This window comes from Plectropomus leopardus, chromosome 24, assembly GCF_008729295.1.
Source record: "Plectropomus leopardus isolate mb chromosome 24, YSFRI_Pleo_2.0, whole genome shotgun sequence".
NCBI lineage: Eukaryota > Metazoa > Chordata > Actinopteri > Perciformes > Serranidae > Plectropomus > Plectropomus leopardus.
The window spans coordinates 13,669,867-13,814,045 of record NC_056486.1 but is presented as its reverse complement, the minus strand read 5'-3'; the positions used below and the strand labels follow the sequence as shown (position 1 = coordinate 13,814,045).

The 144,179-nt window shown below is 40.3% G+C and overlaps 2 protein-coding genes across 3 annotated transcripts; both read right to left on the bottom strand.

Annotated features, from left to right (window-relative positions):
* Positions 1-32,740: 32,740 nt before the first annotated feature.
* LOC121963030 (fidgetin-like) lies at positions 32,741-75,850 on the bottom strand. The gene is made up of 4 exons (XM_042513394.1): positions 75,579-75,850; positions 72,014-72,257; positions 71,183-71,213; positions 32,741-37,266 (listed from the first exon to the last, which is right to left on the bottom strand). The coding sequence occupies exons 3-4, from the start codon at positions 71,205-71,207 to the stop codon at positions 34,991-34,993; spliced, it is 2,301 nt and encodes a 766-aa protein (XP_042369328.1). The 5' UTR covers positions 71,208-71,213; positions 72,014-72,257; positions 75,579-75,850; the 3' UTR covers positions 32,741-34,990.
* A 9,806-nt stretch (positions 75,851-85,656) lies between these two features.
* Positions 85,657-140,515, bottom strand: LOC121963028 (cordon-bleu protein-like 1). 2 transcript variants are annotated; one of them, XR_006107192.1, is made up of 13 exons: positions 140,318-140,515; positions 139,130-139,291; positions 137,910-138,111; positions 137,458-137,725; positions 136,564-136,605; positions 136,396-136,478; positions 136,117-136,311; positions 134,986-135,085; positions 129,160-130,740; positions 127,513-127,618; positions 107,438-107,562; positions 90,399-90,601; positions 85,657-85,729 (listed from the first exon to the last, which is right to left on the bottom strand). XR_006107192.1 is itself a non-coding variant. In XM_042513393.1 (10 exons), the coding sequence occupies exons 2-10, from the start codon at positions 139,219-139,221 to the stop codon at positions 127,611-127,613; spliced, it is 2,571 nt and encodes an 856-aa protein (XP_042369327.1). In that variant the 5' UTR covers positions 139,222-139,291; positions 140,318-140,515; the 3' UTR covers positions 125,935-127,610. The 2 variants fall into 2 exon arrangements, 1 of the variants encoding a protein (XP_042369327.1); XM_042513393.1 differs by lacking the exons at positions 85,657-85,729; positions 90,399-90,601; positions 107,438-107,562 and having other exon boundaries at positions 125,935-127,618.
* Between the last annotated feature and the right edge of the window lie 3,664 nt (positions 140,516-144,179).

Here is a 144,179-nt window from a genome sequence, read left to right as displayed (position 1 = left end):
CTGGAACGCCACTTGAAACAGCGCAGCTTTGAAGTAACTAAATCATAATTACAAAGGCGAGTCAAACTATGTTTAATACCAGCCATTGAACTCCTCAAGTCCTTTAAAGCTGGGGTGGGCAGAAATGTGAAAAGGCAAAAAAAAAAAAAAAAAAAAAAAAGCCAGTAGAATTTAAAACATTCACCATCCTCCGCCAGTATTCTCCTTTCTGCCCTAAGCCCCTCCCACCCAACAACCACGTGCATGTGCATGCGCTGTATACAGTAAGCCCCTGTTTAACATTTATTGATTTTTCAAATCTTATTTCACTGTAGAGCTCTCCTACTGTTTTAATCAGACCACGAATGAGACAAGAATTAATCGGGCTATACATGAATTATGTCGGTGGAATCAAATTTGGCTATTCAATGGGAATATCTGACAACTTTTGTTTTCCATACAAAGGTTTAAAGTTTGACGGGTTTCGCAAGACAGTCAGTGAGACAGCGGCATTCACTGAATATAGTAAACAAGCTAACAGTACTAACAACAGGACGTAAACATTAGTCAAGTCTCTTTTTTGTTCAACTTGGATTTATCAGTTAGCTGACTTTGAGACCTAAAGACCTAATCCTACATGTCCCATCATGCCACTCGCTTGTGTTTTTCATTGGACTCTAGGTGAATGATAGAAGCCCACATCGTAAATCAGATTTCAGAGAACCCTAACAATCATCTTACAAAGGTTCATATGATAACTAAAGAATTACTGCCCAATGAATTAGCGCCCCTAAGTTAGGAAAAGAATCATGATAGGACGTCGCCATCATGATTGGTCGCCATTACGTTACAACCTTTGTTATATATTATATACGTTAAGTTATGTAAGTTAGGTTTCGGAAAGGAATCATGGTTGAGCATTGTCACAGTACGTGCTTAACGTCAAGTTACATAGGTTAGGTTTAGAAAAGCAAGGTTACGTAGGTTAGGTTTTGCAAAAGAATCATGGTTTGGTGACTGAGCATCGTCACATCACGTAGTTAATGACGTCAAGTCTTCTGGAGGAAAAGCCTGTGTTTGTTTGACCCTTCCACCACCCCAACATACCTCATCATGTGAACTTACTCGACAGTACACATACAACTTCCTTCTTTACTTTGCTTTTGTGCCTTGTATTGTCAGTGATGTTGTCCTTGATGTTTTTGGTGTTTTGTGTCTGTTTTGTGTGGGACAACAAATGGAAATTAGCGACTTGCTAAATCTGGTACAACCGTCTTCTCATTTCTCTATGTATAAATGATTAATGTCACTGCACACTATCCCTTGAGAAATAAATAAAACGGAAAATGGATATTTGTCATGTGATCACAGCTTTTAAGATTTCAGGGGTTATGATACGAAATACTGGCCCATGAGTACATAGCTTATGTAGAATTCTGTTGCATTACTTTTTCGAGGTATACATTAGGGATGTCAGTTTCGATTATTTTACTTTCATAATACTGATACTCATTTTTTAGAAAAAAAAAAAGACTTTAAATTGATAACTTTCCTTTGAGTCTGGCACACCGTTCACCAGTGAGCTTTAGTGCTGCATTTCAAAGCGTTATCTATTTATAGGTGGTGAAATTTTGATATATCATGACGTTAATGTCTTGACTTTTATTTATTTTCGGTTGGCTTTGCTGACAGATAGCCGGGCAGCTGTGTTATCATGTAGAAACATGCCCACTGTCAGACTCTGCTGTCCACTGTCCTCAGTTGCTCTGCAGTGTGCACCAAGCCGGTCGTATAGGAGCTTACGTTAGCTGCTAGCAGCGCTGCTCATTTGGGTCTGGTAATGTCATCCCAGTGGAAGAACGTGTTGCTGTGGGAACATCATGCCCACCCTCTGGTCTCCTCCCGAGGTCACCCAGCATTGTTCACTATGTTAGCAGCACTACCTGTGCTTGCTAACAGTGACAGTCAACAATGCTTTAAGGGGGTTGCATGGCTCATAATAAGGCAACCAAGGGGGCAACCAGAAGGTGGGCACAATGATTCCATAGCAACGCTGTTGGGTCTAGACCATGTTATTAGCGGTCATGAGCTGCGCCACAAGCTCGTTAGCTTCCACCGGACCCAGGCTGGGTGCAGCACAGTAAACTGAACTGACAGGCGACATGTGTAACCAGTCAAAAATTGTTTCGGAAGTTAACAGTTAACCGTTGACATCCCTGGTATACATATAAACAGTGCATGAGAACACCCTGACCCTGATGACATCATCAGAGGACTCGGTGTCCTGAATGGTAGAGACTGCTCCAGTCTCATTAGAAACATGCACTCCAGGATGACTGAAGTTTAACAAAGTGGACCTGATCCTAATAAGATACTGACATTTAAATATTGGCAGGTGTTTCTATTATTTCCTCTTTCTCGGGTATCTGTATAAATCTGAGTGTTGTTGTTGTTGCAAAGGAAATGTTTGATATGACATTTGGAAACTAAATCCAGAGTCAGTGCAACATTCAATTATTGCTGTGTCGCTCAAATGTGCATAATGCTCTATGTAAACAATCTGTGACTGCACTATTATCAGCCCGCCCGAGCTTCCAATACTGGCTCCAGTCAAAGAAAAACCAACCTATTCACTGCTATTCCCACTGTGATCTGCCCTCGAATCCCCAGTCCTCACTGCCTCGGCCGACCCTCATCTCCCCCCTGCCTCCCCTCCAACTCCTGCCACCCCACCCTGCTCCGCCTCCCCTCAAGAGCCTCGCTGTCCTCTGATCTGGAGCGACACCACCACTTACCCAAGGCAGCGGTCCTCCCAGAGAAGGTTGAGCTATCCCAGAGTCCCTGTGGTGTACAGCCCTCTGTCCCTCTGTTCTTATGGTTCAGTCACCATTGAGCAAAGCCACATGGGAGCTCCACTACAGCGCCTGCCTAACCCACAGTGGTCCCACCGAAACTCCCAGCACGCCCACTGTGCAGTGTTGTTCTTTCGTGGAACCAGAGAGGATGAGATGTCGCAACTTTGAGATGGATAAAGAAAGAACAGTTGCAGGTCAACTGTGCAAAATTCCTTCAATCTAACGACTTCACTTTTTAAAAAAAAAAAACACCACTCCTAACTAAGAAAATGCAATAAATGACGCCTAATTACACGGCAGCCTGCTGGTTAAACCTAAATGAAGGGAAAATAACGCTTGTCGAACACAATTTCGTATCTAATGTGTCCAAGTTGTGGCTGCCGATGCTGTCTCGTCGCATTTGAGATGTTGCCGCATCCCCTCCTGTTCTGACACATGCTATAACGGCTAATTAAATGTGATGGCTGGTATTATTCAATTCGGAAACAGTCGTACCTCAAAGAGCAAAGAAAATTACAAAATTGATTTGATGACAGCTAAATTGCAAGAGAAGGCCTTGATTTAACCAGCCAATGTAAATGAGTCCAATTTAGAATCGTGTAATGCGGCCGGGAGAACGCGGCGGAAAAATGATCAGGCCGGCCAGTCACAGATATTAAAATGAATTATATCTAATCGGAATTTTAGTCACGCTACATTAACTAATAGAAAGTTATTAACATTTCAAGAGCGCGGGGAGGGGGGGAGGGAAAAAAAAGCTTTTGCCTGCAAAATTAACAGTGGCTGGGCTGACCCGTGGGCCTGTAGATGTGAACACTGTAATGACAGCATAATGGCATATTTACATTTAAAACCTCGCCGGCTAATATTCAGATTCAGAATTAGACGTTAAGTCAAGGAATATTTGGTTTGCCCTCGTGGCCTCTCTGCAGAGGGTTTCTGTGATTTCAATAGTACAGTCTAACTTTTAATTTCCTTCACTATTTCTACCTAATCTCTCCTTTTCATCCTCCCTCCACTTGTCACCGCTGTCTGTGGTATGGTTGTAGTATGTCTTTCATCTAGCATGTTACAGTAAAGTGCCAGCTCCTTCCCTTGTTCCCATCTTTATTTATGCCCCTCTTTCATCTTTTCATTAGAGTATATCTATAGAAATATTGCGTCCCCACCTGTGTTTGTCTTTGTCTCTCTCTCATGATGAGCCCAGTCTGTCATTAGGCTAGAAGGCCATCCCTGACAGCTATTTTACCTCTGGCAACAGAGTTTTGTATTTTAAGTGTTTTACTTTTATATTAATTTTTCTTTGCTCACCAATATCACTTCAGTCTCTTATGCGTCTTCAATCCGCTCCGTTTTTAAGTTCAAGGGCTGCGGAGAACACAGAGGAGCGCTTAAAGACACAGCTTTCGACGCTGTTGATACCTGCCAGGTTTTGCTAATTTTCAAAGTAGTGAATATCCATAATGAAACAGCACCCACCAGTCAGCCAAGGACAGCGCAGCATTCAAAGACGTTTCATCACTTATCACACACTGCCCACTGAGCCATTAGTATTCACAACATATTAGAAGTTTCATGGACATCATACAAGACGATTCAGATGAACTCAAAGCATAGTCAATCCTTAATAAAGGCATCAAAATCTTTCAGTATTCACAAAGTTTGTTTTCATGACCGGGGGTTATTCAAATTCCAGTGTTTTTCAGTAAGTGAATAGAACAATTTACAAGCACACAATGTGAATGTGTGTGTGTGTGTGTGTGTGTGCGTGCATCTTTGTGTGTTATTGTTTCTGGGTTTTCGCCGGAGTTGGGCTGACCTCTGGCTCAACACGTTCAGCGCCAGACATCACCGCTCCTCTGCTCTCCTCATTTCCACTCCTCCGCTTGTCTGCAACTGCTCTGTTCATCCGCAGCAAGCGATGAAATTTTTACATAGGACAGACTGCCTTTTTTATAATTCAACACAGTATGGAGGCGAGCAGGAACCGATAGCTCGCAGTATAGTGTGGTGATGTATTTAATGTTTGATATGAAAAAAATGAAGCGTGCTGCTTTCCGCGGGGCTGTCGTCGAGGTTTTAAAAGCCTTCAGGTTTCTGGAGGGGTTAGCTCGAATGTGTGTGTGTGTTTGCAGACACACGAGGAGGGACAATATCTGGGTTCATGTGTCAGGGTCGAATCATAAAATGTTCCCTTTGCAAGATGGTATTTGAAGGAAAACGTGCCTCTCTATGTCCTTTGAGGTTGACACTTTTAGCTTTTGACATTCATATGGTCTGTGTGTGTGTGTGTGTGTGTGTGTGTGTGTAGGTGTAGGTGTGTGTGTGTGTGTGTGTGTGTGTGTGTGTGTGTGTGTGTGGCACTGAGCAGTAGTATCTATGTTCAGCTTGCTGGTGCCAGCGGTGGTCTGTTTAAAAAATAAAAAATAAAAAAGCAACAAAGAACGTCTTGAGCTCTGACGTCCAGCCAGCAGACCTTCCTCTCAGCCCACCATCTGCTCCCCAGGTCACCAGACCCCCCCACTGCTGCCTGCGAGCTTAGTAACTGGTTTCAATATGCACTGATGTGTGAAGCGCTAAGAGACTGAGCTCTGATTTTCTGTCTACTACAACTCCCCCCGACAGCCATTTTTAAACACATCTCTTAGTGCAGGAAATTCTCCTGTCCAGCTTTATCCTACATGAGCAGAAACACCTCGAAATAACCTTGGAAGCAGGCATTTGACATTTTATCCTTCATACCACAATACATAAAAGCAGGGCTGAAATCACCTATTTAACATGGGGGGACCATTTGGAATCTACACCTCTCTGACACAACCGTTGAGAGGGGCCTGGGGGGGGGATACATTTTTTTTTTTTTAGAAAATTAGAAGCTAAACTGACCATTATAAGACACTTTGGAACAAAAATCTTGGAGTTGGGACTATCAAACTTTTGAGTGCCATTTTTGGGAGCCAACGGATTGTGGAACCCGAAGGAAAAGTGCACACTCTGTGACTTTTTAATGACATATTATACTATGACTTTTTTGACATACTAACACTTTAACAGAGCTGCAGTGGCAGTCGTGTGAGCAGGTGCGTCTTCGTGTTTTTCTATCTGCAGAGCTCCAATCATGACCATGAAGTCACATTCAGTGGTCACGGCAATCACCAGTGATTTAAATATTAATTTTCGCTTTGATTTATTTCATTATTACAATACTTTATTTTACTTTACTATAAAAGTACTTTATTTAACTATCTACTTTACTTTATGTGACAAAAATATTGTGATATTATTTAAAGCCATATCACCCAGCCCTACTCATGTTACATTGAAATTTTTTATTTTTTAAGACATATGAAGGAAATGACAGAGAGACACTACAGGTTGACACTGACTCTGGGCTACCGACCCACCGCAGTTGAGCAACAGCAAAGATGCTCTATAATAAAACATAAACAATGCATCACATGCTGTACTAATGGTAAAGAAGTGAAAAGAAATGGTAAAAACTTCGGGTCTGGCCAGCGTTTTTTACAATGAGAATACAGTGCCGCGCAGAAAACATCGACGGCGTGATGAGGTTCTGCATCTTGCGCTGAGCACTGCTAGTTGGACGTTTTTTTTTCCCGAAACACTCAGTTTAAAAAAAATGTTCATCATTGGGTAAAAACACTGTGCTTGTCCATGTCACTTCAGCCATTCAATCAAGTGAAGGAGGGACAACCGTCACAAAGACAAAGCTTCACGTCTTACATGTACAAGTGCTAAACAACAACAGCAATGGAGGAGACATCTGTCAATATAAACATCAGCTTGAAAGACACGTCTCCTGGATGCTCTGTCCTGAATCCCCGTTGACCGGCGGGTCTGAACAGGAACAGAGCAGGTATTCTACCCTGTGCACAACATCTTTACTGCAACCGCAAGCAACCAAAGCATCTCAGCTGAAAAAAACGCCTGCTTACAAAGCGCTCTCAAATGCCCCCACCCATTTCCAGAGAGGCACTTGGCTTTTTTTAATTAGGGAAAAAAAAAACATTTGGAGGACACAGCCCATTAGTGGGTGCGGTCTTCTCTGTTGTGAAGTGTTGTGAAGTTGTGTGGATGAATTAAGGTAGGTTTAAAACAATACAACGCTATGCACGGTACAAATTGAATGTTTAGTGTTTATTTTGATGCTGATTTTTATCTGCTAGCTTAATATCTGATATCGCCCCACAACAAGGCCAAAACCTGGATCGACATCACTTTTCTTGTGCTGCTTTCAGACGCCTTTCACAAGTATTGAAACCTTTGAACCCTGAGTATACTGATACAATTTCTTTCAAAAACATGGGGAAAAAGGCAATGAGCAACTTGGTCAGAAATATTCCACCAACTGAATGAAATTAGTTGATTTCGAAAATTATTTTTAAAACAGGTAGGAAAAAAATGTCCAGGGGTTAAAAAAAATAGTTTTATCATGATTTTTACCAGGTAATTTCCTTTTTTTTTTAAAAAATTTTCATATTAATTTTCAGCGAATTTTCTTGCACCTGTTACCACTTTCTCACTAATTTTTGTGTCATTTCTTTTTTTTTTTTTTTTTGTTTCTCACTGCCTTCCTCACATGTTTTTGAGCGAAATTGAGCCAATTTGTTCAGGTTTCAAAGGGTTAATGGTCTCTGGCAATGGTTTCTACTGGGGTACTGCAACACCACTCAGACAAACCACATGCAAAACTGCACTACACCGTAATACTGCAAATTGCTGTCTTAATTGTTTTATCTCAATACATTGGGAGGCATTTTAAGAATATTTGAAGGTTATTATATTATATATATTATGATTAACCTACTGAGTAGCACAAAAGAAACAATAAGCAGCTCCATAGAGCCTGGTTACATAAATAACAGTTAAGTGAACCCCAGATTTGTGGCAGATTTACCATCACAATTCACAGTAAATTTGAAAAAAAAGAGTCTTTGATATGAATAAAAGACAGCTGATGGATAACAAAAAACAAAAAAAAAAGCTTCTGGGATTCAGAATCTGTCAGCTTCTCTGCTGCTCAGGTGGTACATGTGCAGACAGAGAAGGATAGCTTGTGTCAAAGGCTCTTCTGATTTGCTGCAATGGTTTACCCTGCAGAGGAACAGAAGCAGCCGAAATGTAAAGTGTTAAGTGCAGGTTACAGTGTCCTCTAAGCAACTGCCTGCACGAGTCTAGCAGCAAACATCTCTAAGATGTTCAAAGTAAAAATGTGTTTGAGGATTGATGCATCGTGCAGTCTCTAAGGTACGCCGAGCAATTTAATTGTTGTTTTCTTGATACTTTCAGCCTGCAGCCTCACACATACCAATAATTTTCTTTTGCTACCTTGCTGAGATAGTTTGAGATGTATGCAGCATGTTGTAGTTACTTTATATAATTAGACTCCCTGTAATGGCAGGTTGAGGGGGCTGCAGGAAAACGACTGTGGACAAAGTCAGTGAGTGTGTGTGCATCTGCTGATCAGTTTTTTATGTCCCTGGGTATGTATGTGTATGTGTACCTATGCATGCTGGAGACCAAGGTGAGCGGCAGGGGCACGTATACAGCGTGTGTGCGAGCTTGCATGTTTGTGTTTTGGTGTGAGAGCGGCGTCTGCATTACGGCGACTCCGTCCGTTAGCACACAGAGGAAAAAAAAACGAACAGTTTGTCTCCCCCCACCACTTTACAAATGAAATCAGTGCTGTGAGGCGGTGGATTAATATCATAAGGAAGGCCAGAGTGGGCCATTAGAGTGGTGTAATGTTGCTCCGGGGCCTTGTGATGGATGGCCATCGGCGCTACGGCCCTATTTGCACACAGTCACCTCTGTGGTGGCCGCCATTAGCAGGACATGGGAGGTAAGGGCTAAGGGATGGTGGTGAGGTGGCTGGACCAAGGTTTTATTAGAGAGGTGTGTGTGTTTGTATTGCTCCGTACATGCCTGTGTGAGTATATGAGTGTGTTCATATGCGATTATGTGTTTCTAAAATTGTGTGTTTGTAAAGTGTGTGTGTGTGTGTGTGTGTGTGTGTGTGTGTGTGTGTGTGTGTGTGTGTGTTCCGACTCTTCAGCAGACAGATGTTGCGCTCCCCGCCCTCCACTCTATCTAACGTGTCTGTCTCTCTCAGTGGACGGCGGTAGTAGGCAGCAAACACACTCAGTGTAATTAAGACAAATTAGCCCGGATGGCAGCTTGCAATAACAACAACATATGTTGGGAGGTTTGTGTACAGAAGAATACAATCAAAATCATCATTAGCAAATCACTTATCGTAAACAGAATCACATTTTCCACCTTGGAGCTCTTGTAGATTAATAAGATGCCGTGATTTCTTTTAATTTATTTATCTTATTACTTCCCTCTTTCATTACATTTTTTTTTTCACAGTGCACAAATGCAGTTTACAGTAATGACAGTGCCAGATTAACCATCAAATAAAAATTCTTAGCATTTTCTGAACAATGAGTCCTTGATTAGAGAAACAAATAGACAGCAGGAGCATTTATGTCTGGTCGACTGAAATGCCACAATTAGACTCTTAATCTGTAACTACCAAGTGTAAGCTCATGCAAGCGATTAAACTGCGAGTTGCTGGAAAACTCTGGCAGACTTTTAATGTTTTGAGCTGTTTTAACTCAAGAACCTGGTAAAAGGTTCTTAAAAACACACATGACTGCCAAATGCTAAAAGACGAAGGTTAAAGTTGTTTTCCACTTTGGAACCAAATCAAAAAGAAACTCTGATTTCTCCTAATTTATGTATCTCATTCTTCTACTCTTTGCATCACTTTTTTTCCTTTTAACTCTCGCTCTCTTAGTTTCTCTCTTTTTTTTTTTGCAATGGGCTCCATGTTTTTACCTTCCTCTGTCACTTTCAAGATGTCTAGTCTCACAGAGAATAAATGCATTAAATAAATATTCAAGACATTTTTAAAGCATGACTCATTGATTTAAAACATTGGGAGACACTAGCAGCTTCTCATTTTTAGTCGACTGCTATGAATTTATTTTTTTTTACTAAAGGCCCCAATACAATATTTAGAACTGTAGCTTTCAAGTGTAAAGTTATGCTGAAACTCTGTGAGCAGTTTGAAAACAAAGTCTCTAGGTGACATTTTAATGTTTGAAACAAATGTGTTTTAACTCAAGACCCTGGTAACAGGTTCTTAACAAACACACAGGATTGCAAATGCTAAAAGACAAAGGCTGAAATTGTTTTCCGCATTGGAACCAAATCAAAAAGATACTTTGATTTCTCCTAATTTATTTATCTCTTTCTTCCCTGCTTGCATCACTTTTCCCCTCCTCTCAAGCTTTCCAGTCTCACACAGAATAAATGCCATAAAAACAAAAATAAAAAAATAAAAATCCTTAAGATATTTTTTTAGAATGAGACATAGACAAGAGCAGCTTTACATTTTTGTCTATTTTTGGCTATGTTTTTTGTTGTTTTTTTGTACTCAAAGGATAAATGCCACAATTAAATAATTTGAACTTTTGCTTAGCAAGTGTAAGCGAATTCTTAAACTCTGTCAGTTGTTTGAAAACGTCTCTGGGTGATGTTTTAATGTTTTAAACTAACGTGTTTTAACTCAAAACCCTGGTAAAAGGAATTTAAAAAGGCACATGATTGCCAAATGCTAAAAAATTAAGACTGAAGCTCTTTCCTACTTTGGAAGCAAATCAGTTTCTTCTCATTTATTTTTCTCATTCTTCCCTCCTTACATCACTTTTTTTCCTTTAACTCCTGCTCTCCTTATTTCTCTCGTTTCCTCTCATGACTTAGACATGATATCACTCTTAACTCATTGAGTGCCACTGGCGTATATTTACGTCAAAGTGTGTTTTCGGCGGCTGGCACAAGAGGGCGCTCTCACACTCCCTGTGTGTAATTTTGGGGCTGCTGGGATTCGTAGTTTTGGGATAGAAGCGTTTACTTTGAAAAAAATCGAGTGTTCAAAGCAGGCCCGGTCGCCCGAATACTGCAGGTCATAATAATGGAAACGGACTCCGGTTCTATTTTGTGGGTTTTCTCTCTCTGAACCGGGGCCATGATTTGTTGCTTTGTGCTGTACTTTGCATATTTATTTTACAATACTCCCTTTCACAAAAATGCATTTTTCTCAGCTTTCTAGAAAAAAAAGTGGTCTTTTTGATGAAACTAGCCTCTATTCAACCTCAGATAAATCAAGAATGAAACAAGGTTTTCCATGACGAAAAAGAGAGTTTCTTCTTTCATTTGAGCTATTCGGTGTTTTCGTACAAAATATTCTGTGGGTCTTGAAAGATGACTCAAAATGGCCAGAAAAGCTGGCACAAGCCACTTTCCTTTATATAATAGGGCTGGCACTCAATGAGTTAAGATTTCTGGTCTCACACAGCACAGATACTGATTACAATGTGCAAGATTATCAAAATTCTTAGTAGTTTTTCAACGATGGGTCCTTGATTTCAGACAGAATTAGACAATTGCACAGTTGTCGTTTTTAGCTGACAGTTTTGGACGCTGCACCCTTTAGCATCTGTATGAGATGCACTCCAATATAAACCCATCCGTCATCATTGTTAGACGTCAGAGCAACAGCGTAAGACAGAGAAAGTCCACTTGAAACACAGAAAAGAGGAGATGGGTCCAACAAGTCAACGACTTTGACCCAACAGACTGGTGTATGTGTCCCATGTGAAAATATAGACAACATTGAGTTATTTTGTCGTATTAGTTATTAGTCACGCGAGTCCACCACAATGTTTTCCTAACCGCTACCAAGTTGTTTTTTATGGCCTAAACCTGTTGCCAAACACTTCTGTAACGGTTAAGTTGGCTGTTTATGGTTAAAGTAGCAATGAAAAGATATTAAATTTGTGTTTTTTATTAACCCCTTGAAACATGGATTAACATAAGTTTTGTTGTGATGCATTCGGACGCCTTTCCTTAGCCTTTTGACGCTTTAAAACCTGAGCAAATTGGTTTAATTTATTATGAAAACATGAAACATGTGGAACAAACTGTCCCACAGATTACAATTAATTTTAATGAAAAATTGTTTTTTAAAAAAAGAGTAAGGCATTGTTAGAAAATAATCCAAACAAATAGGGAAAATGTCAGAAAAGACAAGAGTATTTATGATTCTAATAATTGTATACAGTTACAATTATGTTACAGAAAAAAAATATATCATAAAATATTAAAAAATAAAAGATATTAAAATAAATACACTTTAAAAAAAATCAACACTTTTTAAGGTCATTTTCTTGTCTGTTTCTGTTTATCTTCAGGTAATTTTCATACTTTTTTTTTTAATTTTGGTAATTATTGGCCATTTTTTTGTTAAGTTGCTTAAGTTTTGTCCTGGAGAGTTCTGCAATATGGCGGCGATGTTTGCTGCAATGGGCTGACACAGTCAACGTCTACATCTTTATGCCGATTCTCTCAACATCAAGCTTTCCATTCTCACACAGCACATATGCAATAATAATAAAGGCAGATTAACCATCAAAATTCTCTACCGTTGTGGATTTTGTCGACTGAAATGACAACTGACAAGGAGAATCTATCAGCTGTAGCCAGCAAGCCTTAGCTAATGCTAATGGAAAATTTGTTTCTTTTCATTTATCTCCCCCATCATGTTTTTTTTCTCGCCACTGCCGCTCTCTCTAATTCTTTTTCTCCGTGTTTCTATCGTCTTCTTTCCTGCCCTTCTTCTCCATCTCTCTGTCTTGCTCTATCGCTCTCCATGTCACTGCCCTTCTCCTCACTTCTCTCTCCATCTCCCTAAACATTTCAAAAGAATGAATTACTTTAGGCTGTCACTTGGCCCTGGCCAAGAATTCATTTTTGTGGGTCAAGTGTTTCAAACTGTCATCTTTGACAGGAACCATCTCATACAATAACTACATGGATGGACCTTGACTTGAAGTGCTTTCGTTTTTTTCCCCCTCCTCTCTTCATATGCATGCTAAAAAGATCTCGGCTATTGTTGGTACAGAAAGAGGGAGGGATGCAGAGATGGGAGAGATAGAGAACGCGGAGAGTGTAGCCGTGAAAAGGGCGGCAAAGCAGAGATCAATACTGGATTAATGGATTCAACTCGACCACATGCAAAGTTATATGAGGAGTGAAAATATCAAGGGCTCTAGCTGAGTACTGAAATGTTCCGATGAGAGGATAAATAAAGGGACTCGACTCGACAGGAGCGCTGCAACATTTAGCGATGCCAAGGTCTTTAACATAACTAATTCATTAAAGAAAAGGAAAACACATAAAGATCCTGGATCAATGTGTGCAATAAGGTAAAGATGGCATTGAAGTGAACATAAAGTCTGTGTGTGAGTGTGTGTGTGTGTGTGTGTACGTTTTCTGGGGACAGCAGGGCTTCAATGGCATTGGACTTGAGCAGACAATCTATTTACAGTGTGCTCAGGGGAGCTTATAAACAAATGTTGAGTAATTTCAGCCAGGAGTAATTACCCTTGCCGCTGACAAGGAGAGTGTGTTAGCACTCCCCTTCACCCTCGGCCCTGTCCAGAAGGCTTCGAGCTTGTGCGCAAACACACACACACACACACATGCACGGACATGCACAGATGCACATCCACAAAGTAGAGAAGTTCCTCGCGTACGTGTGGCGTTTGTCCAGCAGTCGATACCACAAACACCTCCCCAGCCTCTCGGTTTCACCCCCACGTTTGAGAACGAGCTGATGAAATATTCCTGCCTGCTCGGAAAAAATGCACTAAGAGCCCCGAATGTTCAAGTCAAGTTATTTATTGAGTTTATGTTAATTAGCTACAGCTGATAACCTGCCACTTGCAAAGTTTGTTGTTTTAATCTGCAAAAGTGACGGTCCGTGCCTGGAAAATATGCGCAAATGTGATAGAGGTTTATCAGAGAAAAAAAGCATGGTATTTCTGAAACCCTGAAAGGCACAGTGAAGAAAGTTAAAAAATTAAAAATTCTGGGCCATGTTGGCCAAAACGTTTATCTCCTATGTTGGAGAGTTTAAGTAATCTCTTGTGTAGGAGATAATTTCTCCCATGAGATAACATATGTTTTGGCTCACACCAAAAACGTTTCACCTTGTTTCTCAGGTCTTCCGGATGGAGGACATAAAAAATTCAAATAGATTTGTGCGCCTTTGAGCCAAAGCTCAACAATTCGAGAAACATGCTAATTTTATGTCGAGAGTAGGAAATAATATCTCCCAAGAAGGGAAGAAACTTGGATGTTTTGCAACATTGTCTGGAAAAAAATCGGATCAGATCGACAATTTGAGAAATGTGCTTATTTTCTGCAGAGAGTTCAATATAATATCTCCTAAAAGGACACAAACGTAGGTTTTGGGCATCATTACCCTCAAAAAATGTTTTGCCTGGTGTCTTTCACAGCCCATTAAAAAAAAAAAAGTTTCCTGTGGTCTCTCAGGGCTTCTATATATGAGAGCTAAAAAAAATCAAAGAGATTCAAGTAGCTTTGAGCCTTAGATCGACATTTCGAGAAATCAGATGATTTTTTTGCAGCGAGTAAGGAGATTGGTAAGCCCCTCATATCTGCACACTAAATATGAAACTACACTTAACCTGGCTCCATCCGCCGTTTAAAAAGATCTGCATACTGTATACAATTATATGCCCGTTTGTGTACGGATCAAAAAAATGAGATATGATGTTTAATGGTAACAATTTTCTTGAAATCTTTTTTTCCCCTCTAGCCAGCTGTATTCCCCAAATCTACCTCCAGGCTCAAGTTAAGCTACTTAATAGATGTTATAGATGTGATCTTAGTAAATATAGATAACAGAGATTAGTCCAGTTATGCTCTGTCAATATTTAGTATAATTGCAATTGGTTTTCCAGCTACGCAGTCTGTTTCTGTTTCAGTTTTGGGGATTTAAAAAGTCCTAAAAATCACCTTTAAGCCTTGATTTATCTGGAGACTTTTGCCTGATATCACTTACTGTCTCTGTTTCATCAGTAATGCATCTCCTGTGTGTAGTTCACAAAGATTTTTTTTGTAAAATTTTGAGCTTTTTTGCAACAATTGTTGTCAAGTAGAAACTAAAACAATACTGCTTCCAAGATAACAACAAAGCAACATTAAAAATATATATATATTTTCTGCAGGATGGGTTTCTCTGAGCCAACAGCTCACTCGTCTTCATTAGGATTCTGCGGGCACGGCAATCAGGCCAACAGATCATGTTATCGAATAAAACAAACAAGCAATCAAAGTCACATTCATTGCTCCATTGTTTTACATTTTAATCATTTGCTAGACTTAATTACAGGATTGAAATGTAACTAACGAACAAGCAAATTAATTTTCACCTTAACCTTTGAAAGGCAAGCAGGCCAGATACAGGCTTTATCCCATCTGATCGATTATGATCTCTCGGCTCAAAACGGAATGGATTCCCATGCAAATTTAGCCGGATCAATCTGCATCTCAGCAGAATCAATGAAACAGCTTTTTCTAGACCTTCCGCGGACAACTGTATGATTAGGAGATGAGATGATAACGACTGGAGAAATAACGGGATCTCAACAGATTATATCAAATCAAAACAGAGGGAAGCTGGAGGCTTGAAATGGAACCAGTGTTGTGTGTAGAAAAACAGAAACTACAGCATGTCAAAGCAGAGGAATGAGTGTAAAAGAAAAAAAAACAAGAGAAAAAACTACTTCTCCTATTCAGCTCTTTAAATTCCACATAGTGAAGCTTTAAAAGCCACCGCAGAGACCCTTTCCTCCCTCATCCCTGTCTCTGTTCTCCCTGCCTTTGATTCCTACTGAGCAGGGTAAAGATGTGAGAGAGGTGCCTGCTTAGGCTGGGTCTCCTGACAACCGGGCGTCACATGTATTCTAGTGGTGAAACTATTAAATAGCAAGGGAGGTGCTGTGTGTCACATGCAAACTGAGCAAAAGCTCCGGGATGCAGAGAGCGAACAGGATTGAATTTACTTCCACAATGGAAAAAAAAAGTTATTTCATTGTTATGAGCAATGCAGGAAGAGTAAATCTATATTTAAAAAAGCTTCTCAACAGCAAACCCTTAAAAACAGTATCTCCACATTCTCTGCAATACACACACTCGCCAAGAGTTACTGTAAATGAGAAGATCGATAGCGCTCTCATATCTGTAAGCTGTATATGAAGCAATAGCCAGCAGGCCGTTGCAGTAGCTCGGAATAAGACTGTGTAAAAACACAACTTACTTCAATACTTTGGTTTGTGTTTTGATTAATCTTTATAAACAGATATTTTGGGTTCCCACATTTTCATGGATGACATTTCAAAACTTTTTCATGAGTTTTTAGGAATGCAGGTTTTTTTCATTTTCTTGCAAAACTCTATTCAAACATGATTTCAGCTAACTGGCATACATGAAGATAGACACGGAGCGCAGGGCGGAAATGAATACGTGATCGGAAACACAATGCTGTCACACACTAGACTTCTGTTACGTCAACAGCTGCACAAAATAAATTCACTGCAATGTTACATTACATAGAGGGTTATCCACAGGAGATCGCTGCAACAACCTCATTATACACAGCAAAATTACTTTTCCAAAAAGTTCAATAATTTGTATTTATTATATGACTTTTCAAGGTCTGGAAAATGTGATTGTGAAATTTCATGACTTATCCAGGCTTCCATGAAAATGGTAACCATGGATATCATGCAGAATCTGTTGACAACGGTGCAAGATTTTGGTATCTAAAGTTTTGTTGACAAATCACACTTGAACAGCAACCCCAAATACTGACCAAAAAAAACCAAGCTTTGCTTTGATTTGCTTCAGCTGCTCATCAATCGATCTGACCTTATCAGCACTGATCGGATCAACGAATCACTAAACCAACCCGCAACTCAAACTCACACCCAAAAAGAAAAAAAATGATGTGGGAAACACTGAAAGCAGATCATAACTAGCAGACAGGAATACAGACTAAAGACCAAGAGATACGTTTGAAGTGCCCGCTCAGTTATGTCGAAACATTACTGTAAACTGGTACCAAATCTGCATTTCACGCACAAAAACTCTTAAACCCATCCAGAATAAAACACAAAATCTCAGAAAAATATGTCTTTCCCTGTTTTATCTCACGTTGGTTTGATTTAAATTTATTTGAGTTCAAGAGATACATTTAACTTCAGGTGCTTCAAGTTGTTATTCAGCTTGTAATTTCTCTTTGAGTTCACTCAGTTCTGGGTTCACATTTTATGTTAGTTAGGCATATTTTTAATAATTTATTTATTATACCTCAATGTGCAATAGGGTTTTTAATGTGCAGTAAGTGTTCATATCACTGTCTTCAGAGTAATATTTGGTGCAATATTTCAACTAAAGCACTCATCTGTGGAATTATTCAAATGTGCAATATTCTTCCAACTCGTGAATGTTAGCTATATTTAACATCTAACACATATTGTATATACTTATTGTTATTCTAATACTGTATGTCTGTTGTTCATTGTGGCATTACAAGCGTATTTTATTTTATTTTTTTAATTTTTGAACTTACATAGTAGTTTTTATGCACTGTATAGGAGCAAATGGCACAGTTTTCTATTTTACACACTTTACATACTCAGCACAGTATCCATATTAAAATTTAAATGTTCACATACTACTACTTATTGTCTATTACTGTATTTTCTTACATTCATATTTTTAGGTTCTTTAATACCCAGCACATTATACATACTTTACTTTTTTAATATTTCAATATTTAGATATTGTGCGTATTGTTTACCAATACTTGCACTTATTCCTACTTGCTATTTTGCTTAACTTTGTTTTCTTGACTGTAAAGAATCACAATTTTCCCCTGGAGTTAAATAAAGTATTGCTGATTCTGATTATTTTAGTGGCTTCTCTTTCACTTACCAGTTTTTTAGTTTCAACAATTCATATGTTTTGAATTTACAGTTACACTATCTATTTGCATGACCATTTTGGCACAAAACAAATAAAGCAAATAAAACTCAATTAAAACAAGAATTAAGACACAAAACCTCTAATGTCATAAATTAACACTTTTAACCTCACTTTAACTCCATACACTCAAACTTCAACTTCAAATCAGTGTTTTAGTTAAGTCCTTCAGTGATGTAGTGATAGTTTATGAGGTGGAAGTACAGTGAAGATGGGTAGATTACTGAGAAAGAAGAGGATTTACTCTCATATGTATTTCAATAACTTTTTGGCTGACAGATATGCTGTAAAAGGCCATATAACACCACATAAACCTTCATATATCCTCCACTTAACCGCTGTTTACAAGCTCAAAAGAATCCCGCTGCTTTTTGCAGTAAAATGCTAAAAGTATAGTCCTACCGTGATTCAGGCGGATGAACCAGAGTCCTGCTCCCTGCAGCGGAGGTTGGTCCCGGGGATGCAGATGCCTTTCAAACACGGCTTCTCCACAGTTTTCCTCGCCATATTCGTTCTCCATGTGTGTCCAAACACCAGCTAAATCACCGCCTGTTGTATCAATGCAACACACAAGTAGTTTAGTTTTACGTAATTCAGAAGAAACGGAAGTTTTTAAGAGGAGTGGTACCTGAAACGCCCCCAAACATGCCGGCGGCGTTCACCGCTGTAGCTGTAATACGCTGAAACATTGTACTAACTAGAGTGAACTTGACTGTGAATGTCGTGTGTGGCTTCTGAATTAGCTTTACACGACAAAAAAAAAACAAAACACACAATAATAACTTAGTCACACTGTATTAGCTTAGCTACTAGCAATTCTGGCTAGACATTAGCACGCTAACGGACACCCGAAGATGCGTTTTTAACTCACCGCGTCCTCCTTCGAAACTCCAACAAAACCGGTATCCAGCGACAGAGACAGAGGGCGAACACAAACCCTCCAAAAATGGGAAAAAATAAAAATATACATTGGTCAAAATAGCTTCGTTGCTCTTATTTTTAACGTCTCCTCGCGGTCTTGTGTTTGTCTTTCCTGCACGCGGCGCTACGGTCGCTCTGATTGGCTGTTTCCGCTTGTTTGGTTAAAGGGACAGAACACAAATATAAAACGCAAAAACAACCGCAAACTACGATAATACAGTAACTGTTAATACTAATTAACAAAAACAACCTTCATTTATTTGCTTACATTGCATTCATTGTTTTTTTTTACATTTACATTACATTTTTTAAGGTTCCATAAATCCAGGTTATAATCGCATAAAGATGAGAGGAACTGCCGAGTTATTATTGTTGTAAATAAAATTTTAACTGATTACACTGTCGTTTAATCCATTGTTGACATAATAATCTTGATTACTGCAGCTTTAAGTTAAATTTCCCTTTGCCTGAAAGTACCCAATTTTTTTTTTTTTTAAAAAGGCTATTGGCCAAAATATTGTTATATAATTTGTTACATGTAAAATAATCATTAGGTCATTCAATTCCTAAAGAATACTGAGCACATGTCCTTAAAGTAAGTTACAGGTTTAAAAAATAATATAAAATAAATAAAAAGTAACAGCCTGAATAAATACATAAATAACATTGGCTAAAAGGTCAATGAAAAGATAGCAGCACAAAGTATAATAATAGATAAATATGTTAAAAATAATAAAATGATATAACATCTTGTACAATGGTAAAACAGACATAAATGTATTTAGAATAGGCAATAAATAAATAGATGAGGTTCCATTAAAAGGTAGGTCTTGAGGTTGATTTTAAAAATCTTTCACACTGAACCTTTAATTATACGATTCAAACACCTTGGTTCAGGCAACTGAAACATATGTTTGGAAAACCTCTGCTCATGGCAGAAAACTTGCATCGGTTGCATCAGCTGGGAATAAAACTGAGGTCACTGGAGGGAAAGTCACATTTTCACATTCCACCGAACCATTTCAATGTCAAACTTCTCTGCCGTGTCCTCCCATCATACATAAATGAGACATACACTATCTCCAGCTTTCCACTTATAGAGGATGTCATTTGCATTTTCACACATTATGCTCAATTCCTATGTTTAACATGAGTGCATATACGTGTGTATACCGTACCTGGATATGTTTCTGTAGAATTAAATGCATACTTCTTTGTCCTTTCTTTGAACAAGTTTTCTCCCCAGCTGATATAATATGCTGGGAGGGTGCTGGGCTACGTTAAGCGCCATTGTGTTGCCTTGGCCGAGGACTGCAGGAAGTTGTGCTTGGCACGAGGCCCAGAAGCAAGGTGAGGACAAACACTCCCAACAAACACTCACAGACATCCACAAATCTACGTACCTGCTCCATAGTACACGGTTTGTGTGTGTGTGTGTAAGTGTGTGTGGGTGGGGAGTGGGGATGAGTGTTGTGGACGCATGTGAGCACGTGTTTGAGTGTGAGTGCACATGTATGAGCAGGTCCACCTTTCATCTGCGCTGAGATTTGGAAAGGCTTCACTTTGCACTGGCTCCTTAATTCTCCCTTAATTCATTTGTGCTCCAGATTCACTTGGCTGCTGGGATAACCTGGGAATGATAATGAAGCGGAGAGGGGGAAAGAAAGAGATAGAGGGAGCGGGGGACATGAAAACATCACAGCACATGGCTCCTTCTCCTATCTCCCCTTTGAATGTGTTCGGAATGGATTTAGGGTCTTTTCACCGAGTCTTTTAAGAGAAGATGGATCTTATTAGTGCTGATTGCTAGTCATAGGACGTTTTCTGCCTCGGGAACCCACCTTACTTAACCCTTTCACACATTCACAGAGACTGGAGCATTACTAGAGTTGGGGTTTGATAGCATTTTTATCAAGCATGAATCCGGTATTGACTCCTCTTATCGAATTTGAGTCCTATCAAATGCTTTATCTAATCTGCTGTATTCAGGCTCAACCATGTTTCAAGACAACAACGTCATCAAGATTAGAAGATTCCGAAAAACACCGGATTTCCGCCAATGTACAATATCAGTGCATGGCGTCTATAATATGGTTATAGGTACGGTTAGGATTTGGCGACTGGGACAGGTGGAAAAGTTTGGGGACATGCAGTGGACAGGTAGATAATAGCAGGTTTGGGGAAGTTGGACTGTGGCTGGTAAGGGTTAAAAAAGGCAGAGTGTGTTAGACATGAAAGGTCATAGGTCAAGGTGCTCATATAAAAGGACCTGCACTTATGTAGTGCTTTTCTAGTCATTTGCAAAGCGCTTTCACACTACAAGTCCCATTCACCCGTTCACACATACTGGTAGCAGATTCTACCATACAAGGTGCCACCTGGTGCTCAGTTTTTAACCAATCACATGCACTCACACACTGATGGAGCAGCCATCGGGAGCAATTAGGGTTCAGTATCTTGTCCAAGATACTTTTACATGTTGACTGGAGGAGCCGGGGATCAAACCGTCAAACCGAAATATATTTTAATCAAGCATCTGGATCCAATCTATCATCAGTCTTCTTGAATTTAACAGACTTAGCTTTAAAAATTAAGTGTCCCCCTGATTGCCATACATCTTTTGTCCTCTGGGGTCATTTTGACCCAGCACTGTTTTGACTGTTATTTAAAGCATGTTGTATAAATTGCCAATCAAGTCTGTGTTACACCTTTAGTCTTACTTCAATCCAACCCATTACCACACATTTTTCCCTTCATTTTGGAATTTAGGGCCAACAGACCTTGTTTAGTATATAAAACATCTTTTGATGGCAAAAGATTTTATTTGGGGACAAGTTGACCCTAAGGATAACACAAGGGTTAAAAGCACAATTAGCTCCCTTTATCCAATCGCCGATTTAGTCACTTTTTTGTAAAGAAAGCTCCTGAAAATCACCCTGAATTTCCAGGCCTCACTTAATTGAGCTGTATGCATGTCTTGGTTAAATAAGTATTCCAAATGGCTTCAATTACTTCTCTGTAACTAATTGATCCTCCCTGAAACAATGGCACCAATAGAGTAGTCCCAGCAGGACGCAGGCCTCCCCTCCAGGAAAGCAAACGCAAATGCTGCCACTAATTGAAATTATTTCGATTAATATGGAGCCTAATCGAGGCTAACTACGAGGCATCACAGTGGGTCATGCAGTCGGGAGCGTATTCCCGCTCTCTCAGTCTCCTTTTTGTTTTGACATGGCACCTCGGTGTTTTGACAATCTCGCCCTCCTCAATACACGGAGCAACAATTCATCCCGCGGAGAAGAACGAGCAGACGCTGGGGGGGAAAAAAAAAAGAGCTCACAGCAGGGCCGATCGATAAACAGAGTCGGAGCTGTGATTTATTTACCGCTGTGTGTTATGTAGAGGCGAGAGCAAGGAGAAGAAAAGCCTTCTGATACGGCCACAGGCAGCCGACATAATGGGGCCCTCTCAATCTTCAGTGAGTGGCTTGTTGGATTGTCAGGCAGGTTTCCGCCGGTGTTCAAAAGCGCTATCCGATCAAACCCCCGAGACGCGAGCGACCAGACAGATGATTACTCAGTGTAAACGATCCAGGAGGGGAAAAAAGAGAAATAACTACAGCGGATATTGATGACTCAATAGACTCAGTGACAGACGATTCCATTTGTGTCGAGATTAAGTGTTGACTGTCTTGGATCAATCATAATATAGGCCTCTTATTGAGCATAAAAACCATGTTTAATGTCATTAAATCCCGATCTCGCTCCTGCCCCTCCTCTGCCTACTCCTCCTCTCCTATCTGGCAGTCTGCCTTCTACAGTAGGAGCATGTGAGAAGGAGGCAGAGAGACAGTGGGGGATGGGGAGATGTTGTTGTTGGTGTTGGTGAGGCGGGGAGGAGGAGGAGGAAAGGCATGGGTGAACAAGGGGAGATGGGAGAAGAAAAAAAGAAACCTCGGAGGCAATCATTCCTGGCAGAGCGGTGGCAGTCAGTTTGGGTGTGTGTGCTTTCGCCTTTTTTGTGTAATTTCAGACAGTTTAGACGCCGCCGACGCTCAGCAAGGGCCAATAACAGTTTGCAGACTGCTGATGTCATCACATTTTGACAAACTTCTCAATCTGGAGTGACCTTCGCGGCGCTCAAACGCACTCACCTCTCTCTCGCTGCATCTACTCTACTCCCCCTCATCTCTGAGCACAAGTCGCCGGTAGCGGGGGGCCTTTGGTTTATTACAGGGATTTGACTAGGAGAAATATACAATTTACATAACTGCCTGCTTTTATTCAGTAATGAGGAATATAGACTGTTTGATATCCTGTAAAATAAAAACAATCCTAAGAGAGGAGGTGATTCGGGTGGACTAAAACCAGTCTGAGACACCTCAGAGTAGAAAAGTTAGTCTTTCCTACTCTGACTTTCAAGTGAAGGATTATTCCGATACTTGTTTCTAGGAAACACAGCAACAAATTGAAGATTCATCTGCGTTATTTGCAGTTTTCAATAAAGCCATAAACAAAGCAATGATTTCATTTTCCCCTTTTGTTGTCAAGTGTTACTCTTTTGCATCAGGTCATTCAAATCAAAAACATTTTTTTGTCAAAGCTGTGTCTTTAATAGGCTTATTGTTATAAATGAATGTCTCTAACATGTGCACGTCTTCGCCTGAATGCCACTGGTTATGATGCTGTTGTGCATTTTCATTATCAGCAGAGCTATTTATAAATTTATGATCTGGACCCTCATTTATCATTTAATTCACACCCAAATGCAAACCGAGGGATTGTATTTGACAAGCTTCTAAGAATTTTATTTGAATATAACGTGTTTAAAGAGCCAGTTTAAAGGGATATTTTGCAGATATCTTGCCAATACTTGGATGAATTGAGTATCTGATATAGATAATAAATTTCAGCACAAGTATCATATGAGTAAAATGTGTCAATATCCGTACTCATGAATATGGCAACATGCAATTAAGTATAAGTCCCACCCACTTCTGGTTCAAACTCCACCCACTTTGAGAACAGATAACTTAGCTGGTTAAACACATTAAGGTATGGCCAAAATTTTAGTTGTAAAATTTAAAAATGAACTCACATCATGGCCAGAATGTGATAAAGACTTCTATGTTTTGTGTTGCAGAGGCCGAGTTAGCCAGCAGGCTGACCGGCCCGTGTGTTCAAGGTCTGTGCTCGCAATCCCGCTGAGGTCTGCAAGCAGCTAGGCTAACATAGCTAGGCTAACATAGCTTGAAGGCTTACAGTTGGTCAAGTCAAAGCCAAAATATGTCCTGAGCCAGATAATCAGAGGTCTGAGAGCATAAAGCAAAGAGACACTCGAATTACAGTCTCCTTCATATAAGTGAGGTAACGTCCGATGAAATGTTCAAATCAGACGCAAACAGAAGCTAAAACAACGTCTCGGATGATGTGTGTTTACCTTTAAGAGCATTTTAAGCCAAAGACATGATAAATCAATCATATTTTTAGATTTGTAAATAAGAGTAAATGTGTAGTTTATCTTTGATTAACCAGTTTGAAACATGTGGACTAAGATCGCATTTTGGTCGATAGTTGCGATTGCTGAAAATGCAAATCACCAACCTGTGTGAATGCGATGATGTGATAAACCTGTGGAGGTACCCAGAGTTGACACTCACCCCATCAGTCAGGCCCTGTCCTCGCCAACCCCATCCCCCCCAACATCAGACTTCCACCCTCAGCGCCGTCCTCCCCCCACCGCCAGAGGCCTTCGCCCTGGGGCCCACCTGACTGACAGCTGTTGATTTGGATCTCTCCATCACACGCCAGATAAAAGAGGGATTCAGGACTCATTCCTGTTTCTGCCTCCGCTCCATTCCTCCCTCCAATCCCCGCCGCAAACGCAATTCCCAAGCACCGGACTTCTACAGGGCCTCCTAATGAAGTCATTCCCAGCACACATGATTGGGTGAGATTGCCACCACCGCCACCATTGCCGCCGCCGCTGCCGCCACGAACCCCGCTTTCCCTTCACATCTCCCATCCCCCCACCTTCACCGAGCGTACTCATGTGGAAACAGCAAGTGGTTGTGTGCATTTTCTGTGTGCATCCAGCCTGAGTGTGGGTGTGTGTGTTTGTACATATGCGACACGTGTGATGTGTGTGTGTGCGTGTAGGTGTGTGTGTTCTTAACTAAGCTAACACAGCCTGACTGGCTACTAATTGGATGTCTCCATCGGCAGTCATACAAGATGTGGCATTATAGCCGAGAGAGAAAATCTTGTAGGAAAGCACACCTTGGACACGATATGGAGAAAATAGACGTTGGCGAGGGATTTTCCTGGCGGTACAGGAGAAAATCAGATGATCAGATGTGCGTACAGTATGTGCTGTTATAAAATCAATCAGGGAGGCAGGAGTTATTTCAACCTGTCCATCACTGTCTGGGAGGATGAAAGGCTTTGATGAGTAATGATCTGAAAAAAGGCAGACAGCTAATGAATCTCTCATAATAAAAAAAAAACACCCCACCCACTCTAAAAAAACTTGTCTTTGTAGAGGTCTCTTGCACAGCCTAATGCACATCACAGTCCCTGATAGTTCACTCAGCGACACCTCCTCAGTAGGAATCCTCCAGAGACAACCTCGCTGGCTGTCAGTCGGTCGGTCTGCCACTCACCGCTAACACGACAGCCCATCCCCGAGTGCCTGTGAACACTCCACAAGCGCCGCCAATCTGACAACACACACACAAAAAAGAGTGTTTCTGAAGGTACCCTCCTGTGACGCCGGAAAAAGGCTCGTTTTAAGTTTTCTCTGCCGAGGGAGGTGGGCATCGGAGTGAGGATGACTCACGTCTGACTCCCTGTTAGCGTGGGGGCCGCGCGATCAAATGGATCAGATTTTTGGCGCCTTTGAATCTCGACGGTGGCTGCACAGGAGCCTCTTAAGCGAAGAGCCGGATTGATAACAGCCAGCTGTTAAAGCTAAAGAACATCTCAGATGTGAAATAGTGAGTGACACCTTTTAGATAAGAAGCAATGATCACGTTATTAATTATTATTTTCCGCCAAATCAAAGCATCTCCCCATTGCGATTTGGGATCTCTGATAAGTGTCAATTAATAAGCCTCCATTTGCATGACAATAAATGCAATGCATTATCAATATGCCAACATCATGCATTATTAAAGATGAACACCATTAACATAATAATATATTTGCATAATCAAGACCAGCATTTGCATGGGAGAGGTTCTTGTAAACCACACAGGATCTCCATGCATCAGCAAAAGGTGGAGCCAATTTACTTCCTACGACATCTTCATCTTCAGAGCCGTTTCAAATCTCAGCTGACTTTCAGTCACATCCAGAGCCTTTTTCAAAATTCTAATTTAATGGATCCAGAGCTCAGCTGTACTGGTTAAAGGTACATACCCTTTTTCCATTTTTATTTTATACTTTTATCTCATTGCAGTTCACAAGGAAATGTTTTTACTGCACCACATTTATGTGACAGTTGTGGATTTTACATAAAAATATAAAATATAATACATACTTATTGATTAAACCATCCAGCAGTATATAAAGTACTGGTAATTAAAGCTAGCGCCCCTTCACCCAGCTTCAACATTAAAATTATACTTAAAAGTCGATTATAAATCAATAATATGTTATAACAAGGGGCCATTCTGCCTGCATAATTAGTTCTATTTTTGATACTTTAATATTAGACTGTGTTAAATTAACTTAATGGATAAATATTGGTAGTAAATTTGTGTGGATGTTTTGATGCTCACAAAAATGTATTCACTGGTTTAGGGATGTGTTTTTCTCAATGTAAGTCAATGGGAAAAAGTCTTTCTGGGCCTCATCGCCTCATGTGTTATTCCACATTTGGCCACTATGTAAAATTGCGCGATGCTCTTCCTGGGGACTTGGTGGATACCAAAATAATAGTTTCCATTACCAATATGTGCAAAACTTTGAGCGAGGTTATCGAAACGTCGATAAAACACAATTGCTAGATGACTGCGTTTCTACTGAGCGATATTATACTATTATATTATACTCGTCTGGTGATAACATTCCAGTAACCATGGCGATGGATGTTCAAAACATTAGCAGCTTCATTTCTATTGCAGCCACCGCACTAGCCGTCATTATTTCCAATCGAAGGTTGTTACGCGAGCGGTTTCACAGAGGAATTGTAGATCCAAAAACTTCCGGATGATCCGCTCAACTTTTTAAGACTTATGTGATGCAATAACAGCTCTTGTAGCTCCTGCTGCATCATGAGCGAGCCAGTTCCTACCGACATGCGCATAGCCATAGCATCATGTGACATATGTTTTTTCGAAATTTGGCGTATTTTATATTCGCAGTTTTAATTTGCACAATTTGAGGGTTAATGGAAACCCGCCTACTGAGAGTTGGTGATATTTCTCATTGGTTTCTTCACTATGAGCGACATCTTTCATATACAAGTTGTCAATAATTTTGCATTATTTACGATCATTAAGTAACATCCAGAACATGTGATAGAGTATTTTAACATTTGTGTGTTAAATAAAGATTTTAATGGACTATTGTAATGCACTGTATGGACAGATGTCAGCGGCACGTGATAGAAAATAGACAATGTGATTAATTAGATTTGTGTGTTCCAATACACAATGGGATTTTTATCATTAAACCAGAAAGGTATGGGTTTTCAAGTTATATTCAAAGTGAAGCAGTGTGCCCCTGATAAAACAAAGCAAAGGCACTTAGCATGTGTTCTCCTAGTTAAGATTCCCTCTCAGCAGTAATACAATGTTTCTGAGTGTCTGCTGGAAAACAAGTGGAAGGTCAAGAACACGAACAATAGATGTTGATTCCAATTATGTGTAAAGCATTGAACAAGATGCGCTAATGATGGCGTTGTCGGGAGAAAAAAGGTGTTTATGTGCTACTCTCCCAAAGCCTGTGGAACAGTTTATTAGGCAAAGGCTTTATTTCCATAAAGGCTGATAAGACTTCAAATGATTCACTGAAAAACAGTCCTGGCATCAGCACAGCAAAGCGGCGTGTGTATTTATCTCTCCCGACGCTGGGAGACAATCAAGACAAAGATGATAGCACATTTTGAAATGCAGCACAGAGGCATAATGAGATTGCAGCTACTTCAGGAACAAAACCAGACAAAATGCTTTTTTTTCATAAATGGCTCCTTGTTTTATTCACTCACACCAAAAAAAAAAAAAAAGGCCATCGTTTTCAATTAATGAAGCAGGGAATTGAGTCCGAGGTCCTGCGGGATATGGATTAACCATGATGGCTTGAGGGCCCAATCTCACACTGAGCCTGCGCTGAGGTCTGCATGGAGGAATTTCTCATTCAAGGCCTCCACCAGCCCCCCCGCCGCCTCCTACCTCCAACTCAACCATCCATTCCTCTTCCTAAGGTGAGTTGCTTCAGCGCGGACCGCTATTAGTGGTGGGGGGAGATAAAACTGTAAGTGTTGCTCCCAATTAGTGCATCAGTGACCGCTCTGTGCCTCCTCCACGGCGAGGCCTGCGAGGAGGCGGGGGGGTGGGGGGGGGGGGCACAGAGTGAAAGATTGGAGGAGGGATGACAGGAAAGGAGAGAATGGCGGGAAGACGATGGCTTTGGAGAGGAATAAAAAGAAAGGGAGCGGGTTATAGAGGTAGCCAGATAAAGAGAGGACAAGAGATGAAAGGCGGCGAGAGGAGTGAGTGGTGTACAGAGGGAGGAGGAGGGAGAGAAAAGTGACTAAAAAATGGCTTAAGCATTCATTTTGAGTGGCGAGACAGGTCCTATTAACATTTAACAGCGTTTGCGCAACTTGGTGTGGAGGTTAGGATGCAAATGAGGAGGAATTAAAACTGGCCAGAGGTTTGTCATTGATGGATTGCAGTCTGGCGGTACTCACCACTTCCTAGTGTCCATCACAGGCGATTACTGTATAATTAAACCTTATTTCTGGACTCTCCGACGCATAATTACTTGTGTGGGAATGTAACCATCATCTAAAAGCTCCAGCAAAATGCTTTAGCATTTAGTCTGGCAGGCTGCAGTCATTTCACAGAGCAGTGACAGATAGAGCCATCTGATGATCGGCAAAAGAACAGTCACTTTTAATAAGAGGTGGGAAAAAAATATTAGGCGACAGTGTGCTGATTATAGGAAAATTAGGCTTTTAAGTGGTAAAGTCCTTTGTGTTATTTGCATAATTTATTCCGGCTTTACCCCCCTGTTCAACCACCTCTGGTTTTTTTTGCGAGCTGTGGGCAATTTCCTCTCATATTTGAATGGATTGCACATTTAAGACTACTTAAGGAAAATGATCACTTAGCATATTTTAATTGTCGTGCAAAGAGTGAGCAGAGGTGTAAGGCAAAGCTTACGGAGCGAGGACCCTTTAAAGTGAAGAGGACACGGCGGTGTTGTGGTAGATAACCTCGGGGTGCGCACGCAGGCGTTGACTCATGCAGACCTCATCGCACGCACAGTCCTGTGGACTGTTGGAAGCATGTGGACCTTTAAATTACAAATAAAACTAAAAAGACGGTACATGAAAGTCTGATTTGAATTAAAACTTGCCTTAGATTATTTTTTTTTGTTTTCTTGGCACTGTTTAAATGATATTAACAAAGATGCAGCAGGGCAGTGGCGAACCGAGCATGTTACTTAAGACCCAGTCTAAACCTGGTTTTAATGGTAAACAATGTGCCAGAGTGCAAAAAAGAGCACTTATTCATCAAAACAATCAAACAAAAAATTCCCCGGGAAGCATCCCCTGGCCCCCCCTACTGAGGCCCAGGCTAAGCCCCCAGTGTCCTCAAATCCGAGAAACGCCCCTGTTCACATCAAATTCAGGGGAATATTATTAGTGATTTGTATAATGTATGATAGTGAATGTGAAAATAAAAAGGTCATCCAGGGTACAAGATTTTTTGAAAAAAAAAAGACAAAGAATATGAAATTTGCCTATACCATATTCTGTTTTTTTTTGTCATATTATTGTTTGTTTGAGAAGTTGTTTATTTGAGTAGCTTTCTCATAAGCTCTTGTTCTTGTTTTTAAATACATAAATCTAAATTATAGTAAAATTTTGACGTGGGGTGGAGGAGGGCAGGGGAAGTTTGCCCAGGGCCCTAAATCTGCTAGGTTCACCACTGTGCCACTGCAGCTTTGTGAATTATGTTATTTACAGAGCAGCAACATGATCAAATCTCTCCTCGCTGGTTGTCTCAAACTCCACGTGGAAAATATCAGCTTCAAGTGTGACAGACAATAAAAAAAAGCTTGTGCCATAGATTATTTCTGATCATGGCTATAGCATGTTTCAAAGAGGGAAAATAAAGAAAACAGCAGCCCCGGGTGCACTCTAACCTCTTGTGAAGCGTTTGAGTTTTCACAGATAATTATAGAGGCTATACAGCAGCTTCCCACACCTCACCGCCAGCTATATAATGATACCTTGGAAATGCAGTGGGCTAATGCACATCATTTTCATTAAGAGTACTCACGTAATCCAAATTCTTTGTGATGGAGGAAGATAATTAATGCTTTAATGTTTTGGTCTTGCCACTCTTACCACAGCAAGAGAAATGAATTGTTACATTTTAATGAGAGGAGCGACAGCGCCGGCTTCCCGCGCAACACGGATGATTTTATAATTGCACACAAGGGTGACTAACTCAAGGCTCATTAAGACGATTTTTCAGCTGGGCTATTTTTTGGCAGGACACTACATATATTTTTTTCCATTCTACTGATAAATAAATTCTGTAATTAATCTTTTTTTTTTTTTTTTTAAATTCATCCCTCAGAGTCTTAATGTGACCGCTGACTTAAAAAAAAACAGACGTGTACAAGATATAATCTCCCAAGAAAATGTCTTTAATGAATCGTTTGTTGCTGCTTGTACCTAAGATTACATGAAAATACATTGACTGCAAGTATGGCAACATATTCACACATATAAACAAGTGGTGCATTTGTATTGTATGTATAGGTATGTACAACGGAAACACGTTACACTCTGGTTTAAAGTTGTGCAAGTGTGTTATATATACTAACAATTTATAAAATTCAACACACTAAATTAAAAAAAGAAGAGTGTGCCCACGTATATACACATTCACACGCGCACAACCACAGTAGTTCACAAAAGATTAAAGCAAATGTATTGGATTATACATTTCCGGGTCGCCTTTAGGTCGACCCCAGCTGTTCCTCCCTCACAAATCGCTTGTGAGTGTGTTTTTGACGTCAGTGTTTTTCAGGTGTGTGTGTGTGTGTTTAGCTCCGATCTGACACACAGTGACAGACACACACACACACACACACACACACACACACACTAGGCTATGCTGCAGCCTGCGGTTGCACCATCAGCTAAATGTTTTAAGTACAGTCATGTGAGGTAGACTGCGCAAAACTTCATGGTGTTATTCTCTTTGCTTTTTTTTTTTTTTTTTTTTTTTTTTTTAATTTTTCAATGCATTTTTTCCACAAATGTGTGAAATAAATCAAATACCACGCGTGTTTTGTAGCCATGAGGTAGAAATGCTTTAAAGAAGAACTCTAGCGTCCGTTTTAAAAGAAAAAAGGGTCTCAAAGTAAAAAGCTAGATTTTTAAAACACCATGTAGAAAAAGGTCGAGACACAAAAGAAGGACCACAAAACACGTAACAAACAAGCGTAGCATTGACCGGCGTGTTTCAAGTCGTTTGTTCGTCGGCTGTGGAGAACGGGGAGGGGGGGGGCGCCTGTGCTGTTGTTGTGTGCTCTGAAGTGCATTAGTACGTTTTTCTGTCTAAAGGGACTCTCTCCAGAGGATTTGCTGACAGAAGGAATTCTGGTACAGATTGTTTTGAGGGTGGTTTTCTGACGGACCACTCTGCTTTCCCCTTGTGCTGCCGCCACACTGCCTGGCTGTCTTTCCTTTCCGTCAATTTTGCTGACGCTCAGCAGAACTTTTTTTTTTTCCCCCCACATCAGGTGCTGCACTGATGGTGCCGAGACCAGAGATAGCAACGCGGAGCAGAGGCCTGAACACACACTGATATTAGAAAAGAAAAGAAAAGAAAAGCAGGATGTGAAAACTGATCTTCATAGAAACGAAATCTCCTTCAGGATAAATACCAGGCGGACGAAGCAAATTTCAACAAAAAAACAATATTACACAAAAAATGCTTTAGTGCACGTACATGAAAGTATCTTAAGTACTCCCGTGTCACGGAGGCTTCATACACGGAGATGAGGAGGAGACAAAAATACATTCTGATGCGACACAATGGGCAACAGATAACCTTCAGCGATGAAGGACTTCAAGACTCGTGCCACGATTCCTCACTCATGTTACAAAGCTTTTCCAAGTGTGTATCCAAATGCATTAAGATGCCATCTGTGCGAATGTAGTGAAAAATAAATAAAACCGAGAAAAAAAAATGTTTGAATTGGATTCTGGGGTGTTCATTTTGGATATTTCATTATAATCTTGATTAATAGTGTTCTTGCTCACCATATATCTATATATCTATATATATACATATATATATATATATATATGTATATATATACGCTGATTGGACGACAACATGACCACTACAATAATAACACTATTTGCATTACAGAGACGTCAATCAATCAGAATTGCTGTTCTGACCTCCAGCAAAAACGCTAATTCACGCTCGTCTTTCCACACGTGTAAAAATCACAGCTACGCACTGTTTGAATGACCTCGTCTAATTGAGATTACACAAGCGGCGTCCCATTCTACAGCTAATCCAGTTCAGATACAGCTAACCAGTGTGAGTGACGAGGCAACCTCGCAAAATCCATATTTCCATATCCGGGCTATGACACCTATCAAATCCAACTTCAAATCTAGAAAGACACGAGGAGTGAGCTCCCGTAATCCCAGCGTACTGTTGTGAAAACAGATTTTCCTCAAACGCAACAGATGAGCTGCTTACTGGTTTCCAGTACAGCATTTCTGGCTGAAACCAGCTGGAGTAAACTGGATCCAATGACGTGAAGTCAAACATTTCATTCACATAAAGAGACAGAGTAAATAGTCTTTGATTCAGCCGTGATTTAAAAGAATAGTTTGACATTTTGGGTAATATGCTTATTTGTTTTCATGCTGAGAGTTGATGAGAAGGTCGATATCGCTTTTAAGTTTGTCCTTTTGCTGAAAAGCTACAGCCAGCAGCCTATTAGCTTGGCCACAACTGCAAATTGTTGTTTAACATGTTGCCAAGGCAACAGGATGCTGACTGTAGTCTGTTAGCTTCTGTATCTGAGTGTATATCTTAGCTTCAGCTTACCGGCACGTAAAAACGTTTTACGTGCTGCTATGCTAATGGGCTGCTGGCTTTATGGCATTAGCACAGTGGAACGTAGAACCACAAATATTTTACGGACTGTGAAACTAACTGCCTGCATGTGCTGCCGGCATATAAAACAGCCATCTGTTCAGCCATTTTCAGCTGTTTGTATGCCCACTATACACCAGGGCTGGGCCATTTCCATTACAAACTTGGCTTTCCAAATTGCGGCGACCGGAGCAGAGAGCGTGGAGAGAAACGCAGCAGAGAGATGAGAGGCTGTTTGTCAGTGAATAAATGCTAAGCTAAGTTAGCCTCCCTGGCCCCCTTAAGGTGGACTGTTAAGGTAGTCCAGCTGTAGGTGACAATCTCAGCCACTCCTAAACACATAATAAAACAATGTCTGAGTCTCTGCTGAGTTCAGGAAACAATCACTGATCCCAACTCAAAATATTTAGCTGTTATTAATAACGTAATTGTTATATATTGTTAAATTGCTGTAGTTGGGTTTGTTTTTTATTTATTATGTAAATGTGAACGAACTACAATCGTGCAAGATGTGGTTGTGTTAAATAGAAACGCCGGGGTTAATGCTAAACAGGTGCATATTGTCCTCAACGCCTACGAGTAATCCTGTTAAATAATTTTGATTTCAATATCAATAAAACAATCAGGATTATTATTGTTGCCATAATCGAGCGGCCCTACTCTCCACTAGCTTTATCTTCTTATTTACCTCTAAGTAAAAGAGGGAATTAGTGTAGGCCTATTTCCCAAAATGTCCAACAATTCCTTCTATTTTTTGAGTTTTTTTAGCAGTAAGCTTATCCATGTCAGAGAATACATCCCCCTCAAACTTAACATGAGCTGAAATTTTGCGCAGAAGTTAGCTGACAAACAGATGGAGCCTCCATGCAGCCTAGCCTAGATCGTATACTATAAACAAAATTGATTATGGTTTTAATAAATATACAATTCCCATCACCCCAGCACCTACCAGACTCTTAAAACCCCCAAATCACACAACTGGGCAGCAACTGTGTACATTTTTAATTTTTTTTTTTTTTTTAAAGCGATGGAAATAAGCTTTAGGATTGGTCAAGTAGAAGCAGGTAACTAAAGCACCTGCTGTGAGGAGAAAAAAAAGAAAAAGAAATCATGTTTTTACTCTCACTCTTGATTATGTTCCTTCGTTTCAGAACACATCTAGTACATTCATTGTCACCTCTTTGCTATTGATCCTAGCCAGCTGAGGTACACCTAACGCTGCCTCGCTAAACATAAACCTCCTCGGATTCTGCTCTCGGATCTTAGTGCTTTTCGTCAAGATATCTTGAGGTACTGTACAATTCACAAACGCTTTCCTGAGTTTTGTTTGTTACGTTTGTTTGTTTTGCAGACACGGGATCAGAAGAGATGAGTGCGTGTCAGGGCCCAGACTACTGCCGCCCCAACGGATTACTGCTCTTAGCAAGACAATAAAGACGGATTGACCACCACCGATGGCAACTGTCAATCTGTGTTTTTCAGACTCACCGCTGAAGTTTTAAAGCTCTTAATAATCATCAGCTCATGCCATGAATGTAGATTGTGAGGCAAATGAACAAAGAAAGGAAATCAGAAAGCACCACTTCAGGCACTTGGATAGCCAACTAAATCTCAAGAACAAGAACAGAACGATATATACACAGACACTGGGGCGTCTCTTCTGAAGCCAACTTGCTTGCAATGTGTAAACAATGCCTGGCTTTCTGGAGTGTCAAGCATCCAAATGAAAACTCTCGCTCATTAACTGCAAAACTGCCAGTTGTCTCATCAAACCAGGTCTCTGGGTGCGTTCAAACCCTGCTTGTGAGAACTCGGTGGGCTCGTGTTGGCCTTCTGTGTGCCTTTCCCTCCAGCACAATGCGTCTGCCCTGAGGGGAGGAATTGTGGATGCCTCTTTTTCTCAAGGGCGGAATCTATCTTTTCACTGGCTGCAGCCGAACATTTTGTTCCACTCAGTGTACGTGTCAATCTCTTTCTGTGATATACTGGCTTGGAATTTACAAAAGACACTCTCAAAGTCCTGGTAGGTGAGGGGCCTGACCTGTCCCCTGGGCATCATACCCGACATGTCCATGCCCTGCGCAGAGACGTGTAACAGACCTACGAGGGCCTCCTGGCAGAGTCTGGCCAGGTCCAGTCCGGAGAAACCCTCGGTGCGCTGGACCAGCAGCGCCAGCTCCTCCTCGCTCAAGCAGTATTTGTGCTGAGATTGAGACAGGAGCTGGCTCACGATCTGGTGTCGGGCTGCGCCGTCCGGCAGGGGCACCAGGACCCTCCGCGCAAAGTACCTGCGCAGCCCTTCATCCATGTCCTGGGGTCTGCTTGTGGAGCAAACCACCAACACTTGGTTGCCTCCGTCCTCGCCCGAGCCCATGAGAAGCGAGTCCAACTGGGCGAGGAGCTCCCCCTTCAGCCGGTTGATGGGACTCTCTTCACTGAGGTGGGCTGACAGCAGCATGTCCACCTCGCTAATGAACAGTACTGACGGCTGTCGGCAGCGCGCCACCAAGAAGGACGCTCGGATTATTTTTTCACCCTCCGCCAGCCACTTGGTGGCCAACGTGGAGCCGTTGAGCTGGAGAAATGGCGCTCCCAGCTGGCTGGCCAGGCAGCGGCCAAGCAACGTCCTGCCGCTGCCCCTGGGGCCAAACAGCAACACGCAACGTGGGGCCGGTCCTAAACTGCTGAACATGTCCGGGCGCAGAATGGGCCAGAGCACCTCCTCCTTCAGGGTCGCCTTAGCCAGTTCTAGTCCTGCGATGTCACTCCAATCCACTGGGGGCCCCTGCTGAACGATTTCAGAGGTAACCATGTCGAGGAGGTGAGGGTCACTGGTTTTTAGCTGCTCTTCAGCAGGCCGGGAGGAGGAAGTGGATGAGGAGGAGGTAGGCCCTGGTGCTGAGTGGGACAGGTGGAGACGATGTTCATCAGCACCTTGCTCACTGAGGGACGGGGAGGTGAAGCTGGCGAGGGAATCTGCTGAGCGGGAGCCCCCTAGCGTGGAGGTGACATAGGCGGGCGGAGTCAGCGGTCCACCTGTAGCCTGGCTGCTATACTTCCTCTGCTGCTGCTCCGCGGACATAGCGGACTGCTTCTGAGGATTAAAAGGTAAAGACGACTTTTCAGCACTTCTGTCAAATCCTCCACCACCACTGGCGCTGTTGGAGCCTCCGTTCGCACTGCTGCTGTCTGCTATCCTGTACATGGGGCTCTCAGCCGAGCTCCGAGCCTGGCCGTAGCCGAAGTTGCCATAAGCGGAGTCTATCTCTCCTTGGCCTGTCATGTAGAAGGCTTTCCTCTTGAGCGAGTTGGAGGAGCTACTGTTGAGAGGAGTAGGGGCGATGGGGGTCAGGTTGTGGCTCTGGTATGGGTATCCAGGTAAAGAAGAAGATGGGGGAAGAGGTGTAGGTGCAGCGATGCCTGAGGGGAGGTATGAGGATGGAGGGGGCGCTCCCCCTGGGCTGTATCCGGGCCCGACTGAGCTCTGAGCTGGGTAGCCTGCTGGGGGGTAATTATAACTAGACAAGTTGGGGGCGCCTCCGTTGTAAGCTGGGACTTTAGTGGCAGCGTAGAGCGGAGGAGGGGGCGGCTGCAGGAGCCCGGAGCTGTGCAGCGGGGAGGGGAGAGCTGGGGCGGGGGCAGACTGGGAGCTGTAACTACTGTGCAGGTAGGAGCTGCTGTACGGAGGGCCGTATTCCTGAGAGGGCATGGAGGAGGAGTGCAGGGCGGTGGCAGTGTGGCTCCCACAGCTGCTGCTCGAGTAGCTGGGCTCGCTCAGGGTGCTGGAGGCCAGGCCAGGGGAGCTGCACATGCCAGACACCACCTCCGAGGCCGCTGCCACCCCTCCCTTTCTGACGGAAACCCCCTCTGGGATGCAGCTCATGGGATAGACGCCATCTTGCCACGGCTCTGATTCACCTTTCCGCCCATTCATGACTCCAGGAGCCTCCGAATAGGAGCCCGGCATCTCCAAAATGCCGGAATACTTCTCGGCATACTTCTTGAGCAGGTTGGAGGCTGTGAGGGCGGAGATGTCGTCATTGGCCCAGGCATACTGGTAGGTGGCTGAGCGCTGCAGGTGGCCAGGCACCGCCCTGTAGGCCTCAGCCTTGTGAGCTGGCGAGCGCGTGGTGGAGGATATGTCGAAATGCTGTTCGGCCCACTGGCTGTGCTCGGGGGTCCACTGCATCTTTAAGCCTGGGAGAAAGGGAGACACAGACACCGGCACGTGAACATGTTGACATGTTGAAATCATTTTATCAATAATTAAGATGCCAACACCTTCAAATTGGCAATTAAAAAGGTGACATTCAACTGGAGGCTTGTTTGCTGTGTTGCTCTTTATTTTTATTTATTTTTCTTCTGATACACATCAAGAGAGGGTTTTGTGTCCACACATGGATTGTTAAAGACAGAGTTCAGATTTTTTAAGTGGGGTTATATTGGGCACTTATCATTAGACAGTATATTACAAACTGGAGATGTTAGTCTGCTCGCTCCCAGTTTGGAGAAACAAGCTGGAGTCCAACATGAATACGAAGAAATGTACTGCTGTATATGGGGGCCAGAGATAACATGTATTTTAGCCACCTAAAAAAAGTCCCAACCAAAAGAAATCAATATCAGGTCAAGAGTAAAATAACACTGAAGAAGTATTTTCAGTGTTTCACCTTAATATCAGATTATGATTTCCAACTGGAAGATGAGGTCATTATATTGCTTTCCTCAAAGCCAGACTCCATTGAGAAAAACAGAGATTTAGAGACTTTGGCATTTAAGGGTTAATTCAGACTTATGTGTCCCATCATAACACAAACTAAACATCTGATTGAAGTGGCAGTAGGCCAACAGCTACCATGTTCAGTGAGCTAAAATGACAGTTTCTGTCACTGGAGGCTGGTGGCTTTGAAGAGAGAAGAAATGAGGGACTGAAGCTGTTAACCCTTGTAAACCTGGATATACATCAGTTCTGTTTTGCTGCTTTCAGATGCCTTTCACAAGCTTTTCGACCCTTTGAAAAGGGCAATTTGACAAGAAATATCCTAAAAATATAAAGAAATTAGTATGAGTTGACAAGAAAAATTTTGTTTTTCTAAAAAAAGGATTGTTAAATTATCCCAAAATTTGGGAACAATGTCAAAAAACTAGTTTTTTGGTTTTTTTTTTAGGTATTTTATAAAACAATTTGCTCGGGTTTCAAAGGTTTAATAGGTTCCTTGTCATAACGGGCTGTCTGACTGAAAGGTAAAGCGGTTATATTACACTCAATATAGCTTACAATTAAACTGATATCGATTTTTTAGGTGGTTTAAGTATCATTTTATGCTGGCCCCCATCCACAGCAGTACATTGCTTAGCTTCCGTGTCAGTACTCCAGCTTGCTTCTCCAAACTGGGGGCGTGCAGACTGACATCCACTGTGTGTAATACACCCACTATGTTTAAGTACCCAGTACAACCCTACTTCAAAAAATCCAAACTATGCCTTTAATTTCTCCAGATCATAAGAAGGACAGAGTGTGTGTCGGCAGGTATAGTGCGGTACAGAGGGATGGCTGGTTACGGCCGCCTAATGCACCCTGGCCAGTCCAATAAGACAGAGGCATTGAGGGTCACTCTATAATCCCCGGCTCATCTGAGGTGGCTGGAGATGGGTTTGAAAATGCGCCTCGCCGAGTACCACAAAGCAACACACACACTCGTACACATCCACCCCCCTCTGCTCACCGTGCTTTCATCCAACACACACATACACACACACAGCCCCGTGCTCAGACACACAGGCGTTTAAAAAAAACTATCTATGCCTGCACTCAGGCGTGCTGGCGTGCACGTGCACACACACGAGCTCACATCCACTGACCCAGACGGACAAACACAGGCACGCACACAGGAGCTGTAGCGAGCAATGAATTACAACACATTGTGTCTCAAGCTTAGTTCCTGTCTGCACAGCTCCACCTTGACCTCCTCTCTCTCCTCCGTTCTCTTTACCTTTCTGTCTGCCTCTCTTCTTCATGCCTCCCTGCCGCCTCCCTTTTTTTTTTGTCGTCCATTTTCCACCTCCTCTCCTGCTTCTTTATTTCTCTTTACCTCCTTTTATTCTGACTCCATCTATTTCGATATATATCTCTCCTTTTCATTCTCTCTCTCCGCGGCCACCCCTTCTCTTATTTACTCCCTCTGTGCTTGCTTTGCCTCCTCCCCTCCCTCCTTTCTTGCTCCATCTCATCTCAGACACACTCACCTGGCTCTCCCCTTTATTGCCTCGGGAGGCTGGAGAGCCACTGTTTCCTTTAATCCCAGCCAATGCCATCTGCAAACACTGACAGTCACACAGCGACTCCATCGTTGTCTCACTATCAAAGCCGTGGCGCTATCAAAGGCTGGACGCGGCGTAATCACAGCAGCCGCACGGCAGATTGAACCCCGTTTGATTTGACTTAGTGCACACAAATAAAGGATAATATCGGTGTCATTTAGGCTGCTTCCTCCGACTTATTGACTGGCTGCGGTTGCATGTAGAGATCCACAGTCGGGGGTCTGGTGAGCAATGCCTGCTTCGGAATTGGTTTATGTGTGTGTTTTTGTGCTAGTGTGAGTAAAGCAGGCATGCACAATAAAATCCATTCACGGAGGAGCAAATCTTCCCTTCCTCCCATCCATTTACTGCAAACACAGACACACGAAAAAAGCAAACACACACACGTTCACACTCTCTTGCTCTCTTTTTCCGAGGCCCCGTGTTTGTTTGGTAACAACACAGAGAGGGAGGGGGGAATCCCCAGACTCCTATTTCCTCTCTGATTCTCCTCTCTAGCCATCTCTCGGCAGACGCCAGTGGCTAATTAGCAGAATGGCGATCTGCTAATTGTGTTAATTTACAACATTTTAGCCGAGGGGAGTCTAGCAGGGGCTGGCAAGCCTGTCACCCTCCCAGTGTACCGAGCAGGGAACGCCTCAGACAAAGAGCTGAGCCGAGGAAAGTTTTGTATTAGCTGGGAGGCTCCTTTAATATTGAGAATATATTAAGTGGAAGCGGCGCTATAAAAGGGCAGTATTTCAAGGAGAGAATTACCAGTCTGTAGAACTGGACAAAATGAGAGGAAATGAGGCTTTAGGCCAAACACAGGATTCACAACAGTCCTTCTTTAACAGCCTGGTTTGTAGACCACATCATGTTCAAGGCTGTAATTATAATATATATTGGGACACACACACACACACACACACACACACACCATTAAACTGCTAAAAAACATAAACAAAAGAAATTGCACCTCTACAACAGGCAACCACACACTGCTGTCTGAATGTTGCAAATGGAAATACTATGGAGGGGTGGAGGAAAATGTCCATACAGCTGTGATATTTTATGGCAATTTTGTTTTGATACACAGAACCCAAGTATTTTTTTTTTGTAAATTATAAAAACGTATTAATACTGCAAATACAAATTAAACTTTTCATTGCCTATCAAATCAATAGAGATACATATTGCTACAATAACAACCATCGAAGTGAGAAACTTTATCTTATGAGATAAAACAGATATTGGCACTTTTTACCTTTGGAGACATGATTTAGTTAATTTTTTAAAATTAAACTGCAACTTATATTATCACAATACTCAGCATTTAAAATTGCAATAATATTGCATTGCAACTATATATATAAGTATCATGATAAAAAGATATTGTGGGGCTTCTGGTGATAACCACCCATAATTCTAAGGGACTGTTGCTTATTTATGAGAGGGGAGGAGGTGTTGGAAAATGGGGGAGGCACTTCTTTTTAAATTTTTTATGTTTTTTGATTTGGTTTAAGGGCAGGACACTCAACCCTAAATGGCTGTATTTTCAATTCATTTTAATTATCCTTAGACCCACAAAGGGGTTTGAAAAGCATGTTTCCTTCCATAATCTTCACAATCACACCATTTTTTATAGCAAGAAAATGTAAAATATAGTCATTTATGATGAAGGGAGGTTCATGCATTTCTCCCCCCATCACTCAGGGAAGCTTAAGGAAAAATATTTGTACAAAAAGTCTTACCCCAGCCACACCCCTATTCTGATAAATAAAGTACAATCCCTAAATGAACCAAACTGCATCTGTTAGTAGCCTTTTACCGGTTCTGGTATTACAGTGTACTGCAGTTCTGCATGTGGTTTGTCATGGTGGTGTTGTCGTAGTCCACCAGAAAACAGCTCAAGGGCATATCCAGCTGACGTTACTGTCTTTATAACGTTATATTTGTCAAATAAAGTGACAATCATTGATGTTGCACTTCACGTGTAATTTAAGTAGACAGAAGTAGCTCTCAATTACTGCATATTCTAAAAGTAACCTGTACTTAATCATGATTAATAATACAACATAGTGGAACAATATTCACATTGACTCCATGGCTATGGCCTGTATTACATTGCTGTGTTTTTTTTTTTAATCAAAAAGAGGATGTAGTTTGTCATTTCATCAATATAACAATACTACCTGATAACTGGCGGGCACATTTTGTTCTTTCTGTTATCCCTAATATACCATGTAATCCCACCACAGTATGAACAAAAAAAAACCCATAAATAAAATAATATCCTGATTGAACTGTTGCCTCATGGCAGCAGAGTAAATCAAACAATGTTTAAGGGCTTTTAAAGTTCTCAGCATTGTATTCTCAAGCTACACGTTTGATCTGTAGCCAGAAGCAAAATGCCGGTTTGGCAGCGCCCATGAAATCTCTATTATTTCTACATTAGCTCATTAATAGATAATATGCAGCTGAGGAGAGTGAGGAGAGATCAGGAGACCCGTGGCAAAGGCTCGAAGCCAGATTCAGCCATGTCTCCTTCTGATATCAGTGTGTTTGCCTTCACTGCACGTCTTTTCACAGTCTCTGGACTTGGAGGTTTGCAGACTCACACGCCTGCTGTGAAACTGCCCGGGGTCAGTCTACCATGTGTCTCTGGATTCTGCTGCAGAAATATCCACCTTCAAATGTCATTTAATGGGGCATTAAGTAACCTTCCAGTCAATAATACAAGTATTGACCATCACTGGTGAGCAAAGTACCACAACAACGTTGTCCAAGTACTTCACCTTCACGCTGGCTGTGTAGTTACTGTAATTCTGTATATTGTAGTTATTGCCTGACATTAGTATTACCTGAACTCTAGAATATGTCATTGCACTTCAATACTTTGTGACACAGTAGAAATTTTACAGCTAATGCAAAATGTCCGATAAAGCTGGTTAAGAGCAAGCCACCACTAGTCACAGCTAAAGGCAAATTTACTGATGTTTTTCCCCTTAGCAATCATTTGTAATTGAATAAATGTACATTTTGATGATCTGACATATTGGTTATTCAGTTAGCTTTCCTGTATAAATGAGGTAGAAGCTTAAACAAGTTATTATTGAGAAAAAAACACAGCTAAACTTGTTTTGAAACTCGTAAGGGTTGTGCAGGCTGTTTTAATGCACGGTTTGTCAATTTCTATGAAAACTATTGCATCAAAATATGCACATATCGCTCGTGATCATGCGCCAATAATAACTGCATAAAGATGCCCAGCTAAAGAGACTTTGACGTTTTATTTTACAGCATAAAATACGCCAGTAAAAGCCCCATTTGTGAACTTTGAAGCTTTTATGTCTTAAAAAAGGTGGTTGCGAACAAATGGTTAAATGAGACTACAGAACGTTATCACATCATGCCGAACATAACTTTATAGCCTCATAGTTGAGGCGACACAACCGTAGTGTAGTTGGTTTTAGCCAAACATTAGCTTTTTACTTCTGGCGATTGCATTTAGGCTTCAAAAATTTTGAAAGTTGCGTTCATTTGTGAAGACTACCTTGCTTAACAAAACGAGTATAAATGTTTGTTTACAGAGCTTATTTTGTGCAAAGATCCAAAATCCAATGGAAAAATCCCACTGGGCTTTTTGATGAGGCAACCTGAATGTCTGAGGGAAGGCGGAGATCATGTGACCCATGTGCTGATGGGAAGAAAGAAGGAAGCTGTCTCTTATGGAGGCAGTTTTGGGCATTGGATGGGTCAAAAAACACAAGACTTTCCCCAGGAGACCAGTGTTCAGAATCGTTTAAACTTTAAGTGAACTTTAAATCATTTTTAAGTTGTTCGTCTCTTTGTTGTTTCTTTTCCTAACCACAGTAACCTAACCTGCCTAAAACCTTACCTCCTAATGTCAATACGTGGGATATCATCCAGACCGTTGTATGAGGATACGATAATCCCTCTCTGCCTGCTGACAGACTCATACTTATCAAAGTTTCTTTTAATGTTGGTATAATTATATGAAAACCGTACTGTTTTAGTTAAACTGGAACTAATCATAACGAATATTTAATTGTTTTATCTGTATTTGTATTCTTGGGAATGTATTTTTGTCCTTGGTATTTATATGAAGGTATTATGTGTGTTGTTACAGTTACCCCCATGTGCTTTTATAATCACTGTGGGGGCAGTTGTAACATTTGAGGTTACTTTTAGTGTTAATATCAACATCGTGACCCGATCATTGCAGTTAACCATTTGACGACTGTTAAAAAGCAAAACACAGATACAAGTTACCCACATAAAAAATGTACTCAAATACTTTAAGATGCCTCTGATTAAGGACATCAAAACCAAAAATTGTCACGATTGCCCCTGGTTTTACATTTTCATTTGAAAATTAAGTGTATTTTCTCTCACAAGCTTCTTCAAAATAATGTGAGACATGTTCATAACATTGTCAAAGGCACTGTGTCTCTATTATGAGACTGTAGAAATTAATTTGACATTTAATCTCAAAATAAAATAAAAAAAAAATAAACTGCTAAAGAAATGAAATGACTGTTGTCTGCCCGTTGTCAGTGACATGCAATCTGGCAACAACTTTGTGGCCAAAGGCTACATTTTGCAATAAGATTGTTTCCAGATAATCACTTGATTTAACACATCTCTTCAGAGGCCGCCTTGCATTGAAAACAAGCGAAAATATAATAACATGTTAAGGTGGATGTGTGTCTTCACTGTTATGATGAATCGCCCCGTCATTTTAAGCGCCAGGCTCTGGTTCAACTTTTCTGTGCAGGAAGGCGGACAGAGAAATGCATGGAGATAAAAAAGACGTGAGGATGGAGAACGGACCAGGAAGGAGAGGAAGGGGGGGGGGGGAAAAAAAAACAAAATTAAAACTGGCTTTATGAATGGCACGCTCTCTCCCCTCCACATAGTTTGACACTCCATCAAACTGTGATATGTCTTCCATTTAAAGAAACATGAATCTTTCTAATTCCATCATTAATAAAGATAACATATATAAAAGAGTGTGTCAGCCTCCATCAGGGCTTTCATCTCTTCTATAATGAGGTTAATGCAGAGACGCAGTGATTACCCCAGCAATGCAAATGAAGGCCAAATGATAACTTGCACTATTTAAATAAGGTAATAGCGATTACTCTACGTTATTCAAATGAGGACAGATACTTTGAACTGAGCGCTTTGAACTCGCTGCTCCTTCTCCAAAACATATGAAAGGGATGGAGGAGGATTGACTTTGGAATCGTTCAGTGTGTATCCTCTAATTCAATGTGATGTAAACCAAGGGCAATGAGCAAAGCAAAGTCGCTTAATGTGGTGGTGCAGGATGGGCGGGGTGAACTAGGACAATGTTTAAGGTAGCCTGACTCACTGCACTCCTTTACTCACTTTGAAAGACCTTGAAAGTCATTGTAAAGTCCTTGAATTCGCTGTCAAAGATACTGCACGTGGATCAAAGTCAGCACAAATGTCCATCAGAGAGTTTTTCTTTGGGTTAATTACAAAAAAAAAATTACCCTGAACGCCATTCATTCTTCTCCAAAAAACTTTCAAGGCTCTATTCTTGTTTAAAACGTGAAAAGAATTCTGTGGAGTCCAATTTGTCTGAGCTTCAACTCTGAAATGAGTGTGTTCTGGCTGCCACAGCCTTCGTCAGGGTTACAGGCTTACATGCATGGGCCGTGCAGTATAAAGAGTTGTCCGCATTTTCCTAAAGAGCTGAATTCTTTCCTTTCATTCATTCTCGTTACAACACCTCGATGGAGCTGCAAACTTAAAGCACATCCGTTATTTGATTTTCGCCACAATCTTTTAAGGCTTTTAAGGCCTGAGGGGAAATTTGCAAAGCATTTGGACGGACACATGCAGCAAAAGTGTGCGAGCGAAAAAAAGTGTTTGTGTTGAGAAAGAGAAAGGAGGGAGAGAGAGAGATCGTGCACTCAGCTGAAACAACATCCAACAGAAATCTTCTCCACCTTCTGAAGTCTGCCAGCGCTCCTTTTTTTTTTTCCTTCTTCTCCTCCTCCAGCCTCCACATAGAGAAGCCTAATCATTCTCATTACACTCGGCGTCCATCTGCATCAACAGAGCTGCCTATTACTGTGCGTGCGTGCATGTGCAGTAAACAGCTCTTTAGAGAGAGCTAATGAGCTCTTTTAAGTCTGTCCGCTGTGTGATTCTGCAAGCGGGGTGTCAGAGCAAACTGCCCATTTTGGTAACGTCATAATTAAGCCATGTGTGTATGTGCGGAGAGAAGAGATGCCGGCACACATGTCGACGCTGACATGCCCACACACACAACCAGAGACAAGATGTGTGCCCTTCTTTGTCTCTCTAACATAAACAGACACCGAGGACCTTCAAAAACAAACTACCGTGTCATATTTTTATTTTTTTTAAAAATCCGACGTAGGAGGAGGAAAAGGAGCCGCATGACAACTTCATCAAAAGAGACCTGTTTTCACACACCACCGGGGAAATCTAACCAGTTACTCAAATCCTTATCAAATACACCAGAGGGCATCTTTTAACCTCTAAATCGCTGCACGTGTTTGCTCACACACAGACACACACACACAAAAAAACCCTGAATATGTAGCTTTTGTTTCATGAGTGTGTGTATTCTCATGCGCGCAGGCCTTCTGTGTGTTTGACAACCTCCGGACCACCTTGTTAATGAGTCCAGCACACTGTGACTAAGCCACGGGCTACGCTGTATTGGCACACAACCTACAGTTGAGAGTCAAATAATGTGATTAGGTCCTCCAAAAGGCAATTAATTATGAAATTAGTCATGAGCTGGTGTCACACACACACACACACACACACACACACACACACATACACAGCAATCAAACCCTGCGTTTATGTGTAATGCTTCCTCTTCGGAGCAGCAGAAAAAGTGTCAAAAATTTCAAACATTCATTATTAGTCACATTTATTTGTTTAGAATTGTGTCAAGATGTAATATAAAAAGACAAGTGTACGCTAAAATCCTCTTCCAACTGTTCTGCGAGCCAGACGTTCCCCCTGAAAATAACCAACAAGCCTGAATCCACATCTTTAAAGCAATTCAAGCCCAGCCACAGCTTACCATTACAACAACTAGTCTGTCGCAGAGCCACGACAATAACAACAACAACAACAACAGATAAGGGAGTAAACAGAGCGAGTTCAAAGTCTAGACGGCGAGCAGTGACCGGGAGAGATGAGCTGTCACTAACTCAAAGACAGTACGGGGGGAAAAGAGATCGCTGTAAAGATGACAGCTTGGAGCTGCGATATAAGGATATTTGACAAATGACAGCGTTTTGTGAAAAAAATCAAATATTCATTGTAATCCGTGATCTTTGACCTCGTGATAAGTTTTCGCTGCTCCGACCATCAAACTTTGAAATGCCTTTGTGGATGAGTTAAAAAAAAAAAAAAAAAAAGCGGCTTTGAGAAATTCATTCTGGTATGTAAGATGTTAAAATATTAGGGGTATGTTTAATGACGACTCTAAATTTAGCTCGCAGGAAGGAATCAGATTTAACTGCTATAAATCTCAGACTAAATTCCAGAGGCATATCATGGTCACCCCTGCCAGCCAGTATCAGATCTTCCTTAGAGCTGTATAAATTGACACTGTCTAAATTTCCTTTTACTAGACAGACTATTGAATGGGTGGGTTAAATGGGTAGGGCGCAGTTAAACAAATGCTCCGGATCAAGGAAATTGTGCGTGGCTTCTTTTGTCATTCAGAGAGGAAATTGAGAGATATTCGGCGGGGGCTCGGAGCCGCTAACGCATGGCATTCATCTATAATGCACTCGGCCTGTCCGTCAGCTACTCCATTTCCTGTGACTAGCGCAGCGTGCCTAATCACCCGGCTCGACGCAGGGTTCCTTCCTCAAAGACAGCCCCGCGCGCACACACACACACATACGAGCGCACACACACATACGGTCACACACGCGGGCATGAATGAAGACAGACACATGCAGGGGACACAAACATGCAGAGGAACATCAGGTCCGCTGAGGCGAACAGATCATTCTTATCTGGGGAACAAAACATCTGTAAAGACTCTCACTGTGCCGAGAAAATCCCACAAATAAATCATCAGAGAGGGAAAAAAACAAACCTCACCTGAACTGAATGGCTTATTACTGATCTATAAAGGATTAACAAGTATATATTAACTCATTGAAGCCATTATCCACAACTTGTAATGCACTGCACTTTATTAAGGGTTCATAAGGTGTCATATATGGCTTTATTAAGTCAATAAATCTTTTCTTCTTATTTTTAATCTATGAAGCCTTCACATTTTATTAACTTAATAAAGCCACAACTTATAACCCTCTACTGAAGCACAGTGTGTTGAATCTTTATGAGTTCTTACTAATGGCTATTTGAGGTCAATTATCATTATAACTATCTATCTATAAACATTAATAAGCATTTTTTTTTATCTTTATAAAGACAGTAACAAGGTGCTGTGTAAACACTCAGCAAAGTATGTCTTATGAAGCATTAATACGCTGTTACTTCTGGATTTAGTAAATAAATAAATCTTTCATTAATTCATATTACTGATCTTTAAATATTAATAAACAATTCACGGACTTTATGAAGACAGTAACAAAGTAAAGTATACACACTTAATGTAATGTTAAGGAAGTGTAGGTTGTTAGATATTACTATGTATACATATTACTGATATCTAAACCTAAATATGTTATTCACTTTAATAACAACTTCAAGTGTAAACTAAATGTTATAATAAGGATTTTCAAGTTGTTACTTTTGGCTTCAATTTATTTTACAGACAGATGAAGTCATGAGGAGAACCCCTACTAAGGTATACTTTTTATAAAGTTTATATGTTGTATAAATGTTATATTAGGTTAATTAATCAATTACTTCATATTAACCTAATAAAGACATTAATTACAACTTATAAAACCTTAATAAGCATACTTTATTTAGGGTTAGTTCTTTCTGACCTTATCAGATAATTTAATGCCCATTAATTCCTGATAGATTAAAGTCAAGTAATAATATATCAACTTAAAAAGCCCCTGTAATCAACCAATAAACCCCTTAATAAGCACTTTATTAAGGGTTATTACTAAGGGTCAGTTATTAAAGTCTGTACTACGTTAATAAGTCATATCTTAAAGCACATTTATTCCCACCAAGTATCTATTAACATAAAAATAATTTTAACTCAAAAAAGTTATTAATAAATCGTATAAACCCTTATTAAGCATACTTCATCAAGATAATTATTAGGGGTTAGATACTTAAATCTTTACCACTTCAATGCATCTTTTACCAATGATCATTCACCTCTATTACTGATCTATTCACATTAGGGAATAATACATGAACTTAATTAAACCATCAGCAACAGCTTCTAAATCCTTAATAAGAATACTTTAGCAAACATTAATGAGGGTGAAATAGTTAACTCTTCACCTCCTATTAATTATTTATTAACATTAGAAACAACATATTTTCATAGAGCCACCTTTACTAAGCATTTTTTTACTAAGGGTTGTTATTAAGGGTTAGTTACTGAAGTCTTTATTAAGTTACTAATTCCTTTATTAATGCCCATTAATTCCTGTTAATGATTTATTAACATTACCATTATTAACAACAAACCCGTAACACATTCTTCATTAAGGTTTGTACATTATTACTAATGACTTTATTGTGTTGATGTATTAGTTATCAATTCATATGATTTATCTGCAAAGCATTGATGCACAATTTATTCATTTAATAAAGCCATTAATAACAACTAATTACGCAACAAACGCATTATAAGGGAAAAAGCATTCAATACGTTTTATATATCTTGATCCCCAAAGTATCCCTGAAGACCAACTTTACTGACTTTGTGAGACAAGTAAAGTAAATAAGTTGTAAGAGGAACATCCTCCCACACTGGTGTCAATTAAAGCTCCACTGTCCACGTCTGCAGTGTTTGTCAGGTGACAGCAGGAGCAGCTCCACATCTACATTCCCTCCAAACAGCTCCGAGGCTGCCGCTGATGTGCATCTACCTGAGGCGCGGGGTCTCTCAGAGCGCCCCAGAGGTTAACATGGGCCACATGCTATCAATACTCCTCTGACGCTTAGATCTATACCTGTGAACCACCACCACTTTGTTTACCTGTGTGTTCAGTAATTAAAATAGATTTCTGAGAGGAGGCCTAATCCTTTTAGAAATGACATCGATCCGGCTCCCAATGCAAGAAAGCTGTGGTGTAACTTTTTTTTCTCCCCCTCCACTCCTTTCCATACAAGCAGTGTTGAGGACGCAAATTCTCCTCGATGGAAACTTTGGAAAGTCCTCGACATGAAGGACGTCATTTAGGGCCAGGCGTGGAGGGGGAGGGGGGAGGGGGAGCTGCAGGAGAGGGGTGGCAGGTGGAGATAATAGAGAGGAAGCCTCTAACCTCGTCTAAAGCTGTCTGTCTTCGTAAATAAAATGAGATAATTATTGAGTGAACAACATTATACGCCGACGACGCACTCTTTCTTCTACCCCCCTCCTGCCGGCGCAGTTGTAAATCTCAACAAACACGGTGCTTTTGGACATTAAGTGCTCACTAAGCACAGTGGATGCATCATATTTCAAGAGCAGGCGTTGTGTGGGTGAGGAGCTGGGGAAAATGGAGTGTAATGGTTATCCATTATCTTATACGGCAACGGCGGCAATGATCATTTTCAAGTGACTCATTTCTGGAAGTACCTATCTATTGGCCACTTCGAGAGAAGACTTTGATGGCTAATCCAAAACAACTATTCAGAGGTCATTTACTGCAGCAGCTCCGAGACACTCTGCACAAGAGAACGCTCCAGCCTCCCTCATTATTCAAATACAATCCTCAGGAAGATCCACATCACAAACAGCGGCGCCGCAGCCCCAGAGTGGGCGATTACCTACACAGCATACTCCGGTCCAGAGTGGAAACATTAACAATGCATCAACAAATGAATATATCACAATCCAAGTAAGAGTTTGAAAGCGCACAAGAGATATTTGTCACGGGAATTAAATAGTGATACTGGAGTGTATTAACATATCAATGATCCCACTTGTGGAAAAAGCTTCAATAATACAAGTCGTGTCTGAGGGAGAACTTTCATGTTATTCAATCATATTATATTATTCTGCCGAGGTAAATGTATTTTAAGAAGTGTAGGTGCAATGTTTGTTTGTGTGTGGTCTCGGCTCCACATGAATGGTTACTTAACACCACACTGATTTCCCCTCAGCAGTTAGAGAAAAACCAGCCGATGCTCAATGATGCATCACCGTGTTTGTTGCCGCCAGGCTGTGTGTATGTGTGTGCATATGTCTGTGTGTGTATGTGTGTGTGTGTTATCATCGCTGGCACGTAGACAGACAGCCCAGGAGTGACTGCCAGAGTGTCACCATCTGTGGATGCATTTATGTCTGTCTGCACTGGGCTGTGTGTGTGTGTGTCTGAGTGAGTGTGTGTGCTTATGTGTGTGTGTGTGGGTGGTTTGGAGGGGAGGGGGGTGCACTCAGTCAGACAGTAGACTGGACCACGGCTCCATAGTTTGCTACTTCTGACAACAGCAGGCCAACTCGGTGCCAAATACTAACTACACTGCAAAAACTGTCAGTTTAAACAAGATTTAAAATATTCTTAAAATCTTTTTTTTCTTAAAAAAAGTGAGAAAATTAATAAAATAAGAAAGAAAAAAATAGAGAAAATAAACTGACATTTTAAACTGTTATTTCATCAGAAGCGCTGACAAATAAAAAGACAAAATTAAAGCACTCATGTTAAGATGGATTTTTGCAGTGTGCGAAACACTTGGCAAGCAAGCAAGATTAGAGTTCAACAGCAGTTGGTGGAGATTAACGCCCGCAGTGAGTGGCGCACGTGCGAAGGTGTGCGTGCATGTGTGCGTGCACGCCCGGAGAGTGTGTATGTGGATTACCAAAGAGGCCCTGGCTGGGATAACCTCTACCCCCAGCCTGTGAACTCACAGGATCCTTCACGGTGCATGTTTGAAGTGTCAAATCCTGCACACGTCCTATAGATTCTGGCAAGATCTGCCAACTCACGCGATCTCACTGTCCCAAAAAATAGGGAAAGTGTGAAGTCTCATCGCATTTAAACTGAATAAAATCAGAAGGGGAGGTTTTGTGCATTAAAAAGGTGATTTATCTACACAATAATTTGTCCACAATGAGTTGGGAATAAACTCATTTATATTAACGTCACTCTTTTGACCTTGAGTGGCAGCAGATATACAGGATGTAGATGTGACTGACAGGACAGGTGAGAGGGGAATAGAGGACGTGTCGCTTAAGGTCATGCAGTTGGTTTTAAACTCTACGAGCTCCAGCCCACACTGAGTCATCAGGACGCCTCAACAGGCTGTCAGACTCGTCCTGCAGCTGCTTACTCTCCATCTGAGCTCACGTGTGCTCTGTATCTGCAGCTCCCGGGTGTTAGGAGGAACGAGCGCTCAGGTATGACAGCGCAGTGTGCACGTGCAGCCCGCGCGCGTCTTTAAATCCACTGTGGCTCGCATTATGCTGGAATTCACACAGGTTGTCTAAACAGTCAAACAGCGGATCAATACGCGCATCGATCGGTGGCATTGAGACTGAACTGGTCGTGTCGAGGGGGCAGGAGATTCTCACTAGAGCTCTCTGCAGGCTGCCGGCTGGAGGACGCACGTACACACACTTTTAGAGGGTGGTATAAGCACACATATACAGGCTGAGGATGTGGTACGGTATACAATACAAATATTTGAGAACGCGTGTATACAGATTTATGAACACACACTTGCTTCACTCATATCTGCAGCCCACTCCGGCAGAAACTTCCTTGGGACGCTTGAGCAAGAACACAACGGCGTTCATCTCACATGAGCAGATTCAGGTCCTGTCTGTTCAAGCCGGAGCAGTCTGCCAGCAGTTTGTCTCAAAGTGAGGGCATCCAGTCAGCTTCAGCAGCTGAATATCAAGCTGGCTGCCGCCGCGTCTCCTCGCGCTCAACTGACACAGTCGATAGCTCTGCATTATTCATGGGGACGGCGGGGGCCGATGAGATGGCCTCTCACTGAGGGCTGGATTTCAACAGTCCCAAACTTTACAGGGGCTGGCGGACGCGTGACACCTTCAACAACTGCTTATCGTCAGCGAAAATGACAACGTGAGGCACAAGAAAGGGCACGCAACTTTACAGTGGGAGGCGTTTGAATTTGTAAGCAAATTCTAAAAGCAAATTTTCTTCGTTTTCAGCCGGAGTGTAATTTTGACATGATAGTTCGAAGACACACCTTTCACAGTGAGGTGCTTTTTATATAAAATGGAACAGAGCTAAAATAGCCCCACTCTGACAAATAAAGTACATATTACGGCTCTCTTGTCAGCTCCTCTTGTTTGCTATCAAGTCAATAAACACGGATCACAAAGTGAACATGAAAACCTGACGCGCTAATAAAAAGAAAACAAATCATAATTTCAAATGTTGCTCATCCGTGTTTGCTGATTTCCATTACACAGACTAAAGACATCAATTAGCTAAACTGCGTGTGGAAAAAAAAAAAGAGGGGGGAAAAAAAGAGAGAAAAAAGACAGTTATTTGGAGTAAATCAAACAAGACGCAAAGAGAACCAGAGGCGATAAAAAACGTCAGGCTGCTTGATATCAGATCTCGGAGGAGAAATTTGATGGGCACCGATGAGCAGAAGGCATCTCAGGAGAATTGGACAGAGGAGAGATTTAATGTGATCATAGGGGACGCTCATCTTTCAGGGAACGGGGTAATAATGAGCAATCAATAACGTCCTTAACAGAGTTAGAGCGAGTGGCTGACAGCAGATGTAAGGCTCCGGCTAACAGGCTACGTCTGATCTCACATTACCACTCTGGATCTGGGGTTGAACATGCATGCACACACACGCGGGCGTACAGTATGAATGTACATGCGCACACCAGCATATGGACCAGCACACCAACATATGGACACACACTTCCTTTCTGTTTTTTCCTCACTCACCCACACACACGTGCACGCCGTCTCGCTGGCGCGCACACTCTCTCCTCAGGTGACATCCACCAGCGTCGTGTCATTGTCTATCGATCAATAGCTGTAATCACATTCACAGGCGACGAACACGCTTGTAGGCTGTGAACGGTGAACACAGGCGTCTCAGTTTATCCGCCGACGGCTGATTTCACAGGCTAAAATGACAACCGCTGCTGGAAGATCCTATCAGCTGTGCAGGTAATAAAAAACATGCAGTGTTTACTTACAGAGAAAATAAGGCTCTGTATACTCAGCTGTCTATATGTGCAGAGTGCAAAAGCCTGACTATAATAATGTGCATGTAATAATCATAAAATACCATCACCATCTCCTCTGTTCGAAACATTACTAAAGCTTACTGACTGGGCTGTCACTTTTTATATAAAATTCCAATGATCCAATGAAAAGCTTTTTATATCTGATATGCAGGCCGACACATTCTGACAACAGCGACGCAAATTTTCCACTAATTAAAAAAAAAGATCTTAAATTAATTCTATCACATTAGAGCCAAAATCAACATTTAGCTATATTCCACAATTTTCTGTTCTGGATCACTGGAAACTGTCAACAAAACTTAAGCTTGTGATCCCAAAACTAATGCCAAACGCTTCAATGTGATGCTCTGAAAAATCCATGCTTCTTGCCAGAAAAAAAATTGCACCGTACATTTTTGTAAACCATGAGTATGTTGCATTTGTATACAACGCTGTGGTGAGTGCTTGGTTACATTTAGGCAGGAAAATCACTTGATTATGGTTAGAAAAAGAAAAGATGTTTTGACTGAAAACTCCCACATTTGTTGACAAAAGTCGCTGGAAAAGCAGGGCTGAGTTGGTAAAACCACTTAAGTTTGGTGGCTTGGAACCGCTGCAAAAGGTTGGTAAAAACACCCAGAATTGGTGGCTCAAACGCAGCTAGGAAAGGCAACAAAAAGTTGGTTAAAACACCCAGGATCGATGGCTCAAATGTTGCTGGGAAACTAAAAATTAACTGCAGGGAATCTGTATTTTTGGAAAGAACAGAACTTAAAAGCAAAGGCCGTCACATGGATATTAGGCTTTTGGTCCGAGGGGCATTTTTTGGACAATGAGGCTTCAAATGTCCCTTTGACCCATTGCATTGACTGTTATCCATCTATGCTATTGCTCTCGTAGCTAACACAAGCTGGATAAAATGCAACAACAACAACTCAGTTCACTCAAGTGCTAATGCTTCAATCCTAGAGACGATGTAAATGAGTATCTGGTACAGATAAGGGCCTTTATGAGTTTGAGTATCCTCCAAGTAAAATGTGTCCAAATCTGTCCCCCTAATGACGGAAAGTCTAATAAGGCTGACTAAATAGCATCATACATTATAAAATCTGACAAACTGATTTTAGAAAAAAAATCTACGCAACTGATTGCCTTGAAAAATGTGACTAAATGTGAAAATTATCTAACTGTTAACTTTACTTGAACTTTAGTCATACATAATTTTGTGAAGTTGCTTCGACTTAAAAATGACAAGTTTAATTAAATCAAACTTTCTGAGTTTCAGCAACATTAGTACACCAAGTTCATTGTGCTGGTTGCATAATAGTCAATCATATTTGTTTTCTTAATCATGATAAGAAAACAGAACTTGAAGATCTAACTTTATCAATGGCAAAATCTTTTTTGTCATGATCAAGTTAAGTCAGACTAACCTTCATTTTTAAGTTGCAACAACTTGGATAACACTTGGATATTAGGTAAAACTAAATTAAGAATTGTTACTTTTCTTTTTCAAGGCAATTTGTTTCCAAGATTATCTGAAGTAAGGTCAACTCGTCAGATTTTACAGTGTACTCATGTCATCAAAAATGATCTGAAGCTCCATTCTAAGGCCAATCTGTACATAGTCTTCTAATACATAACAAATATAGCATCTTCTGTTGAGCCCACACCAATTTCAGCCTTAAAATATCAACATTCGCTTACGTTCCACCCACTTTTGATTTAAACTTCACCCATTACGAGTACAGATATATAAACAGGTCATTCAAAGAAGCTAGTTGAACAGATACAGATAATGGTCTACTCTGTGATCCAAGTTTTAGGTAAAGTAAACGGTAAAAACAGAAACAGCTTGCAATCAAATGTGTATGTATTGCAGGGAGATGGCACCTCAGCAATGATTTTTGTATAATAGGTGAAAGTTTAGTACTACAGCACGCAATACAAATATCATCAGCAGTAACTATAATTTTTCTCCAGGAGAGCATCCATATATACAAAGTCACTGACGCTGTGAAGCAAACAGAGAAAGAGGTATGTAATGCCTCTGGTGTGCATTTTCTCTGCAGTTTTGCCTCATCTGGACTGATAAAGACTTGATGGTGTGGATGTGTGTGTGCAACTTAATGTACTTTCACATATTTTCAGTGCAATGTTTCTCCCGGCAGCCACAGTTAGAAACTCTAACTAAATAAATAATTACAGCTTTATTACTGTGGGGCGCAGCTCCAACCCTGAGGCAAACACAAGATCCGGACTTGTTTGTCATCTCGGCAGAAAACAAAGTACTGTATCTCCAAAACACAACGATGATCCAGGAAGAGGACTCTCCACTCTCCTGTGATATTTCTGACGCTTCCATGTATGAACGGCATGGCAAAAATCAAGACGGAAATGGCTGTGATTAATATAAAAGTGCTACGCAATAGTATAAGAGCCAGAGAGACAAACATCTTCTGGTTCATGGAGAAGATGGGAGTACGATCAGGTAGAGAGGTGGAAGAAAAAAGGACGTGCACTATTTATTGAAGAGATGAGCTGTGACATAAGATAAGGAGTGACTCTGCTGTCCTGTTGGACGGGGGAATGTCATTCCACCGCAGAGGTCCCAGGAGGGAGATGAGTCAAGGCCGAGGAACGAACGGCCAACAGCACAGCTTGAAATTCAGGCCATGATATTGTCATTTTTGGAAAGTTGTTGTAATACAGCAATTTCCTGTAAAATGAAACCTTTGGTATCTAACTTTTTTTTCCATTCAAAACGTCAAGCCTGTTTCCAGTGTTGCACAAAATATTCAGATCCTTTACTTAAGTAAAAGTACTAATTTCATCCCGTAAAAATACTCTTTTCAAGTAAAAGTCCTGCATTGAAAATGGTACTTAAGTAAAAGTAAGTACGTACAATCTGGAATTATTATTATTATCTGGATTATTAGGGGAAGGAAGGATTTTTCTTTAAATTAAAATCATTTAATTTTTTTTTGAAGACTCCTAAAAAAAACTCATTCGATTTAAAAAAAAAAAATAACACAGCAAAAGCAAAAACGTTTTTTTTTTTAAACTAAAAAAAACACAAGCCCCCATAAAATTATTTAAAAAAAAAACAACCAATAAACTCTAGATTATAAAAAAGTAAAACACGGTATTTTAAATAGAAAAAAATCAACGCCCAAAAAACTCTAACTAATTTTAAATTAAAAAACACCCCCAAAGCTTCAAATGATCAAAAAAGAATAAGAAAAAAAAACACCCCAAGAAAAATGGAAAAAACTTTAATGTTTATCAAAACAGTTGGCAATTCTTTTTTTGTCAATCAACTTATTGATTAATCAACCATCATTTGTTGCAGCAAAACTTGTATAAACTGATAATTTATTACAGAAAATCATATTTTAGAAACCCTTTTGTGCAGCCCTTCTTACCTCACGACTCTGAAATGTTGTGGGGTAAGAACCTCAGCACTGTACTCGAGTACAGTGCTTGAGTAAATGTACTTAGTTACATTCCACCGCTGCCTGTTTCTGAGGACATGCACTCAGACAGAAGCCCTGAATAACTGAAAAACTGATTGACATTAAGTCTATAGACGGTTTCATTTTGTAAACAATATCATGCTGCTCCAACCCTTGTCAACAACTTGTACTAACAGCTGACCAGATGTGTCAGAGGGTTTCAGCGTCTCCTAGCAACAGTAAAACGTTCTGGCCCTGCGGGCAAATCTGAAAGCACAACACAGATTTCAATACTGTGTAATTTCTAATGCTGTCCAGCACAACTTCAAATAACGCTGCAAATGTACATTTATGATTAATCCTGTGTTTATTTTGTACATGTGACCCCATGTTAGGCCCAGATTTCCCTACGAGTGCCCGAGCCAACACCACTTCATCACAGATCACGGCTTTAGCGCCACCGTTCATCAGGTTGTTAGTTGCGCCGTGGCTCTCAGACGCGGGCCTCTTATCTTATCAGTCAATCGGCAACAGCGTGCAGGAAATGAGACACACAACAGTGATACTGCCAACAACGCTCATCTGTCAAGACACGTTGGCTCAATTACCATACCGCAGCACAAAGACTCGCACAAAACAGGACGCACGGCGCGGCGGTGAAGTGGATAAATTAAATTGCTGACGTTATACAAGCTAAGTCATTAGTCGCGTCCATATAGGGAAACCAAAAGCTCGGCGGAACGAGAGGACGGAGGTGTTGTTTTATTTGGTGTAGCTGTGCAAAAGAGGAAGTGATAAACTTCTTGCAGCCCGGGCATAAATCTGCATTTTTCTAATCATGAGTGTGTGTGTTTGTTTCTGATGCAGCCCCCTCATATTACTGTACTTGTTTGCTGCCTCTGTCTGGAGATAGAGAGGAAAAAGGGAGGAGGGGGGAGGAAATATATAAAGAGAGACAGAGACAGAATGGGAAAGAGATACACTGAGAGAAACAAAGAGTGAAACAAACACATACAGAGAGAGAAAAAGGGAGAGAGGCACAGACAGAGAAAGAGAGAGAGAGAGATAGGGAGGGATGTGTGTACTGCATCCCAAGGGATCACTTACTCAGTATAGACACAGTACTGGAGGACAGAGCACAGCAAGGGTTCATTGGCCAAAATCTCTTTACACACACATACACACACACAATCCCTCCAAGCAATATTCCTGTAAGCACTCGTCCGCTGAGAATAACCGCATTGACTGAAGTGGAGTCAATGCAAGAGGACGATAGAATGAGGGGAGGAAGAAAAAAATAAAACGGAGGGATCAGGAGGAAGCAGCAGGAGGAGGAGTGTCCACCTGGCCGGTGTCCAGGGGAATTAAACAGTCTGTTTACCGCTCTCAGCGCCTCAGCAGCGCCATGTTAGCCTAATGGCACGGACATGAAGCCAATTGATTTGTGGACCAATAGACCTGTCCCACAGCACAGGCAGATTACCTAGATCACTGGCTCCGCATCGAGTAGACATCGCTCCTCATTCGCGCCCCACAGGCAGTGGAATGTGAACGGGGTTTAATGTGTGTCTGTGCGGGCACGCTTGCATATATGTACACGTGTCCCAAGGATTAGAACATGCAACAAGGGGGCCGCTTCATGTCTGTGGGGATGCATGCTCAATGCATTTTGTGGCTTTCACAACTCGTTTATGATGTATTTTTTAACGATTTAAGCTCCCACGTGGGTTTGGGTAATAATGCAGCTTTTGGTGCAATTTAATTTTATATATATGAGCAAACTGTGTTATGTTTTATAAAATTCTGTGACCCAAATTGATTGTTCTGACCAACTTGTAATTAAAAATAGGGCTGGGTAATATAGAGAAAATGAAATATCACAATATTTTTGACAAAATATCTCGATATCAATATTGCATCAATATTGTAGGATTGACTTTAAGGTTCTTTCACAAGATTTTAACACAAAATTTGAATTGTGGGGGGCTTTTTGCCTTTGTTTGACAGGACAGCTTCAGTGTGAAAGGGGGAGAGAGAGAGGGGATGACATGCAGCAAAGGGCAAAGGTTGAAATCAAACCTGCGCCCACTGCAGCGTCGACGTAGTCTCCGTACGTGGGCCGTCTGCACTACCAACTGAGCTACTGGGTGCTACACAAGTTTTTAATTTTTGATAAATAGTCAACAGTTATATGGATATAATGACTAACTGGATGAAGGCAAATGATAGAACAGCTAGAACAGTTCAGTAAGTTCAGAGAATTACATGAAAAACAACACTAACAATATTCTGATATCCCAAATCTAAGATGATATCTAGTCTCATATCAAAAATCAATGTAATTTCAATATTTTGTGCAACCCTAACAAAAAAACAGACAAAAAAAGGCTAAAAATCTGGGTTGTGAGGAAATATCTTACAATAATTTGCCAGCGAATACTGTCATTGTGACTAAAATTGGGATTTTTGATTTAATTCAATCAAATGAGACGATGCAATTACTTGAAAAAACTTGAATGTGATCATGACATAACTTTGCAAAAGTGGCGTTACTTATTGATTAAAGATATGCAGTTGGCATATTATGGCAAATATGACAAACTTGTTGAAGGTTATGTCTTAAAATGTGTTTTTATAGCACTACTGTTGGCTTAAGTGGCTAAAGTGCAGCGCTTTCAACACTATTGCTATAAGCTACTTCACAGCTATGAATCCTGAAGGTCTCAGTTATGAGACTTTTATGTTAAAAGCTTTGAAATCACCAAGCCTTCAGGAAGTGCACCGGGCCTCAGAGCTAATTTAAAAGTGGCTAAACTGTGGAATTACAACTTCCTGGTTTGCCATGTGACGCCTGTAAATGTAGATGAGATCTGTAAACAAAAGGATACATTTTTTGAACATCATAACCACCACAAAATGACTCATTTCATTCAGGGAGTCTAGAGGAGCCAGACAATTAAATTATTATATAGCCATTCAAGCTAGTGGAGGGCTAAACCAGAATTTAGCCGCTTGACTCATGAAAATTTGCAGCGCGCTTCACTAAAAGCCCAAAGATGCAGAAGACCAAGGTAATTTTGTATCCTGGAAGTCAACCTTTTTGGCCTCATGCGCCAATGATCAATATTCCTGCCTCCAATGCTGCATCAAGTTCTGTTTATACATCCACGCATTGCACTCAACAACTGCCAAGCTACGTGCTAAACGTCTAAAATTTACATGAAGCTTTGCCTGAGATCATGCAATTTCTGGCCAAGCCTACATACAGAGAGCAGAATTAACAGTCAAGAGCTTCTGTTTCATTGTTATATGGAGACACAAAAAAAACCAATAGTTATCAGTTATCAGTGGTTCAAATTGGTAATGCATCACAATATGATATATCGATTCTTTGGACAATGATGGTATTTGTGATATCAAAAAGTCCAAAAGTCAGTTCAGGGGTCTTTGATGGACACGAGACAATAACAGTAAATATAATCACTTGGTTGCTTGCGCTGTGCGTGAATGTGTAGGATCGAGGGGCATGAAATGGTGACATGTACCAAGGCTTTCACTTTGCATTGATGAATTTGGATCACTGATCATTGAATCAATACATGAGTCCAGATAAGGGATGCGCAATAATATTGGCAGATATGATTTCTGCCGACATTGCAAATCAATATATATGTTTTCATTAACAAAGTGAACATGTACAAGTATAAACTGAATGAATATTGCATACACTGAAAGCACTTTATTTTGTGTCTTCATCTGCTGATCAGAGTATAATATGATGTTAATTTCACTACAGAAGAGACTTTATGATCACAACAATTAGGTGGGGATATAAGTGGATTGATCAATATCAGTATGGGCCAAATGGGTTGTTTTTTTAGTAGCATATCGGATATCAGCAAAAAATCCAATATTGTGCATCCCTTATCCAGATCAATGTATCGTTACACCCTCATTAGATAGCTGGGTAAGTTTACAACAGGCCTCCTTAGAGGTGGGCAGCTTCCTGCTGAAACTTTTAAATTATGATTAAATTGCAGTGGTCTGAATACTGTGCTCTTTCAAATTACAATATATCTGTACTTAGATATAAAAACAACTAACTGTTCAGCTCCAGAATCCAATAAGCTGCAATTAAAAACTGACAAAACTAGTTAAAGATCTGGTTTCATGCATGTGAAGAGTTTGTTTCCTGTTTGTACTGAACATTAATTCCATTATTTTAAATGTTGTTTAAATTTACTGTATACTGTATTGGAATAGGATCGATGCCTTTTTATCAATGTCAGCCATATCCCACTAACGGATTCTTCCCAAAAGCAAATTTGACTGTAAAGAAAGAATGTATACAGTGTAGCTAAAGGCTAAATTTGCTTTCTCTGTTCCGATCAAGTTGGCATTGAATAGATGTAAAGTCCGCCAAAACCAACAATAGGTACATACAGTATGTACCTTATGTTAAACGTGGATTTGGGACTTTTGTGAGATTTTCTTTGAAGGATACAGTTTGTGGCCTTAGGAGCGCATTGTTCGAAATTGAATGTTAGACCCAAATAAAAAAACCTTGCAGCATGACAATGAAAGACCACACACACTTGAAACTACAGTTGTCCATGTGTACGGCCGCGGAGTGAGAATAATTCCACATTCTCCACAGTTTTCACTCATGTCAGTGTCCCACTTGATAAGCATGAAAATCCATTTATCTACAAAGGAACTGTACGGTCCATATTGGACAATGTCTCTTTTATGGTCCCTCGCAGGCCCTTTTTCGTCCACAAAGCCACCCAACTGACTCCACCACGTCTGTAATAGGCCACATTCATTTGATATAGACACATCAAGGGAGATATTGCAGTGGTTTTGCCGTGCATCAAGAGAAGTGGGGCTGGTTCACAGAAGCAGCAATATGCTCTGAACATAAAAGAACAATGGAGCGCACGGCAGATGCAGTTAGGCAAAAAAAAGGAGGAAAAAAAAGAAAAATACAGCGGCCTGAACACCAAATATGTATGCTCGCACGGGGAACCATAGGGAGACGCGGTAAGGCTCGCTGTCATTATCATTCAGCCTTCTCCTCCTTTTGAGAGTTGTTCTCCAGACTGCAGTGTGAGCAGGAGGACGGAGATCCAGAATTAGGCCTCTGAGGAGGATGAGGAGGAGGAGCCGTCAGATTACAGATTAGAAGGTGGGGAAGAGGTGGGATTAAACATGCGGGCTGGATGGACTAATACAGCTCACAGCTCAGCTAAGGTCCTGTAGATTATACCGCCGTTGGAGGGAAATGTTTAAAAGAAAAACGACTCTCCTGGAGATTGTTATTGAAACACTTTGCAGCGCCGGTCAATGTTATTCATTGCTCATCTAATCCATATTTGTGTAAATGAGGTGCGGGGAGCTTTACAACACAAGGCAGACACAAAAACCTTTGAGACTTTGGTATTAACAACGATGCTCCGTCTTAACCACCCCTCTGGCTAATGCAGCTAATGAATGAGAAAGCGCTAGCAGGCTAACGGCTCTAATTCTCCTTCACAGGCTATCATGTTGCAGCCCGGAGACGGATCAATACCATTTGCTCAACACACAGGAGGCCTGGGAATCTATAAAAGGGCTTTTATTGAGTAATTAAACACCCATTACTGTCCCGTGCAGCCAAACAATAAATTTGATCAGCCTCTCAGGCGCAGATCCAGCCGTGATTAATACTCGGTGCATGCATGACATAAAAGACCACAATGACATTTTGCAAAGTCTTGTCTTAGACCCTTTGACTGCTGGTTACAGACGCACTTTCAAGGTTGTTTATCCGGGCCGGACCTATAGAGCTCTGTGTGTGTGCACCTCAGCAGCTACATACTGTTCGATTACACTGGTCTGGGATCGAATCCCACCAGTACCTGCTGTCCTGACGACGCCAAAGCACCCGGCACGCCGAGCTTTCATTAGAGACATCTGATAGCAGCAATGTGCTTCAGACGCTGCTCAGACAAAAGCGATATTTTAAACCTTTTTCTATCTGCACTTTGGACTGTAACCTTCTAAAGGCAGACAGCACAGTTAAGTCACTCCTTAATTTGGTATTCCTAAATGCCATTTTTATCATATTTTAAAATCATTCATATTTAAAATTAAAGTAATTGGTATAGGCTTAAAATCATACTGGGAACAGCTGAGGCTTGTTGTTTAACCCTTTGAAACCTTGATAGACACTTTTCTTGTGATGCATTCAGACAACTTACAACCTTTAATCCAAAAACACTGGAGAAAAGGCAACGAGTGATATGATAAGAGATGCTCCACAAGAAAGCATAAAATTAGTCGATACAGGAAATTCTCTTTAAAAAGCTAGGGAAAAATGTCAGGGGGAAAAAAAGCTAGGGAAGAACTGTTTCTGTAATTATCATGTACATATTAAAATCATGCTACAGAATTATACATTTAAACACTTTTTTCAGGTTATTTCCTTGTTTGTTTGTTTTTTTAACTTTCTTTTTTTTTTTTTCAGGTAATTTTCTTGCACTTGTTACTACTTTCTTTCAAAATGTTGGGTCATTTCTTCTTAAGTTACTCATTACCTTCTACTAATGTTTTTGAAAGAAATCAAGCCAATTTACTCAAGTTTTAAAGGGTTAAATTTACGTTAAATATGAACTTGTACTTTACTTGAACTAGCATTTACAAGCAGTTTAAAAACATTTTACAAATATTTCATAACACACTATAATGTGAGCACATATAAGTCAAAATATATAAGGAAAATTATTTAATACATGTTTAAACTTTGTGAAAAAGGAATAGGTTAACAAGATTAAACTTTTGAGTTGCAAAATTAATTTTGAAAAACATATTATTTGACTTGACATCCTGTGCAGAGCAATGCAGAGATGCTTGCATGAAGAAAAAAGACAAATGCACACACTGTATGCTTGCATGGCCTCCAACAAAATTAAAACAGCAAAGCAGGAACACTATCATGTCACATTCACTGTCCGCCCTTTTTCAGACTGACTGAAGGCTGAACTGTTTTCTCCCCAATTTCCCAACGTCCTTTTCCACACTTGCACAATTCAAAAACCTGTTACAATCCCATCCTTGTTGGAGAATATTTAGCGTTGTTGAGCCAACAATATGGCATCTGGGTGATTCTCCTAAATATGAATGGCCCATTCACGGGGCTCAATGGAGTCGCTTGGCAATGGCCCTTCTTCCCCTCCCTCCTCCATACTCAAAACAATATTCAGCGCAGCAGTCTTGGCACTTTTCCCCGAAATCAACAAAAGAGGAACTCGAAGCTGTCCCTGAAACCCTCAAAGCATTAAGCCTCTGTGAGATGCAAGTACTTGGCACAAGCAAAGCGATTTAACGACAATGGGCAAATCATACAGTGCTTTGTGAGATTTAGGGGATACAATAGCACTCCGTTTCCAAAGCACACATTAGTAAGCATGTCATTGGGACCCCCTGGGGGATTTGAGCAGCCTAGAGGATTGTGTAGTGAAGAGGATAAATATATGTTACTGGGCAAGAAGATGGATCACTGCCAACACCTCCCTCCTTCACACAACATACTGTGGATTATGAGTGTGTGGAATACATTAATAGAATAATCTTCTGAACACACAAACTAACCCGCAAACTGAACCCATTTGGCTTGTTAAGCGTATACGTCGCAACACTTCCAAAATCAATTTACAACCATTTAACAGAGCTCAAGAGGTGCAGATGAGGAGAGAATCTCGCCTTAACAAAAAAAAAAAAAAAAAAAAAAAGCTCATGCCATGGAAATAAAACACACAAAAAAATACTTGTTATAAATGTGCGGCGCTTGCAGCCATGCTGACCTCTGAGTGCTAAACAAAACCAACAACGGACAAGCAGACACCCACTCAAAAGTCAATACCATGCGTGCCTCCTCTTCCTCTTGTATGGTTAATGCATGATGCCAGGTAGGGGAGACAGACGGAGAGTAGGATCTCATTATACGCTGCATGCTATCATTAGCTATCTACCACATGTGTCCATCCTGCCAACGGAGTCGTACAAGCAACATCCTAATGCTCTCGCCTGCTTCCAGTGGGGAAACTTGGCCCGCACACACATAGACACACACACACACACACACACAGTACAAGTGTGCACACACATGATTACAGATAAGCATACAAACATGCTCCCTTCCCAGCAGGCCTGGGTGCACCAACAGATTTTAAGTCATTTTTAAGTCATTTTTCAAGCACAAATACCAAAAAAAAATAAAAATCCAGCTCTCAAACATGAAGATTTGATACTTTTTTCTGCTTTATGTGATTGTTAACTCAGGTGGTTTGACAAAACAAGATATTTAAAGACGTCACCTCGGACTCTGGCAAACTGCAGTGGACACTTATCGATTGTTCCCGGTTTTATCTTTAATACAATAAAATCTTGAGGATTTGCTGCTTCTTAATGTCATACATGATAATAAAGGGAATATATTGGAGTTGAAGAGTTTTGAAACACCAAAATGAAACACATAAAGACATCAACTTGGACTATGGGATACTGCGGTGGACAATTACCAGTTGTCCACTGTTTTATATTGAATACTTTTACATTCTTAGGATTTCCAATGCAGTATATGATAGTAAACAGAAGATATTTGGATTTAGGAGTTTTGAAGCAACAAAATGAGACATGTAAAGACACTGCCTTACTCTGCAGAAACTGCGCTGGACAATTATTGATTGTCCACAGTTTTTAAATCCTTAGTCGTGGCTCTAATTCTTTTATCAAGGAAAAATAGTAAAAAAAAATCTCAGGTTCCAGCTTCTCAAATGGGATTATATGCTGTTTATTAATGTCATATATGACAGAAAATGGAATATATTTGGGTTTAGGAGTTTTCAAGTGACAAAACGAGAAACGTAAAGATGTCATCTTGGACTCTGAGAAACTGCTGTGTACAATTATTGATTGACTGCAGTTTAATCTTTTACTATTACATCCTGAGCTGTGGCTCTAATTCTCGTACTATGCACACAAGTTAGACATTAGACGAGAGCTAAACAATGAGTCAATGGACAGAGAAATAATCAGGAACTCTTTTACTGATCAATAAATCCCTACAGTTATTTTTCAAGCAAAAATAGTAAAAAAAAATCTCAGGTTCTGGCTTCTAAAATGGGAAGATTTGCTGCTTCTGAATGTCATATTTGACAATAAGAAATATGTTTGGGTTTAGGAGTTTTAAAGCCACAAAACAAGATTTTTAAAGACGTCACCATGGACTCTGTGGTGGACAATTATCGATTGTCTGCAGTTTTATCTTTAATATTATTAAATTAGTTGTGGCTGTAATTTAAGGCACCACCTCGCGCTGTAAATACAAGTCAGTCAACTAATCCCTACAGTGATATATCAAGCAAAAATACTAAAATTCCAGCTTCTTAAATGGGAGAATTTCCTGCTTCTTAATGTCACATATGATAGTAAACAGAATATATTTGGGTTTAGGAGTTTGGCGAGACAAAACTCGACATCTGAAGACATCGCTTTGGGCTCCAGGGAGCTGCGATTGCTCTTTTTTCACTATATTTTGACATTACACGAACCAAACCATCAATCGAAAACCGAATTGGCACCCTAATCGATAATGACTCTAATTGCTAGTCGCAGCCCAACAATGGACGCTGGGGAAAAAAAGAAATAAATACTGAAGCGACGTAGCAACAGCAGTTGTTTTTGCTCTCGCTCCCAGTTTGTGTCCATCTCCCAGAGGCCACAGGCAGCTCAGTGATGCTGTGCCACACGCCCAGCCACTCAACATCCTTTGTGTCCATCCCCTGGCAGCCTGCCAAGCTCAAACACACACACACACACACACACACACACAGATTCTCCCTCGCCCCCAATGAGCCATTGTTCATTAACGCGCACGCACACCTTTGCCGCCTCGCAGACAAAAGTGTCCGACTTGCTTGCCGCTCGCGCAAGATGCCTCGCTAATCAAGACGTTCAAGCTGAGCTGCAGACGGGAGGTGGAGGTGGTGGTGGTGGTGGGGAGGGAGAATCTGTGTGTGTGTGTGTGTGTGGGGCAGCAGACGGCCACTATCTAGCCCAGGCTCGCTGTTACCAAAATCAGATCATCCAGCCAGAGCCAGAGAGAGGAGCAGCAGCGGCGAGAGATTACAGTCAGATCCTTCCTCTCTCCTAGCTGTCATTTTCTTTGGCCCTTGTAGAAAAAAAAAAAGGCTCTCGTCCTCCATCGTCGGGCCAAATGAGTGGCGAGCTCCTCCGCATATCAATGCACAATTTAACTTAAGACTTCCATGGCAATAACCTAATTAGAAACGGCGCCTTCTCATTTGAAGGCACAATGTAAAGGATAAGCTGTATGCCGCCATGTCTATTGAGGTCTAATGGTGCGGAATATTCCAAAGTGGAAGTTTTTTTTCCCCTTTTTTAATAAGTCCTTAGCATATTTAACGCTTCCACATGCTGAATGTTTTAATATCTGCCAGAGAATCCGGGCCATGGGTGGTGGAGATTGCTGGTAAAGAGTAAAGGGAGGTGAGCGGGGGTCTGCTTAAAATTCAGAAAAGGGGGCAGCGGATTGCAAAGAAGGTAGGAGGGAGAGGAAAAAATCTACAGCTTTGATTTGATTAAAACCTATGAAAATGACGCGTTACATAAACCAAAGAAACTTCAAACATTTTGGGGGATTCTGAGTTCAAAGAAAGTGAGATAATGCTTTTAATGCCGGAATTAACATGGAAATGAATTTAGCCAAGTGTCTTGTCTAGGGTGGGAAATAAGAAGCGGGGAAAAGTCTGGAAATTTGGTGATCTTGGATCAGTTTCGGCTCTAGCGGTTTAAAAGGTTCCCAGATGCTGCTGGGACTTGAACTGACCCGTGGATCTGTTTGTTCTAATCTTTAATTTCAAATTTACAGGACTTTTCTGAGATTTTTTTAAAATTGAAATTTAGATGATCTGAAATGCATTTTTTAATTCCCCCCCCTGGGATTTTATTTTATTTTTGCAATATCTAACACATCATTTAAGTCCCATTATCTTAAGCATGGCAGGGTCTGCAGTATTGAGCTGTAAGTATAATTCCACCCCCGAGTCAGTCTTGTGTGGATCCCCCTCGCCTTAAGTACACCCATCAGATTCTGACTGGATAATAGCCAGTCAGCACTGGGAGAAAGACGTGAGGGCAGAATGAATATAATTTGGAGTGTGTGAGGGCACACTGTGTGTGTGTGTGTTTGAGAAAAGGGTTCAATTGCAACACGCAGGAGAAAAAAATCCACCAACCGACAACTGTCAGTCACAGCAACATTACACCCCCCCACCCTAAAAAAAAAACCCATTTGAAGGAAAAAATGCAGCCAGTGTACCAACCCTGAAGGAGGAGAGGAAGAGGAGTGAGTGGATCATGGTGTCAAGGATTTTAAGGAATTGGCGTCCACTCATGTACGGCATTTCGTGCGGCGGCGCTACCGACAGCTGCCTGCCGTCTCTGGGAGAGGAACTTAAGATCAGCGAGGAGGGGCTGTCAGCGAGCATGCAGGGAAACACACAAAGACTTACACAGCTACAGTTAGCTGACACACAGCCCCAACGCTGTCTTCTGGGACGGAGACGGAGAGAGAGAGAGGAGGGGAAATAAGTGGACAAAGAGTGAAATAGATGAGAGAGCAAGGAGACAAGACAGGCTGACGCACTGTCGAGCAAACGTGGAGGAGAGACGGAGGGGAGGGGGGGGGGGGTGAGACAGAGAGAAGGGAAAGATGGAGAGAGTGAAACAGACAGACAGGTCCGAGAGGGATTTGTTCTATTTGCATGCGCCGGGCTCCCATGGGGTCCAGCTCCGCTCAGCGAGCCGAGAGCACAAAAGATAACACTTAACATATTTGCTAAAAGATGACAACCCTGGCTGGATCTCGTTTGAAGAGGCCCTTTGTCAGGATGTGCAGACAGGAGAAATACACTGACATGGACGCGGCGGAGACTAACAAATGTGTTCAAAAAAAGGCACAATATTTCCCCACATCCTCTTACATCTGGTGGGAGTCCCACGGGGGCGGGCTAGATCGCACGCCGGTGGCTCCGGGACGGTAAAACAGCTTTTAATGGTAAACATTACAGACTGATAGAAAGTGTCAGGATAATTTATTTATACGGTCCCACTGGGAGTAGCTGAGCCACCCTCGCTGCACACCGGCTCTCTCTATTCATTTGAGGGAAAAGTATTTAGATAAATAAAGGCAGAGTAAAGGGGTGCCTGTTTGTAAAGCAGTTTTTCTTCTATTCCTATTATCTCTCCTCTCTCTGTCCCTATTAGCTGTATCGGGGGGCTGCCGGAGATGTGAGGCGATACGTTATGTGTATAATGAGGGGGATTATTGCTACTGTCACTGCAACACGCTCAGACAGCGGATGCAGAGGGACGGATCTTAAGCCGGGGACTGTAGCAAACAAATAGACTTAGAGGAATAAACAAACCACTGAGTATCTACATTATTTACATTACACACAGAGCCGACACATGCACCGCTGCGCCTGGGTTTCCTCGCCTTGAACACACACACACACACAAACATTTCAAAACTCCCATCACTTCCCATATGTTCATCTACTGGAGAATTCTTTGACAAAAACAGCAGTAAAGCAACTTCTTTGCACAACTGTCAATTATGAGCAAACTGAAAAGAAAAAGCTGCAGAATTATGTAATTTTGGGGCAGCTGTAAACATGCACCTGCATGTGTGTTAAATGTCATTTTAGATCAGCTGAGCGCCAAAAAGAAGCATTATTATTCTGTAATTTTAAGTTAGTTTGACAATATGGACACACACCTAATGGCAGAAAAATGAAAGCATGAACGAGGTGCCGTTTGTGCATCAGGAGGAGAGAGGATGAAGCAGCACGACGTGGAGCAAATAACTGTGTGTGTGTGTGTGTGTGTGTGTGTGTGAGACAGAGAGAGAGAGCAGAGAGAGATCAAAGGTGAAAGGTTGAGTCCTCACTAATAACCGCTACGAAAACCAAGAATGTGCAATCGCGGAAGTTGTGTACAGAACACACATTGTCGGATCTCGGATGTGATTATTCATCAGAAAACTATCCGCTGCCGTTCTCACTTGCAACAGGGTTGGGATGGCTATTTTCTATTTCGACAATCCACCATTGTTCCATATGAATGTCGAACATGTTTCCTGCAGCGTCACAAACAAGCTCACACGCAATGTTTTTTTAAAATTATTAAAAATTTGCATGAGCACTTGTATGCACGAGGCAGGATGTGCAGTTTTGCAGTTAGTTCCCAGTGTCTCATTAACACTGTTTTATAATGTAATTAATGCACATCAAAAACATTAATAATTATCAGTGAGTTCAATTTCACTGCAATAACGTATGACAATAAAATGAAGTGCAAATAATAAATAAATCCTGGTTATAAATATGCATTATGTCCTTGCAGTGACTGAGGCCTTTTGACTCCATTTACACCCATTCTTCCATTAAACGATATGAATTTCTATAATTTTTTAAATTGTGTGTGTATGAGTGTGTGTGGGAGTGCTGAAAAATAACTTATCTTTCTGATTCACCTGCAGGTTTGATTAGCCAAAAAAGTTAATATTTAAAAGCTTATGTCAACAGCTAAAGAAGCAAGATAAAGCAATGTGTAATGTAAATGTATTAATTGTAAGGTAGTGTGGCTGCTGTGTCACTGCATGTGGAAGAGTGAAATGAGCAAAGCATAAAGTTGAAAAATAAACCTAAACATGGCTGCTCCAGTTTTGAAAATTTATATCAAAAAAATTAAATGAATGCACAAATTCAAATCAAGCTGAAGGTGAGAATTCATAAAAAAATAAATTATTGCAGTATAAATATATACAATATGATCGGTGGAGTAATAAAAAATGCTCCTGGAACTCATCTGTGCATTTTTATACCATCTGATGCATTAATAAAATGAAGATAAATCAACCTACCATAGACGCTGCTGCTGCTGATCATCTCGTGCTGGAACAGTGAGAGGAAGAGGGAGAGGAAGAGGAGATGAGAGCATTGGAATTAATTTGTGAAGAAGAGAAAAAAAATCCACCTTCAACCAAAAAACATGACAGACACTTTTTTTCTGTTTTGGGTCCGGCACTGCTCGGATTTCAAGCCGTGTGAAAGGTGGGCCCTTCAAGCACTGGAGCGAGCAACTCAATAGGAGAGGCATCTAACCTACATGCATCTCATTAGAAAGTGGAGCCCGGGATGACAGGCGGAGGTGGGGAGGGAGGGAAGGAGGGGAGGAGAAAAATCAACTGGTGCAGCTCTGGGATTGTTTGGAAATGATGCGCGGAGTTAAATCTCTTGATTACGCCCTAAAATGCCCGAGCTTTTAAAAAATACATGCAGCGGTGACATTGGATCCGCTGTGTGCACGCGTGCATAGGGCAACTTGTTGTAACCGTATCGCTGCAGAATAGAAGCGCGAGAAGCCTCCGTGTGCATGCAAGTTGTGTATTTTTCCTGTTTGGTGCCGCACAGCCTGCACAGACAAACCTATAGTGCAGGCTACGTGTCCGTGCCGATTTCACCGTGGCGCAGGTGCGCTCTTTGCAAATTTAAAAAAAAGAAACGCGCAAGCAAATCGCGCTCAGGTGTCGTTTGCAATTGAGGAAACTTAGAAATTGAGCTGCACATGCATGATCTCGAGATAAACGCGCACACGCTGCTGTGATCGCCTCCTCTCCAGCCGCGCTGCCCGGAGAGCCTGTCTGCTCTGACCACTCAGTCTAATTGCAGACGCAGCGGACTATCCTTCTTACCTGTTTTTTTAGCGACAGGTCGACCTCTCACGTGGGCTGTTAGGGTCGCATCGATCCCGCGGAGGGGTTCTGCTGACGAGCGGGGTGCCGAGGTTAAGCCGGGTTGCGTGCGAGCTGAAACCATCCCAAGTTAACGCAGGAAACACTGACCACAGCCACTGCCATGTTGGAATTTCACCAGCCCTGAACAGCTGCTTCTCACACTGACCAGTACGGATCTCACTGCGCATGCGTGCAAAAGGGGCTAAAGAGGGGGGAGAGAGAAAAAAAAAAAAACTCAATTCCAATTATTGCCCATAAGGTTATTATGGGCGGCTAGTTTGTGTGGCAAAGTGGTGAAAGGGAGTCCAAATGGTGCGAAAGATGGAGCGTGATATTAAGTGTTTAGAAGCCAAGAGTGAGGAGCGACTGCACTGCAAAATCTGATGAGGATCATGTTGAAAATAATCTTGGAAACCTATTGGCTTGAAAAAGTAAAGAAAACATAACCATAAATCTCAATGTATGTTTGCTTTGTATCCAAGTGTTAAGTTTACTTGAAATTTAGCTGTATTTACTTAATTTTGTGAAGTTGTTGCAACTTGAAAATGACAAGTGAAATTAACTGTTAGCAACTTATGTTGATTGTTTATTGTTATTGTTTGTTTGCCAAGTTATTTGTGTTGATTTCTAAATAGCTGCTCTTGTTTGCAATAAATATAATAATATAAAAGACATGTAATTTTATTTTCTTTGATCATGGGGGGTGTGGGGGCTCCTGGGGAAGATTGCCCAAGGCGCTGAATGTTCTAGATCTAGCACTGGTGTGAACCTTGACTTTTACACATTTTCATTTACACCGTTTTATTAACCCCTTAAATTCTTTGTTTTTGGTAGAGGGAACATTGGGCGCCCATAGAAAGATCTGCCACGGCCACACACATCTAGAGGGTCAGTTCACCATACGTGTGATTTTGTAAAGATGTTGCAATTCAAAAATGACTGTTGAAATGACACAATTCTTTCTAAGTGTTAGCAACTTCAGTTAATCAAGTTAGTCTGACTCAACTTGATCATGACAAAGATGATTTTTCCAATGATGAAGTTTGGAGATCTGCCAGTTCTGTTTTCTTAACATGTGTAAGAAAATACAAATATGAATGACTAGTTTGCAACCAGCAGAATACAGATTTATAGCAGAATATACTTGATTTACTGAAGTTGCTAAAGTATTTTGCTAAATATATTTTTAATTACACTTAAAACATAAATTAAGAATAACATATATATTCACATATTTTTCCAGGCAATCCGTTTCCTAGATATTTTTTTTTTTTAAAGTAAAATCAACTTGTCAGATTTTATAGTTTGCACCACAGGAGAGCTGCACTTAATCACTTCTAATGACTTGAATTTTTAACAGATTGAAGGTGAGCATGTTTTTTCTACTGCACACTAACTTTAAAAGCATACGAGAGGCTTGTAAAAATTGTTGTTTATCTGGGTAATGTGTATACATGATTGAAAATAGTTATGATTGCCCTTATATTCTCAGAAAACTGTTGCAAATGATATCAGATACAAAACAGTTTAGCGAACCAATCAGACAAACTCATCTCTAAAGCCTTTTAAGTGCAGTCCATCTACAACACACTAGAGGCCCACTACAAGCCCCCCAGCCACAGTTTGGGAACCCACCGAAGTGCACGTAGGGGCAAATCTGCAACCCCGCCTCCCAGTCTGCCCGAAATCTGACTGCAAAACGCGCCTGCAGTGTCCGTGTATCTCCCCGTGATAATTATAGCAGCAATATGGAATTAGCAATTGAAGCCCTAATTAGAATGAAAATGTCCCAGTTAGCCAGTTATCAAAGCATCAGCAGGGAGACCAGATTTAAACAAGACATCAAAGATGAAATAACTATCAGTTCATTGTTCCTAATCACACCCACAAGTTGATGAAGTGTGCTTGCGAAAATAATGTGGTCAAATAAAATTTAAGGGGTTAATAAAAGGGTGTACATATAAATGTGTGGAGGAGAAGTCATGACTCACACCAGGGCGAAACCTAGCTTCCCCTGGAGCCCCCACACTCTGCGCGCCAAGAAAAAATAAATACTGTACGTCTTATTACAAACAAGACCAAGAACTGATTCAAAATCAACACAAATAAATATCTTTGCTAACATTTCCAGTTCCTGTAGATTCCAAAATTCTCCCCAAATAAAATTTAAAGGTTAATAAAAGCGTGTAAAGGGAGTCCCTGCAACCCCCCAAAACATTTTTAAATACAAAAAAAGAAGAAAAATCAAAAATAAGCGAAAAGTGAACCTAAGATATGATGCACTGATGGGCAACTAAGAGAAAATGAAAAAGTTGAAATTTCCAAATTTGCACTTACAGCATTCTGTTATTATTTGAAATGTATTATTTTTGGTGGTTAGCCAGGTAATTTGTGTTGATTTCTAATTAGCTGCTCTTGTTTGTAATAAATATAGTTATATAAAATGCATTGTTTCTTGGAGTGGGGGGTGTGGGGGCTCCAGGGGAAGCTTGCTCAGGGCGACGAATATCCTAGGTCTGGCCCTGCTGTGAACCATGACTTTTCCTCCACATTTTTTATTTACACCCTGTTATTAACCCCTTAATTTTTTTTATTTCAGGGTGGGGAAATAAGAATTTCCGCCACTGGCACACACACTTCTCTAAAGGGTCAAACTCACCACACGTGCACACACCCCCTCCAGTCAAACATGAAGTCACCACTGAGCAGCACATGTAGAAAAGTGGATTGTTTCCTTCCTCCACCTGCTGTTATTCCCTGCCTTTGTTTATTAGAGCAGTGGCTGCAGCAGATTACACACTCCTGCAGGCTCTATATTACTGAGAGCTGCAGCTCCACCTTTCACTCTCCATGGTCTATAATTAATTGTCCTTTTTTTCTTTTTCTTTTCTTTTTTTACAATTTCATCAATTCATTAAATTTGTCAAGCCCGCAACGCAATCAAGGATTTGTTAGCGTACTGAAAAATTGATTGAAAACTCAACTAATTGCTGTGTAATAGCTTTGTAAAGGAGCCTTTTTTTGTGATGTGGTGCTAATTATTAGTTAGTAATTAGACAAAGCCTTAAATTAGTGTCTTTAATGTTTAAGTGAGGAAAACAGAGCTTTGTAGTGTATTATAGTGTGCACAAGCATCCTCCTCTCTGATTTACATACTGGAGGCAAAGGTATAATTCAAGTGTGTTGAATATGCATTGTTACTATAAAAGGCACGCACCGATTTGGAGAATATCACATAGGACGCGTTCAGGGTTGAATTTATGACATATTTTCTGATTTGTGATGACACAAAAATGTGTGTGTGGTGGAGGAGATTTAACGGCAACATAAATCTAAATAGATTTTAACTCATTAGCCATTGGAGAGGTAATGATGTAAGTCTGCCACTAATGAGCTTAAGCTCTTAATTGAATAGGAGGGGGGTGGAAACACACACACACACACACATATATAGCTACACTGCGCACACACACCCACACAACCCTAAATGCACAAAAGGATCTACACACAAAGACACACACACCTACAAATACAATCCCGCCTCCTGTGTTGGTATGGGGTGTTTTTTTCCTCTCTTCTCTCTCCGGGGTCACGAAGGGGGGGGGAGTCACAGTCACATGACCAGCTAAATTTCAACTCCAGTGCCTGCGGACTTCAGTGTCGGCCCTCATCACTTCACCACTGCACTTTTCCAGCTTTTCCCCCTCTCACACACTCTAAAAAATATTAAAAAAAGAGAACAAATAAGGCAGATTGAATAAAATCCCTCATGTGTTATTTATCAAATCACTCCTATAATTGATACACAGAGATTTTTCTTTAATACAAAGCTTTTTTCACAATCAGCGCCTAATCAAAGCACCCATTGAACGTCACACTAATCAAACCCTCTACCGCAAATGTTCCATATTTGCAGTATTAGAGGAAAAACATGCGACAAACCCCTCTGCTTTGATGTCACCTCTTCCAGACACATTTCATATTTTTATTCATCTCTTCCAAATAATTATCGGCACTTAACCCGCCTTGTCTGCGCAGACGTAAAAATGTCAAAATCAATTTGGATAAAGACGAAAGCTTATAGGATAAAATGTCCATTCTTTCTAAAGTGTGCGATACATTCAGAGTGTTCCCTTGGTAATACAGGCTATGGAAATGATGATATCCAATTTCTTAGTGTCTTCTATCAAATATACCCTGATATAAACAAAGCCCCAGTGAATGGGGGACAATGGAGGGGAATCTCAAAGCAGGTAATCCAGAGGGAGAAAAAAGGGAGATTAGAAAAGCCCAGATAGTGTTTCCAGTAGCTCAGATAAAGACGAGAGGAAATAATGTAGGAAAATAGAAGAGGGGATGAGTCGTCTTTGCTCAGGCAAGTGTGTGTGTGTGTGTGTGTGTGTGTGTGTGTGTGTGGGCCAATCCACTTTTATGAGCCCGGACTAACGCCCTGATGGGACACGGCGTAGATTTGAGCAGAGCCTATTGAGCATAAGCTGCTAAATTTGGCAATAAAGGGAATGTGATTTACTGTAAGCTCCAGTGGGCCGAGAGCGACGCAGCCGACGGCACACACACACACACACACACACACACACACACACACACACACACACACACACACACCTGAGAGTGTAAAAACACACACACATACACTAACAATAACTCACTCACTCTGTTACTGTCTCTTGCTCTCTCCCTCATTCTCCCTGACACACACACACACACACACGCACGCACACACACACACACACACACACACAGAGCGAACGCCTGGCCGGCTTGCCTCTGAGCCCCACACACTCGCACAGCCACTCATGCGGCTCAGCGGCAGTGACTTTGACAAATAACCAGGAAGTCCTGGTGTTGGCTTAAAAACTCCAACTTGTTCAGTTGCAATTCTGCATTTGTCCTGCTTTAATGGCTGTGGAAGTGGCTTTGGAGGTAATCTGTCAGTGATTGATTAGAGCCCGGCCAAATCCCCTCGCTGAACGCATTGGTAGGCTGCAGGCCCGCCTGCGACTGTGTGAGGCAGAGAGAGAGGGGAAGACAGAAAGATGAGGAACAGAGTCCTTCAGTGCGGGGGTGCATGTATGGAGATGTATCAACTCAGCAGCAATTTAAATGGCAAAGTTTACCCATGCAGTATGGGTGGGCTAATTAATACTGGATACATTTCAAAATAAATTAAAACATTATTAACATTATTGAAAAATGTCTTTTGTACATATATTTCTTTTTTATCTAATTAAAACCCAATATGCAGAAATTATTTATGATAAAAATACATAAAGTAAAATGTACAGTGTGTTTTCATATGTAGTAATGCTGGACAACATATCAATTATATATCATTATCATTACATATTACTAAATATTGTTTTAAACTTTTAATATTGTAAGTGTCTTTTTATTATTTTAAAGGCTGAATTGCAGTAAAGTGACGTCATTTTCTGATAATAACAGACTGTTCTAGTTTTGCATTTACCCACTTAGTCATTATATCCACATTACTGATGATTATTTATCAAAAATCTCGCGGTGTGAATATTTTGTGAAAGCACCAAGAGTCGGCACTAGAATACGTATAATGTAACAGGGAATGAGTTATATGTTGCACTACATCCACTTCGTAATGTCTGATGTGATTTGTTGTGTGGTTTTGTAGGCTGGTTAAATGTCGTTTTGTATTTATGTGAAAGGATTGACGTACTGGGACGCAAGACGAATTTCAGTTATTTTTCTGACAATAAAGAAAAATCAAATCAATCAAATCAAAATATGGTCCCCTTATCGTTACTAAGGTCAAAATATTGTGACATTTGATTTAGAAAGTGGTCCCCTCCAAATGTTAAACAGGTGATTACGGCCCTGGTTTGAGGTCAATTGGACAAAAAAAGGTTAACCCGTTTGTCCCAAATAATATGTATTGTGGGATTTGGAGGTGAAGTGCTGTGTAAAAACTACACAAAGACCCTAAAATAAAAGAAATGTGTTGTTTTGTACATGACATGACAACTTTGGAGTAATGGGTTTAAATATTAGTAAAAACATCATATATCTTCAATACAGAGCTGGAAAAAGCTTTTACTTAACATACGTACAGTGGTGGAAGAAGTAAATAAGTGTACAAATACTCCATTACAAGAAAAAGCATGACATTTGGATTTTGTCTTTAGTAAAAGTAGAAATCAACATAAAAGCGCTCATTGTGGAGCAAAGGAGGAGATCCACATTGGGGGAGACACAGATAAAAGAGGAGGTTTGGGGGGGGTCCCCTTATAGAAAATTGTGAGCATTCGACTCTTAATTTTCTGTATTCTGGAGAGTTTTATGCACAATTTTGTACCTTTTCTACTTAAATTTTGTGGTAAATGTCAGTAATTTTGTCAAAATAAAAGTTATTTTCATGTTTTTATTGAATGTGCACATGTTTTAAATATTGAAGGAGCACATCAATCAATCAATCAATCCATGACCAACATCTGTCACTGTTGTATTTTTAATATATCAATGGATTTTTATCGCTCATGCACATGCAATTAACATTTCAATATTGTTGCTGGTCAAGGTGGACATAATTAAATCATCATAACACTTAAATTGAGTCATATTTAAAAGATTATATACATGTAAAATAACTAAATGTACATTTGTTATTTATTTCCAAGCAGGTAGGACTTTGCTGCCTTGCCAAAGAGTCCCTGAACAGAATCTATAAAAGGAGGATAGAGCAGTTTAGTAACTTCATGTTTTAGGATGAAACGCAGCGTCATCAGACTTTCACGTGTAATTGATTAATACAGTTGGTGATCCTAACGCTTCTGTACGATGACAAATAATTTCCAAACTTCATCTGATAGCCATCAGAGTTTAAGATCCAGAGAGGAGACACAGATAAGGAGGAGTCTCTGTGCAGCTCCACATTATCCTCCATCTTACAAAAAAAGACGATTTAATAGCTGCACTGATTTAATCGATTTTTACACTTTGCATGCTGTAAATGAATGAGTCCACTGATGATTGCACTTTCTATGATGTAATCATCACTCGTATATGGCTGCGTTTGAATTTTGCATGAAGGATAAATGAAGCTTATGTTGTTCGTGTTTATAATGTATAAAAAACGACATTAATATTCACACTTCAAGTTGCTCCATTAAGAGTGACCATACAAATAGAAATAATGGCTGTTTAACACTATTTCAAACACTCTGCAATATTACTGTCTTTTCTCTGATCAGTCTGAACTAGACACTTTTCTTTTTCTTCTTTTCGCTCATAATCAAAGACGAGCCGGCCCTTTCGCCGAACATGCAGAGGCTCTGACCATGAAAATGTTTAGCATGAATCTTAATATCGCTTAAGTGATAATTATTCCGCTCGCCACAAACCTGACTAACAAAATGGAATTCAATCAGAGCCTGCGCATAATGACAGTCATTATGAAAATAATGAAAAAAAAAAGTAATAATGACATCCCTGCCTGTATTCAGACCTCTTTTTTTTCCACACATCTCCATGGTGATCTGAATTTTTTTTTTTCCACACTACATTCTGGCTGGCCCATGGCTGCTTTAATCACATTGTTTATGGTAAACCAAGCGTTGTGCGCTAGCTCTATGCTTGGACTCATTTAATTAACCACTTGAGAGGTGTAGCCGAGTCTACAGTAGTCCAGCGTTGTCTCCTGCAGTGGTGAGTGCAGGGTTATTGTTGCTGACCAGTCCATCTCGCAGCAGCTCTCTGCATCTCTCTCTGCTGGCTCTTTGAAATGAGACAAATCTCCCTCCGAGCAAGAATCTGCCTTCCTACCACTAATGTGAATCAACGTCTGACAACCAGGAACAATATAATTATGAGACATACATCTCACCAGGGTTATGCAGGAACAGATTACACATGCTGGGATTAAATTATAAAGCGCTGCCACACTACAGCTGCAATAAATCGTAACAATAAAACCTACATATTTAGCTTTATAATCTACACGTCCGCCTTAAAACAATTGAACTGACTAGACTGCAAATTAAACGTATATGTGACATTTTATCTGCATCATTATTACAGTCACTATTATCTGTGTGTGTGTTTTCTGCTGTCGTTGGTACGTGCGAGCATTTTTTCCCTCCACACAGTGGATGTGTGTGTGCTGGACCATGTCCTTGAGGTTTACTCTTTTGATTCAATAGCGCTCCACATGGATGGACTCAATCAGATACCTCAAACCCAGTGAAGGGTGATGTTCAATGGAGCTGAAGTTACACTACAGCAGCTCCTCGGAGAAAAGAAGGCCTGGTTCTCAGACGATGTTTACATGTGCAGACACTCCTTAGCCCCGTAGAAACCACAGAGATCCTGAATTTTAAGTGCGTAAACAAAGCCATTTTGACTTGCTGACATGAAGCAGCCGAGCAGCTAAATTGCTTAATTGTTGTCACTGGCTTGAAAATGCGTTTTATGTTTTTCTGCCTCTTATAGCGAATGTGGAAGATTTCTTGCATGGTTGGAGCATGTGAGAGGCTACACTTAAAATAAATCCTCTTTGGCTTTTTTACTTCGTCAACTGTCAAACCGGGTTTAAATCAAAAAGATTCAAATGTGTATTTAAATCATCAAAGGGCGCGCAGATCACATCATTTACTTATCCTGGAATCAGATTTAGAACAGATGTACAGCTTTAGAAGAATCCGAGAGATGTCAGTATTTGCAGTTATAGGTGAGCAAATCTTTTCAGGATTCTGTCGCGTCTCTCCGAGCGCTCACACGCAGTTCCTGAACAGAAACTACCGGCAAAGAACTTGAAATGGCCAACATGGGTTTTCTGGCCCTGGAAGCCATTACTTCTTGAATACCTTGAGGATAATGAAACTGGGCCAGGGGAGAGCGGAGATGGAAAACTGTGCTGTTGGAGTGCACTGAGCCATCGCACATTTCTGTTTGAACCCATAACACTGCGGCCATGTGACAAATGATAGCAAACACGGAGCCTGAGTCACTCCGAGAAGATTATAGTCAGCTGAGTTCAAACCAAAGGTGCTTTTTTTTCTCTCTGGTTGAGCTTTTTACTGTTATGTTTGTGATCATTCGTTAGTCCAGTTCAGTTGACAAGAACCTATTTGTATTTCTGCAACAAGCTGTCGAGTAACCTTAAAGGTCCAGTGTGTAGGATGGAGTCAGATATACTGGCAGAAATGGAATAAAATGTTCGTAACTATGTTTTCATTCATTTCATCTACATACAGATTACGTCGTCTTCCATAGAATGTGCCATGTTGTTTCTACAGTAGCCCAGAATGGACAAATCAAACACTGGCTCTAGATCTGGTTTGCCTCATTTGCCCGCCACACGGGAGAAGTTTTAGTTGGCTGCAATCACCACTAGATGCCACTAAATACTATACTCTTGACCTTAAAGGGAATATTTTGATATTTTGCAGAAGAGGCTTTTTTTTTGTAGCGTTAGAAAAGAAGATTTATACAACTCTTTTAACTGATTGCTGCATAAGATAGCAAGCTTTTTACAAAATAAAATACACTTTACAGCGTCTCAAAAGCTCACAAATTAAGATGTTATATCTCATTTTATGAGTACAAAAGAAGTGTAAACTTTTTAAATTTTTTTTTAAACCTTTGGACAAAGCCAGCATCCCAGTTGCCGGCAGACAATGTTGGCATAGTACATTTCTGCAAACCACTGATACAATACATTTGTACATTTTATACATATTTGAAAGACCACTGTTGGAGAACAACAAACAAAATCAGATGTTTTTTTCTTTTCTTTTGGAAATCACTGCTACATTTTCAGTGGCATTTTAGCATACAGTCATGGTTATTCTGTAATCCGTCGCTGTTTTATCCAGGCGGGATAGTGCCAAAAAAAGAAGTTGTTTTTACAGAAACATCACTGCTTTTCCTGCTACGAAAGTGCCACAAAAAGCATTCATTTTTTGTCAAGACCCAGAAAATTTAGTATTTAAAGCCAAAGCATGATCATCTCCTTACCAAAACCAAGGGGTTATGTACCTTAACCTCACAATGTTTCAATGTATTTGCTCCATAAAAATGTACTGAAGTAACGTATCTGTGGTTTGCAGAAACGGACAAAGTCAACATTTATCTGGCGACTGGGTGAGAGCCGCACCAGCTGTGTCTCCCAGCATCAGTTTTTTCCTGCCTATGATCTCCAAGCTGTGGTGTGGTATTGAACGGACAGAGATACAATATGAGAGAGATTTACTGTAAGAGTTAGTAGCACAAGTATTAAAAGTTTCTATTTGTCATATCAGAGTAAAATCCTAATATCGATTTCTGCGGAATAGGGAAATACATTTTATTGCACTTACAGCATGAAGGACTACCCAGACTATTTCTGCTGTGAGTCACATGTCAATTTGTACCAGTTCTATCTGAGAAATGAACATTGGCTGGGAGCAGACTTCCTGATTGGTCATTTTGAAGCAGAGAAGTACGTCTGCATGTCCTGACCTCTGCCCGTTGTTTCTTCATGCTCTGCTGTATAACAAGACCATCACACAGCACCGACGGGAGACAGGTCTCAGCTGCTCGCACTCTTATCAGAATGGGCTGCGCGGAGTGAGACGCCTCGAGGAAGTATCAGTAAACAACGCTATAGGGTTCCAGTTGCTATATGCTCAGGCGCTCATGCAAAATTCAGCACTTTGTATGTAGACTGAGACGGAGCCAAGGCAGGAGGCAGGGGTTATGTTTTAACTGGTGAACCTTCAGAACTCGACTATTCCCTCTCTAATTCTGACGGAAATGTTTGCGCATTTGACCTGAGAGCGTGAAACAGAAATATTAATTGCTGCACTTATACATGAAGAAATTCAAACAGCGCTCACTACTGCCGAGCTGTAGCTCCGACCAGTTATCTCTCGCAGTCTCGCTCTATCTTCCTCCCAAGTCCTTTAATGGTGTGATCGCCCTTAACTCCACTGTAAATCTCTCCCCAACGGCTTATGGTTCAAATTAATGGCCCTGCCATAAGTGTTTGAATTTCATGAATTGTAATAATACTTACATCACAAGACACATGAAGTCATGTCTCCCTCTCTACAGTGGAGATATGATACATTTTAGAGGGATGCACAAAGTGGTCCCCTGGTACGGTAGTGATGTATTCTAATAGACTGTGCTAGCCAACCCCCGGGTGCAGATATTCATGATTCATATTTGAAGGCTGCAGAACATTTAAATGGGACATTAAGTGGCAAAGAAGATTAAAACACTATTGGCTTTGTGGAATAACTGGGACGTTCACTGGTGGAGTATAATGTCTTTTTTTTTTTTTAACTGATAACTGCATGTTCCGAGCAGTCAAAATATATGCAAGTCCACTGAAATTTGGATTCTCTTTAGTTTTTATGTAAAGAAAAATATATTATGTTAATAATACTGCAGCCATTGTGCATATTTTTATTTGTGGAAAAATTTGTGGAAACATTTTTTTTCTGTGTTATGTTATTATCATTATTATGCTGCTAAGCAAGTGACGTTTGCAACGTGACGTTTGTAATGAAAGCATTTATTTTAAGCCAAACCATGATGCTTTTCCCAAACCTAACCACCCAGTTTTGTTGCCTACACATTACCGCAAAGCTTATGGCACAACAGCAACCGTTTCATAACATTAAGGATGTGTTCAAAACTGCAACCATTATGAGGGTTATAATTCTGTGAAAATCGACCCATTCAGAGCTTAAAATGACTCTACCTTTGCAATACTGTTCTTTAACTCCACTACACACACACACACACACACACACACACACACACACACACCATCATATGTTGGATGAGAAGCAGTATTATACTATTCATCTACCCAGCAATATACAAAACATAAAAAGTAAAACATTAACATGCAAACAGATTCATACAATATTCTAAGATAACCTACGGAGCTCACGTTATGATCATGGAAACAATATTTCTGTGGTTATGATACTTTGAAAGTAGTCATTCTTTATAATGAGTACTTTTCACTGTTAATACTTTAAGTAGATTTTGCTGATATTACTGATAATACAACACATCATTTAGATATTTAGAATGTACTCAAATCAGCATGACAGCACACCTTCCTCATCACTAAAAGTACGACTCCGACATATTTTAACCACTATACGTGCAGAAATTCTACAACTGATGTAACAATTACCAGGCAGGGAGCAAGGAGCATAGTTACACTATGCTGAAGACAAATACAGCTGAAATTTTCAAGTGCAACAGCCAACTGACTGATGGCATAACCTATAAACGAACACACAATGACAATAACCAGCATAAACCACCATGGTCTGAACAGACACATTACAAACAGTGACAAAAAGTGACATTTGAGTTTTGGAACATAAAACAGCAAACTAAAAACTAAAAACTTCTCTGTTTAGATCTATGATGATGAATTGAGTGTTGCTACGATACTTGTACAGGGTAAGTGAGTGTGATCGCAGTAAAAAAGTTGTTTTTGAAAGACTAAATGCCATTAAATGTGGATTGAAGCAGAGGAATTTCTTACGTAGCAACATGTTGTGAATTTTGGAAATGCTTTCAACTATCTTTTAACATTAATTTTGACTTTTGGGACTTAACCATATTTGGAAATATCTTGGTCATAACAAGGCTGAGCAAAATAAAAACATTTCTGTGTTCATATCAGGAGTATTTATTCAATTTGGGAAACCCCACGATCTACAGAAACTTTAAATTCAAGTTGGCCATGTGACTGTTTTCCAGTTATATGTCAGTCCATGTGTTCCCATGGAAACGGGAGACAACAGTCGCAAAACGCTTTTTTCAGAGCTAAATGCCCCTTAACCTGAGTATGTTTCGATTATATATTTTATTTTGTCTGTACTTGTTGTATCATTGCAATATTACCGGCAAGTGCATTATTTTCGTGCCACAAATGACGTTAAAGCACATCCTCAAGTGTAACTTTTACTTTAGCAACATGTTGAATCCAGAACTTTTGCTTGTAATGGAGTATTTTTAAGACTGCGATATTTCTACTTTTACTTAAGTAAAAACATCTGAGTATGTCTTCCACCACTGGAAATAACAACATAACCAAAACTTCAGTGACTTACAACTGATATGTAATTTTAAAGAGAGCTGCTCACCTCCCTCCTCAGTAGGGGATTTTTTGGGGCTGGCTCACTGGTGGGGGGTATGGGGGGAAACAGGTCTGCTGAGGATGTAGCTACATCTGTAGGGACAGGAAAAACTCATTTATTACAAAAAACTTGCAAAAAGTTTGGTTATATCTATAAAATGAAAAAGAGGAGCAAAATGTAAACAATGAGAATTTTCTGTGAAGCTATTATCTAATGCTAGCATAGCAAATGTAGCGCATTTCACTGTGAAATAAACAGCTTAATTAACACCACTCACGGGGACCCACCTGTCTTTGTGAAGAATAAGGTGACATACTGACGCCCTTTCTTTTCTCACTTCTGTCTGTTTTTTTTTTTTTTGGTTTTTAGGAGCTAGCAGGCCTAGCTTCATGACACTCCTCACCCTGCTTTGCTAGCATATATAGCATATGGCCTGCTGTCTGCGCCACGTTCAGGGACAGGACCGAACCATTCCATGAAAATACAGGGGGGAGGAGGCAATACTAAGGCTTCCTGAATGCTTATTTTTCTGTGCAACAACAAGAAAAGACAAAACATTATGGATTAAATCTTATTTTAATGATGACAACTTAGTAACTTTCTCTTAAAATTTTTTAATATATTTATTAGGCCCCTGTCAGTCACGGGCCCTTCGACTTTTCTATCACCTGCTGAACATTTTACTGTTGAGATAGCATTCAAATGCTAGTGGCAGCTAGCAAGCTAGGACAGGAGGCCAGTTAACCTAGCTTGCTAACATTAGTACTAATTTACACATACTAAATTCGATAAAGCAGAGGAGTTGGCTCGTGTTAGCAGTCTCTGTTTGGCAAATGTCCAGCCTGTTAAAACTCATAGCAATGAGTCAGTGCATAACCCATTGATTCAAACTGCTACATGAGTAAACACACAGAGTAGTAGAGAAAGATATGAGGTGTTCAAATAATGAAAAAATGTGGTTTAAGAAAAGTTAACAACACTTACAAACAGCTTTTAAACATGCTGTGTTGCTGTTGGAAAGGAAGTGGTACGGAGAACCCCAGTTATGAGTCCGAAATGACTCCTAAATGAAAGCTTTGTAATTCTGGCAATTAAGGCTTCAGAAATCCTAAAAGTGGCATTTGTGAAGATATTCTTGCAGCACAAAACATACACTAAACGTTTGTTTACCACAAAGCTTATTCTCTGCAAAGATCCAAAATCAGATGGAAAAATCCAATAGGCTTTTTGACGAGGGAACCAGGGTGACGTTAGCTTCCAGGTTGGCCTGCAAAAAACTCTTTTGTGAACTTGTCAACTGAACACATTAACACTGAACACATCTGTCCGCTGCAAATAAGGTTAGGAAATGGACAAAAATGTCCTTGTCTGTCATAATGATCTTACAACTTTATCCAGCCATTATTATTACAGGTGCATGTTGTGTGTCTGTGAGAGCGAGCACACGATCGTGTGCGACACAGATGTGTATGTGTGTGTGGTGGAGCAGGAGGACAGACTTGATGATCCCCCGTCTCCTGGTGACTGTGTGGAGCCAGCCAGCCGTGGCGAGGCTGCCATAACTACCAGTTGAGCTCTGTCAGGGAGATGACCCACTCTCTATTCAACAAGACCTGCCACCCTGACAGACAGACAGACAGACAGGGAGCATGACGGACAGTAAGACAGGGCGGGCAGAAAGACGAAAGACACAGCGTGTGAATATTTTAACTCTCGAGTGAATCCGAGAACTCGCCGTCTCGCTCCAAACAGCTGAAAACAGGAAAAAGCTGTAGGTGTAATTGGACCGCAGCAGCGCAGGTCAGGAGTCAACGGTCTTATTTGAGGGCTAATACCATTTAAGACTAATTTGAGACTATGTGTTATTGTGCCTTTAACTAAGTTTCTAACCTGATCTGTATAGAGGTTCATTGTGCTTTTAAAAGAGACCTGCTGCCCCGCAAAAGGCCATCTAATGGTTTTTCAAACCCACAGTATTACTTTAATGTACTGCAGATCAAAGGATAAAACAACCACTTCTGCAGATGAGGAAAAAAAAAACCCTGAAGAGCAGAGAAGATTTTAGATTTTCTTTATGAGGAGTCCATTTGGGTTCTCACTGTTACGAATGATTATAGTCTCGCAAACGATTAAAAAGCACTTAAGCAAAAATCAAAGCGCATTTATTATGTAGCATACATTTGCAACAGTTCAAAAAAATATGTGTGTTTTGCACTTTTTTTGGGGGGGGAGTTATTTAATTCTTTAAGTGCTTAGTCCTGTTAATTTATACTAGATAAAATTTAAAGATTTTTTTCACACCATTTAGAGGCAGAAAATAATGCACATAGTGTTGTAAAGACCTTGGGTTGGTGGCAAACACCAAGCAAAGATGAATGTTTGCGATATATCTTGAAAAATGTGAATTCTTAAAGGGGAATTCACAGCGTTAGTACAAATGTTAATTGGGTTTCTCATTACGAACCCGGAACATTCAATGTATGTATGTGTATTCAGGCACTGTTGCTTCGTACCTGTGTGCATCAGTGCGTTCATTTTGTCATTGGTGTTTGTGTGCGAGTTGCGAGGTCAGGACCTGGGCTGGAGGCCCGTCCCTGGAGAGCTCGCCTCCAGCGTGGCCAACTAACACTACAAACAATTAAAAACCACTGCTGCCTCCCCCCGGGGCGTTCGGCTTTTACCCAGCTCAGGTCGGAGAAATCGCTGCTGCGCGCTGCACAAGATTCCAAACTAAACCCTCGGTATCTGGTCTATAACGATGCCGGGCAGCGCAGAAGATGGAGAGGCAGAATCGATAACGGCTACAGCCTGTGGACCAGTGTGGAGACAGGGGGCTATTATTAGGACGTCCTTTCTTTACCACCTGAGCCACTTACACACTTAAGATAGTCACACACACACACACACACCCACACACACACACACACACACACACACACGCACACACACATTCAACTCTTCCTCGGTCAAAAGAGCCAAGAACAAATGATGCTTGTGGGGAAACAGACTTGTTGTTTAGGGTAAATCAGGTAATATAAGACACTTTTTGGGGAGATAACCAAAAAATTAAGCACCTAAAATCCTATTCACTATACTACATTCAGTGTTGCCTTTTGATCTGTGGTATATGTCTATGATGATTTATGGCATCTGGTAGCTTATATGTTGGTTTTACTTTTTTAAAAAGTCTGATTTAAGCTCATTGTTTTTCCCATTTTACTTGAAGGCATTAACTCTTTGAAACCTGAGCAAATCTGAATCTTTCAAAAACATGACTCCAAAATTAGCAAGAAATTGGTTCAAAAGTTACTAAATATTACCTAAAAAATTGCAAAAAAATTAAAAAACAAAACAACCAGGGAAGCGATCTGAAAAAAAGTGTTTATAAATGATAATGATTCTAAAACAGGTTTAAATACATTTTAAAGGCATTGTAATGCAGTACAAGTGATATTAATCCAGGCTTTAAGGAGTTAACTAATTACCCAGAACCTTTTCCCACAAAGAATAAAGTCTTTTTTGAAAATATTTTGAATATAGGACAAACAGTTAAGAAAATGCAACTTCATACAACCATTTTTTTGTTGTTACACCCTTATTATTTTAGCTGTAGTTCTCTTCTAACCAGTAAGAGAAAATCATGTCACATGGCTTACCCGGCAACTTCTGCAACCAGTGATTTTTAGATTTTTTTCTGCTCATACTAGTCATCTCAGATCAATTAAAATAATTGTTTCATGTAAAGGGCATTTGCAGGAGCAATGCAAAAGCATTTCTGGTGATTGACTGCTAATATTTAACCCTTTGGAGAGACGTCACTTTTTTGTGCTGCTTTCAAATGCATTTTAAGTATTTAACCTCTAAACCCTGAACAAATTGGTGTGATATTTTTATATTAAAAAACACTGGAAAGGGGGAAATGAGTAACTTGGTAAGTTTATTCCACAAATTGCAAAAAGTTAGTAGATTATTATTTTTTTCATAGCTGGGGGGGGGGATTTTAAAGATAAAGAAAAAAGCAAGGGGAAAACTATATTTAAAATGTTAACAAATTATTATAATTTTAAACACTTCCTTGTTTTTTTAATTATCTCATTTTGTCTTTTTAAAAACTTTTTTTTTTTTTTGCTAATTTTCAGGTCATTTTGTTGTACTTTTTTCCTTTTTTTTAATCAGTTATTGGGTCATTTCTTCTTTTATTGCTCATTGCCTTCTTCCGGTGTTTTTTAAAAGAAATCGAGCCATTTTGCTTTGGTTTCAAAGGGTTACAGAGCTGCCAAACCTTATTTGTCCCATTTTACCCGATTGCCCACTTTACCTGACTGCACCCTATCTCCAGAATTATTACAGCATCTGTCGAAGCAGTCCCATATATATTCACATTACAAAACCAACAGCATGTACTCTCTCTCACGCTTTGGATTCACTTGAATAGAGGCAAGACTGCTACAAAATTAATCACAACTTTGTGAGCAAACAAATAATTCACACTTGTGCTCCTGCCTGATGCAATACAAGGCACAGAGAGGGCCTTATATCCAGAGCCGAGTCTGTTTGAATTAAAGGGTCTGGATTTATTAGCAGAGAGGACACAGTTAGCGTAGCGGCCGGCCAGTAAGATAACCAGTCAGCCAACCAGTTATCTCCCTGGGCATATGCTGTGTCCACTGCTCCAGAGCTGCACTGTCAGAGCCATTGTGAATCCTAATGATCACAGTGCATCCCAACCGGTCAACACACACACAGACACACACACACACACACTCCCCAGTCTTCGCTCCAGGGGTCCTGACAAAACAGGAGACGGCGGGGACTCGTCAGAAGACAGCGATGCCGGTGCGCTCCACCTGCTCACTGATTCTTACGCCTGGAGGAGCCTGAGGGCACTGCCATCACACACCCTCCCTGTCCATGGCACACACACACACACACACACATACATAAATCGATAGACACACACAGATGCCCACATACTTACAGACATAGATCCACAACGCACATATACACCCCGCTCCCCTCGTCTCCCACTTACTTACCTCCCACCTCTTTTTCTTCCTAGCATCCTCTCTCCCTCCAATCCGACCCTATCCTGTTGTTTGTCCTCCTCTCTCACCTCCTCGTCACCCCCACCCCTCCCCCCACCTCAGCTGCAGAATGCATGAAACAACATACACACACACACCTACACACACCCTCACCTGTCAGGTAACATCAGAGAGGGGGAGAGTTGAAGAGACGTGACAGCGTGCTGAAGGAATCGTGTGCCAGGAACACAGAAAATCTCTCCGTTCACCTCTGTTGTGCTGGAACACAACGAGCCCGGGCCCCTCACCTTTGCGAAGGATCAGACCTGTTTGGAGAGCGCTGGAGAACCTCCAACAGTCAGAGCGGCGAAGACACGCTGAGGAGAAGAGCAAATGCATCCGAGTGTTGAGAGGAAGTTCTGATAATCAATAGGCAGGGAGAGGAAGTCAGGAGAGGAAGAAACAAAAGACAGAAAGAAGGAAAGAAAGCATGGGGTAGGGAGGGCCAACGCACGCAGCCCGAAGGCCTTTTCACTATCCATCAAGTTCAACAAGTTGGCCCGAAAGCTTGCAGCTGCCATATGTGCTGAACCATTTACACAGTCAAGTCCAACAAGTCAGCAGCAGCCCGCCAGATGATTTGCTCGAGAGTAAAAAACCCACAGCGTGGTTCGAAAGACAGCTAACGGTGCCGCGGTTCCACATTTCATTGACAGTTTTCTTGATTTCTTGATTTTCAGTAAACAGAAACTAAAGACACTTTTTATCAAAGAAACTAGTTGTTTTTAAGCACTCTGAGGCCACAGTGAAAATACTACTTGATGTCTGGGTTTAACTCTGAGGCCAGCACCTAAAATACATTTCACATATGCATTAATATTAGATCATATCATTAATATTACAGCATTTTATCTATATTCCTTCTGTGAAGAGATTTTGATGGCTGACAGCCCACATCAACCGTCCACAGGCTACAAACCATGGATGTATTATTAGAACCGGATACCAGACCCAAGGATGGCGCCCATCCAGTCCAACGAGAATACGCCAAAAAAGTTCCTTGCTTCCAGGTTACTTTTGGGGTTATGTGGCCCGGTGCATACGTGCAGTAGTGTTAATCCCATCATGCCTCTGGCCTATTGGCTATGTGAACAAGCAAACTACAGGATGATACGCTCTGAATTACATCTTCCTATCCATGCAAAAAGAGGTAATTAAATACATGTGACGTTAATACAATCATAATTTATTGATCAGCTACATCATATTTGCTATAATTTTGCACATTGAGACAGTTTAGGCCATAAAATAAATGTAGTTGTTGCAAATGGTTGATTTACTTAAACTTAGAAAGAATGACGACACATGGATGAGAGAATCATAAAGGAAAAACACATCTAATTGAAGCCTTTCGTAAAGTTGCATCCATCCTAATAAAACCTTTTTGGGCGAGGAATTATCAGATTTCCACAGCAAATCTCGTTTCCCTGTCTTGAACGTTGCATCCTCAAAATGCGTGCTCATCAGGACAAAACAAACGTGGCTATACGTTTAAAGCATCCCGCGAGCAAAACTCAATGTATTCAAGCTCGGAGAATGAATTAGTAATATGCCTGCATGCTCTGGCCTTGGGAAAACATCCCCTCTTTATAATTAAGCCACTGGCAGACAGGAAGCAAACCTTTGCGCAAACCTCTGTCTCCTCCTGGTTTGAGGGGAATGTTAAAAGCCGTCGGAACTAATTGGTTCCCCTGCCTCCTGTTTGTCATGGGAACGACACAACAATCAACGCTCTCCATCAACTCCTCCAGAATTGGGGAGCGAAACAACAGGGCGGTTGTCTTGCATCACGCCAAATAGACTGACAGTTAGCCGGGCGTTAGTGAAGACGGATGTCACGCATTAGTCACTTACAGGGGGGATCATTTGTGTTGCCTGCTCTGCCTCTTTGTTTGGGTTCAGCGGCAACAAACTATAAACTTGTTCAATTATCATAAAACAAAACGAGTTCTTTGTTTCTGCTCCGTGCAAGCGTTGGATTAACTTCTCAGCCTCCGCCGTCTAATGCTGCTCCTGATTTCTTTATTTCATTTTCTTTGAGAGAACACTCCAGCATTTATATTAAAGAAAAGCCCTCCACACAGATTTGAGGGTCTATTTGCAAGTTAGAGAATGCCACTCGAACAATAACTACCCATCTCTAGTGTTAGTTATCCTCTGGATCCACAAGAGCCATTTTCACCAAGGGGGGGAGGGGAGAATGATTTTCATCAGCAAGAAGTGGATCTTCTAAAAACAGTCATTTTGTTTCCACGTCTTCCCCCCCACCCAACCGCCCTTACATCTCGAGAGATGGTGCGGGGCTGTAAGTGCCTCTCGACGCTCTCCAAACTTACATCATGCATTGTTTCGCAGGCTGCCATGTTTTGCGGGCTCTTGGCCCATTCGGGTGCTGGATTGAGTGTGTGTAGGTTAGTGGGTGGGCAGCAGGAGTGGGTTCTCTGTGAGGGGCAGGAGATGCTGGAATTCCTAATAGAAGGTAATTGAAAATGAGCACTTAGAAGCCGTTGGCTGGTATTTTCCTGATGCGCGATGAAGGGCTGCCGTAATCATGTGCTAGACTCTGTTGTACTCAGCAGGCAATGGAAGGGCTCATTAGTGGATACTATGCATTATATACGTAGGTGTTCCAACATATATCCGCACACAAAAGCAGAAAGAAAAAGATCATGTGCCGGCTCAAACAACTTTTCACAGCCCGCTGATGCTTTTCTCTCGCACTGAACTCCTTGTCTCTGGTGGGCAGAGAGCAGCAGCCTTGAAAAGTTTTACTGAAATGTGACAAAATTGAATGAGTAGGCTGCTTGAGGATGTGAAGTGGATGGCTCACAGAAAGAGCCTCCACTTCAGTATTCTTCTTACTCTTTCTATGTGTCTGTCTTTCTCCTGCTGTCTCTGTCAGTGCCTTTCAGGACAAATGGTACCCTTACCCTTAGCTACTTTTGCCAGCCTTAGATATATTTGAGCAGTCGTCACAGGCGACCTGTGATGGCGAAATGCTCGGGAAATTGTGCTGAATGGCAAACTAACGCTGCTATCTGCCTCCATTGTGTTCTATGAGGACGTGTGGATACAAAATCTATTTACAGTGGTAACCTTGGGAGTGGAAACGATTTGATTTAAAAACGAAGAAGAGGAAAACAAAAGGGAGAGAGCAGGAGACAGCGAGGGGAGCTCCCTGAGAAGTAGAGCGCACACACAGAGGTCACATGATCCTCTTCCAGTTCTGATAATCCACACTTTTAAACGCTTCGACAGCGATGGAACTGCAATTCTATAGCCGCCCGCCTCACTCAATCAGCCGCAATATCTTGCTCCAGCAAACAGAAGCTGTGGTGCTGCCGCTTAGCACCGGGATAATGATCAGATTAAAAGCTTTGACTGGTGAGACTTGGACTAATGCCAGGTGATGGGAGCAATTTGCCGCCCAATCAACGCCGAACGAAGGAGGGAGAAGTGCACCATTGGCTACTGATGCCAGCGGGGAGGGGTTACGGGGGCGAGGAGAGAGGGTTGGAATCATCCCAACCCCAAAAAGCAGGTGGTGATTCAACAGTTCCTATTGTCAGATTCCATTACATCCCCTCTCTTTGTCTTTCTTTCTCTCTGCCTCTGTTTCTCCGCCCGTCCCTCCCATTCTGCTTCTAATCAAGTTCTTTCGCTGTCTTCCCCACTTTCACTCAAAAAAAATGGATGGTCAGCAGAAGGCCTTTTTGCTGAAGAGTATTTCTGCACACTAATGCAACATAGAAAAGACAGAGCGAGATGAGAGAGAAATAAAGAGGAGGAAGTGAGAATTTTTAAAAAAAAAAAAAAACTAAACAGCGACTCAGGAGATGTCTTTGTCAGTGAGAGGAAGACATGAGCGGGCCGGCGCGCTAATCATCGATCGGATGATTAAGGCAGATGAGAAGGGCTTTTTCCCCCAGTGAAGGATCTGATTGTTGGTCTCCTCCCGCCTGGTGTCCGGGGAGCACGCCGGCGGCAGCAGCTCAGGATCAATACACTCAATCACGGCTGAGAGGGGCAGCGTCAGTCACGCTGTGCCAGACTATTAGAACCAAGTAGGCAGACAGTGAATAACTCCATGCCTCTCTGGTCCCACCTCACACCACAGGGGGAAGCCATGAACTCGCTGGATGGCTGGCTGGAATGTATGTGTGTGTGTGTGTGTGTGTGTGTGTGTGCGCACGCGTGTGGATGAGCACGTGCAGCCGTCACACCTGCCTCGGGTTTAGTTAAAGGAATAGTTCAACATTTTGCCAGCGTGCACGCTGCCCACCCACCTCATGAGATGTTATTTGTTTGAAACTGGGTTGTGATGTCATATCACCGAAGTTCACGACGACGTTGCTATTTTAAGTTGCTAAGTTGTGTTTAAGTTGTGTTAAGAAACCAAAATCTAACGTCTTCCAAACGTCTGTGCCAACGCCATCTTGATGTACGATAATTACAATTACTCGTCCAAGTCCAAGTCATAAGCACTTTTCTCAATCGATTATTGGTCAAATTAATTGCTATTGAATAAATTGAATAAATTGCTTATTTCAAACAAACTCGAAGCAAACTAATGAACATGTTGCATTTTGTTTAAAAAATATTGTGGTTTAACCTGCGGCAAAAATGCATTTAACCGTGTACATTCACCTGCTGGAGTCCCTGTTGTTTAACCACAGTCTTTATGCTAAACTAAGATAACTGCTGGCTGTACCTTCGTACTTAATGAACAAATATGAGAGAAGTATAAATCTTCTCTCTCTCTCGCTCTCTGAATGCAGTGCCGGATCTAGCAGCTTCAGCACCCGAGGCAAACTTCCCCTGGTGATTAAATAATCTTTTATCAAGAGCTAATGAGAAATCAACACAAATAAAAAGCTAACAAATAATAAAAGAATAATGTATGTGCCTATTTGCAATTTTTTTCACAACACATCCAGGATGGCTTTTTCTTTTCATTTTCTCTCTCTCTAATCCATTAAATCTCTGGATCACTTTTCTCTTGTGTTCAGTTTTTTCAGCTTGAGGGTTTAAATTTCTTGGTCACGCCCATAGACTATAAAAGTAGTAAAAATTGATGTAGCTACCATGATGTCATCCACTGTTTTGTAGACATCCTTTTGAATACTCAAATTCGGCATTTCAGCCGTCATTTTCGTGTTTTTGGAGGGCCAGAAGGGACCATATTTGGTAGAGATGGTGGAGCTTTGAAAGAGCGAACCTCGGAGCCTTGGAGGTTGCTGCTTGGCTTTTTTTGTGAGGACATCCATATTAAGTTAGGAACAATAGCTAATGTTTACTTTCTGTGTTCACTTTGCAACCTGTTCTCATTCTGAACTTGTCAAATTTGCCGCTTGGCCATTGCTTTTGGGGTACAAGTGTGAAGCAAAAAGCCACTTTCTGCGTCTGATGCATCAGATGATGACACAGTTGGATCAAACCGGCGGCGTGCACCTGAAACACTGAGGGACAGCATCAGGTAATAATGCTGCTGGTGACCACGTATAAGGAGTGCAAGTGCGCTTATAGGGTGGGCGGGCCAGCAGGCAAGGAGACAGATGCGTCTAATCCTAACCATCATGACAGTCATAAGGACTGTGCTGCTTCATCCCAACACGTGCATTTGTTGATATCGCGGTAACAGGCGGCGTCATCCCACCATGACATCATCCCACCACATGTATTTGCTGACATCACCGTAACGGCATCCCAAAGTGTAAACAGCTGACGCACAAAGGGAGTGAGAATGTGTTAACTTTCAGTTAGACTGGGATATTCAGATAAAGTGTTTGAAATGATTTATGAAGAAATTAAGATATATATGGAGGCCCAGACAGGCAACATTTCGCTAGAATTTCGGGTCCTGAATTTCTGCAAAAGCAGAGTCCGCAGTTATCATGATCAATGGTCAGAATGATAAGAATGTGATCCAGATTGAAAAATACCATACATTCATTTCAAGGATACCAAAATATTGTAAACAGCACAGATGCTTAAAGTACAAGGCACATACCGACTTTAAATAAACTCGGAGTGGTATTTTTATTCATATGTGGTGTAAGGATGTTAGAATAAAAACTCTTACTTTTTGAGCCATTATGTAAAGACACCTATTTTGTTAAAATTGATAACTGATACTTCAGCTGTACTTCGTCCTTGTAAGACAAAAGTAGACATTCCAGCTCTTCACCAGTTCCACTTTGAAAAACACTTTGGAAATAAACAGCAGCAATAACCATTTCTTTTACCATATCCTTCACCTTTGTCCCTTTAGATTCTCAAGTCCCAACACTTCAAAATAATACATCAAAAATCGTTTTTAATCTTTCCAGACAAAATGCCTTCATGTGATGTCAGAAAAAAACCATGTATGCACATCAGCTTGCTTCTAGAAAACCTTGTGCACTGACAGAAAAACTCCTCCTTCCCCTATAGACGACATCATCCTATGTGGCGGGTGAAAGACTCGTTAGTGCCGTAAGAAAGGAGGAGAGGGGAGGACGGCACTTCCAAGACAGCTGTGTCCCTGACAGACAATGGATGGCCCAGGCCCATCTGGATGCAGCAGCCCTGGACCAACATGATGTATACATCTTCACTAGCCAATGGGTGCCATCAATCCCCCATCACCATGGTGACCAGCGGTGACAGCTAGCTGAGGACCACGGCCTCTCTCTGACTGTCATCTATCTATCTTTATCTTATTAGGCATGTAAATAAGTACATTATTAGGATATTAACGGATAATAGGCTCTGAAAAAGATCCACATTTTTGCAGAAATGTTCTTCTTCTCTGTGTCATTTAAACTGAAACACACATACATCGTACATATGAGGATAAACCTTTCAGGATAGATAATTAGACCGTAGAAAAAGGTACACATGATCCGATAATCTAGGCTGTGTGATTCAGTAGTTAATGGGAAGCTGATGAGCTGAAGTTAGGGATCGTCTCAAAAGTGCAGTTTTCAGTTTTGTCATTGCATCTTGTTTCTTGTATATTGTGGCCTATTTTTTTATCAATAGCTTTCCTACTTTTTAAGTGTAGACACTTCAGCTTCACATCCATCTTCCTCCATCCACAATATGCTCACTTTTTTTTTAAAGTTGAAACAGACAACTTTTTCGCCCTAGTAGAGCTATTGTTGCCATCGCAAAGACAACCTGATCGCTTTCCAGTTTCATCTGAGCCTTACTATTGCCAACAGCACAGAACTCACTGTAACGGCTAGGAAACGTAACTGAAACTGTTAGGTTACCAGACACTGCATTTACGTTGAAAATCAAGCCTTCATTTTTCTGGAGATCATACCTGGTAGCCAGAGTTGCATGCTGAAAGCCAGGCTCATACAGGGAACCAGTGCGAACACAAATAGTGTCATTAATACTGCAATTACATTATGCAATCAACATTTAATTCCTAATGATAACTAGGAATCATAATAAGTTTAAACTTTAGCCTATACTTTTTGTTGTACCTTTTGTTTTTGCTCTTAATTTAATACTTTGGTGTTATTTTTTCCTTATAAGTGCATTCCATTGGAAAATTGTTAGCAAAGGTGGATATAAATCTATCTATCTATCTATCTATCTATCTATCTGTCTGTCTATCTATCTATCTATCTATCCAGCCGTTTGTCTGTATTATTTGTTCTGTTTTTCCCATCTATTCACATGATATATTGAATTCAATATTATCCTTTTAACAGACCCGGCTTTTGAGTTGAGTGTTTGCAGCATTCCTCTCTAATCTCCATCTTTAAAAAAAAATAACAGGCAACCTTGTCAGCCGAGCAGTGGAGATGCAAAGAGGAATTGGAGGAACGGCCTTGCTACAGGACCATTCTGAATATGTTAACAGCGCCGCTTCCCTTGAACTGTCACAACTTGAAAATCCACCGTGTTAAGAGCTTCACATGCAGGCAGCCATGAATATCTGCCGTTTCCGTAGACTTGGCCACCGAGGCCCTTAAAAAGCACTTGTTGTAATACATGACCAATTTCCCTGCAGCGAGTGCAGAGGAGTATTAACATCTCCTCAGCCTGGTTCGGTTTTAATGTGATAGAGATGTTATTAGAGCCATCACAGGCCCAAATGAATGGCCAGTGGAAGCGCCACAGCAGGAGAGAGAGGGGGGAACACATCGACCTTCGCCTTACCAAGGACAAGGACACTTGTGCTCGTAAAAAGGGGTGGTTCAATTGTTCACACCAGCCATGGCTGCTGAACCAAGCCTTGGAGTCAGGCCTACACGTCCATATTACACTCGCTTAATCGGCTCGTATTTCACTGGATTTCTTTGATTGGCGAGGTTAATCCAGCATTTCTTTCTCATGTAAATAAACTGTGAGAAATCGCTGTAAACCTGTAAATGATTAATCATTAGAGGGGACATCTGCTGATTTTCATAATTTTCTAATCATTTATAAGATTGTAAATTACAGATAACTTCATGGTAGGCCTATGAAATCAAATCATTTCTGCACCCTGAAATAATTAATATGTGTTGTTGTGCAATTGACTGTGATTTACCTCACACTTAAACTTGTGTAATAAAAAGACTTTAATGTCTCCGCAATCCATTTGATTAATTTTGCTGTCCTGCATTGTTGTGTTAAGCAATTCTCCCCGTGACAAGAGGTGCTCTCGTCTTTGAACAGTTATCCTGCCTCCCTGCTCCTTTGAAGTATAATTATTTCACTTTAATTAGAAGCGAATCATGCTTAGTAAACACAAAAACACGGTCTCTTCAGATTAATAGGCCGGGGTAATGCGTTAGGCACGAGGAGTTGCTTTGAATGGGCTTTGGCTCTGCTCCAATTCGGGCATGATTCTCATTGTGCGGCAGCTCCCAGCCTTGACGAACTGACCAGTGACTAGCAGTTGCAGAGGGGGAGAGTGAAGATACAGGCCCATGTCCAACACTGAATTCTCCTATTGTTTCAACACAGAACATGTTGTTCTTTGTTGTCTGCTATTAATAATACATCGGCCACAATCTGTAAGTCTAATACTGTGGAATTAAGCATGAGGCACCATGTTTCAAACCCAAACAGAGTATTACATAACTCATGAGCATGTGGGGAGACTTTTCTGGCATGCAAAATTTAAGATTCTTGATTAAAAATACATGCGGATTTGAGCAAATTAATATACTGGAGGGGACACATATGGGACAGCAGACATTGGGGGTCCTTTCCCAGAAACTTTGGGGCAACAAACATTTCATTTCCAGTATTCTGGTTAATTTTTATGCATTTTTTTTTGCCTTTCTTGCATCAAGTTAAAGGTCTCGTATCATGCTAATTTTTTAGGGTCATACTTGTACTTGGATTTTCTACTAGAGGATGTTTACATGCTTTAATATAAAAAAATATATATACCTTAATTGCTCCCAGTCCCACTCCCAAAAAATCTGCTGCAAGTCTTCACAGAAATCCTGATGACTTGCTTAAAGGCATTTTTCTGTAGGTTCAATGATTTGATACTTTTACTGTATTTATTGTATTGGAAATCTGTCTTTTTACAATATGAGACCTCTAGGATGGAAATGTCTTTGCTGCATCAAGTTCAGGTGGAAATGTCTTTAATTTTATCAAAATAAGAATTCTGTGGTTATTTTTGTGTTTTTATTGTTGGGGACAACTGCATATGTACTAAGCGTTCAACGTAAAATTCTCTATAAACATCACAAAATGTTAAAATGTTACATCTTAGTCAGGGACATTATAAACATCCTTAAAATGTTCTTTGTGAACAACAGACAATGTTTTTTCTCTAAAACATTCTTGCAACTTGTAGGTAACATTAGCCAGTGTTGTGGGAACGTTCCCTGCTAGCTGGGTGGGATGGTATCTCACAAGTTAATGCCCCATGAATGACGCTATGTACTTAACCTAAAGTTACAAAGGTTAGGTTTAGGCAGGTATAGTTACTGAGGTTTTAGGGTTAGGAAGCAAAACATGGTAATGACCTCCTCACCTTATCTCAAAGCTCATATGGTTCCAAAAACCTGTCTCCTGAGAAAAGTCCCAAACAGTTATTATGATATCCAACAAAATAACATCCCAGAAATGACATTATGTAATGTGAAGTTACATGCTTAATGTTAAGTTATGTAGGTTAGGTATAAAAAGTGTGAACTCAAAGTTCACATGGTTCCGAACTGCTGGGAAAAGTCCTGTGTTTGTTTGACCTATTCACCCCCAAATCTGCCTCCTTATTTTAACCCATCAGCACGGTGATCACCTAAGCGCAACCTTCCCAAATACGTGGGTTAAACACAAAATACTGGCTATGATAACTAAGGATATGCATGACTTTTTAGGAAAATGTCCAAATACAGCCTGGGTACAGCCTAAATTATTGATGGGAAGGAGTCCCCTGTGTCCCCTCACAATCTACACCCATGTATGTAGCCATTTACTTACATTACACACTCAAATTAGAATACAAAATAGGCCCTTAGTGCAATCTGGTGCAATTTCCCGAAATACTTTGAAAGGAGTAAAAAGCGACGCCGCCTTTTGTAGTTCAAATCAGCTGAGTAAAACATCCCTTTACAGTTTACTGAATTCAAACTGGATTATTTCATATCAAACAATCTTTAGATGAATTTAGATTACAGGAAATCTACCAACCTTTCCTTAACACATTCAATTATATTATCAAACTGAAAAGATAAAATGCTCTAATATTTACTTGCCAGTTTCAGCAGCTATGCGGAGGGAGGGAGTGGGGGAGTGGGGGGGGGGGGTTGTCGCTCTCCCAGCAACTAATTACTTAAGCAGTTGTCAAAGGTTTGAAGCTCGCTCTTGAATTCCAATGAACACTGTCCATGGACAGCGGTGGTTTTGCATATATTATGAATATTTCAGCTTCTCCCAGTAACCTTGGTGTCGTTTGGCAGATAGGGGCTGGCAGAGAGCCATTTAAAAGCTTCTCTGTTGCAGAAGGGAGGAGACAGGGTATTAAGCTTTATCTATACTTGACATTTCGAAGCATTTGTAATTAATTCATATAGAAAATCTTTCCCCCCTTTCTCTAAATGACTAGCCGCGAACGGCAAAAGGTAACTGCTATTGTCTCTGTGAAAGGACACCAGAGTGGTGCGCGTCAAAATCACACATCGAAATAAACAGAAAAACTCACTAAATCTTTTTTTTTCCTCCTAAGCCAGCATATTGACATCCCTGTTTACACATTCAAGATTCAAGGTAAGCGCTCACACACAGCCCTGAATACAATCACAGAGGTTTGAGATTCTGAGTGTGAATAAAGATGCATGTGTAAATGTTTAGATATGTGAACACGCAGCCAGATGGACAAAACTAAAGTCTGACTGCATGTCACAACTCCTGGCAGGGAGCCAAACACGCAGGTGTGTTTGAATGTGTGTATGTGTGTGTGACTTCTCATATCCATTTTGATAAAGTTAATCCTTTCATGTAAGAGTTTTTTGGGTGATGTACAGTACTCTCTAAATTCTACAAAGTCCCTGAACTCCCACCGTCTATATGCACATTTACATTCTGCCCTTCCTCCCCTGCATCATAGAAAGAGATGAATACATTTCTATACTTCTTTCTGTTTGGGCCGGCATGTAATACTTAAACAAATGAGTCAGACCTTCAGATAGCCTGAACAAATAGCCCACACAGAGAATATTTCTGCGGTTCTTGTTCGCCAATGACGGCCACCAGCAACCACGTGCATCCACCTTGAAGTGATAATAGCCGCCGTCATTCCACGATCGTCTGAAAAGCCTCTAATGCAGCAGTTGCTTAGCTTGTTGGCAACACATTTAACTGGTTAAATAGCTTCATGGTGAAATAAAAAGGAAAAAAACACATCAAAACTAGAGGTATTTGTCTTTTTTCATTCCTCTTTCTTGATTAAATCTGGCGCCTGTGTTGACCAACGACAGCTTGGCTGGAGATTTGTACTGTTGAACTGATGTACTGATGTACTGTAAAATTTCACACAAAAAAAGATTGAAAGGTCTTTAAGTTCATTTGCTTGTGTATTTTGTTTTTGTATATTAATGTTAACTAATAATAAGAGAATTGATTTTAAAAAATCTTAGAAAATGATTGCTTTGAATAGATATTAATGTTAATGTCAACTTTATAGTTAATCGTTAAGTTTATGTGACAGGCATCATGAAATCAATCTTTCTAATTTTAGCAGCTTCAGTAAACCAAGTTTACTGTGCTATATTTCTGTGTTCTGTTGGCTGCAAACTAGTCAATCATATCTGTATTTTCTTAAAGATGTTAAGAAAACACACAGATCTAACTTCATCACTGATAAAATCATCTTTGTGATGATCAAGTTAAGTCAGAGTAACTTGGTTTACTGAAGTTGCCAACACTTAAAAAGACTAAAGTCATTTCACTTGTCATTTTTAAGTTAAAGCGTCTTCACAAAATTAAGTAAATATACCTAAATTTCAAGTAAACTTCACACTTAGATATAAAGTAAATATAAATTCAGATTCATAGTTAAATTTACTTTTGTTTTCCAAGATTATTTCGAGTAAGATCAACTTGTCAGCCTGGTACACAGAATTATTTGGTCTCTATACATACAGTATATGCCTCTTCATGACATCAGTACAGCAGTAACTCACCTGTTTAAATGTTATTAAGTTATGCAGAATTAGGGCGTGCTCACTTTGAGTGACAGGTGTGTGTCGTACATTGGCAAGTTGCTGCCAGAGCGACAACATAATGTAACCATGGCGTTACGCTAGATTCACCGATTATAGGCATAGCTGCAGCTTTCACTATTTCAGTGTGTTTTCAGTTTATTAAACTTCATCGTAACATTTTGATCACCTAATATGTCTTGTTGAGTTTGGTTGTACTAAAAGTCCCTAAGGAATGTTTAGTTTTCTGGTTTACACATCTTTTTAAAAATCATTTTAAGCTTCAGTTTTTGCCAGTAAAAATTAGAATAACTACAAATACCAAAGCTTGCCTTGGAGTTAGCTCCAGCCTCTCATCCAAACGGTCACTTTTGGCTCCTTCTGGCTTTGACTTGGTTACAGCCCAACTTCAACACTCCATGTTTCAAAACCAGCCTGTTCTCACCACCAAGTCCTCAAATACAGCCGCTTAGTCGCTGATACCGGCGTCAGACACCAACGCAAAAAGGCACCTTTTGCAACATTATGATACGCTGCCAGGTATTGTCAGCTTAAAACGCAGCCAAATGTCACCTTTGGCGGTGGTATGATACACCTCAGGGCAGCCAATGGCCACCTTTCACAGCAGTATGAATATAAGGAGTGGGCAGGAGGGGAGAAGGACGCGTTCAACAAACTTTCATCAGCTCTCATCCTGGAACCTGCTGTTTGCTTTCTGTATGATGTTGAGCCAAGCCATGATGGTTTTTGTCAACTTTATCACCTGCTTGTGTTGCCTAAACCTAACTACAAGCTTTTGTTGCCTAAACCTAACCACCAGCTTTTGTTGAAAAAGACTATATGCATCGAACAAGCAAAAACTAACAATTTCCAGTAAAAACAGAGGCGTATTTTGAAAAGACACAGCGCATATGACAAGCATAAACTGACCCGATGTCCCAAAAAGTCAACAGCAAACATAAGAGGATACCTAGTGCATCATATGTCGACGGGAAAGTGTCTGGCCACGCGGCACTGTTCAATGAGTTGAGATGAGAAAGTGTTGTTCAAAACAACAATTGAGGATCCCTCCTCAGCTGCTCTTCCTGAGGTTTCTTCCTTGTTTTTCCCCCGTTATAAGAGAGTTTTTGGGGAGTTTTTCCTTAGGATACGTGAGTGTCTAAGGACAGAGAGATAATGATATGATAAGATAATGGGCTTTATAAAAAAAATGTCTTGAATTGAAAAACAGAAGTCCACAAACCATTGCGTGACGTCTCTGTGGCTACATCCATTACTATTATTATACAGTCTATAGGCCGTGCTTATTCTACCAGATTTATTTTCCCATTCCACCTACACGGCAGTTTCAAACTTCTTCAAGATCTCTGTCTGCTTGCAGCCAAAAATATGATTACATTTCAAAAAGACAGAGTGTTACTAATTCTGTATTGATTGAATGAAAATATGCAGGCCGCACTGTTGAGATATTTACATTTTCACATGTCTGGGTGATTCAGTAAACACCGCGTCCTCCCTGATAGACGGTTAGCCCCTCAGCCTCTCTCCTGGAGGTGATGTCAGTCCACTGAGATGACTACGCAAGTGTATCTGCGGCCGAGCCTCATCTAAAGCCAGACCCATCCACACCATTGTGTCCATTTTCTAAAAGAGTGAGTGAGCCAGAGCGGCGTGGGGGTAGTGACTGAGCCTCCCAGTTTCATGTGTGTGTGTGGATTTGTTTGTGTGTGTGTGCGTGGAGAGAGTGTGCCTGTCCAAGAGGTTGCCAACTGGCATTAGGGGAATGTGAATCAGTGAAGGACCACCGCGGTGGTATCCAGTGGTGTTGTGAGTGTGTCCCCCTCAACGCACACACCCCCCACCACCTCCACCCCTGTGTTCTTTCTCACACATCCCCCCCCCTCCTCCTCCTCCCCCTCCTCCTCCTCTCCCCAATCCTTGTCCCTTGTTTCTGCCTCCAGCTTTAGCACTTCCTAGTTTAGTTCTGCCTGAGCGCAGAGCAGCTCTCTCTCCAATTTAGTGAGTGGCAGGGAAGATGCAGACTGACACCATACTGATTCAGTGGTATGTATGTGTGTGTACTTGTGTGTGTGCGGAGATGTGTGAGCCATTATGTGAGGGTTAATTGAAGAGAGAGAGTGAGAGGGGGGAAAAACGCAGACGTAAATAAGGTTTAAGATGTGTGTAACAGAGAAAAAAGGGCACATTAGCAGCTGAATATCTTGATTTCACCTCTATAATCTTTCTAAAATTATCAGCAACTGTTGCCACATGACCTGCGTGTGTCTCTCCTAATTAATAACCCATTCATGTGAGAGAAAAGAAGACAAAAAGAGGCTTAAAAAAAAAAAAGAGGATCAAATCATATCTTTTATCAGCCGCGATGCCATATCTCTAAATCCTTTCTTTTCATAGTGAAGACTGGTGTTTGCACCAGGGCTGCTTCCATGTGAAGCCTGTATGTGTAGAAAGCTATAGCTCTCTATGAGAAGGCCAGCGCGCAGTCTTCAGGGTGCCATCCTGTGGCAACATCAGAAGAAATGTCAAAGATTTTGAAGGCTTGGTTAAATACAACTGGATTTCTTTGCCTTAAACCTTCAATGACATTTTTGGCTGTCGGAAAGGTCAGCGTGCAGCTCCTGTGAAATGCTAGCTCTTTTGGGGTGAACTTCAATACAGGATAATAAATCCCTCTCTCTCTATTTTTCCCTCCGTGCTTACAGCGCCGGCCGTACCACAATAGCCCGTCAACAAGTAAGAAAACATACCCGGCTTGATGGATATTTCTCTGCGTACTTTTCTTCAGCCTGATAAATCTCTTTATCCTAAAGCAGTTATGATAAATCTTTGCTCAGCTCCGCCACACGACTGCAAAACTAATGTCTGCAAAGTCATTAAAAGAAATACACAAAGCCGATTTTTTTAAGTGAATCGCATTTACGCTCGGAATAATGAATGTTTCTCGTCTGCGAGGGTAAGTGCGGTGTTTATTCATCAAAGTCAATATTGGTTATGAAGCCAGCTTTAGCTATGCCAATCTGCAAATAAAGGTTTTTAAGTTAATTTACAGGTGAATTCTTCAAGGATGCGAGCCTTAACATTTCACCCCTTCAATTTACAGTTTGTTATCTTTTTTAAAATCATGATAATGTGTCAGTTGTGACTGGAGGAGCTCCTTTTTTTAAGCTCATCCCATGAGCACTGTTGGAAATACATTAATTCCTTGTAAAATGTCTACACTTCAGGCTCGTAACAAATGCATATGAAAAGATAAGGTCAGTTAAAACCTTAAAGTCTGAGTAAAGCTAAAGATTTATGCCATGACTGTGTCACGCCGCAGAAAAATGTGTTATGTGTTCCCTTGTCAAATTTGAATTATTAAAAAACTGCAGAGTCTATCAAATTATGTTATGTTTCCAAATCCAGAGGTGAAACTGCTTCTGGTTATTTATAACGTTTGGGCAAATAGGATAAAGGAGGTACCTTGTTATTGTTCTCTGCTGTATTTTTATGAAGAAAATATGACGATAGATAAAATAATATAGAGACTTTGGACAAGGACCCTCACATGACTCCGATAAAATGTCAAATGGGACAATCATGTTTTCAGAATAGTTAAATAAATAATCTTATTTGATCTTATTTAAAAAAGATTCTGCCATACTTTACCTGTTATTTGGTGCCCGCTTTATTTGGGTGCCATTTCATCCACAATGGACATGTTTTTGTGGCACAATTATAGGTAATTCTTTAATATTTTTAAGTGACAAAATGCAAAAATTGTCTGTAATATGACAGGTTGGCACACAATAGCATAAATCATGGATTTATGGCACCTGGTTGGCTAAAAAATGCTTGTTTTACTGAAGAAAAATGTCCCATTTTACCTGAATACATTAAGTAATCACTCGTAACCATTTCACATAAAAAGTAAAGAGAGCTGTGAAAATATTTCGATTAACGGTTAATAAAAAGTAACACCCTGCAATTATTTTTGCTGTTATACACTTATTATTTTAGCTGCAGAACTCTTACTACCAAAGTGAGAAAATCAGCATGCCACCTGGCTTTACTTGTTCTGGGACCAGAACTCTCTGCTCTACACATAATAGTTATCTCAGACCATTGAAAATAATTGTCTCATGTAAAGCACATTTGTAATAACAGCGCAAAAACATATTTGGTTATTGGCTGCGAACAGTTAAGAGCCCAAGATGTAAAATCTTATTTTTTCCTGATGTTCCCAACTTCACCTTCGCATTATTTATTTATTATTTTAGTTCCTCAGTGTCGTTTCATTCACCCGTGTGTGTGAGAGGCGAGTTTGCTAAGATCCACAAGCCCGCTACGCGCTTCCGGTCTAATAAATATATGAGTAAACATCTCTGTTAAATGCCACAATCATATAAACACATGCAGAAAATTCATCACTAACGTACCGTTCATTTGTTTCAGCGTGAATCGGCAGTTACTGTTTACTGCGGTGGATGTGTGCTTTAATGTTACCTGCTATAAGCTGCTAAGGAGAGTCTGCTGCTTCTTTTCCATAGGGGGGAGGAGTGGGGGAGGGATTATGTTAGGGATGGCTCCGGTGCGTCACAGTGCAGGCTTTTAATCCCGCACAAAAAGTCCTGGACACAAAAATGGTGAAAATAACAGTTTAATGGTTGATCTCAACAATGCAGTAGTACAACGTGATCACTCTTAGCACATGTTTTCAATGAGGATTTTCCAACAGTTATACAAAAGAATGCTCATTTTTGCTTTACCCAGCCTTTAAATAAAGAAGTTTTTTTAAAAACTGCTCAACACAACTTGTTTCAGCTTTTGACAACAGCTCATGGGCTTCCTCAGTCGATGGATTTGTGCAATTGTCATGGAGAGTTTTAAAAAGAAGGGTCAGGAACCCCTGCCCTCGCCCCAATATAAAAACCCCTTCAGTCAAGTGTAAAGCAGTAACATACACATTACTAACATGAGACTGTAGAGCAGAGATCTGCCTATTCTTTGTTAAATATTCTAATACATTTTTGGTGACATGTTTACCAAAGATTTAATATGAAAGGTTATTTTCTGAGTTTGCTCAACACAATTATCAAACATGACGTGCAACAGAAAAAAGGTTCTTGCTACCTGAGGCAAAACAGGTATGATGCAAACACATTGTCAGTGCATGTTGTTCATGAGGATATAAAGGTCTTCTCAAAATTATGTTAAAACAGCATCTGCAAACATTTCAGGAACAAGTAGATATGGAGCCCCTGAAAGGGACGGGGAAGGAAAAAAAATAGATGGAAAAAAGTAAACCATTTTAACTTACAAAGCTTTACTCACTGATAAAGGCTATACAGATGTGAAATAAGCAGCAACCTCAGAGGCTGAAAAATGAAGCCAGTGCTGAAGTGCAGAAAAACTGCAGTTCCTTGAATGGCCACTTGAGGCTGGCTCCAAGAGTGAGTCAATCCCCACAGATCCCCCATGTGAAAATGCCAAACTTTTTTAAAAATACAAAGGAAAGACTTTTCCGTTTTTAGTAGGGCCATTGTTGTCTAATCATGGCCTTGGTTACTCCTCAAGGGCCGCTTCCGAAGCTCAGTGCTCTCATCCAAACACGGTCACCTCGGCTTGGACAAATCTGTAACTTGTGGTGTCAGAACGGAAGTCCACAAACCACTGGGTCACTTTTTAAAAAAGATACTAAGAAAAAGTACCATATTGCATTCCAGGAGGAAATCTACCAAAGGAGCAGCATGATGGTACTTTGCACAAAGATGTGATTAAAATATTGATCCTATAGCAGGTATTGGTTTGCAGTCACTTTTCATTAGTTGCAGTTGTTTTCACAGCTGTGACTGCAGTCCCTGAGTCACTTTCACTGAAAAACAACATTATCACAGCATTGTAAACTGTAAGTACAGGGCCAAGAAGGTGGAAGCAGGGTGTTGCATTACTGTGCTGGAGGATGCCTCGTTTTTGTGCAATTCGCAAGAGGTAAATATGCCACAGATGTAAGCAATCAAGCTGCAACTTGAGTTGTATAATATTCCGTAGTTCAACTGTCCGCCTGTAATTTTACCCCCTGGCTTTACCAGAGGATGTTGCACTCCACCATCCACAGTGATGCACAATTACTCCTTCAATATGATGCCACACAAAGACGATTTGGAGAGATGGAGAATCTGATGAAAAGCATTGAACAGGAATTAAATCATGTTTTCCACACCATAGGTTCAGAAAATGGTGCTTGAGACACTGGAGAGCCCAGCGGCGGATTCCAATCTGTGGGCTGAAATTGGAAATGAACAGCGGTGCCGTCTCCATTCTGACAGCCTCGTGTCAATAAAAGTCAGTTTCCCTCCATTGCTTCCCATCGCTGACCACAAAGGGACTTTTGTCAGCTACAGTCAGAGCGCCGCGCCGGCTAACATTGTGCTAGCAAATGGTGATCAAGAGCAGTAAGATCTCAGCGATTAATGTGAGCATACATGTAGACAGCGAACGACAGAAAGAGGAAAACAACGTCTTTAATACCACCACCTGTGCCCGTAAGTGCCACATTATACAGCAGTGAATTGGTCGTTTTCTGCAGTCAGAGTGAGCAGCACTCGCCAGCTCCCTGTGCGCAGGAGATCATATAATGTGATTTATGGTTCTGGAGTGAATTATGGAAACACTGACCTTCCCTTTACATCCCATCAAACAGATAACTGGCCAGTAAGTTGCTGTTATGATAGGAGGAGGGGGAAGAACACTGTCATGCCTGTTTACATGTTCTGATGCAGGCGAATGGCAAATAGGACAAGATTCATATCAGACGCTGCCTTTGATATATGAATAGGAGTCAAAAATTTGGCTACAGGAGAACTCAAACTGTGTGTTTTTTAATCCTGCTGACATATTTTCAGCAATGCTACCAGCTCTGGCCTTAGTCTTACAAAATGCCATTATAGGTGGTATCTTACATTTTTCTTTTTTCAACAGAATGTCAATTCGCAGATTTGAAACAGGCAAATGGCAAAAAGGGAAATATTCATATTGGACACTCAGTGGTGTAAAAAAAAAAAACAAAGCAATAATACGTTGTTACAGTTTTAAAGTACTTTTTGGGAGCTTTTTTAGCATTTAATTGTAATTTTACTTTTAATACTTCAGTACGTTTAATATCATAATATTACTTATGATGCTCAAACACAATAAATACCAAATACGTTAACACTTTTATTCAAGAAATCTTCCAATAGATGACTTTGACTTCTTTGAAAGCTATTTTCTGGTATGGAATCTGTACTTTCGCTCAAGTGTGGCTTTTACTTAGATGAAGGCCAGAGTTATATTTTGTTATATTTTTCTTTTGTGTTATAGTTTTGCTTTTAAAATGTTGCCTGTGTGGGTTTTATTGTGATTTTATGTCTAAAACACTTTCTATCATGAGTTTAATAAGTGCTATAAAAATAAATCTTATTATTCAGGTATTACTTTATGAAGAAAATTATATGAAAATTAGCAACAAAAAAGTAAACAAAACAAACAAGAAAATTACCAGGAAAAATCCCTTAAAAATAATGAGAATTCCATGAAATTAATTTAAATATATAATTAAAATACATGTTTTGACATTTTCCCTTAGCTTTAAAAAAAAAAGAATGATTTTCCAAATAGAGTAATTTTCTGCAATTCGTAGAACATGTCTGTCCAAGTTGTTCCTTGCCTTTTTTTCCCATATTTTCAAAAGAAAACAAACCAATTTGTGTGTTTCAATAATTGTCAAAACATCTAAGCATCTAACATGAAAGGGTTAAAGGTGGTATCTCACATTTTTCGCTCTTTAATCAGAAGAATGTGATAACTATACCATCTCTGAGAATTTTTTATTATAATTTTGAAGAAAAAAAAATCTCCCCCACCTTTGTTTGCACTTTTAATTTGCATGTTGGGATGCAGGTGAATGCCAAATAGGACACGATTCATACCGGACGCTAGCTTTGATATAACAGCAGGAGTCAAAAATGTGTCTGTGGTAGAACTCAAAGTGCATGTTTTTGTTTTTTTTTTTAATTTATTGTGCCAACATATTTGCATCAATGCTACCAGCTCTGGCCTTGGTCTTTAAATGCCGTTAAAGGTGGTATCTCACATTTTTATTTTTTTAACAGAATGTCATGATTGTCTGAGGTTTTTTTTATTATTTTAAAAAAAAAAAAAAGAAAAATCTCCCCCACCTTTGTTTGCACTTTCAATTTGCATATCAAAGAAATCCCATCGGGACCTGCTTTGCATATTTACATCTGATTAGTAACTTTAAATGAACATGTCAAAAATGGTCGAGTTTTCTTTTTTGAATGTGCGAGGACTACCTAGCTTGTATAATTAGTGCCAGCACATGTAACATAGCCAAAAAACAAAACAAGCTGATTTCAAACAACACAAGAGGCACCTTTTATATTGCCTTTCATTAGGCATACTCAAATATTCCTGTCTCACCTTGGACCTCAAAGCTTGCTAAATGATAACTCCCTTCGAATGATAAAGACAAAAATATGTACTGTATGTTTGTGGTAATATTTCTTTGCAATGACATTAGGTCTTGTAAATTCTATCAGTTTGCTTCTGATGGGAATATTTTTAGATGTACGGAGGAAGAGTTTGAAAAGAGAACGGTTGGGTTCAAGGTCAGTTAGTTCTGTGACAAAAACAATCTGTCTGCTTACCGTCATATAGTTCAAAGTCACAATAGGGTAAAGTGATATTCTGTCTTCTTACCTGACAGCAGAGTATGTCTCAATGCTGACATGTTATTCCTCTCATTCTAGAGACCAGAAGTGAGATCTAAAACCAAATTTAAACATTTTATTTTGCCTGTGTTTTGTCACATGTGGGAGGGACAGGAGAGACAGACTCAAGGGCCCTTTCTTATTTCCACCGAGTTGACATGTTTGACGCCTCCTGTGTGTTTTTGTGTGTGTTGGGGAAATTTAAACCAAACTTTTCCCTGCTGAAACTTCTGGAAGGATCCTGCAGGCCACAGCATGCACGCAAGGAGCCCCAAAAAATGAACTAACTATGTGATTATTAATTGGAGTCTATTTTGATTCAGTATTCCACGCTGCATATCGTCACGGGTCCTCAGTGGGATTGTGTCTGCGTAGCGGTGTGTTGGGGGGTGGGGGGTAGTCTGGAAGGCTGTGCCGTTTGGAGCACGGCTCGCTACCCGCACATCGGCATACCAATGAGTGGGGTTAAGAAGGCACGGCTCCTCGCGGAGACACCGTTCCTTCAGCAGACCCAATCCGCCAAATCTCCACGGACCTATTTCCAAAAGCTGCTCCTAATGTGGGCCTGTGTCAATCACCCCCACAGACAGCTCCCCCTCGCCCCCCTCTCCTGTCCATATGAAATAGTCATACATTAGGAACCAGGGGAGAGCACCTTGCTGTCTAGGAGTCCTCATGTATTCTAATGCAATTCAAAAGCTATGGGTAGTTAAGTGGAAGACAGTTGCTGGTTGTTACAGCCGCTCACTGGAAGCGCTTTCCTTCTTTTTTGGCTTTCAAAGAGTCGAATTTCGACATGTAAGAATTCGGCTGTCTTTTGTCTCTGTTTGTTTGTTTATGAAGAGTCATACTGTGCAGGCAAGGAGAGGATTTAACAGAGGAAAGCGTCGCTCTGTCAGCGAGTGGACGGGGGCTCGATATTGGATGTCGCGGTGACATGTTTATGTGACAACATCATTTGACAGCTCTGACACTCCATAGACAAACACCTTCAAAAGAGTCGACAGTATACCTGCTCAAAAAATATAGGGATACCTTTTTGCTGCCAAATGTACACCAAGTTGATGGGCTAATTTTGTTTTGTTTTTTAGACAGAGTTTCAAACATCAGGGTTACATTTGGCAGATATGCTTTCGATAAGCGACTTAATGTTGCTCGACTGACTGCTACAATCCGCAAAATATTGGTTGTAGGTGATAGAAAAAGTTAAGCTGATAGCAAAAAAAGGATAAAATTACATTCCCTGTGGTTTCATTTTCATCAAGCATTCAAATTTTGCATTTTTTTCCCAATATAATTAACAAATCCCATGAAGACAAAACGGCCTTAAGTCTACAGGATGTTTTTGTTTGTTTTGTTTTGTTTCATACTTAACTACAACCATTTTAAATCCTTGAGAAGCAAACAGCCAAAACAAACCAATTCCAACAATAAAAAACCTTAGTTGTTCTAATTCTGGCAGAAAATTGTGTATTCATGTGGAGTCTAAGTCAAGTGACAGGTCCAAATTTTTTAGTAAAGCTGGGGAGTGAAACATAAGATTCAACCACTCTTTCCGCATCAAATCATTTTCATACAGTTCCTAAATATTAAAAAATGGTAATATGTACCTTATTTTTACAATTCTTAAAAGAGGATAAATCATTTTCTAAAGCGGCTTGTCCCTGTAGGTTTTAGCCAACCCAAGCTGGAGAAAATACTGCATTTGTTTCGGACTGTTTTGTATTAGTGCGGCAGCAGGAGAGTGTTGTTCTCAAAATAAACTACAGTGCCCACATTCACTGTAATGAAGATACATAGCAGCCGGGACAACAATGGGCTCATTGATGTGTTTTTGGACAGCAGTGGAGCTCTATGGCACAAAGGGAATAATGTGATATCGGGCTTTGATACTCAAAAGTTGTTAGTGGAATATATTTGTTGTGGATTTCGATACATCACAAAACTTTTAATTTATTCTATGCATCAGCAGTTCAGGATTCATCAGATTGCTCGGTTGGCGGCTAAGGCTCGACATGCACGACTGTTAAATCCACTCTGCACACAGAAAAAGTTAAAAAAGTGAAGAGGATGATCCTTTCTATCCTGTATTGACTCCTGATTTATTGCAGCCTGGAGTCTTATCACTCTACAACTAACACATTATCCCACTGTCAGGAGTCATACTGCGGTGCCACGGAGGCAGCCGCCGCTAAGTTCCTCCACAACCAAGGATCCAATCTCCTCTGGGGTCAAAGTACATAGGGCTACCACGGCTGGTCCAATAGCACCATGCTTGGCTGAGTGCAGCCCACGCTGAGCCCGAGGTATAGTGGCAAGTCCACGGGACGTGAGGTAGGATGAGTAAACCACAGGGATCTGAGTGGATTTACTCTCCTGCCAGCATCCTTTTTGGTTGGTAGTGGACCTATTGTGCTGGCTCAATGCGTTAGAAGCAACAGAGACAAAGAGGGACTCAGGGAGACAGCACATAAAGGCAGGCAGAGGAAGGTGCTTTAAAATGTTGCCTAACAAGGACACTTTCCTATTAAATTATTAAAAATTGTCTTTCTATCATATAGCAAAAACTAGGCCCCATAGAAAAGAAGAACTGAAGGCCATCAGGCTGAAAATTACCAACACTTGAAGTATAGTTTTTGGTTCATGTTTACTGCCACACAACTTGACTCAGAACTTAATTTTACATATTCTGAAAAGAAGTTGGTAACCCAATTAATTGTGAAGAAGCCTGCTATGCTGAGAATGTGGATTTATTTTAAATGGATTCATTTCAGATACAATGTTGAAGGCTACTCTTGAGAGAATAGCATTTGGCTCAGGTCTTAAACTTAATTGATTTGTTCACATTTATTGTTCTGACCTGAAATTAAGTTTTAGCGCACTGACAATTAAATAAAGCACTGCATTAGTGCCGACTTCTCTCAGACCGACCAGTCTTTTAGAATTGTTGTTATAAGATGAAAAAAAGGAGGGGTCACAGGAAGATTATAAAATGTTCTTTTTGAAGAAATCGCTTTGAAATTTTGTTGCTTTATGATGCCAGAACCTTAAATACCCACACGTAGTGTGAGAGACACTGTGCTGCAGCTCAGCAGTAATGAACAATTCAGGTGGTTGTTTGTTCCTGTACGTTCTGATTTATTGAGGAGTGTCTGACTTGCGCTACCTTTCGTCTTCACCTTTATACGCTCATTCACAGTTACGGAATTCATTTTCAATTCAGTGTGAAGCTGTTGAAGGCTACAGAGATGCAGCGTTCATCCTCTGTGACACAAGATAGTACAATTAGGCTCTGCCTGCTCTGTTTTTGTCCTGGTAAGAAAACGCTGCTGATTAATAAGGGACTGCATGAAAATTATTAGCGGGTTGAAAAAGAGGGAAAAGTTATGTAAGCAGTATTCAACATCTGCAATATTTTCTAATGTGCAAACTCTAATTAACTACGATACAAAATACTCCATTACTGGTAAAAATACCTGCATTCATAATCTAATTTAAGTAAAAGTACACAAGTATTATGTACTGGAAGCATCAAAAGTAAAAGTTCTCATAAGTGATACAGTTCAGTCCAGTAGTTTCAGTGGTTTAGTTCGACATTTTAGGGTTGTTTTTTTTTTTTTTTCCATTTTTTTCATTTTTACTCATGTTATCATTTTGTTTTGGTCGATTTTATTTTATTCTGCATTTAGATCTTTTTCGAACTAAATTCATATATAGTCTTCTCCTTTAATGCTCTATTTTTGGTATTGTTATTTCATTGAATTTTAACTTTTACTGTTTTTACTACACTTTTATGGTTGCTTGCTGGTTTTCTTTTTTTCCTGCAACTTCTACCTCACACTTTGTGCAGCACATTATGCTTCAGCCTGCATTATATCTAAAATGGAACATGATTTTAAAGTCTATATGCACCAGTTGTAATAATAATTAATAACCAGTTGTACCCATTTAACATTTGACTGCGAGATATTTGGCGAGAGGGTGTTTTGCTTTTTTAAGTCAGACAAACGGTCCATTAAAGTATTTTACTTTTTTTACATCTTCCCAACCTCAAACAATTTTCCGACAGTCCCTATTGTTACTTTAACACAAACTCTTTCTCAGAATTGCATCCTGCAGTTCAACTGGATGCAGAAAAACCTAAAGTCCTTTCTTGACAGTATTGAAAACACTTCTTATATAACATGAAGCCCAATGGAGGAATTTATCATTACTGTGCGAAGCCTGATGGTATGTGTGCTTTTAAAATTAATGACGGAAGCACTCTGACTTTTAGTCCATCTAAAATTTTCATTAAATTTCATTATTCAGCTGTCTCTGTGGCCCTGAATTAATAAACTCCAGGTATCATACCATGAATTCATATTACATTTGAGACAGATAGAGCCAGGTATGCATCCCCCCCACCCCCTTTTTTTCCTCTTTACAATATCTGAAAAAAACATACAATTAAAAGTAAGTTCAAAGCACTTTCTTCAATGCGGAACTTTGCTTATTGCCTTGAAAACAGATTGTGAGGACAAAGTAAAGGTTGCTGTGCTGTAAGGCTGCTTCTTACACACATTCAGGTGCTATTTTTATAGATAGAAGTAAGTGGCTCTAACATATATCACTCAATTGGCTGGGAAAACATCTCTTTTCAGTGACATTGACAAATGAAGAGCACATGATAAAGATTTTCCTTCAGTATCTGAAAACCTGCAAAAGCTTAACTTTTATATATTTATAACATGATTTCATTTTATATTTTTGCAAGCAGATGAGGTAGATGGTCCCAAGTACAAAAAAAGGTTATGGTTGAAGCTCCTTAAAGTAACACAGCTGAGCCACGAGGCAGAACATGAATAAAACTTGTGCCAAATTATTTCTGGAAGACAGCTGGGGCCACTCTGTCAAAATAGACCTTCTGTTAACTGCTTTTTTTTTTTTTTACTTAACACAAAGTTGCTTTTTGTATGTGTCCTTTCATTGCATATTGTATTAAAAAAAAACGGCCAGAATTCGACAAAACACCTGCAGATAAAATGGCATTAAAGTCCAAGCATCTCGTCTGCACAATCACCATTTCACGCACGCAATAACAGATTCTGAATAGAAGATCCCTGCTGCGTGTAGGGTTCATGTTTGTTTACCCTAAGTGTGATGGCACCGAGGTTAAAGCTACCTTTAGGCTTAATAAAGAGCCAAAGCTGGAAGGTGGCGCGAACACCTGTTAATAGCGCTGCCCCGACGGTTTTTCTTCAACAGACTCTTCAAAATGAGATTTGAAAGCGGCAGGCTCTGCGGCCTCCACCTTAAACTCATAGCAGATGTAAAGCGCGCGTACCGCAGCACGACAATGCATAAGATAAGAAAAAATGTAGTAAATGATATGCTTTAGAGAGGTTCAGTGTCTGCGGAGGTGGAGGAGGAGAGATGGATGCTAGGCGCGGGTTGGGTCTGGGCAGTCACTGCTCAGGCCTGATGAGAGGTAAACTCAGGAAACAGTTATCAACACAGACTCCAGGTGAGAAAAGTCATTAACTGCATTCAAAGATAGTCTTTTATCTTTTCCCTCTGGAAGGAAAGCGCCTCTGTACTCCCGCTGGCTTAGAATGGATTCCTGCCAGATCTTTCTCTCCTGTGTCTCCTTGACTTCTTCTATCCCTCGTGTTTTAATAAAGGAAGCAACATATTATTGATAGACTGCATATATAAAGAAATAAATCACATATGCTGTACTTCATTTCCACAACACGACTTGCTTTTGGTTGTACTTTGATCTGAGGCTAAGGCTTCTCAAAAAGTAGTATCAGGTGTGTATAGACAGCACCGTGCCATCTGAAAAATGTCCACACACTGATGTTTTTCTGTCGCAAAAAGATGATAAAAAGTGAAAAATGTGGAGAAAAAATGAACGTTTACAGAGTTAAATATTAAAATAAGCCTTCAGACTTATTCAAAGTTAAACCCTTTTCTGTGTGTATGTCTCTTTGTGGTCATTTTGCCTCTTTTTGTAGTTATTTTGTGTCTCCTTTAAGTTCCTTTGAATCGCTTTGTTATTATTTTGTGTGTTGTTTTGAATCTCTTTGTAGTGGTAATGTGTCTCTTTGTTTCTTTTCTTAGACGTTTTGTGTCTCTGAGGTAATTTTGTGTCTCTTTTTTTGTAGTTTTTATGTCTGTTTTTCTTTTGCCCCTTTCTGTAGTCATTTTGTGTCTCTTTGAGGTTGTTTTGTGTCTCTTTGAGGTAATGTTGTGTCTTTTTTGGTTGTTTAGTGTGTCTTTGTTTAAATTTTGCCCCTTTTTGTCGTCATTTTGTGTCTCTGCATTTGCATCTCTTTGATGAAATTTTGTGTGCCTCTGTAGTCATTTTGTATATCCCTGTCATCATTATGTGTCCCTTTATAGCAATTTTGTGTCTATTTTGTTTTTTTTGTGTGTGCCTGTTTTATTTTGCCTCCTTCTGTTGCAACGTTTTGTCTTTTTGCAGTTCCTTTGCACCTCTTTGCGCTCTTGTCTAGTTGTGGTTATTTTGCTCATTATTTTGTGTAGTTTTGTAGTTCCTTTGCAACTCATTGTCATCATCTTGAGTCTTTGCTGTAGTCTTATGTCTTTTTAAAGTAATTTTGTGTCTTTTTTTGTTTTTTTGTGTCTCTCTGTGATTATTTTGCCCCTTAGTTTAGTAATTTTGTGTTTCTTTACGGTTCCTTTGTGTCTCTTTGTGCTTTTTTGTGTCTATTTGTGTTTACCTTTCCTGTTCTGCAGTTATTTTGCATGTCTTTGTAGTTCCTTTACATCTGTTGTTGTCATCGTTTTCTGTGTCTTTGGGACAGTTTTGCATCTCTTTGTTTTTATTTAGACCATTTTTGTGTTGAGTTTGTATGTCTTTGTAGTCAGTTTGCTTCCCTTTGTAGTATTTCTGTGTCTCAGTGAGGTTATTTTGTGTCTTTTTTGGGTATTTGTTGTCTTTTTAAGATTATTTTGTGTTGTTTTTTTTGCTGTTTTTTGTCTCTTTGCAGTTTCTTTGCATCTCTTTATGCTTTTTTAAGGTTGAAGTTAAAGTTAGGTACAGTCAATGTTTGAATTCTCAGAAATCCTACGCGAATAAATGCTGCAACAGTTAAGAGAAAAAAGATGTATGTCAGAGCTGTCATAAAGTCAGTGACTGAGTGTGATTTTTCAATTAAAGAAAGCCTTATAAAATGAACACTGAGGATTACATGTCCTATAATAAGAGTTAAATTAGATATTCTGCTTTAAGAATTGATAATATAAGTATCAAAAGCCTGTTGAAGAGACCCATGTATGTTACAGAAAACAGGACAACCATGAAGACAGTGGAGACAAATGTAACTAATTGTCGTATAACCTCAAATTGGGGGCATAAAAGTGACTAAATAATGGCAGCTAATTTGCCTTGTATTGTGCTTTCTTGATGGGTTTAAATTGAATGAGTCAGGATCCATTCTGGCGTAATGTGAAAGCTGGGGCACTGGTTCACACCGGAGACATTCAAGGTCGAGCTACTCCAAATGAAGGGGTGACGGGGGAGTGAAGAGATTTAAAGTAAGGCAGCTGAGTCAATGGACGGCCGGGGTGCAGATTTGGCACCATATTCATGTAACCTTGAATTATTGTTTTGTTTTTTTCTGCATTGAAAGCTTTTCTACTGGCCCTTCTCAAAAATATATCCTTTTTTGTCACCCACATTAATGACACAATCAGTCAGAAAAAATTGCAGTCACAAATTATTCATTGTAATCCTCCATTTTAGGACCCTAATGCCTCTAATTGGGCTTTTATGACTTACAAACTGTATCTTCCTCTCTCTTTTTTTATTTTTTTATTTTTCCCCTCTGGCGTTTGTTTTTCTTCCTTCCCGCCATGCTGTGGAGTGACATTGAGCCTCTCCCTGTCGGGGTGCTCTCTTGTCTCACTCCAGTGCACATTTTCGCTGTCCCCTCTCCTCCTCCCCTAGACAATGAGCTTTTGACTGAATACATTATCTGAGCTGTTGTTCTGTTTGTTGTTGTTTTAGCATCCAAGAAAAGAGATGAATTATTAATGATGACAGACAAAAAAGAAAGGGAAGAATAAAAAGCTCTAGTATTTTTAGGAATGCTGCTGAGTGCTGCGGCTCCATCAAGAGGCCTGCAAATAAGACTGTGAAAGGCAGCATTTTAATAATACAGCCCATGACTTACACTGTCGCTCTGTTGTATGAATCAGGTACCAATGAATATTAACTGCATGCTACAGGTATTTTACATTTTAAAGAAAAGGAGAAATATATGTTTGTAAATACGGTTAATATTGGGTACAGTGCTAAAAAACAAAAGTTTTGGGAACATGGTCAACACTTCACATAACTGCTTTGTTCTTAATGTGTAATTAGAGACTAAACGCCTTGTTCTTATTGTGCAATTACGGCCCCCAAACTTTGTTCTAAAGGTGTAGTTACAGCTAGGAATGGGCATGAGTACTTGAGTACTTGTTTGGTTGTCAGATTTCTCTAAATGAGTACTCTCCACCGCTCCTCTAACATGTGAAAATAACTTTTTTACACATATATATATATATAATTATAATATTTAACAGGTTTAATGACACAGTCAAGCCGCCAGTCTCGTTGTGAGTTTGTTGGGACAATTTTCTTTAAACGGTTAGGATCACATGTAAGCCGCTGCTGTTGTGTTAGCTCGTGCTACACATCGCCAAACTGACCCGGAGGAGAGGTGCTCCGAGACGGTCCATCAGTGATGCCGTCTAACGCAACATTGACGGCAGTTTGATGGCAGTTTTTCTCTCGCGTGAACTCAGAATTTAGGGTTTTAAAAGGCTAACTGAATCCTGGTCGTTCAATAAATAAGCTTCAAAAAGAACTTGATTTCCATTGTTGGCCAATTTACATTCCCATTCTAATTTTTTTTAATTTTTTTTGTGTGATTACTCAAGTATGGAAGTTACTTAAAATGCCCATCCCAAATTACAGCCCACACACCTTGTTTCAGTATGTAATTACAGCCCCCAGACTTTGTTGTTACTGCCCACACACCTCGTTTTTACTCTGCAGTTACAGCCGGCATACTTTGTTCTTATTGTGCCATAACAAGATTAGCTTGTCCACTTCATCTATGGATTACACTGTTACATTACTTCATTGTGTTATAGCTTTTTTATCTTTGGCAGCAAGCTTCTCGTAGCTTTGCACTCAAGAAATTAGCTTTTTTGTTTTCTACTCGCCTTTTCTATATTGTCGTTTTTGGCGCTACAAATTGAAATAAAGTTAATTAGTATGTTTTAGTTCTTTTTGGTTTCATGTAGTTATGTTGTGACTGCACGAAAAATCTTTAAGGATTATGTATATCTCTTTAGTACTTATTGTCAGATGGATTTTCTGTCAGGGCAACCTTACCGACTAACTGTAATTCTATTTTTATTGTATTGATCCATTAACAACAGGAAACGCACCTAAACTGTATTCAATCCAAAGAATTACGCCAAGATTTTTATTCTTTTCTTTTAAGTTTCTAACCATGAGCATTGCTGCATCAGTGAGTGTTGTATATTGGGAATGTAATCCATTCCATACATTAAAGTACTGGTAGAAACCAGTAAGTATTTTAGTAGTACCTAAGCCATAAATTATATTGTAAATTGCAGGCTGTTGTTGAATGAATTACTACAATGAATCTGAGTTTAGCTGGATTAAGTAACAAGAGGCACACTGAGGCCCTACTTTGACATATACAAGAAAAAAACGTGGTGCAGTCCAGTCCTACAAAGCTCTTAGTCACACCCTAGGATTTTAAAATTAATCTTATTAACTAAGTGCGCAAAAATATTAATAAATGAAAGTTAATTCCAGGTGTTTGGGTTATATAATTCTGAGATTAAAAAAAAAAAAAGGAAAAGCTTTTTCTGCAACAATCAAGTCCAGTACATATATCTCAGTACTGCCATCAAAGTCAATGTATTTCTGAGGACCCGTCTTAATGTCTCAGATCTGAAGCAGGGATTACTGTGCCCCCTCTTGGTTATAAATCAGCACTGCACTGTCATTCAGAGCTTCATTACTGGCAAGTTTTCGGTGAGATTACGGCCAAATGGTGTGATCATTAGAGTGATTAGAGTTGAGCGAAGCCAAAGACGAACGCCAGGGTGACGGATCAGACGGAGAAAAATACATTGTTTTGCATTAAAGAGCTAATTTGTTTCATTGTATAGAATGAGAGGGCAGGGGCGTCTGTTTTGATCAAAGCAGCAGCCCCCGGTGACAAATTAACCGCAGTGATTGTGTCAGTTTGTCACTGCATCGAATCGGAGACGTCGGCCATTCATCACGGAGGAGAGTCGCGTTTTTTTCCCCTTCTCTCAGGATTCACTGATAAGGGCTGAATGAAGAAAAATGACAGAGAGATAGGGCTTGTCCACTATCTATCATGAAGCAACAGGGGCCGTCTACTGTATGTTCAGCCATCAAACGCTGCTTCTGCTTTTGTTCCTGGTTGCTTATTTTATATAGTGCTGCCGAGCATCATGAATCAAACTGGCTTGACTTTGTGGTTTGTGTCAGAAATGTTTCACTATGTCCTTTAAAGCAGCAGTGATTTAAAAAGGCTTCGGTTGCAGCAGAGAGCCTTGAAATGGATTGATTTTAACACCATGCAGCTCAGTTTTTGGACATCTATTTTTTCCTGTTGTTTGTATTTTTAGCGCCTCTTTAAGTCCTTCTTTCCCTCAACCAGGGGGGGAAGAAAAAAAAAAGCCCTGCCTGTTTGGAGTTTACAGGATCAAAGAAGAGGTAAATATCATTTCCATAACATTTGAACCAGTTAACCACCAGCACAATGCAGATAAACACTACTGTAAGCGCCTGACAATGCCAATGAGGCAGGAACTCTGTGATTTGCCGCTCCGCCAAAGAGGAGGGAAGCGAGCGCAAACATGGAGGAGGTGAGAGGTCAACTGTGCTCTCCCCGCATCACTTTCCAAGCAGCCCCTCAAGCAGTGGTGATGTTTTAGGCAACCGTGCCTCACTTTGGGGGGAGGCCTGATGGATGCCGTTCCCAAGGTGAATGGAAAGAATAGCATTAAGCTGCACCACACTGCCTGGGGAGAGCTACACTGCTTTGGGTGATTCATCTATTGATTATTTCTACCCAAGCATGGAGGTGCCATGTAAACACACATATATTAGTAGTCTACAATGCACATGTGCGCCCCTGACACACATGCAGACACAGTGGATCCAGTGAAGCACGCCTCGAGGCCTACTCACTGTTTTATAATCACATTCTGACTCGTGGGCATCTTCAAACCACAAGGCAGATGCATCTGATGGGTAGCTAAATAGAGATGAATGAAGAGATGAAGGAATAAATAAATGATAAATGTGGATTACCGCTATTTGTGTGGGCCAGCTATTGTGTTATTGATCTGTGTTTGGGTTTTTTTCTTTGTTTTTTTTTTATGTATACTCGCACTAGACTTCAGTATGTGGGCCAAGTCATATTGTTATGCTTATTTTGTGCTTTAGAAGATGTGCAAAATTTGAGTTTTTTCTCTAAGTGTAGCACTGAGGATATCAATATCTTATCACGGGACAAAGGGAATGTTCAACGATTTCTGCACGCCACACAATTCATCAGGAAACTTTTGTCTTTGCAAACTTTTAAAACTTTCCTCTGAACTTCTCCACACGATTTTTTGACTGGTTTCACAAAGATATTTTAGACCGCTGTATAGTGTCAGGCCAGAGGTCATTTTGCTCTTTAATCTAATTGAAGGGACTGTTCATTATTTATGAGCGGGGAGGGTGTGGTGCACTTCCAATATTTTTTTAGGCACAGAGAAGCAAGTTTTGTTTTTTTTTTTTCTTTTTTTTAATCTCAAATTGGGTCAAAAACTTTATTGTCATTATGCAAAAGCAAAACAAAACTGAGCCAACCCCAATGGTGCATAATAGGTAGGAGAAAACAAAAACTAAGCAATATTATGACTACATTATGGCTTATGGCAAATATTTGGCTTAGGGGAGGGCCGTTCAGCTCTCAATGGTCGTATTTTGTATTTATTTTAAATACTATCAAAACCCCCAAACCCACAAGTAAGTTTCAAAGGCATGTTTTCTTTAAAAATCTCCACAATCATACCATTTATCACAGCCAGAAACTGTGAATTATTTGTGGTGAAGGCAGGGTCATGCATTTTCCCAGTTGCTCAGGGAGGCTAAAGGAAAATATCTGTAGCTCTGGGGAGGGTCATGATGTAAAAAAAAAAACAAAACATGAAGTCACACCTCAGCCACACCCCTGCTCTGATAAATAAAGTACAGCCCCTAAGTTAGACAGTTTCAAGAATTATGTACTACTGATTCACGCCAAAAAAGTTAATCACCATGGCACAGGTTTGGATTTCCTTAATGTTTATTAATTATCCCCCCCAACAGAAACATGAAAAATAGCAAGGGACTTTTATTTTGACAATATTAGGACATCTACACTATAAATTGATGCAGAGAAGGCACAAATTGGTGAATAAAAATGGAGTTAAACATAGTTGCTCTGACTATGGATCGAAGTTTGTTCAAAAAAGGTCTCAATTTACCCAGAATTTGTGGCCAAAAAAGTCAAGAACTACTCCATACAACAGATGAATTTAGACGTCAATCTCAAGTCCGACTATTACTTTGAAGCCATACTTACAGCCTGTCTTTGTGAAACCAGCTTTTTTTCACAACTGCACTTTCTTCTATTAGAATTTATTTGTAGTTCTTTTAATTTCCACGAGATCTGGATCTAATGACCTTGACTGGCAAACTGTTTGCAACAAACAGAACAATACTTGTGATAATCCTGCTAGAAAACGAATATATTTCAAACTCTTACATCATTTTTACATCATTTACATGGGAGAGTCCTGCTGTTCCACACACCGCTATTTACTTAATTTGAAAATACCTTGTGGCCCCAAATTATTATTATTAATTAATTATTTTTCTTTAGGAATATCAGCACAACAACCAATAATTTAGACATACTTTGTAGGAAAATATCTGTAAGCAAAATGCATGGGACTACAAAATATATCATCATGGAATCAAATATCTTTTTTCTCTTTTTGTTTTCTTTTCAAAATTGTTTTTCATAAGTGTTATTTTTCTAAGAAATAGGAGGAATTGGGTACAGAGCTGTCAAATGGTACTTTTTTGAATATATAACATTCTCTCTTAAAAAGTCTTAAAAGGCATTGAATAATGAATCTAAGATTAAAGCTTTAATAGGTATTAAATCAATCTCTGAAAAGTCTTAGAAATACTTAGAGACAGGAGTAAGATTGTGTCACTTTTTTGGCGTTCCATTGTATAATCTCAAAATAATTAATAATATCTTTTTTAATCTAATCTATTGACTGCCTCTTGCATTAATGTCCCACAGATCAATATAATGGAACCAACAACGTTTATATTTTGTTTCCACCTGAGACGCTCACAGCAGAGGATCCACTGTCTGAACTTTCACTACCAGCACGATGTAGAAATCCAACATGCAAAGTGAGAAACACAAAATTGCCAAGTCATGTTTCATGTTGCAACAAACATTTGGGCAAAATTGTCCCTGACCCTAAGTCACTGATGTTGGCTCATGTTTTCGGTTTGTTTGGGTTTTTTTGCAAAATTTTGCAATTTTGGTTATTGTAAAAGTAATCCTGAATTGAATGCATGAAAGTGGCATAAAACTTAAAAACTCTTATATCAAACTTGCCTTAAGCTGCAGGAACCATGTAACAATGTTTGTACTGTAGTATGTATCATTATAATTTATTATTGATCTATTTACTTATTATGTAATTTCTATTCCTCTGTGTTCTATTTTTTTAGTATAGTTTTCATTATATTTTGAGGTTATATTATGGGGGGCAGTGGTGTGGGTGGAGTAAAGGGATTATGAAAATGCTGTACAGTGTAGGAACATACAAAATAATATATGTTGAAACATGGCTTTATGCACATAAAGTAACACACTAGCTTGAAAAAATACATGGCTGCTTGTGGCCAAACTCTCCAGATGTGTATGTTTTAATAAGAGCGATCCACTGAGTGATCTTGCATTCACACCACGGCCTCCTCATCAATTAGTTTGAATCAGGATGTGCTCGCGTGCCTGAAGTGTCCTCCAGGGTTTAGAACACCCTGTTTGTTCACGTCTCTCTCGAGACAATAATCAACAGAACCTCTTTGCGCAGACGTCTTGTTTTTGTTCAAAGGTTCACCGCCGCTGATAGCATCTTGTGTCACGTGCTGGATCGTAAATGTACATGACAGAGTAGCATTTCATGTTACAGCGCATTATAAATCCAGCTTTCTTTTGTCTGCATAATCATGAACATCACCGCTCAGGTTGGAATTCAACCTTTCAGTGCTAAAAAAGGATAATGCCAGAGTTGTCACTTACATTTGATATCATTGCTTTGGGCAGAAAAAGAGCTCCTCTCCAGCATGTGTGTGTTTCTTTTTCTACTGACTTTTTTTTTTTTTTTTATAAACGTTAGACATGGCTCTCTCCCTTAGGGGCGGTAATGGCATTCTCCATGACAACGGCAGTGTGACACGGCTGTGCCCTTGAGGGCCGGGCGCCCCCTCTGGGGGGAGCGCCGCGGAAACACGACAGGGTCAACGGTCACCTCCCATCATCCACCAGCAACCCGTCCTCCTCTTTCTCTCCCTCTCTCTCTCCTCAGGTGGAGCAAGGAATGTTAGAGAGAGAAAGAAAGTCTTGAAGCAAGCCCACTCAGTCCAGGCCTGGCAAACGTGGAGCTTTTGCCACAGGCGGTTCTGGCTAGGTCTCTACCTCGCATAGCTCCTTGCTGTTCCTCCAAGGCCAGGGCTGGATCAATACGTATAGTAGTGCGGATTCTTTTGGCACCCAAGTATAGCTATGCAGTATTGCCCTGAGGTATGGGTCCGTTAAAGACATAACAGTGTGTGCATGTGAGCAAAGTGGACTGAGTTTATTCAGGAAGGTGTTGAGATGCTTGGCATAAAACTGATGCTTCCAGTTTTTTTTTTTTTTTGTTGCTGTTGCTGGAAATTCAGGAAATTCTCATGTCCCCATTAAATATTGCATGCAGTGTTTTATTCGGGGGGGAAGTATTTGAAATGGATATGGACAGAGAAAACCATCGGAAAAATCCTCAGACAATCACGGATGATTTGATATTGGAGTAATGTGTCGTAAGTTAATTAATACTGCTGAGTTATTAGAACACAATATTCATTTTGAAATTATACAAAATGTGTCACTAGTGATGCATCCACCACAAACTCCTATGATGAAAAAGACCTCACAAATGGATGCTGTCAGGTTATTCATTTCAGAAACAATGCTCTTCTGCCACCTGGTGACTAAAACGCAAACCAATCTGAAACCAAGTTCATGACTTTACTGCATTCTTCATGTCTTTAAAGCATAAAAATCAAAAATCAGAACAAACAATAAATACGCCTATTATTGCAGCTACTTTGTGTCTTTTGTTTCACATAAACAGAAATTAAAAAGCTCTCACGTCAGCGTTGCGTCCGCTTTGGCACGTCTTCAAAGAAAATTCAAAAGGAAGTAAAGAAAAAACAGGACACTGTCAGTTCAACAGCTCTTGTCCTGTACGTTTGGCTTACTCGACAACAAAAAATCTTTTGTGTTCAACACGTCAATATAAGGTCCAACATAAAATGAGACAACAAGGTGTCCCACAAAATGAAAGAGAAAAAAATAAAAGTCAGTCGCTTGTTGTCATGAAACAGTTCGTCTACTTAATAATGATTCATCTGACCTTTTGTTTACGTTATCTGGAGGTCACATGCTGGCGTCCTTGCTCCGATCTCTCACCCTAAACACGGACCTCTATTCAAAGATGTGTGAGGAAACCCGTCAGGCACCTGCAGCAGAGAAGAGATAAAAATATTTACATCACATCTTTTCCAGTCAGACATCAAATGTCCAGAAATATACTCGGCATCATGTGTTCAGCGTCTCCAGGTCTTTCTATTCCAAGCAAGGTTATTATAGTTAACTATAACTGAACTAAAACAATAAAACTAGGTATGAAAAAAAATAAGTGAATTGAAATTTTAAAAAAAGACTGAAAAAATAGAAAACTGAAAAAAAGTGTACTCATAAAAGGAAGTAAAATAAAATAAAGATAAACAGAAAGTGTCTTTAGTTTGTCATTTAAACATTATAAACAGGGTTTTTGAGACCATATATTTCACCCCAAGTTTGAATAGTAAAAGAAAGCACAGACCTCCAATGTCAATATTTCTTCTTATAAGACTGTTCACTCATTCACTTTGTACTAGCACTATTTGTGATATTCTGACAGAGATATACAGAATTTGAGTGGTCAGAAGACTAGAAAAGTGCAGTCTATGTACCATTTACCATCCAGAACAGGGATGTCAAAGATTTGGCCAGTGGGCCTGAACTGGTATGCCAAAGGGTCCAATTTGGCCCACTGGTTGACTCTGTATGCACTTGTGAGGGCCAAAGGTCATGGTCAGTCAAAGTTGGGCCATTGGTGAGTGTCCAAGGCCCTTGTTGCTGCACTGTGTGTCGCACCATTGGCCATAGTCAACCCATGTTTGCCTGTCAGTGAATGAAATCACTCTGATTGGCCGTTCAGCTCAGTGCACAACGAGAGAAACGGAAGTGAGGAATGTAAAACGGCGCACTGTAAATATGGTACGCTCTTTCAAAAGTGGATTGTGTTGTTAATGTGCTAACTGGCTAGCTAGTGTCAAGGCGGTCATCCTGTTTCTCTTCTTGAAAGATAAATACAGTCGACAGCGTCTTCTGGTATGGGGGGACATTTCCTCTCACACAGGCGCAGAACATACATGCTTTTTGGCTGGCGGACTTAAACAGCAAGTAGCCAACTTCATGTAATACTGTGGTCATATCTAAAGATATTAAACATTGTGCAAAATATTGTCAATCAACAGTTTAAGTACAAAAACAAAAAAAATCTGACTTCTCTCTTAAAACATTACTGGTGGAACCCCATTGCTATGACACTGCCAAAACTTAAGAGAAGATAAAACTTTAGATGTCCAAATGGTTTGTAAGGCAGGAGATCACTGTCTGTGTACAAAGACGCAGAGTAATAGACTGAATGCGGAAAAACATATTGTTGAAATTGCATTTTTCTTTAAGACATCTCAGGCTCTTTGTAATCTGTTTTGCAAATTGATACAAAATGTACTTCTTTACACTAAAAAAGGGAACATTTTGGAGGTGTTGTTATTTGTGGGTTATTATGCAATGGTTTTACTGGTCCAGCCCACTCAAGATCAAACTGGTATGTGGCCCATGAGCTAAAATGAGTTTGACACCTCTGATTTTGAACGTTTTCATAAGGTTGCACAAAATAATACATCTGAGTGATTATTTGAGTTCTTAATTCTGTGTGTGTGGTACTCACCGTACTGGTATGTGGACTTTGGCGGTGAGGGAAGTGTGCTCTGTGGACCGCTGGGAGCCTGAGGGCCTAAACTTTTCCTCTGACTCTGGAGACGGGACCTCTGCACTGCCAACGCCACTGCCTGTGCAAACCTGGATGGGGCTGAGCTCATCCTGTCCAGAGGTTCTGGTGCAGCTGCAGACTGGTTGGGTGAGGCTGAACTGGGCTCATGTTCATGGTCCTCACTGAATGCACAAGTTCCCCCATTGGAGGTCGGACTCTGCGGCAGAGACGATGGCAGAGATGAAGCTCTGGTATTCTCTCTCTCGTCCTCCTCCGTGACCTCTGTGTCAAAGAAGACAGGTGGAGGAGGTGGAGGGAAAAAGTCAACATCTTCATCCTCTTCTTGGACCATGTCCTCCTCAGCATCCTTCTCACTATTATCCTCTTCTTGGACCAAATCCCTCTCAGCTTCCTCCTCAACTTCATCCTCTTTTAGGACAATGTCTTCTGCAACTTCCTCCACAATGTCATCCCCTTCTTGGGCAACTTCCTCCACAACTTCCTTATAAACTTCATTCTCTTCTTGGACCACTTCCTCCTCAGCTTCATCCTCTTTTTGGACCGTGTCCTCCTCAACTTCATTCTTATCGTTGTCCTCCTCTTGGATCACTTCCTCTTCAACTTCCCTTGCGTCAGTGGATGAACCACAATGCTCCACATCTGTACTCACGGACTGTCCACTGGGGCTTTGACACTCCAGCTGATCCTTTAAGTCGATCTGTTGTTCGCTGCGAAGTTCTCTGTCGCTGCAGGGTGACGGTGCAGCTGGTGTCTCCTCAGTGCCGTCTTCAGGTTCATCATCTTCCAGATGCTTTTCAGCATTGTCCCCAACATCAGAAATAGGCGAGCCTAGACTTTCCTGGTTGTCTAAAACGAGTGGAGGTGGAGGAGAAGCTGGCCTGTAAGATGCCTGAATCTCGTGAGAAGAAGGTTCTGGACTCTGCGGAGGTGTTTCAGTCTCAGTTCGCTCAGGAGAACACGGGTTCTTCTCAGTCTCAGTTGGATTTCTCCTGATCTCAAAAGGAGCTTCACTCTCAGGATTATCTTCTACTGTAGTGACTTCTGGACCGTGGGACTTTTGTTTTTTTGATGGAACCACTTTGAATGTGGTCATTCCCCTCCTCTGTGCGGGATCCTCCCACTCATTCTCAGTGGGGAGGCTGGACGTCACAACAGGTTCAAGTTTTGCACCGAAAACCTCATTTTCTGAACTCCTCTGAGTCATGCACATAAAGGAGGAGCCCTGGTGTAATTTCGGGAAGGTGGCAGAGTTACTCAAACGCTTGACGAGTGTTCTTTTGGAAACAGAGGATGTCAGGATTTTGGCAAGAGCGCTGCGGGCGTCGGATAAGTCTTTTCCTCGAAATGAAGGCAGATAGGGATCAGCCACATCGTGGAGATGAGCAAAGGATGGACGGGAGGAGGATGGCCGTGGATATGATGGGAGTGATGATGAAGATGAGGACAGTGATAGGTTTACAGAGTCGGACTCTCCGCTTTCTCTCAGCTCCTCTACAGTATTCAGGGAGTTTACAGTCCCTAGAGAAACAGGAGAGGCTGAATTACTCAAATTAAGGATCATAACGAAACTGCTATACATCTAATGTTATTTCTGCAAAGTGAATCTCAATATATATCAATTAATTATCCCAGAACACATAAGAAACTTAGATTAAGTAACACATAAAATACTAGTGACTCAACTTGCTAAGCCCTGCCCCTTTGTGATGCTCCGTCAAGCTTTTCAGGGTTTGCTTTTGGTTTTGGAACTGGTGAAAAATGTATAACTCCTTCAAACCTTTCCAGTAAACCACTATCATCATTACACATGTCACAGAAACATTTGGCTCAGAATCCACGAAACCAGCCCAAGAATGAAGAAAATATAAAATAATTGTGTAAGAGTCTATGCAGCACAGCCATGTAGTTGTCGGACCTTTGCCGGAGCTAGCTGATGCTGTGCTGTAGTGTGCCAGTCTGTGTTTGAGGGCCCAATTTTCAGAGTTAATTCCTGTTTTTTTTCCTTTTCTTTAACCGTTCAGTGCTCTGAATGTTATCAGCCCTTTAAATGGTTGTTATCTGTGGTCAGTGGGGCCTGCCACACCAACTGGTCGGTTCAAAAGCCCATTGTCAGCGCATTCAGTGACCATTAATAGTTTGTTACATTTCACTTTTACTTTTCTCTAGGTTTAGGCCCCAAAACAACATGGTTAGGTTTAGAAAAAGATCATAGTTGGCTTATCATGGGACACGAACCCCGGACTTTCATTTTGAATGTTTTGTGTTTGACACATGCACCACCACAACTCTCAACCGCCTGGACTTTCTAACAAATAAGAGAAAGTCCCATGTAATCCCTAAATGACAGAGAGTTTAATCCATGGCCTGATAATGGCCATCTCACCCTAAAAGGCACCTACTAATGGATATCTATGATGCTTATCACTATGATAATGGCCATTTAATGGCCTATTAAAAGCCAAAATGGCTGCAAAGTCAAAGTTAGGAGACTGCAACACATATCAAAAATTAAATCAAGTATTTTAAATTAAATGTTCCCAATTTTATTGTAATAAGAGAGATGCTAAAAAATGACTAAATCCTGCATATAAAATTGTAAAACAGTTTTCTGGAAAAGCAGAATCATCAAGGTCAAAGAATCACAATGAAAACATACACAAAGTGAAAACATTGATATACAATAGGTAGAAATACATAATAGAGAAAGAAAGAAAACATTTAAAAATTGTTTTGGAAAAGACAACGGTGTCTGGAAAAATAATAACTGCTTTTAGATGTGTAGCAAGACTTGATAAATGTACCAAATACTGATCTGGCTACTGTTTTGAAGTAAAGGCACCGCAATTAGTTTACAAAGTCTAATCCACTGAAAGGAAAACATAAAAAAAAAGGGCAAAAATTAAAAAAAAAAAAAAAAAGACAAAGTTTCATCAAAACAATAGACAGAGAAGCAGAATGAGCAGACAAAACAAAAACAGGACAAAAAATAAATAGCATTTAAGTGCAGCAGGCAACATTGACACACATCCAGAGAAGCCACTAAGATGGGAAGGAGGAAGAAGAGGCCAACGCAGGAGGAGGACGGAGAGGAGGAATAAGGACGGTGGAAGGAGGAGGGGAAAAGGAGACAGCAGCAGCAGCAGCAGCTCTCAAACACCCCCTTCAGGTAACACTGAGTCTGTAAGCAGGAGGAGAGAAAGCTCGGCTTTAGGGCAGCGATCTTCAGGCCAAAGGTTTTCCATAAAGACATTTGCAGTCTCATGATTCGGGTTGCAGCGGTTTTCCTAGTTTAAAGGTACACTGTGGTTTGGAAAACTGATGATTATCATATCTTGCACCTTAATTACATATATATTATCTATGGTTTTACATTAAAAGAAACTGGACAGAGAATCTCACCTTTATGTTAGCTATTCTGAACACATATTTGCTTTTTTGGAAAAAAAAAAGCAAATATTCAAGTTTCATTTATGCAAAAAAAAAAAAAAAAAGGTTTGTAAAACAACAACAAAAAACCCTGTTCACAATTATTTAAGGTTATTTTTTATTTTTATAATCATAATAAATGTAATTCTGTAATAACATGAAACTGCATAATTTTTGCAAGACTGTTATCATACTGTGAAAATCTTATACTGAAGCAACCCTACTCACAATGACGCTAAAGCCAGTTTGGACAGTATGCAGTCTTGTCTCCTAGAAATTATATTTATATGCCATTAATTTGAGACAGTGAGAACATTTTGAGGGGAAATATAATGCAGAGCAATTACATTTTCCATTAAGGAAGTAAAAAGTTGCTAATTAATGTATCTGGCAAATCAATGTTCACTGACAATGTATTTCAGTTGTTTTCTGCAAAAATAGTTAATCTTGCCACACAGTACCCACTTTATTCCCCTTTTTTGTGATGCAGCTTTATGCAGCTACCCATATGTACGTGAGACAAATTTCCCAAAAAAGCTTATCTTATCTCATCCTTTTTATAAACCCTTTGAAACCAAAGCAAATTGTTTGATTTATTTAAAAACATAGAGACACAGTAACAAGCAACTTACCAAGACAAACTGGAAAAAGGCCTATGAAAAGTGCATTTAAAACATTTTTTTAAAAAATATCCTTTTTTTCTGTAACATAATTGTGAATATATAATTATAATGATTATAAATGTGTTTGGACATTTTCCCTTTGTTTTTAATAATTATCTAATAATTCTTCCCCCTTTTTAAAACTAATTGTCAATTCTATAAATTTCTTGCAATGTGTCGGATGTTTCTTGCAAAGTTACCTCCTGCCTTTTATACCATGTTTTTTGGAAGATATAAAACCAATTTGCTCTAGTTTCAAAGAGTTAAATAGCTTTAGGAAGGTGTCTAAATGCAGCACAAGAACACTCACGTTGAACCAGGTTTCAAAGGGTTAACATTTAATTAAAATAACGATTTTTCGTAGAAATCACCAAAGTGTCTTTGTTGCCTAAACCTCAGACAGGAGTCTGTGCCTGAACCTAAAGTTCTGGTGTCATTTTGTACTCCCGTCGTTCTCCCCAGCCACCTCTATGCGAAGTCTACATGATACATAAGAAAAAATGTTTCTGAACATAATCTCAGCAGAGATTTCACTGCCAAAATAAAGTGAATTAAGAAAGCAGTTCAGTGACACACAAACTTAATTTCATCCCCATGACGCCAAACATGTCCTCCGGCTAACGTGAAAATGCCATTTTGAACTTTCACAGACCACGATTGTGTACGTGTAGGAGGACAGGATCAAGAATGTGATCATCAGCTCTTGGCCGGGAGTTGTTTTTTCAGCCTAGGACTGACGCCGACTCAGCAGTGTGTTGCACTATCATGGCTAAAAGAAAACAAGGGAGTGAACCACGACACTGCTGAGGGCGATTTAGTCGGATAATTACAACACTTAAAGTTTAGACTTTACTTTTCCTTTCCTTTGACCTTCCCTTTTTTGTGCACAGTGAAGTTTTCTGCCTTAATTACAGATCCATAATAACCTTTGTCTAATAGCAGAATGGTCATTGTCCATTCAAGTCGGTGACAGCAGATCAGCAGAAAGGAGCCGTGCAAAGAGAGACCCTGCACCAAGGTGGGGAAAGCATATCAGACAGACTCATACAGGGGGCTGAGAGCTTGGACAATAGAGGGATTTATCTTGGAACAGACTGAAGCCAGTACTTTTTATAGACAAGGCTCTGCGGGTCACTTTAATTGCCCTGAACAGGGTTAAATTGTTCGGATTGATAAAAGCTGCGTTTTGTGCTGAATCTTCTTGTTTGACGCTATTCAGTTTGACATTTTAATCTTGATTTAACTTCAATCTCACTTGACCTCGTGTGGCTCTGGCTGAAGCCGTGAGGATTTGGCAGATACAAGAATTCACCCCGCTCTAAACCCGTTTGATTTCCGCTGGAATACTGTAAAAAAGGTCAATTGGGATTATTGTACAAGCATATTTCATGACTTCTGCTGTTATTAATGCTGCCTCCACAATCGCCACTAGATGGCAAAATAAACAGATAGTTCACCGCTGGGCTCAGGCTGCTTTTGGACAGTAAGTGTCTGCTGAGCATTGACTTTTATGTAATAGTACTGACCCTAATTTATACTTCTATTACAGCCACAATTAACACCCGCTGTATTGGATCAGCAGAGTGAGATTTCTATCATTATAATTCAAATGTGTCCGGCACAGCTCTTCTTTTAAAGAAGCTCAGAGATCATCAACCATCAATGAAGGTCTTACCTTTAACCTCTGCGTCCGCCTGCAGCTCCTGGTGGTTGTTCGCACAGGGCGGAGGTGGGGCTCTCCTCTTGGTGCTCCTTAAGGTGGATTCTGCAGACCTCTACAGAGAAACAATAATGGAAACCCTTTGAAAACCTGGTTGGACATCCGTTTTCTTGTGATGCCTCCAAATGCACTTTACAAGCTGTTTAACCCTTTGAAAACTGAGTAAACTGGTTTGATTTTCATGGGAAAAAATGTAATGACCAACCTGGCAACAAACGTCTGACAAATCACAAGAAATTAGTCAAAGGCGATTAAGAAAATGACCTAAAAACAAACTTAAAATTTGTTTTAAAACCAGGCTAACAATGATTACAAAATTATTAAATAACTACAGACAAATGTCCAGGGAAAGTTTTTTATAATCATTATTGTTTATGTTTAAAATTATGTTACAGAAGAAAAACAGATTATACATATATTTTTTAATTTTAAGAACTCTTTTTAGGTTTATTTTTTTGTTTGTTTTTTACTTATCTTTTTTTTTCCTTTTTTTTTAAATAAAGTTTTAGGTAATTTTTGTGCAAGTTGTTACTAATTTCTTGTTTTGTTTTTGCGCAATTTGTCCTTAAGTCGCTCACTACATTCTTTCCATATTTTTAAAGGAAATCAAATCAATATGCTCAGGTTTTTAAGGGGTTAAATTAGATCTTTTTTATTTAAGTGTTTCTCCAGAGACATTGTGAGTTTTTCATACCAAAAAATGGACCCATGTTGTACTTTTCCACCAGATTTGATTGAAATCCACTGAAGGCTGGAGTGTAGTGCTGCAAGAGTGCACCAAAACCAGAGCGCTACGTGTGTGTGTGTGTGTGTGTGTGTGTGTGTGTAATATCAAAGCAAGCCCTGAGGGTTTAGCCAACATTTGCTTCATTATTTTTTCAACTTTGAGCCACGTTTAATATGAACATCCCACATTATAATATTAAATATATGAGCAAAAATACGAAAAAAGCATAACAGGTCCCCCTCAGGTTGTTTTTGAGGTATTCTGCGACAGACCAACACACACACAAACCCCCTTGTCTTAGTGGAGGGAGAAGAAGTAGAATAATAATAAGAAGACTTTTCTGCCCACCACCCACCCACCTGTGATCCTCTTACATGACAGGTGCCGATGTTGTTTGGGACGCTCTGTGACGCACCCATGGGTGGTTGAGGGGCTCGTCTCTTTTTGGGCACGTCTGTCGGCAGGGTGTTAGAAGAGGAAACACCCTGCGCATTAACACTGACTCTCACTTCTTTGTTGAGACCAGGAGAAGTTGGGGCGCTCCTTGTCCCTTCCTACAAAGAGCGAAACAGAAGAGAAGGTTTAAAAATCTACACTCAAGTGTAGATTCACATAATACTCACAAGCTGACTCTGTACCGTTTTAGCTTTTTTCTTCCTTCTTCTGAATAAGCTGAGAAATCCTGAGTTCTCCTTCTGTTTCTTCTCCTTCTTTGGCAGGTCTGTATAATAATAGACGATGCTGATCAGTAACGGGTGGGTAGCAGAGCGGGTGGATAACGCTGAGACTGTGCTTGAATGTGTTACCTTGTAGTGGAGGTGGTGAGATGACCTCTGTTGGCGTGACAGCTGTTTCAGACAGAAAACAATGCCATTATCAGGTCAGGTTGTACAGCATGAACAGATATATCTGGGAGCAGTTATATTGGAGGAGTGAAACATCTTCTAAATATTCTTTTGCATGAACTTTGTTGACTGCAGGGTTTTGTAAGAGTACCAAAGATATAAATTCAAGCTACAAGCCAAACCTTACGGTGCCAGCTTGGGTACACAAAAGTTCAATCATCGTACACCCCTCGTCCCAAACACTTCACCCTTCCCCCTCTATTTGAGCGTTAACATCTAGGGGTCGGATGTGCCGATTCTTGTTGGGATGGAGGGTATATGATAAAGTGTTTGGGCTGCATGGCCCTAAAATTGGAGGTTTTTCCGAGGTGCACCTTAAACCGAGTGTTATGAGAAATCATCAGCAAAAAGGCTGCACAAGCAGCAAAAGCCCAACCGTAGATTTGGGGGGACGGAGGGGACATGTGACCTCCAATATTTAGAACACATGAATTTGTCCCATCCAAGAAAAACATTAAAGTAGCAGATGACTTTTATTTTGACAAACCATACATTGATATGCGTAAATATTCTTTTAGAGGCCTGGAAAATGTGATTGTGAAATTCCATGACTTTTCTTTTCCAAAAGACAAAAAGGGTGTGTGTTGCAAAGTGCAGCACAACCCCAGTTGAGACGTATATTTCAAATCTGCTGAATACATGTCAAAGTAATGCTATTTAAACAAGATTAATACCAGCATCAGAAAATGCTAAATTTCAGAATAGACCCACGTCAAAGTCAAATATATAAATATTGGGAGAAATAGTGGTATATTAGTGTGCACGTAAACATAGACAATGTGTCCTCTAACATACCTGCTTCAGGTGTTTTGGGGTGGTGTTCACTAGGCTTCTTACCAGCTGTGTCTTTGGCGAACACTTCCCTCAGTCCGTGTTCGTTTAAGGTTTTGGTCAGGTCCAGCGGCTCTCTGGACTCAGAGTCTCTCAGTAAGATGGTGGTTTCCACTTGAAACTCACACTTGTCACACACCACTGGCAGCAGAATCTCGAGGGGTACTCTGGGATTCACTCGCACCACGGCCTTATGGGACTTATTGTAGTTAATCAGCAGACGCACAGATGCCTGCAAAAAGAAATTACATTTTCTACTTAACTTATGCAACTGTGGAATTAGAAGTCTACTTTCAATACAATACAATACAAAACACTTTATTGTAAATATTAATTTCCTATTAGCTTTGGCTTAAATTATGCTTTTAGTTCCTTTACTATGAAATTGAAAGAAACTTTTCTTTTTTTTTTTTAACCTCAGGCATGTACGGCCTCTTGATCTTTTCCTCCGTCCCTTTGGGCTTCAGCACAATCTTCTCTGCTTCCAGTGAGCCGATAGGAGAGTTTGGCTTGAAGTTGATGTTGTTCTTGTTGGGCGAGAGAACCTCGACAGTGTAGTCGGACGGATTCAGGTGGTAACTTGCACAAAGGGTCACCAGTAAGTCCATCACTGGTTTGCTATTAACAGGAGAACATTCAAGGAAACAAATGACCATATATAACCTGAGAGGGGAAATGTTAAAGGAATACTTAACCTGCATACAGTCATACGTTCCCAGGTATATGTTCGGGGTGCACTGCAGGTAGGTAGTGTTTTAAATAGTAACATTTGAGTGAAAATGCATATGTTTGTGCAGTACTGAGCATATAACTGGAAAAATGAGTCTTTGATTATACTGCAGGAGTTTGGTGAGACTTTGCAAACTTATATTTTGACATAGTTTTGCTGATTACTTCACCATGGAGGCATGCGAGAAAAGGTTTTCTACACAAATTCAAGGTAACTCACCGCCAGTATTTTTTTATTAGAAAGTGTAATTTTGTGGGTGAAGTATTCCTTTAAAGGGGCACTCTCGGAGGATTTCCCAGAGACAGAATGGTTGAAATCAGTGCAGTGAGGTTCCTGATTTTAGACCCTAGCATGGATCAAGCTCCAAAAACATTCAGTACATTCACGTGATGTCAGAAAAGTCAAATTATTGTGTTAGTCACTGTTAGTCAGACTTAAACTGGCCAAGATCTTCTGGGCACGGTCCCAGTCAGCGCGCCGCTCTCCCTCTGTGCTTAGAGTTAGGGACTGTTTGGTATTAACGAGAGGGGAAGGGCTGCTGCAAAATGGGTCAGCCATTTCTTTAAAAATTTAATAATTATTTTATATCAACTTTAACTTAAAAATTCACACTCTTCCTCTGATAAATAAAGTACAGTCCCAAAAACGCCAGCACTGAAGTTAAGCGACGTTCTGCTGTGGACGGGCCGCAGAGAAACATATTTTAGCCACCAAAAAAAAAGTCATTTGCAGTTTAAATTTGCACTGCAGTCCGATTAAATGGCCCAATCCAGCCATGATCGTATGTAAACATACTGACTGTATCCTACATTTCCAACATCCAATTTAAGAATTCAGAGACCAAGCTGCCCATGCTCACGTAAATAAATGTATAAAACTAGCAAAAGATCTCTCTACACATACTACCTTCCATGCACTGTGGCGCTCTTCTCCAGCCCGCCTGGCAGAACCACAGACAGAGAATGGTCTCTCTCCAACGGATTCGCCTGCTCATCCATCTCGATGGACCTCAAGAGGAGTGAAAAGCCTCTCCAGATCTGAAGCTGTTCCCAGTGTCACGTAAATGTCCTGAAAGGTAAGAAATATTTAGAATTAGTGGAAAAACATATGAACTCACACGCCCAAATGATGTCTAAGAGAGACAAGGCTTTATTTCTAGGAACACCATACTGTCAGTGACAGGGCAGCCACTGAAATGTCTCACACAGGCGGTGATACATGCAGACATGCCTTACTCTGTCATAATAACACCGAGACATCTGAAGAGCTGCAACTAACAATTAGTTTTATTATCTATTAATCTGGGGGCGTTTTGTTATTTTTAATCATTTAGTCTAATGTCAGAAAAAAGACGCGTTTTGCCCCAAAGAGTTTCCCTAAGACCCAGATGACACATTCAGATTGTTTTTGTCTAACAAACTGTTAAAAATCCAAATAGATTCAGTTTACCATCATTAAAGATGAGAATAGCCAGCAAACAGGCTCTTTGCTTTAAACATACTTTTAAGCAAGGTCATAGGTTTCATTTCAACATTGATGGGGAAACACAGAAGCAAATATTTCAACTGAGGGATGCAGGGGACATGTCTCACAAAATATTTACAGAAAAGGTCCATTTGTTCCCCCCAATAAAATTATAAAAGTTTTAGAAAACTTCTATTTTCAAGAAAATTAAAGCCATATCCATTATAAATTGATGAGAAAAAAAAGGCACAAATTGATGCACAAAAATTCCCCAGAATGCAGGAAACTGAACAGGAAAATAAACTTTATTTTTTCGACAATGTTACAGAAAAAAATGTAATAAAATATATTAAACTAATACTTTTAAAATTATTTATAAGTGTTTTTTTACTTTTCAGGAAATTTTCTTGTAACACGTTAACTTTGTTTTGGCTCAATTTTGTTTTTTGTAAATAATAATAAAGTTAATAATCAGCACTGAACATAGTTTATCTGCGTCAAAGCTAAAGTAAACCCGATGCTACATCTCAGACACCTACATTTCAGCTAACTCCTTAAACAACATTTTAAGCTAACATTCATGTTCCCAGCCTGTTAAAATAGCGAAAATAGTCAAACTTAAACGGTTACCTGAAAAGTCTCTTCAAAGAATGACAAACGTGGAAGTCCAACTCAACTATTTCCTCCTTTAAAGTGTCAATGTTTGCAACTTTGCTAAACTTTCTCGAAAATTACGGAGTGACTAAACGGTAGCCGACGCTGTTTGGATAAATTAAGGAGCCTCTTTTTCTTCTTCCTCCGGGAATTAAACCACTCTCCGTCCTCACCTTTGACTTTTTTGTCCTTGTTTATCATGACATTAGGGCAGCCTCTTCACACACTTTGATTAAAGTCAACGCCCGCGGTGTATTTTAAGCTCGCAGTTCACCGGCGCGTGCCAGCGACACAGCTGTGTGGATCTGCTCATCAGCACGCGCGCCACCGGTCACTGCGCGGCCACTGACGCGCGCGCACGTGAGGAGGTGGCTGAGGACACTGTCAAATTACACCAAAATAAATAAAAATAAAAGAAACGGATTTTTTTTTTTTAGATAACTGAATTTGAATGAGAAAAAAATCAATATTTGAATCACGTAATCTGAAAAAGAATTTAATCAAACGAGTTCACATCACATCATTTATATAATTTCAAATGATTTTAATTCAAATTCAGTTTTTCGACATATACTTTCGCCCATATTTGCTTGTCTTAAATATTTTTAAAAACAAAATTAAATTTTTATTTAAATACACCGCACCCAGAAATATTTTTTAAATCATATAAAATAAAAAAAATATATATTATATTTAAATATTTATAACTATAATTATGCATTTACTTATTTATCCGTTAATCCTTTGAAACCTAAGCAAGCTGGTTTGCTTTCTATCTTCAATTATAATAGTTATGTGTTTTAAATTGCCTATAATTTTAAGTATTTTTTAAAATCATTATTCCTATTGCTCTTTTTAATTTCTGTTTTTTGTTTGATAATTTTCAGGTAATTTTCTTGTGCCCTTTACTGTTTTCTTTGCTCCTTCCATGTTTTTAAAAAAAACTTGATAAGGGTTAATTAACCTATGTACACGTTCATGTATTTATGCATAAACATGGCTTATTTCCTTTTCTGTTTTTCCCATCCTTATTTATACAGTTAAATAATCGACAGGTTTGTCAGTTTGACTAAGTGCAAACATAGTTGACTACTTTTTTAAATACTAAAAACAAATGTAACATTTGTCAGGCTTACATTAAATCTACAAAACTGAAGTATTTCATTATTTATTTATCTATTAATGTCAGCTATTGCTGAAACACAGCCTATTTTCTTAACATTTATGTTTGTTCCTGCTAGTTATGCTAAATTCAAGTATTAAAGTCAGCGAAATAAGCAAATTTCTTCCCAAACATAAACACTGTAATCATTGGCTCAGTGGTAAAAGAGTCAAAGAATATTCAGTGCTATTTTTTAAACTGATCCTACTGTAAAATCTATTTCATTAATATTAAATTGACATCACTAAGTCATCTTTTCCCACAGTGTATCTAACTTGACAACATGCATGCAGCTCCTGCCTGTCCTCGGCCATGTTGTCCAAGCTGCTGACTTCCAAATAAGCTTAAACTGTTTCCCCAGTAAGAGGGATTAGTGCTTCTAAATGGCTGCGTCTCTCCATGCTGCCACATCCACAAACTCTTAATTATCTATGGATTCATATGCTTTTGCACTTACCCGTGTCCACAGATTCTTCCCATTCTCTGTCAAGTCTTCTGTGTTATTGAGTGGTAGAAGAAGAGAGGTGGAGGTAGAGAGAGAGGTGCTGTTCCCTGTAATCCCTCCTGTTTAGCAGACAAACCACCACACCTACAAGCCCTGCCCAGTCATGTGACATCACTTTGCATGTTTGTGTTTGTGTGCATGGACTGTGTGCTGGTGCTTTGTGGGAAATGGTGGAAAGGAGGGGGGAATTAACAGGAGCACGGTAACCTGGTCAACCTGTCTGCTGCTGATCCTCTTTTTAGGATACAATAATTGCTGATCAGCTATTGTAGTCCATTATTCAGCAATTTTCGCAGAACACAGCGCTGAATCAACAATCCTGCAAAAAGAAAAATCTTTGTCAGACAGGCAGAAATACAAATATCTCCTCTGAGACACCAGAATAAACGCAGCTACTTCTTTGGGCACTGAGTTTTGCACAAAAGTGTTTTTGCTCCACTGGAAAATCACACTCTCCTTTTTCTCTCCACCTCCACCCGTCTGTGTTCATGTCAGTCCTCTCAAAGCTGTTAAGGTCTACGGGAAACACATGTAATCACTAATTGAGTGGAAGTAGTTGAGGCAAGTTGAGGGAGGGGTGTTGACCAAAAATAACACCTGGGACACGTTACATTAGTGGTTCCCAACCTGAGTGACGCGGGCCCCATAGGCGGTCACAATATAAAGTTAATGGGTCACAGTACAATTATATGAAAAATTAGATATTTTTCTATTGCCGATATAGCCTTTATTAATCATTTTATATATGTTATTAGGTTTGCTCATTTAACATAAAAATGATTATAAAAAATTAATAATAATACTTTAAAACCTTGATTCACATTATTTTTCTAGTGCTGCATTCAGAGGCCTTTCACTAACTTTTTTTGGGGGGGGGGTTAAACATGGCTTTTTTTTTCTTTAAACCTTTTTGGCATGTTTCTATTTCTTTAAAAAACTTTTGGTCATTTTAAAATTTTTTTACAAAAATGATACCATTTATCACACCCGCAAACTGTAAATATAGTAATCACGGTTGGATTTTCACATTTTTGACGGCCCATGAACACATTATGTGGGAGGAACGCTTGATGCATTTTCACATATTTGGGGAGACCGCATATCACCAAGAACAGGAAAATGAAATAGTTACTGTTATCGAAAAAAAATACTCTCGCTCCGCAGCAGGAAACCACACTTCAAATTTAAAGCTCTATGCAGAAATTCACTGTACTTAAAAATAAAGTGTGTTTTTCACAAAGTTAACATGGTTGTCAGTCAATTCTGAATGGACCTGCAACCGAGCTTTTGGGCCGTTACCCACATGTTGGGAACCACTGATGTAGAGCATCATTGCGGTTTATTTTGACAGTACTTCCTTGTACTGTATGTAGGATAGAGTAATTATCGGACGGTTATGACAGCTCTGATTCAGAGAGGGATTTCCTTGGTTTTGTTATATGTGATAAGTTAGCCATGGGGCAGCCTGCAGTGGCATCATGCAAAGCTCTTGATCATCTGCATACAAAAAGAGATCAGTCGCACACAGTTCAGTGGGAGTTTTGATCAAATTAAGCACAAGGCACACATGTTCTCACCTCCTGTAATCTTGTAATCTCATTGTGAAGTCTGTGGAGACTCTGTGCCGGTTGATGAACTTTTTCTGATGACTCACAGATGAACAGAGAGCTTGTTCGTCACACCATCCAGTCTGTCGCTCTGTATCATCGCTCATCGTGTTGTGAAATGGAAAGGAGGCGCGGTCAAATGTCTTCACCGGAGGACAGAGATGGATTTAGCTCGGGCCTGTGGCGTGATTTCAGGGCCTGGACCTGTGATGGCGTGACGGTGGCGAGCCCTATTTTTCCTGTCAAAGGAAATCAAACTGGCAACAATATGAATTCATTTCTCGTCAACTGTTAGCATTCATATAGGCTGATGTAAACTCAGGAAGTTTTTACCCAGCAGTGTAGAGAATGTGTACCGCTCGATCCTTGTCCTGTTTTTCAGTCTGAACGTACAGGACACAAACGCTCTATTTTGGCTGTTTTACTGTCACTAGACACTTTGGCAGTGTGGTACTGGAAGCGTTCTCCTGATGTGATACAACCTATTTTTGTCATGTTTGAACAAGGTGTCAAAATTCATCACTTTGCTTCTAATGAAACATGCTGCACAGTCACAGAGAGCTG

What these genes read in the sequence shown, in the direction of transcription:
- LOC121963030 (XM_042513394.1), bottom strand. Translation starts at nt 71,207, where the DNA reads ATGATCAGCAGCAGCAGCGTCTATG. An exon ending in CAGCAGCAGCAGCGTCTATG is followed by an intron (nt 37,267 to 71,182) that starts GTAGGTTGATTT and finishes CCTTTCTCCCAG; the next exon opens with GCTTAAAGATGCAGTGGACC.
- LOC121963028 (XM_042513393.1), bottom strand. Translation starts at nt 139,221, where the DNA reads ATGGATGAGCAGGCGAATCCGTTGGAGAGAGACCATTCTCTGTCTGTG. An exon ending in GGAAGAAAAAAGCTAAAACG is followed by an intron (nt 136,312 to 136,395) that starts GTACAGAGTCAG and finishes CGCTCTTTGTAG; the next exon opens with GAAGGGACAAGGAGCGCCCC. An exon ending in GTCATGTAAGAGGATCACAG is followed by an intron (nt 135,086 to 136,116) that starts GTGGGTGGGTGG and finishes GTTTCTCTGTAG; the next exon opens with AGGTCTGCAGAATCCACCTT.